This window comes from Ambystoma mexicanum, chromosome 13 (genome assembly GCF_040938575.1).
Source record: "Ambystoma mexicanum isolate Mex_15411 chromosome 13, UKY_AmexF1_1, whole genome shotgun sequence".
In the NCBI taxonomy this organism is placed as follows: domain Eukaryota; kingdom Metazoa; phylum Chordata; class Amphibia; order Caudata; family Ambystomatidae; genus Ambystoma; species Ambystoma mexicanum.
Window position 1 is genome coordinate 509,037,131 of NC_090938.1, and position 144,179 is coordinate 509,181,309.

A 144,179-nucleotide genomic window follows, 5' to 3' on the forward strand; every position below is an offset into this window, starting at 1 on the left:
CATACAATGATTCTAAATGCGTGCACGTTTTTCCTCATGAATATTAATGAGGGATATCATGAAAACCCTGCAGGTTTCTGGCCCTCAAGGCCAGGGCCATGGCAGGGTGCTAGCTGGCTACAATAGGAGCGTGATTACAGCCAGCTCACATCATGTCCCTCAGCTTCCCTTCACACACCCAGATCATGTCTCTGCTGCCTTCAGGAGAATTTAATGCAGTCTGCCCTGGGTGCCCTGGTTGCTGATCTAATCATTTGATCCTATAATGCATTCCAGGGTCTCTGTAGTACAGCCAGTTTGTTCATTCACTATTGAGTCCTGTATTTAAACTGCAGGTGGTATACATTCCTCATGGTTGCTATTGTTGAACGGAAACCTGTACCTGTACTAGAACACAAATACCCTCACAGTGGACTTCTAATATTGCCCTTGAAATGCCATGTGTTTATTATTATCATTCTAGCACAAATACATCACATGATTATTTTGATCGCTGCCCAGGGGAAGATATAAAGCTTTGGTTTGTGATTAGGATGGGGGGTGGGCATACAGAGATTCTTGGATGCCTTCTTTTTTTTTTTTTTTAATGAGGCCCAAATTTGTCTAGGCCCCAAAAACATTAAAGCGGCCTTGAGCAAACAGGTTATTCTGGCTCTTCTTTTTGTCTTCCTGGAGGTTATTTCATGTTCCCAAGTAACTGTGTAGGAATGACTAATGCGGTTCATGGCTACCAGATGGGTAGGGGCAGAATGAGGGTGGTAGTCACACTGCTCTCCACCACTCTTGCCACAATTGCGCCTATTTTGAGTAGAACCTGAAACAATGGTGTGAAGTAGCACCTGGAGCGTACTTTATGCACAGAATGGAATTACCATAACAAAATAATCTTGAACCCAAATGACAAGACAGACTAAAAGAATATGGCAAAATACAACTTTATTATCAGTTTAATATAGTAGGGCAATTTGGCAAACAACAAAATGCAGTTCACACACTCACACTGACAGTTTGGTTACACAAATGCTTTATACCTCAAAGTGTGTCAGCTATGATGTCATCCCACGTGACAAATAATAAAACCTATTGGGTTAAGGGATTGGTTAGGGGAACATATCTACTTATAGGACCTCATTACATGGCGGTAAGGCACGGCTGCCGCCGGACCCGTGATTTTACCGGCACCCGCGAATGGGCAATTACCGGATCATGGCGAGTTTGGAGGACCCGGTAATTTCCCATAGGCGGGTGTCGCCAATAAGGGACTCTCCATCCCCATTCGGCCCCATAGGGCTGAATGGGAATGGGAACTCGGATGCACCGGCACCATTCACGACGGTGCCGGTGCATCCACGAGTTGTGCCCTGGCAGCAGAGCGAGACCCGCCAGCACAACTCGTAGTATGGCGGTACGGTAGCAACGGTAGCAACGGTGCCGGTAGCGATACCAGCGCTGTTGTTGCCTTACCGCCATACTTGGTAAGCAAACCTCAAACTTCCTTCTAACTACGTATAATACAGATGATAACAGTAGAACAGTACCGGATTGGCTCATGCAACATTGTATGCTCATCGTTGCATAGGCCCTCATGATAGGTTGGGACACCCGGTTCACTAGCAGCACGTAGGCAAAACAAAGCTTGGGTGCAGAGAACAACGTCAGACTACTACCCACTTGCCCAATTAGTCCAACATCTCTCATCAGACAAGCCTTCAGCCAAGGCCTCTTCTTTGTAGTTGACCTTGCGAGCTGTTCTCTTCTCAGGGACTTTTAAGGGAGTGTAGATACACCACTATCTGCGATTGGACCTTAATGAAAAGGCCTTGTTTGCGAGTTCTGAAGCATGTGTGAGGAAACCATGATTTTGTCAATTTTGACCTTTTATTTAGTGCTATTTCATTCACTTAAGCCTGGTGTGATTACTCCTATTGACCTCTGGAGACTTGGTTGCTCCGTCTCTCATACGCTTTTATGCATCTTTTATTGTCAATTCTTGCCAGTTGCAAATATTTGCTCATTTACTTAATCTAAGAGAAATAAGCACTACGTAGATTGCTTATCCTCGTTACCTCCCCTTATACCCTTCAGTTTCTTCTTGCTGTGGCATCCTTGATCTCTGGCCAGCAGCTATTCTTTGTTAGGGCATGCATTTGTATTTCCAGCCTCTGTCAGGTCTGCAGCTCTGGTGTCTCTCCTTTGAACTCTTCGCTTATTATCATTGAAAGCCGGCATCCATCTTTTCACCATGGCCGCTTCACCCATGTTATGTTTTCTACTGCAGCAAGCTTCTATATGACTCATCTACCTGGCATTTCTGTGTATATAAATATTTCTTTGGTGTGCATGATTTGTCCAATTACATGTTTCTCTTTATTACTTCAGTTACATCTCCATTCTTAAGTATTCTTATATTGCTATAGTGCTTCATTGTATCTTTTCCTTATGACATCAATTTGCACCTGTCAGATCTTCTTTACAACTCCTCGATATTCAGCTGTGCCTTCAACTCTCCTGCTACCGACTCAGTACGAGGGTGCATTCGATGCGGTTGTATGAGCACATAACGTCTCTCATACACTCAATGCGTTATTGGGATGATACCTGGTGTCATGCACACTGTCTTCTTGTTATTCATCCAGTATGACGCAGCCCAGGGGCGCAGTCTATCAGTGACGTACCCGCCTGCTCCTCTGCAATGGACCAAGAGAGGGAACAACTTTGGAGACCAGGAGATGCACCGCTGGTCAGATGCTAAATATTTGCTCTAATCCTTCATATTATGAACTGCAAGCACTTCAAAGTTTCCCTTTCAAAATTAGAATGTGTGTGAATGTATTTATTCATATAATACAAAACCTAGGACTAAACATTTCTCCTGTAGAGAAACATGGTGTTGTGCTTTATTTATTCGCGGCCACAGTAAACGAAATTGTGGTTCCTCCATACACAATGTGAAAGTGAGTGTCCCCACGTCTCCTGTTGGTGGCGCTGGCCTAGTAGATAAAAGGGGACTCCCCAAATGATTTGCTCCAAGACTCGCAAAAACCTATGACAGCTCCGAAATCAGCCCTAAAACCCGTAATGAGGCCCCAAGTAGCAATCAGATTTTTGAAAGCCCCAATCTGGCCACAGGGAATACAGGCATGGCTCTGGAAAACATTGAAGTGTATGGCTCTCCAATACTGGATGTCTTGCTTTGGACACTGTGCAGTCTATTTATTAATCTTTTGCAACACGCCTAATAATAGAGATCGGTCTCTAAGAGCATGACTGGGATTTGAACACGTGTTGCTCTGCGTTGCCCCTGAGCTATCCTCCCGGCCCCTCTATGAATGTCTTTGCCTTCCTGCATCCTATTTTCTAAGTGTGTGCACGTCTTCTGTGCTTCAAAACGTGCAAAAAGGATCTCCACTGGAAGAATGCCTAAGCCAGAAAACGCAGCCACCTGGCCTACTCTTGAATAGGTATGGTCTAGCTGCTCTCATTCCTCTCGTTGGTTTCCGGATATTATCGCAAACGGGAGAGGAAAGGCAGCCTTCATCACACTGACCCCAGGGCCTAGAGCTGAAAGGCTTTATCTGGCGGTTTGCTTCAGACATGTCGCTCTGTCAATATTTTTGGGGAAAGAGTAATTGATGGGTCCAAAGATCGCTTGCCTCGTGGAGTGACTGACCTGTGCCAACAGTGGAATATAAACCCGCGCAGAGGCCAGAGCGCTATCAGTTGTAGGTTTCGGACGGTGTGGGACGCAGCGGAAAGGCTGACTCTGTGGCAGTAGGCCACCATGGAGCTCCTCCACGACACCGGGGCCCAGATGGTGCAGTTCCTCCAGGTGCGCTACAGGAGCTCCCAGGACTGGTTCATATTCATCTCCTTCGCCGCCGACCTGCGCAACACCTTCGCCATCTTCTTCCCGGTCTGGTTCCACCTGCGCGAGGCCGTGGGCATCAAGCTCATCTGGGTGGCGGTGATCGGAGACTGGCTCAACCTGGTCTTCAAGTGGTGAGTGTTAGGGTCTTATATCATGCTGGAGCACGAAGGGTGAGGTTTCAGCAGCTTCTGACATTCACAGGTGCAATATTAAATTAAATCAAATTTATGAATGCCTTCTTGTCATAACACATGTTTACAAGTATTGTCTGTCTTGGGAGGATAGCTCATGGGCAACGTGCTCGCTTTGGAAGCAAGACAACACGGAGCAACACAGGTTCAATTCCTGGGTCCACGCTTAGAAACCTCTGGGTATTTAGCGCGTTATAAGTATCATATATATTTACAGAAACAAAACTATAAAACACCACTGATACGTGAAACTTGACGTTCTTTATTTATTTAGTTTGCATTTTTAAAGCACACCCATAGCCCAGGGGCATCAAGGCGCTGTTACAGGAGTTGTTTATCTTAATTGTGTAGTTCTTTGGCTTTGTTGCGTATTTATAACGCGCTTAAATACCCAAAAGTTTCTAAGCATGGACCCAGGGATCGAACCTGTGTTGCTTTGTGTAATCTTGCTTCCAAGGCAAGCACGTTGCCGCTGAGCTATACTCCCGGGACTCTGGGTCAGTAAGTGGGAAAGGTTTTGACTCGCATAAGAATCCAACATGGGGCTATTGATTTTTAAGAGAGGTAAACAAAAAAGTATGTATTCGCAATCAAAAGTGTTGGTTTTACAAGTTAACCTTTTGATGTCCCATCCACCCAGTTGCCCAGAATACCAGACAAAGGAAATCGTTTTGGACTAGTGTTCCGAGGGATTCGGGCACAAAATGTATCTTCCTCCTCTCCCCAAATTAGTATGCCTACATACATCTTTTGGCAAAATGAGGCTTGTTTTTTAGGAGCGTCTCTAGGTCCCAAGGTCCCAGAAGGATTGAAATACTGTAACATTCTTAACTAAAAATGATGGTAATATGGGGACTGGTGTGTTGGGAGTAGTAGACGGTAGGTATATAAGTTAATCGTTTCCATCAGCCAGTGCTGGTGTTTTGGCCTGCATCACTATGGATTCTGCGATTTGTAACGTTGTTTACACTTCATAAATATGGGCTCAAAATACCAGCATCAGAGTGTTAGTAGCTAGGAATATAGGACTAACAGAAGGGGGCAGCCCTCCCATGGGCCTAGGTAGCAGCTGTGGAGCAGGAGCGAGGAGCTAGCATTGTATTTTGTCCCCTGACATTCCCAGAAACACATTAGTCCCATCTGACCTTTAGACTGATAAGGGCTGTTCGTTATGTACATGAAAATGTGAGCATGGCCTGCGAAAAACCATCATCCATGTGCTTCCCAGAGCCTACCTATCTTTGAATCCTGTCGGCTTCATAAGAAGGGCTTCCTGCTTTCCCGTTAACTGTTAAATCCAGAAAAATAAAGGAAGAAACAAGACGCTTTTTACTGTGCATTTATTCATGAACACTAAAGAAATGGGAAAAAGCACACTAAAGAAATGGGAAAAAGCAAAGCACAAGCAGGCACTAGGACCATGGGCGGCAGCAACGCTGGACTAGGGAGGGCTTAAATCCCCCACTTTGGGGAGGTTGCAGACAGCTTGTCTTCTTCTTGCTGATAGACTTTATCCATCAGCTGTGATTTTTGGATACCGCGGCTTGATCCTCATTACTCCATCTTCTCGGGTTGAGTGTGTAGTCGTGGGTTTGGATTCTTCATGGTCTGTGTGGACTTGGTTGCAGACAGAAGGCAGCACTCTGCCTTTATACTCAGCCTGATAGGAGGGGGCTTCTCTGGCAAGAGCCTGTCAGATTTCTCACCTGCAAGAGCCGACCATTTACATTTAACCAATCATTAGCCAGCATACCGAGGCGGAGAACGAAAGCCTGCCCTGGTGGTATCAATAGGCCCCTAAAATGAAGCCAAAGACTAAACTGCTGGGCCTAGCTTTTAGATGGCCCGATCTCCAATGATTAGCATCACTTGGTGAAAATAAATAGCCTCAGATGAGTCAAAAGAAGATCTAATAGCTATTCAGCCTCCTGGGCACAAGAGGGAGGAGCAGGAGGGGGTCGACAGAGGAATGGGTTAAGAGCCCCACTCAGGACCAGTTTTCAAAACTGTCATCCATCCATTCCCACCAAAATGTTGAAGCTGGCTCTGTCCCTGCCCAGGACCACTGTGACAGCGCAATGGAGGTAAAGCCAGGCCTCCGCTGATATTCAAACCCTGCTTGGCTGCAGAGCATGCTGAAGCCAGCCAATCAGAAACAATATTTCTGAAGGGAGCGCATTTTCTGTTAAAATCATCCTCTATGACCGGGGCAAGCAGCAGCTGAATAGTCTACGCATGCTGCGGCAGCTGGGCATTCGAGGACTACTTATATGTTACAGCACACGTGGCGGATAAACACGCCTCTTATTTGAAATTTCAGGTATTACCCACAACTGCTAGAGGACATTGTGGGGTCTGGACAGACCTGTGTCTCGGCATACTGTATGGGGACTGGTGATACCTGGCTATATTTGTGAGTGGGTGTTTGTGGACTAATCATATACTGAACTAGACCTGTAGGGGCAGGGCCGGCCTTAGGGCCGGGCCGTTTCGGAGACCGCCCAGGGCGCCGCATTAGCCCGCCTGCCACGCCAGCTCAGGGGAGTCTTTCAAGGGCGCCCCTCGAGCTGACGTGGTGGGTGAAGGCGCGGCAGGCGCCCTATTTTAACGAACTGCGCCCTGCTCTCCTGTTTGTGCTGTGTGCGCTAGTAGGACAGCGGGGTCGTTTTATTACAATACAGCGTGGCTCTCGAACCAGCTGGTTTGACAGCCGCGCTGTATTGAAGCGCTTAACTTCCTGCTCCTGCATGGGAGTGGAGATTTAAGCACTTACAGCAAAAAAATATTTGGTGCGCCCCCCTCGCAGGGACCCGGGTCGAGGGCCCAGGGGTAGGGGGGGCCAAATGTTGTTGTCTCGCCCTGGGCGCTTCCAGACTTAAGGCCGGCCCTGTGTGGGGGTTAACCATACCTGTTCGTAGCCAATTGAGGGCACTTGCCATACCTGTCACTGCACCTTTGCTGCTTGCCATAGCAGTTACTGGGTGAGGAAGAGATTGGCCATGCCTGTCACCAGAAAATGCGGTGACTGGTCATGGATTCTACTGGGCCAGAGGGTACTTGTCATACCTGGTACTGAGCCTACAGATACTGGAATTGTATGTTGCTGGCCTTGAGGAGAGTTGGGTTATCTGCTGCCGACTATACAGAGACCCGTGTTTCCTTGGACATGTCTGCTTGGCCATCTCGCCTGTGCCTGGTCACTTGAGACTGGCATTTCTGTCAATGGCATGATGTGGAGATTGTTAACAGTGTCCAGAAGTAAATACAAAATCGAGACAAACACCAGCGGTGGCGTACATTGTTTAGAGCACTATTTAAACGCGGGAAACTAAAGGCAAAGCTGGGAAAAATAAATATGCATCCATATGGAAGTGCCAGAAAATGGAAATAAAATTCAGGAGTCTTATTCATAATGTAGTGAATTAAACAGATGCAGCCTCCATAGTAGGTACATTGTAGGGCTCAGCAAAGGGCTGGTGAACCTTTCAAACATGGTTTAGCCATTTCGGTGGGAAGCGCGCTAGTGTTCTGAATGTCCAGACTTGCAAAGTCAGCTCCCCTTCGTCCTCGGTACCTTTTTCCCCTTCAAAGGCCCTCCCTTCGCGTAAGTCCCAGGCCCCCTCCTCTGCTGCCCCTGCCTTATTGCTAATCATGTCTTGTGTGTTTAGTTAAGCTGCTCGCTTTCCCAATGGACCCCTTTGGGCTTTACGTGCAGTAATGCAGGGACGGGTTCTCGCTACGGGATTGCGAGTCCGCTCTTCAAACAATGTTTAGCTGCTTATCTGAGGGCTTTCTTGCATTTGTAATGCACCTTTTCCCAAACGGCTGAACTGGGCGTTTACAAAACCGCAGAATTACAAACGGGGTTGGCTCATTGACCCACTCAATAACCACTGCATTTGTCCATTTGCCTTTTTTGCCAATTATTCCCTTGCGCATGCACCCCGCTTCGCTTTGCTACTTTCCACCATCAATCAATTGGCATGACACAGTATTTCAAATGGCAAACTTGGCCGCAGTTTTATTTCCATGACAACAGAATTATTGTACACTTTTGTGAACTTCAGTCTGCAAGTGTGGCGCTTGCTCCGTGCTGGATTTCCCTTGCTTCCCCGTATACTTTTGCATAGTAGGCCCCCAACTCCCCCCGACCCTTTGTACCTGAGCCTACCCTGCCTGTGCAGGTGTCCGTGGGTGGGGAGAGCGCCATTTGTTTTGGGGGAAGCTGAGCCTTATTCATTACCATCAGACGCCCCCGCCTTTTAGGCCCCCAAGAGGCGCTGGTCCGGAAGAGCGAAGACCCATCCGGTTTCCTTCTGGCTCGTCCGGAGTCTATCATTTGTGCTTGGTTGCCCAAACACCGCCAACACTGTCCCATATAGTCCTGACCATCCTGCGACAGCGACGTTCAGGTGTCACCCTCCTTCCCTGCCCTTTCGTGGGTGGGTGGGTGGAAAATGAAATCCTTCTGACACGGCGAGTCGGCAGGGTCCCACTGCAGGAGCGAGATGTCTCTGCAGACCGGCCCTGCTGCTTATAAGGCGCTCGCCCCGCTCACTTCCTTTGTTAGCCCTTCGCGGGCTTTCAGGTTGTTTTGGTGCCCTTGGCGCCGTTCCGCCCCTGCCCTCCCTTTCCCAGGGGGAGGGTCACAGGTTGTAGGCGATGACTCCGCAGCGGTTACCATGCTGCCTCCTCCATTTTGCTTTTGGGTCTTTTCGTCGTCAGCGACATACCTAACAATCCATTCATGGATATCTTAAAAACCTTTTTAATACATTATTATTATTAAAAATATGTTTTTGCGTGTTGGGAGGAAAGGTAGTGGGCCATCCAAAACTTACAAAAGTCTCTAGTACTCGAGCTACTCTGTGCCCTTATTCTGAAGCTGGGACTTCATTTACGAGTCACTAGGGCAGGGGGCTGAAAGACGGGACTTCCTGTATGACGTATTTTTGGAAGGAGGCTGAAGGCGGGACTTCCTGTATCAGGTACATGACAATGAAAGCTGAAGGGTGGAGGGGGGTTCCTGTATGAGGTATTTGAACAAGAAGTCTAAAGGCGGGACCTCCTGTATGAAGTATTTGAACATGAATGCCGGACTGGGCCACCTAACGGGGTTCTGTGGACCTTTATACAGAATTCTTGTGGTGAACGTATACTGGCACAAGGGGATTTCTGATCTTACTCATTTCTTGGAGGTGGTCTCTGAATGCATAACTGTGTGGTCGTCTAGCAACCTTCGGGAAGGGTTATGTTAGCAGGAGCTCTAAATACAAGCTGCCTCTTTCATGACTTGGATTGTGATCTGTGTGATCTGTCCTCGGGTATGATCTCGCAGAATTTCAGATCCCAAGCAGGTGGAGGCTGGTGCCTTGCCTTGGGGGCACTAGGGCTGCAGGCCCTTATGGGCAAGACCTCTAATCAAGCCAATGGGGTGGAAATGCATATATGATATAGAGGGGCTATTTCCTCAACTCTGGATTACATCTTTGTTGATGATTCCTTGTCAAACTTCTGTACCTTATACTCTTGCATTGGAGTGACCATGCCACATTAAAGCTGGAATTTTATATTGTTTTGATCACCAGAGAGTAAATAGACCTGTTACATCTAAGTATGAACCACTCAGGTAACACAATCCGATGGTCGGACTCCAATATTGTCATGATTTCCACTCAATCATGTAAACAACAACACTAGAGTGGAAAATGCTGAACGTTAATGTGAATGGGTCTCAGGATTTCATCACTGACTTTGTAACCCCGGGAAGATCTAATCCTAGATTTAAGCCAATGAGATCACATAGACCTTTCCATTGTTATAATGAAGAGCTTGCTGAAGCTAAATCTTCCATGAGGAGGGAGATTGGGAAATGTAGGGACTCAACTGATGATGCTGCTGCTAAGATTAGCCTTGCAAAAAAGATCAGGCAAAAATGTAAAAACTTTTGCAAGTCGATTCAAGCAGTTTTATTGCAGTGTGACGCCGAGACCATGCTCAGGCTGCTGATAAACTCCTGTGTGGGGTCTTTTTGGTCTTCAATTATTAATGGCCAAGACCCCAATGTTGCTATCTCTCAACTAAACGCTGTCTCAGAGCCAGAATGGGTCAGTTTCTTGGATACTTAATTTGGATCACCTTCTAGTAACAATGGTACTGATTTATTCTCTAGCCCTGCCACATATGATTACTCTTGGCAGCCGGAATTAGATACGAAAGTATTTACCACCTACTAAAGAAATGCAAAAAAATCTCGTGCCCTGTGCCTGAATGGCCTTAATAATAACACCTTTAAGGCCGACCCAATTAACTGGGTGAACATGTTGTTCTTGCAATTTAGAATTATTTTCCACACAGGAGTCTTGCCAGCCTCTTGGAGCATGGCTCATGTCGTACCTATCTTTAAATGTGGCAGTAGGTCAGAGCCTAAATGTTATCGGTCAATCTCTTTAATTGATGAAGATTGCAAGATCTTTTCTGCTTTTCTTTTGACTCACTTGGAGCAATGGGCTTCCCCTACTCATGGGCTGAATAGATTCCAGACAGGCTTCCGGAAAGGGGCATTCAACCAACATAAATGGCCTTGTTGTAAAGTTGATACAAGAATTGGCATGGGCTATGCCCGAAGGCTGCACCTATATGGCCTCAATCGATCTTTCGGTGGCATTCGACTCTGTCGATCGCAACCGGTTATGGTCTAAATTGGCTGGATGGGGTATGCCGTATGGGCTTTTGTGTCTAGTCAATGGTCGTTATAATAACCCCAGAATACAGATTCGGCTGAACCAAAAGGACGATCTCTCGTGGAGAATACGTTTGTATGGGGGCCTAAAGCAGGTCTGTGTCTTAGCCCACTGGCTATTCTAACCAATATCTGTTTGATGTGGCCGATTGCCTTACTGAGGGGGGCCTTATTACACCGAAGGTAGGCCAGTGTAAAATATCATGGCTGGCTTACACCAATGATTTCTTGATATTCGGTAAATGTAAGTTCAGCCTTCAAAGGCTTTTGAACATCTTTTCGAAATATGCTAGTGAGAACGGGTTACTTATTAAGCCCAGTAAGACTAAAATCTTGGCCTTCTCAGAGAGAAAGTTGAATAAAGGTAATGCTTCTTGGTCTGTTGAAAATGTAAATATCAGGACCAGCCTTAACCTTGTATATATGGGGTTCCATTTTGAGACCCATTCAGGCCTCAGATATTCGTCTGCAAAAAGCACCCCGGCTTCAGAGTCAGATCATTAAAATCGACCGCAAATTTTGAAGATTTTCCCTAAAGCCGGCTCTTATGTTCTATGAGGGGAAATCGACCCGAAGTTAATATATGGCCTTAAACTTTATTGGAATGCTATATTTAAACTTCTGGATAGGATCGAGGCTAGGTTGTTGTGGAAGATCTTGGGTATCCCCCAATGCAATTCCTCTTGCGGCTATCAGGTTTGAACTGGGTGCAACATCTGTAACAGCTTGTGTTGAGTGGCACCACCTTTTGTCGCTATATTTAAAATTGACCTCACCACTTGCAGATTCCTTGTATGAGACCCTGGGTTGTGCCCTCAAATACCACAATGACTCCCAAGCAAATTCTTACTATTTGACCCAGTTTGGTAAGAAATGTCAAGCTATTCTTTCAGGAACTTCCTTGGATCTGGATACTTTAATTACTAATCTGACCAAGGTGAAATCTTGATTGGGCCATAACGACTGACCTATTTCACTCATTTATCCCATGAGCATAAACGCTGAGGGAACATTTCTATATTGCTTTCCCAATTTGCTAATCGACAACACAGGGCTATGCTTCTCCAGCTAAGTTGGAGTTTGCTTCCTAAGAAGGAGATTCTGCTTAGGAAAAGCATAATAACTGAGGTTAACAGTGGATGTAGATTTTGTAACTCAGCATTTGAATCAAGAAAGTACTTGGTACTTGATTGTGGGGCACTAATTGCAACCAGGACCAAATATATGGGCCCTCTCCTGAAGTATCAGTTAGGATGTACAGATGAAAACCTATGGAAAAGATGTCTAAAGATCTAGAATGTACATGAAGTCTTAGCAGTTTCGGGATTTATTAATAGCCTTAACTTGATGTAACTCTTGTGATATTCTATTGATGAACATCAGTTTTGGTCTAGGTTGTTACTCTGTTTATTTTCTTCTGTGCTTGGTACATTGGCTTCCTTAGCTGTAACTTAAGTATATGAAGATGAAGTGTCATGAACATTTCCCTTTCTCTTTTACTTTCTTTCTCTTTTTTATCTGGTTGAGCTCTCTGATCATTAGTTTTAAATGTTGTCATGGTTGTTTTTTATATTTATTCATGATTGCTTGCTTTGTAAAGGTTTAATTTAAACCAAATACAATTTAAAAAAAACAGAATTCTTGCTCTGATACCTCATATAGGAAGTCCCACCGACGGGAAGATCCATTGACTAGCTCCAAGTCAAGCACCTTCATCGTTAGGACAGAAATGCCAATGGGAAGTCAACGGAGAAGGTCAACTCTGACCAAATATATAACTGGGTCTGGATTTCCCCTTCTGAAACAAGGCACTCGACACAAAATGGACATTGTGACATTGCAGAGTCAACGGAGGTTTGCGAGATATAGGGAATTAAGCATACATGCCAGCATGACTCGTGCCAACCTGTAGGTGCTTATCCAGTCCTGGTTTTGTCTTTGTATTCTGTGACCTGTATTCTGAGTTTTATAATCGGAAAAGTGGAACTACAAGTCCCAGAATGCAAAGAAAAATCCCAGGACTAGATAAGCACCTACAGATTTGAATGGGTCACATTGACAAGTATTATTGGGGGACAGCAAAAGGAACAGGGTAGTGAATGCTAATTACAAAATGAAACTGGTGGGGGAAAGTCTATTCTGAAGAAGGTCAATAAAAATGAATGAACACTAACCCATATCTAAAAAAAAGATGAGTTTGGCTGATACAACTCAGTAGAAGAAAGATTGAGGAGAAACTGAGGCTCAAGTGTAATACAAGGCGCTGGCACATTGAACCATGACTTCCAATGCGTTCCAAAGAGCATATTTGTTTGTTCAAAGTTTCTGCCTTTTTGTATCCTTTAAAGTGCATTCTCTTTAGGTGCTGGTGAGTTGCAGTACCTGCTTCTGCACCCTCTGTTTGCCCAACATGTGATAATCGGTTTGATATGATATGGCATTTATAACGCGCCTATAGACAAGTGTTTCAAGGCGCAGGTTATCAATGTCATTGCAAATTGGGGGACCGAGGACAGCTTTAGGTTTCAACCCGTGACTGAGGAGTTGATACATTCCCTCATTCCTCAACTCAAGCCAACTAATAGTCTGGTATTTGTGTTGGCCGCTTCAAATATCACACCCTTTCTGACTATGTTTGTTAACAAATTCCGGACCCAATGTCGGGTCCAGGATGCATTAAAAAACACAATATTGAAACCACTTTTTAAAAAACCTAATCTGGACCTAGCCATTTAAAAAAAAACTACTGGCTAGTTGCCAGTGTGATTTGGCCAACGAAAGTGTTGGAGAAAGGAGTCACCTCCCAATTTCAAGCGTTCGTGGACAAAGAGGGATTGCTGGACGAACTCCAATCGGGATTTCGACCTAAGCACAGGACCGAGACCGCGCTGTTGGAAGTGCATGATGATCTGTTGGAGGTCGCGGATGGTGGCGGATCAACACTCCTGTTGATGCTGGACCTCTTCGCAGCCTTCGAAACATTGGATCATGGAATTTTACTGGATCGTCTTACGAGAATGGGAAAGGTCTCTCAGCAATCTTTGGATTGGTGTAGATCTTTCTTGGCGGACATATCCCAGCGGGTACAATTCTGGGGTTATACCTCCAAAACTATCGTCCTGAGATGTGGGGTCCCCCAGGCATCATCACTGTCCCCCCTGATTTATAACCTCTATATGCGTCCAATCTCAAATATATTGAGGCATCATGGTTTGAGTCTTCACTCATACGCTGACGACACTCACATCTATATTGAGAGTAAGAATATTGAGGACGCATTTATTAGAGTCAACCAGTGTCTGGTCGACATTGACAGTTGGATGGCCAACAATCAGCTGCAGCTTAATGCAGCAAAAACTGAGATCATTCTGCTCGGTCAAAGCAGCGAGTTGTGAATGCCAAGGATTTTTTTGCCCCCTCATATCCTTGACTAGAAGCTACAATTTGCCTAAAACTTTAAGAACTTGGGTTGTGCTTGGCAGGAGAATCTCAGCAGTGAAGCCCGGGTGGGGACCAAGGTCAAGTCAGTTTACTATTTGTTGCGGATGCTTAGGAATGTATTACCATTCCTACCAGCAGAAGACCACGCAGTAGTTGTGGCGGCTATGATGAATACCCACCTGGATTACTGCAGTAGTCTGATGGCGGGCATACCGGCCAAGTAGATATATAGACTGCAGAAGACCCAGAATGCTGCAGTTAGACTGGTGGGGCAATTGGGAAAAAAGGACTAGGTTTCATCGCTCCGCAGAACTCTGCATTGGCTGACAGTAGAAGACCGAATTAAATTTAAAGTAGCCTGTTTAACTTATAAATGTGTTAATGGGCTGGCCCCAGAGTATCTCAGTGCCAAAATTAGTCGATACCACCCTGCCAGAGCATTACGCTCAAGAGATAACCTGTTGCTGAATATTCCATGCACAAAGTTTGTCTCCAGAGGCGATAGGAGATTTGGAGTCTATGGACACAAACTTTGGAACAACCTCCCTGTGGAGATTAGATCCTGCCAGTCACTATTCCGGTTTAGGAAGGCTCTCAAATCCCACCTGGTCAAATAGAATCTGCCCAGTTCAGGAATAGCATCTGCATAAGATTTGTCCATCACCTCATCTTGAGGCTTTGCGTCCATCTGCTCCTGTATACAGTTAAGTCTGTTTGGAGCGCGGTACAAATGATCAAATCAAATCAAATTGTAGCCTGCTGGCTCAAGAAGACACTAAGGGAGTACCCTCCATTGTGTATTTTTGCCATACACTGGTCTGAATAAAGCATTAGATGATCATACCTTCAGCTTTTAGTTGCACACTTGATCAGTGCGTTGTGTTACCGTTATGTTTAACGATGCTCTGCACTTTTTATTAATATTTTATTGGTAATGTATTCAAATTGCACATATGCAGACAAGGTGCTTCATTACAGTGCACTTGAATTACAGGTAGATATTCTGTAAGCAAACATTTGATGAAGCACTATAGAAACTAACAGAGAAACAAGATGGTTTTAAGCACAGCGTTTATCCTCGATTCCCCCAAAGTGGCAAGTCAAAAAACCTTCCATACAGTTCAGAGGTATACTGTGAAGAATGTGTGAGGTGTGCTATGCCTGGCTGTTACATTACTTTAGGGGCAGAGTTTTCGATTTTCCTTGTGACAAGCCCTAATCAGGGGGAAATACGTCTATTATTGTTTAACATCTTTGATAAATGTAGGTCCCTCCATGTGAACAGGTGTACCAAGGAATCTGTTTTTGGTTGCTGAAGACTTGACAACTAAAGGGCAATTAAACCTTTTCGCGGCCTGACCCTTCTGCTGCCACCCCACCCCTTATCCCAGGGCAAAGTACCAGCAGCTGGTAATTCACCAACCAAAAAAGCGTGATTTGTGTATTTGAACAGGTTACATGGATTTTATTTTTGGGCCAGATTCCCACACCTTGAGCCAAATTCCTAAAAGTCAAAACATATTTGTGCCAGCGCCTGAAGCACGTGGAAATATTTAACTTTTTGTGGCAGCGCTTTTGGCGTATGGAACCCAATAAAAAATATGCTGCAAAATGTGCCTGCTTCAACTCCCCCATTGTAATTTCACACAGCACTAGGGCTGTTCTATACGGACATCCGTCTTTGCTGCTGTGGGCCCAAGTAGCCTATCACAGTGGAGCCTAATGACAACAACCAGCTTTATAATTATGCATTAGCCATCCTAGCTACTTCATGCCAAAACACAAACGCAAAATGCTGGTTTGGGCCATTTTTTTCGGTCAAAGTGGGCCTCTTTTTTGGCCAATGTGGGCCAGCGAACGCAAGTCCCTGTTAACGCACACTCCAGAGTGAATACAACCCTGTAGGGAAATACGCCAGCAGATAGCTTGCAAGGATAACACAGTTTAATTTTACAGTATACAAAATATCAGCAAAGGACTCTGCTGCTCGAGAACATTCTGCCTAATCATAGGCCAAGCAAGAGCTCAAAAAACAGAGTCGTGTCATCACATATAGTACAAACTAGCTCCACTGATTGGCGAGTCCATAGACATAGGCCTGCTCCATAGGGGATGAAAGGGTACAATTGGTTAGTTCCTTCACCGTCGGTCAGGCTCCACGTGGGTCAGCTGGGCTCATCTTGTTTCCTGGTGAAGGTCAGGTCGCTCATGAAATACAGTGTTACATCTAAACTAGCACACTAAGCCTACTGCTACATCACTGTGGCATGCACTGGGGTGTCTCAGGGATTGGTGCCAGGGGGAAGAGAGGATAAAATACAGTCACACTGACCCACACATTCTGGGCTTCGTTGATACCGCTCCTCTCGCACCCAAGGTCTCCACCCTGGGTTTTGATCTATGATTCATCCCTCCCTGTACCTCGCGTTACAAAGGATGTATTTTATGCTGAGGGGTGAAACAGTTGTGTATGCTTAGATCTTTTATGGTCCCTTGGTTTATGCTAGGACACGAGGGTTGCTTGCTTATCCTGGAATGTAGGTGTGTGGGGACGGGTTAGTGGTGTGGGGCTGGCTTTGGGTTGGCTGGGTGGGGGTTATAGGCCTGCTGACAGTTTAGTGGTGATGAATGGGCACTGCACAGAGCCTGGTGTTGTCTCACACTCTTGTAGGGTGCATTCCTCAGAAAGATACTAAATGTTTGCAACAGTGGAGGGACATGGCGGAAATGGACTTCCGTGAGAACTTGCTGTGCAAGTTAATTCTGCCTTAATATTGTGGGGCCTAGTGAATTATGTCCATGGAGCTCGGCTGGTGCAACGTGGTCGTGCAAGTCTGTGCTTTTGGCATAACTACAAAATGAAATGTCTTTCTATGTGTCTCCTAATGGCATGCATTTGCTGTTTGCGCTCTTCTGCACCGAGTTTCATAGCGTGGTTCTCTCCCCCTTACACACTACACTATTGTATAGGGGATTCGCCTCACCTGAAAGTGCTTAGTGGGGTGGGATATACTAATTTCCATACCAACATTCCCCCCTTTCTTACTTCTAAAGTAACAAATTCACCTCCCCCATATTTACGCTCATTGGCTTGCCTTTCTGCTTCGTCCCATGTGGGTGTTCCCTTTATCGGCATCCAGGCCCTACCCACATGTCATAAGCTCTCCCCTGCTTGCGCATATTGCTCAGGTGTACATGTCATGTAAATGCAACCCCCGCCTCCAGCCAAGTCTACCCACACTTCCCTGTAATTTTCAGGGGGAGGAACAAGGGTTGTGTGGTACAGGTTATCAACTATATCTCCAACAAGGAGTGGGACCATGTGGTGAACGGGGTGATCAGTTTGTATTTCTATTTCCTTTGTATCACGAGGCACCTTAGTATTACCAACAGAAACCATCATCATTGCGGTATTAGGTACTGCTTTGGCGCAACATCAGAGACCCAATTGGCACGTACAGAAAATCACCAAGACAAACACGATGATGGGCACCAGCATTTTCACCAATGTTCCAAGCCATGATGGGACCCAGCTGAAGGCCATGGTAAACCAATCTTCTTGAACGCCAGCTTCTTTTGTCATCTTCACCCCTAGTTCATGTACTGCTGCAATGACGTGTGACAGTGTCCCATTTTCAGCATCTTCGGAAGGTACGAATTTCCAACATGAACTCCCGATCTTTTTGCAAACACCTCCTTCCATGGCTGTCATGAGATCCAAGACATACCTATTTTGCATTGTCATTAGTCTAAGGGCTCTCAGCTCCACTCTTATGACATTAAACCCTTGTTCTGTATTGTTAGCCAACTGGATCAGCACCCACCTAATCATCTGGACCCATTTTGCATTTGCTCGCGTCTGGATGCTGGGTATTAGAGATGCTAAAAATGTCTCTGCGGAATTATAGAGCTTGTATTCATCAGCTATTCGCACAAGCAGTTCTGATGAGTCTGTTGATATGTAATTTGAGGATCTTTTTCTTCTTCGCAACTGATCATAAGTTTCTTTCTCAGGGAGGATGTGAAAGTCTGGTGGTGGCATTGTGTGCTGTGCTTCGATTGTTGAGGGCACTGTGGGTGCTTTGTCAGACAGAGGCCCACCTTTCAGGTGTTCTTCTGGTACTACTAACAGGAAAGAGTGCAGCATAGCTAGTGAACAATAGCCCCTCCAAGAAGGCAGGAGGTGCAAGTACGGTTGCTGGCCGCAGACCCAGTAATAGTCCACCAGCACTGCGGTGCCTTTCCTGAGGTCAGGAAATAGGATAGCTCTGTCATACCACTCGTTTGACCCAACAGAAACAGTTCCTTCACTGTAAAAACATAGTTCATAACTGCTCTCTTGGTGCAGCTTTACTGGCTTCTCAATGGCTGCAATCCAAGTCAATTTGGTGATGTGGTCTGTCCATGCCTGTGCGCAAGTCTGCTACACAAGTGCTGCAATGTTCTTTGTCATTCCTAAAAGTACTTCAGCTGTGAGGGTTGTTTCTTGACATTTATTGTTAGTGTACTTTACCACTTCGATCACCAGATAAGGTTTTTTCAAACAGTTGGGGTTGGTGGGACTCGTTTTGCATTTCCGGGTGTCTGGGTTAATGAGTTCTAGGTGGACGTTACGTGCCTGGAATGTGCCTTTGATCCTACATAGTGCCAGATGAATTAAGCATTGTGTCTCTACCATTGGTACTTACTGCGGTACCGAAACCTTGGGTGCCCCAGATGCGGGCGGTATTAAGGAACAGACATAGCAACTCCCATTGGTAGTTTGTTTTCCCACTGCACTCATGTCGGAGTACCAACTGTTTGAGTGCTCGGGATGACGATATGTAATTTGAGGATCTTTTTCTTCTTCGCAACTGGTCATAAGTTTCTTTCTCAAGGAGGATGTGAAAGTCTGGTGGTGGCATTGTGTGCTGTGCTTCGATTGTTGAGGGCACTGTGGGTGCTTCGTCAGACAAGGGCGCACCTTTCAGGTGTTCTTCAGGTACTACTAACAGGAGAGAGTGCAGCGTAGCTAGCGAACAATAGCCCCTCCAAGAAGGCGGGAGGTGCAAGTACGCTTGCTGGCCGCAGACCCAATAATAGTCCATCAGCACTGCAGTGCCTTTCCTGAGGTCTGGAAATAGGATAGATCTGTTATACCACTCGTTTGACCTAACAGAAACAGTTCCTTCACTGTAAAAACATAGTTCATAACTGCTCTCTTGGTGCACCTTTACTGGCTTCTCAATGGCTGCAACTCCCATTGATTGTTCGTTTTCCCACTGCACTCATGTCGGAGTACCAACTGTTTGAGTGCTCGGGATGACGAATATCTTCTACTGCATCTAGGCCTAAACCATGTTATGCATCATATTTATACTTTTGTGCTTGTCTTTTTATTCTGTTATTACGTAGGATGTGTCTTTTCACTACTTTACCTCTGCTGCTGGTGATATTTGCCTTACTGCTTCCATTACACAAATAGTTTTTTACATTTGGCATTAGTATTTGAAACATTTTGCTTTTGCATACAGTTGTGAGGGAGCTGCTACTATTAGCAGGGGTCGATTTATGTGTGGTTCTCGTTAGGTTGCTTGGTTCTGTGGGATTAAATTGTACACTTTAATTCATCCTTTCATTCGGGTGTGGGCTGGAACTCAGCATTGTTACGAATCAGAATATAGGGGCAGGGGGGCATTCATTTACATCGGAGGGTATAGGAGTCAATTCAGTGATATTGGGAGGTATATTCATATTCATTGCAGTGAATTCAGTGACATTGGAGGGTACACTCATGTTACAGGTCCCAATGCTCCCCTGCCCCCTTATTTTAGATGGCCAGCCAAGATAAGACATTCCCCCAATAAATCCCTCTTAAAAACATCATTATTGTAAACAAAAAAGCCACAATATGGAGACCACAATCATAACTATACATTCTGGTGCTGCTAACACTATTTCTATCTACAGTTGAAGAAAATCTTGGTGTTGTCATTTCCATCGTTGTACTACCTGTGGCTTTGAAAAAAGGGTGAAGGGAGGGAAAAGGGAAGGAAAGGGGGGGGAGAGAGAGATAGAGAGGGAGTTTTAATTCACGTAGCTGGTGCTCTAGCAGCAATGCATGTGTTTTGAACTGTTTCACATGCACTCATATGGTCAGCATGAAGCTACGCAAACTGAGGTAGTAGTGTTGTCCTGACTTTGGACACTGGGTGTCGAGTCAGGTGGGGCCCTGTGAATGTCTGAGAGGTGTATCCAATACCTGAGCCCCTTCAACTTTACTGCGAGGGTGGTGGAGAACACGATCTCGTAGGGTCCATGGAACCTGGGGTTGTTCCATTTTCGCACAAAGCTTCTGACATAGACCAGTTCTCCCAGCAACAGTGGTTCCATGTGTGCCATCAGCTTGTGGGGCAGTTGATGTTTGTGCCTCTCCTGTGGTTTGCAGAGCCATTTGTTTTGCAGTGGACCTTATTGCACGTGCCTGTTGGGACAGATACTGCTTAAATTCTTTCCCCAGAATAGCTGCTGCTCTAAGAGCATCTGATGCTCTCCTCGCAGGTGGTAGAGGTGTTTGCATACGTCTGCCAGTCACTATTTCGTAGGGGGACAGGTGATGGTCTTTACTGTGCTGTGTACGCAGATGGAACAGGGCCAGGGGCAGGCAATACACCCAGTTCTTTTTTAGGGTGTTGCATAACTTCGTGTCATGATCTCTGCTTCCAAAAGTCCAGGGTTTTCCCAACTCCCTTGGAAGCAGATCCATAACCCAGGTTCCGAGTGCCAACTAGTCCCAATTGGGACCTTTTGGACCCAGTCCTGGCGCCAGTGGCACCAGGCTCATAAATATGCCCAGTCCCAAAGAGGGCGCTAGAGAGCCATCCAAGATGGCCGCCTCCTAGAGAGCTCCGTGGGGCTCTCCATTAATCCTGCGACATCCTCACCACTGCGGCATCCGATTCACCCAAATTTGCTACCGGGTGCGCTCGGGAGGCGCCACTGTTCACCCCGAGCCCATCATCCTCTCCAACGGCGGAGCGCCGGCCGAGATCCGGCCCGGGCGCCAAGGCCCACGGACCACGCCAGCAGCAGGCCGAGAGCAGGCCGAGAGGGGGAGGAGCTGTCCGGGCACGAAACACAGAAGAAAGCGGTGTGCCACCCGGCGCCCAGAGTGAGCAGCGACCCGCTGGGTCAGAGAACGAGGCCATACCAAGAAACGGGCGGACGTGCGCACGACAGCGCCAAGAGACACACGGTCTCCGTCCCCACAGCGGCCTGGCAGAAAATCCCGCAAGGAGCGCGAAGGACGACGCTACCCACGCCAGGCACGCAGGTAGGATCCCCATTCGGCGCGCAAGGTCGGCCTTCCCGACCCACCAGGCAGCATAAACCCCGGCGCTTTCACCAGACACTGAGAAAAGCTCAGGGGGCGCAACGTCGAACCCCTCACAGACTGCCTGCCCCGGCGCCCACCAGCAACGGCCACGCATGGCCTAACCGGCACATTGGCAACACAAAACAAAAGGGAGTCCCCCACCCCAAAATGGCAGACAGCATCTGAAGAATATTCCCGCTGCCCCTTCATCCCAACACCGCACTAGCCCCATCACCTGGCGACGACTCCCCACTCCAAGTTCCAGCTGGCGGTAGCAGGAGCGCCCGCCTAAAGCGACGGAGGTCACCCCCGCCACCAGACGCCACGAGTCCTCCTCCAAAATCGGGCACTCCAAACACGCGCAACACCAACCATATAACCTATGAGAACCTGGCCCCACACTCAACTGCTTCCAGTTTGACAAAGGTGGACATCGTAGGCCAATCTCACAAAACAGCGTAATACCCGCCAAAACCACGACGAAGGCATCGGACTCGTCACAAACGCACTCAACGCAGAAACAAGAGCGTAATGGGGAAAACAGATAAAACCCAAAAGAAGCTGAACTTCGAAGCAAGCCATAACAATAAACCTCCCAACGACGGGAGCAGAGCAGCGTCCCCAATGCCCGCTACTTCCAGGTCGGACGAGCAGATACCAAGCTTCGACATTAGGGAAATCCTGATGGACCTCAAGGCGGGAATTGGCGACCTAGGCAGCAAACTCGACAATCTCTCGTCTAAAGTGGACCAACTCCAACACAGACTCGACAAGCACGCCGACAGGCTGGACACCGTAGAACAACGGGTCTCCGACCTGGACGACGGCACGTCGGCCCTGACCACGCGAATCTCCACCCTGGAAACCCAAATGAAGGCAGTCTGCGCCAAAAATGAAGACTTAGAAGGGCGCTCAAGAAGAAATAACATCAGAATTATAGGAGTTAGGGAGAAACAACTTCAAGGGAAAATGGAGGACCACGTTGAATTGATCTGCACGACGCTCTTCGGGAAAGAACTCCTCTCCCAGCTGTTTGTAGTCGAACGTGCCCACAGAATCCCAAATTCAAGACCAGTCCCAGGCGCAAACCCACGGCCAATTATCGCAAAACTGTTAAACTACAAAGATCGCGATGCGATACTCAAAGCAGCCAGGGAAAAAGGGAACCTCCAGTACGACGGAGATCCGATTCAGTTCTTCCCAGACTTCTCTCCCAGCGTACAGACACAGAGACGCTCCTTTACCACCGTAAAGAGGAGACTGCAGGACAACCAAATACTTTACTCAATGCTATACCCGGCTAAGCTTCGCATTCAACATGATGGGAAAGCACTTTTCTTCCACACACCTGATGATGCCGACGACTACCTGGACCGTGCTGGCTGCAGACCGGCTCCAAACAACCCCAGGCCGCAGCGCGAAAACCAAAGGCGCAGAGAACCACCATAACTAATCGTCCCGGGCAGCTAAGAGAGATGAACTTGTACCTCCAGCGCATCCACGCAAGCCTTTACCGCAGAGAGACACTCCTAGTTCGCAGGAGAGCCACCCCTGACCCTCGGGAGGCACCTAGTGCCCCAAGCACAGCAACCCTCACTGTTTGTTGATGAAAGGGGAACATTGCGGGTCTGTTGGGGGTTGCCCGCGTGAGGGAGGGAAGTTACGTACACCACACCACCTCCAGTTGAGGTGTGCATCCTCACAATGGTTCAACAGTGAGGAGCGTTCAGGTTCCGCGCCATCTCCCCCACACCCCCCAACTGCACCAACGCCAGCACAACGCCCAGCCTCCGAACCCCCCGACTCCATCCAATCCGCCAGATCAGCCCTAGCTGCAATACCAGCAACCATGAGACATAAATGTCGAAGCAACATAGACCCTAATCTATTCCATTCAATGTCATAACCTGGAACATAAGAGGAGGCAATGTCCCATCGAAGACCAGGAAAATCCTCCAATACCTCAGAAGACACGAAGTGGACATAGCCATGATTCAAGAAACACACTTGCTCCCAGGGAAGGACCGACAGTGGGCCAAGAGTTGGGGATGCCACAGGTACTTCTCCTCTTACTCGTCATATTCCAGAGGGGTCGCAATTCTTATACACAAGAGGATCGGCTTCCGCCTTATCCACATATCCAAAGACTCCGAAGGGAGGGCAATCCTCGTAAGTGGCATCATAGATGGTCAGAAAATCACCCTCGTCAACTCCTACGCACCAAACGTAGACGGCCCCGACAACTTTAGCTGGGTGCTATCCCACCTCTCGTCTCGAGACCCCGCAGCCATAATCTGGGGTGGGGACATGAACACAGTACTGGACCCGGTGAAGGACAGATCCCACGCTAGCCCACATCCTCTGTCCAAAGCCTGCCTCCAAATAAAAGAAATATGCAAAGCATTCGACCTGAAAGATTCCTGGAGAGCATCTAAGGGAGAGCTGCGAGATTACACATTCTACTCCGCGCCACACAACTCGAGCTCCAGAATCGATTACCTTTTCACTTCAAGGAACGGCCCATGGACCAGCGGCTCATGCGATATCCTACCAAGAACTCTTTCGGACCACTCCCCGGTAACTCTCGTCCTCAACCCAGCTAACCCCAAACCTCCCCTACTGAGGTGGCGCTTCAAAACAGGCTCCATGCGAGACGAGGTCTTCGCCTCGGAACTGAAAGAGGAGATCTCAATGTTTCTAGAAGCCAACACAGGGTCAGTTTCCTCAGCCAGCACGCTCTGGGAAACTCTAAAGTGCTACACCAGAGGGGTCTGCCATGCCAAAGAAAACGGCATCCTGAAGCTCATACGACGGGAGCTGGCAACCAGCGAGAAGAAGCTAAAGCAGCTAGAACTTCAAAGCACCAACACAAACAACCCAACAAGCTCAGTCGCTCTGAGAGAAGAGCTACAAAAATTCAGGAACGCTGCCGATCGCGAAGTGAAATTCCTAAACCGCGACAGATTGGTCAGGCAATACGGTGAAGGGCAAAAACCGGGCGCTCTTCTAGCAAACCTGGTCAGAGCCGACAATAAACTACCCCCGATAGAAGGGATCAGGACCAAACAGGGACAAATATCCCACACCGACGAAGACATTGCAGAAGAATTCAGGCTTTTTTATCAAGATCTCTACAGCACTAGACACAACGGAGACCTGACCGCTGCAAGGGAGTACCTAGAGGACACTGAACTGTACTGGGTTGAACAGCCCCTGCGGGAACCACTAAACGAGCTAATCACACAAGAGGAGATTACTGCTGCCATAAAAGCCCTCCCGAACTCTAAAGCTCCCGGCCCTGACGGCTTAACCGGGGAATTTTACAAAGCCTTTGCACCCACCATCGCCCCCCTTCTGGCAGCAGTGTACGAAGAGTCGTTGGATAAGGGATCCCTCCCCAACTCCACCCGCGAAGCCAACATCATCCTCCTGCACAAACCAGGCAAACCATCAGAGGACTGTGCATCATACAGACCCATCTCCCTCCTCAACCTTGACAACAAGATACTAGCGAAGGTGCTTACCAACAGGCTCCTTCCACTGATGCCCACCCTGGTACTGGCAGACCAGGCGGGTTTCATACCGGGCCGTAATACAACCTTTGGCATCAGGAGGCTGTTCAGCATCATCGAGGCACTCGATCCTTCAAGTCAAGCAATCGCAGTCCTCCTTGACGCCGAGAAGGCATTCGATTCAGTGGAATGGCCGTTCATGTTCACTGTACTCACCAGAATGGGGCTGGGCGCTCGCTTCATCAAACTTGTCTCTTTACTGTACAACAAACCACGCTCCAACATCATCGTAGGCACGGCAAAATCTGCTCCCATAGAGCTCCAACGGGGTACCAGACAGGGCTGCCCGCTCTCGGCACTCATCTTCGCCCTGGTAATGGAACCGCTGGCCTCCAACCTAAGGGAGCATAGACAACGAAGAGGGCTCGTGATTGGACCACACAAGCTCATTACATCCCTCTACGCAGACGACGTGGCACTGTTTATCCGAGATCCCGAAGAAAATCTAAACCCGGTCATGAGGGAAGTAATCAAGTTTGGAACAGCCTCCGGCCTGAAAATCAATCCAGAAAAGTCCATTATATTCCCGTTGACCCCTGCTACCAAACCATTCATCGATGACTTTCAGCTCACGTGGAAAATGTCCAAAGTCCGATACCTGGGGGTCCAATTGTCCCTGAATTACCACGAGGTGTTCCGTGACAACTACGAAGAGGTAGTTAAGTCTCTCCAGGATAAAGTGACGCGGTGGAAGTCCTTACCACTAACGCTCTGGGGGAGAGCTTCCCTAGTTAAGATGGTGATTCTGCCAAAATTGCTGTACCTATTCACCAACATCCCGATACTGCTACCCCAAACTTTCCTGAAAAAACTGAAGAGTATGGTCCTTGAGCTGCTCTGGGCAGGCAAACCAGCCAGAGTGGCACACGCAACACTGACACTCCCAGTGACGAGCGGTGGACTTGCCCTCCCAGACCTGGAGAAGTACTTCTGGGCAGCACAGGCACAATTCCTCAGCCATTGGTACACCACCCATACAATCAGGCCTCACGTGCAAGTGGAGCGAGCCCTGGCTTCACCAAACTTGTTAACAGCAGTCGTCTTCAGCCAAATTCCCGTTCCCAACCACACCATGAATGCAATGCTCGCAACGTACAAAGTCTGGAAGAGACTAGCTCAAAAATACGGGGTACAATCACGATACTCTCCACTATTACCCGTAAAGTTTATCCCAGGGGTTCCACTGACATCTGAGAAAGTATTTCACCACTGGGTTGACAAACTACAAATAAAGACCCTGGGAGACCTCTTCACGGAGGACGGCTTCATAACACCACAACAAGCAAAATTGAAAGGCGGCAACACCGCACTTGACGTATTTCTATACTTCAGGACCAGGTACACTTTACAAGCTCTCTTGCCGGACTTCCCCCAGCAACCCCCAACCTGGCAACTACTACACAATGTCATACAGGCACAAGGCGAGGGCAGGCTGGTGTCGCAAATCTACAAATCCATCATCACGGATACGACACCTAACCTTACTCAGGCAAAGACCAGATGGGAGAAGTCCCTACACCAAACTATTCCAGACGAGGACTGGACCTACATCCTGAAACAAACACAGAAAATAGCTCTCAATTCTCGCCTCAAGCTAATTCATTTCAACTTCCTCCACCAGACCTATCACACACCAGCAAAAGCTAACAGACACCACCCTGAGACGGCTGCGAACTGCGAGAGATGTGGGACGCAACCAGCAGACTTCGTCCACCTCGCATGGGAATGCCCCGAAATAACACCCTTCTGGACCCGAGTCTTAGAGACGACAGCAGCAATAGTGGGCGAAGAGATACAACCGAGCCAAACTGCAGCACTACTCGGCTTGACAAATTCACTTTCCGCCCCGTCAAGGAAACTGGCAGGACTCCTGCTGACACTAGCCCGCAGGAGGGTGGCCATGGCCTGGGGTCGAGGCCCACCTCCAACAATCCCCGCCTGGCGAAGGGACATTCTTTACTGCCAGGATGTGGAAACGGACTTTATTAAATCCCTACCCTTACATGCCCGCCCACCTGACATCTGGGGACCACTAGTACAATTCCTGCTAAATGAAGCTGAGGAGACACCTGACATTCGAGCAGACACCTCTGGCGCAGGAACAAGCCAGCCGTAAAGACACAGAGCTAGCAGCATCGTCCACATGTCTCAAGAAACCAGAACAAGGCAGCACATCTATAGGAGTCACAAGACTGAGCGGGAGAGCAGGGGGTGGGGAGAGGGAGGGGGGAGGCGGGACATGGCGCAGAGTTAAATCCACCCTAATGTGGGTGTGTAGTTGTTTTGTTTTTTCAAAAAAAACCAAAAATAAAGGTTTTTTAAAAAAAAAAAAAATATGCCCAGTCCCAGCGCTGGAAGCGCTGGGCTCATAATGCTTGGGTGGACTTACCTGCAGCAGACCATGCTGCTTACTTGCCTGCCAGTTGAGCCTCTGATCCTCTTCTGTTTGGAACTACTTTTCCTGTTGGGTGGGGCAGGAGCCACTCCCTAGGTTCAGAACACTGGAACTCTTCTGGAAAGCAGGAACTCTTTTCTTACCTAGGCGTGGCTGTGGAAGGAGACACCTAAGCACTACAGGAGGCTATTTAAACCACACCCGATGGATGAATCTTGCTTTGCGTTATTCTGTATCCTCTGCAGCAGAACGCTCATCGTGTCTTCTGCATCTGATCCTGGGCCTGGGCCTAAGGAAAAAGGCTTACCATCCTGAATCCAGTCTTCAGCAACACCTATAAAGACAAGAAAGAACAGGTTAGCATTACGGTCTTCAGTGACAGCTCTTCACTTACCTGGTCCATCGGCTGTCACCAACGCCTCGCGCTGCATTCCGACATCTGAAGGACAAAGGCTTACCTACTCTTCGTGCGCTCCGGAGGTCTTCACACTGCATTCCGGCATCTGAAAGACAAAAGCTTACCAACTCTTCGCACGCTCCGGAGGCCTTCGGCGCTGCATCCCACATCTGAAAGACAAAACAAGGTGCGTTTAAAGACATTGGGGAACTTTAATACTCACGTGCCATTACTCCTTTCTACATCTAACCCAGTGGGTATTCCGGCACCCTGCAGCCGCTCCGAACTTATACCTGCAAAATAAAAAGACAGTTAGAGCGCATCGTGAAATAGGCAACAAGCGCTTACTTACGTGCTTCCAGGCGCTTCTATTCATCACACGGGCTCCATCTTCAACTCACTTCAGCCCATCATCCACCATCGTCGGAACCCTGCAAAACAAGAGACATCATTACTAAAGACTTTAAAGACATTAGAATTACTCGAAACTTACCATTCGTGCAGTAAACGACGGACAGCAGTCCTCTGAAGTCAAGAGGCCTGCTCCCCTTATCCAGTGAAGAAACTGGTTACAGCACCCTGCCCCGAGGCAGATGGAGAGCACGGCGTTCACTTACCTAAGGTGAGAGCGTTAACCTTTGGGGTTCTACAGGAGAAGAGAAAGGGAAGAAGAGAGAGACATTCAATAACCCAGTTCATTAATCCCATATTTTCTATCTGCAGACATCTTACCCTTCGAGTCAGACATACAGTGCACAAAGGTCCAGCCCAAAGAGCCAGCCGTGTGTTACACATCACCTTTGAAGATACGGTATACGCCCAGTCAAGACCGGCGCCTCTACGGGAATCAGGTGAGCGTTACACTTCGATAGTCTGCTCTTAAGGAGGCCATTTATTTGTTCTACCACTCTATTTGCTTGTGGGTGGTAAATCAAACACATGTAATGTTTAATCCCTAAAAGGGCCATTATTTCTTTGAAGAACTCATTGAAAAAATGGGTGCATTTATCCGATCTTAAAACGTTGCACACTCCCCACCGGGGGAATACCTCTCTGATGAGGAATTTGGTGGCACACTTGGCATGTGGGTGTGCATATGGACCAGCCTCAACCCATCTTGAGAACGGACACACAACCACAATCAAATGGCGTGCCCCATTGCATCATTCCCCCATATCTGCATACTCAATGTGCAGTTCACGGAATGGGCCGACGGGGCGGGGCAGAGTTCCTCACAATGTTCTGAGGGTCATTACTGTACTAAACACTTGGCAGGTGGTACATCGAACAACCAGAGTTAAGACATGTACTTAAATAAGGGATAGACCACTCTTCTTGGATGTCTGCTGCAATGTGTCGCTTAGAGTTATGAGAAGGGTAATGCAATTACTCAAATGCCATTTGCAATAATTCTACGGGCATCACCACTTTCGCTGTGCTTTGTTGTCTCCATAAGAGATCAGTGGGTGATTGCACACACCCACGTTTGAGACATATTTCCTGTTCTTCTGGGGGTGCCCTAGGCTGCAGCTCAATTCTCTGGGCGATAGGGAGAGCTGTGTATGTATCTGTTTCTGGGCTGGTAATTGCTGTTGCTACCACGTATTCAGCAGATGTGGGCACTGGGAGGAATGCCGCAGCCTTTGCTTCTGCATTGGCGGCTGCATTTCCCTGTGACATTTCGTCAGTATTGCGTGTATGAGCTGCACATTTAACGACCGCCACAACAGAAGGTTCTGCAAGGGCAGAAATCAGTGTATTGAGCAGGGCGGCATGCTGTACTGGTGAGCCATCTGCTTGCCTAATCCCCCTTCTTCTCCAGCACGACAGACCTGCATGCACTGTTGTGGTGAAATAGGCAGAGTCTGAGTAGATGGTAACATAGCACCCCTTAGATGCCCGCAGGGCTTCAATCAGTGCTACCAGTTCCGCTGCTTGTGCTGAATAATGTATTGGCAATCTCCTTGTTACAAGTGTTTCATATTCTCCTTCCCCTAGGTGTACTACTGCTGCCCCAACATGTATTTCACCTGTCTCTTGATCAATTGATGCTGACCCGTTAATGCATAGGATTTCTCCCTCTTCTAGGGGGCTTTCTCTGTCTTTAGGGATATCATAGTCTTCGCCTTCATGAGACGCACAGTCATGCTGTTGCAAATCTTCGGCGATGCATGGTTATGTGAGGAACATGGCTGGGTTCACTGTCTTGCATCTTACTACATAAATGTGGGGGCTGTACAATATGATTTTGTAAACTGATGCTCTCTGTGTGATGAGTGTGGACTTTGAGCGATCCAAAATCGCAAACAGAGAGTGCTCCACATACAATGTTACTGAGTACCCCATGCCAATTGTGGAGCTCTTTTCTATTGCAAAGGCTGCAGCTGCAAGAGCTTATTTGCAGGCGAACTGTCCCTGAATGACAGAGTCGAGTGTGCCACTGTAATAGGCTAGCGGCTTATGGCCTATTGTGCTCTTCTGGGTGAGTACTGCTGTCATGAGTGTGCCATTCGAGTGGGAGAAAATATAAAATTCCTGTGTGTAATCTGGGGTGGCCAGGACAGGTGCTGTTGAGATCACTTCTTTTAAGTCAATAAAACGTGTGATCATCTCTTGTGTCCACTCTTATTTTCTTGCTTGCTTTTTGTGGTTCCTTGCAGCCCTTTAGCAGTGGCCTTGTGTATTCTGTATAATCTAGAATACATGCCCTGCAGTAATTGCACAATCCTAAGAATCTTTGCATATCTTTTACTGTGAGTGGTTTGGGAGTGGCATGCACTCTTGCTGCCCTGTCCGGGATGATTCTTTTTCCGTCCTTGAAAATGAGTTGCCCCAGGTACAGTACCTCCAGTTGGAAGTACTGCAGTTTTGCTTTGTCCACTTTGTACACTTTCCTTGCTATCAACTGCAGTAGTGGGATGGAGTCCCTTCAACAGCCCTGCTTGCTGTCGCTGCAGACCAGTAGGTCATCTACATATTGAATTATCATGCTGGGTACTTGAATGTTCTCTAAATCTTCGTGTAGTATTCTGTTGAAAATGCTGGGGCTTTCGCAGTACCCCTGGGGTAAACAAGTGTTTTTGTAGCGGTTTCCATTAGGGTAAATGCTGTGAGGTATTGTGAGTTTAGAAGAAGGCGTTTTGAGGAAATAAGGGCTCCAGGCAGCAGTGATGAAGAAACAGTAATTTATTTCATTACAGCGATAGCGGCCTATGAGAGCCAAGTGCCAACATGGCTCTCTCCCTGCAGTCTCTACTGTCTCTCATCCACATTCTTAGAATAACATTCTTAGAACTTAATGAGCTCATAGTGCAGCTCAATGTTTAACTAGGATCTGGTAATACATTTTTATGAACTTGTTTTAACTTACACTTACATCATAACACATCTCATCCCTTATGTGCATACAGCTGCTTACTCCACATAATAATCCTTAAACCAGCCGGGTTTGTTCTTGACTCTATTTGAATGTGTCTCCGCTGCAGACCTTGAATTGTTGTCATCCTTGGAGCACTTATCTATGACACTAGAGTCTCTGATACTGTTATTAGCAAATTCACCATTGTCATGTTCACCATTGTCATGTTTATCATGTGCATTGTCCTTCATGCATTCTGGACATTTCACAATTCTGGACATTGACCAACACTCCCCCCCTTCTACAATTACTACATTGTTTCTTACCGCAGATATTTTCTTGGGACCAATGTATTTGCTTTCTACACATTTGGGAGTGAATCAGGGTTCTTTATGAGAATACAATCTCCCACTTTCCAGGTATTACTTTTGACACTCTTGTCCTCATCAAATCCTCCTTTGTACACATCCTGTGCTTCTTTGATGAGAGTCATAATTCTCTCGCGATCAATGTTGGAACTCTTGGCTAAATCCATCCACCCTGGACATAGTTTTGTTCCAGGTTGTCTCCCTTTCAATGACATGAACGGAGATACATTTGTAACTGAGTGTGGTGTGGTACAGTAGTTCCATATCATTTCTCTTACTACACCAAACCATCTTAGATTAGAAGCCATGGCCAATTGCAAACCACCCTTTATGAACCTATTGGCTCTCTCAACGAGGCCGTTGGCGCTTGGATGATATAAAGCAGTTCTAGTGTGTTTGATGCAAAATTTCTTCAAGAAAGTTAACATCCTTTCAGAACAGAATTGTACTCCGTTATCAGTGATTAATTCTGTCGGGAAACCCTCCCTGTAAAACACTTCCTCGAAGAATAACACCATCTCTGCAGTGGTTGCCTCACGCAAAGCCTTCCATTCAATCCATTTGGAATGGTAGTCTACTAACACAACAATGTATTTATACCCATTGTCAAGGTTTTGTAATGGTCCCATCAAATCAACTGCAACTTTTTGCCATGGTTCACTCGGTACTTTGACAGGATTTATTGGTACTTCTCTAACCATCTTGGTCTTGTCACTCTTACCACACTCTCTACAACCCCTAACACACTTCTCTGCATCGCTGTCAATCCCGGGCCACCAGAAATATTGCCGCAAATATCTCTTTGTTCCTCCCATGCCCAGGTGACCTTGATGTGCTATATTCACTAAATGAGATCTGACTCCACTGGGGGGTATTATCCTATTTCCTTTTCTAAGTTTACATCCGTCCTCAGACATACTTAACTCGTCCTTCACACCAAAATATCTGTCAAACTCTTTTCCCACAATATTCTTGTGAGGCCATCCTTCTCTGGTCCAAATCATAACTTGATTCAATATTAAATCCTCCTCACCAGCTCTTATCCACATCTCTTTATCAATGGAATCATACTCAATTTCTGCAAATCTCACATCTTGAAATTCAGGTGCTCCCTCCAATTCACCATCACACACAGGTAATCTGGATAAACAATCTGGTACCACATTCTCCCTCCCGGGAATGTAACACACCTTGAAATTATAACCCAAGAGTTCTACCATCCACCTCGAAACTCTTGGAGACCCTTTGGCCCACTCAGAACCGTTCATCAATTGAACCAAAGGCTTGTGATCTGATCTGATAATAAAAGGTAGACCCCATAGAAAGAACTTGAAGTGCGTGACTGCCCAAAATACTGCTAGTGTCTCTCTTTCAATGACCGAGTAATTTGATTCTGCTCCTCTAAGTGGCCTGGATGCAAATGCAATTGTGTATTCAGTTTTACCTGAGTCAAACTGAGTCAAAACTGCTCCTAAGCCAAGGGTACTAGCATCAACTGAAAGCAACGTTTTCCTGCCAAACATGAATACACTTAAGGATGGGGCCTTGACTATACAATCTTTGATTTGCAAGAATGCTTCCTGACACTCTTTGGACCATGTGTACTTCACGTTCTTTTTTAGTAACTCCCTCAATGGGGATGAGATGGAGGCAAAGCCATTCACAAATTTATGGTAATACTCCGCCAGTCCCATGAAAGAACGTAGTTGGTCCTTGTCTTGGGGCTGAGGAGTATTACTAATACTTTCTATGAGTGACTTTTTGGGAGAAATACCTTCTTTCGAAACTTTGTGTCCCAGATACTCCACTTCCTCAACACTTATTTTACATTTGCTTCTTTGGACCGTTAACCCAGCCTCTTTCAGTCTGCATAGTACTGCCCTAAGTACTCTGTCATGCTCATGCTCATTACTTGCAATCCCATCCTCGTCGCCAATGAGGAAATAAGGGCTCCAGGCAGCAGTGATGAAGAAACAGTAATTTATTTCATTACAGCGACAGCGGCCTATGAGAGCCAAGTGTCAACATGGCTCTCTCCCTGCAGTCTCTACTGTCTCTCATCCACATTCTTAGAATAACATTCTTAGAATTTAATGAGCTCATAGTGCAGCTCAATGTTTAACTAGGATCTGGTAATACATTTTTATGAACTTGTTTTAACTTACACTTACATCATAACACGTTTTTCAAATCTACTACAGTGAAATGGGTCGCCTCCTTGGGGATGCTGCACAAAATGGATGCCGGATTCGGGACAAGTGGAAACTCTGTCTGTACTACGTCATTAAGGGGGCAGGGATACTGGATCATCCTCCAACTGCCCTGGTTGCCTTTGTAATGGTTATATGGCCGTATTGCATGGTGAAGTGGAGGGTACTATGATCCCTTGGTGTATTAGGGCCTGTAGTGTTTCCCTTATTCCATCCTCTGACTCCCCGGACAGCACGTATTGTTTCACCCGCAGGAGTACTGCTCCTGGTTTAAGTGTGATTTTCACAGGGATCACTGCCTTTAGCATCCCTACAGTATGCAGGGGTTTGTTGTCCATAAATGTGTGGAGACGTACTGCAGGTCTGCCTGGCTGAATGGGGGTGGTGTGACAATGGCCATGAGGGGGCTCTGAACCTTTCTGTAATGCCCCATGATCTCACAGAGTATGCAAATCCCGAGGATGATCTCCCATCATTCTTGTCATCCTCAAAAAGATCTTCATCAGTCAATTCTCTCAGGGGTATAGCGGATCAGTGCAGAGCACGGTGCAATGTCATGCCACAGTAAGCAATGGCTAGACTGACTGCACCGAAATGCACTGTAGCCAGGTAATGACACACATGAACTTGGCTCTGCCCGAAAATACCAGTAAAAAGTGCAAAGTCAATAAAGGATGTGGCAAAAATGCTCTAGTGATCCCCAGTATCCCAGGGCCTTACACATACACATGAATCCCCTTTCACCCACCAGTCACTCACCCATATATCCCCTCTCACATTTGGATTCACCACACAGGCACACACCAAAACCCATCCAGAACATTCAAACACACACCACCATTCATACTCATTCACTGACTAGGCACTCAATCACACCTTATCTTACATCAACTCATTGCATTCTCTACACAGGCACACACCCACCCACCCACGCAGATCATTCAAAAACACACATTACATTACATCACTTCCCATTCACTCACCAGTCACTCACACCTTCTCTTACATCCACTCATTGCATTCTCTACACAGGCATCCACCCACCAACCCAGAACATTCAAAAACACACATCACATCACTTCTCATTCACCCCCCAGTCATTCACACCTTCTCTTACATCCACTCATTGCATTCTCCATACAGACAAAGACCACCCACCCAGAACATTCAAAAACACACATCACATCCCATCTCATTCACCCACCATTCACTCACACTCGCTCTTACATCCAGCCATTGCATTCTCTATACAGGCACACACCCACTCACCCAAAACATTCGAAAACACACATCACATCACTTCTCATTCACCCCCCAGTCACTCACACCTTCTCTTACATCCACTCATTGCATTCTCTATATAGGCACAGACCACCCACCCAGAACATTCAAAAACACACATCACATCACATCTCATTCACCCTCCAGTCACTCACACCCTCTCTTACATCCAGTCATCACATTCTCTCCACAGGCACACACCTACCCACCCAGAACATTCAAAAACACACATCAAATCAATTCTCAATCACCCACCAGTCAGTCACACCTTCTATTACATCCACTCATTGAATTCTCTACACAGACACATACCCACCCATCCAGAACATTCAAAAACACACATCACATCACATCACATCTCATTCACCCATCATTCACATACATACATCTGACACACACTAAACACATGCAAAAAATACATCATATATTTTTTTAAAGCCTTCTTACCTTATTGTTGCAGCTTCTGTCCATCCTTCCAGACCACCCTCGGCTCCTCCGTGCTGCTCACAAACAGGAACCAGGAAGCTGCAAGAGCTTCCTGGTTCCTGTATGTCAGCTTCCGTCCCTCACACACTTTCTAAGGCTATAAAGCCAAACCTTTCAATTTATGGATTAAAGTATTTAAAGATTTTTAGACAGATCTTAGGTAAAGGATAACAACACTTTCTTTTAGAGAAAAAACAACTTTCATATGGTCAGTGATAATTCAACAAAATTTGTCAACAGAGGTTATCCTTGGCGTCCAGAAATTCGCAGGGAATCATGCTCATTGGTTTTTCATAAAATGTATTCATCATGCCCAACGTGTTTCGAGTTCACATAACTCTTCAGCAGGGGCTGTATTTCACTTAAATTCTAAGAAAAATTGAAAATAATGTACATTTTAGTGGGATTTTCCAGTCATCACAAAGTTACAATCCACTTATTTAATCAATAACTATTCACATATACAATATGTACGTTATGCCATATAATCACCATGGGGTTAATGTCTTGACTTTGCCCATCAAACCTCTAGGACATTTCTACATTCCCTATGATCAATTCACTTGAGTCTGAGTGCATTCTAACATTTCACAATTCCACATTGGACTTATGGACCATTTTTGACTTCCATATGATATCTTCACTTCTATGCTAATATCCCTGTAATTATCTCCCTTCACTCGATTTTATTCTGTATGTAATGCTCTCTGGAAATTGCCTGCATATTCCTTTCCTGCATACTATGCCTGTAAATAAGCACCCTCTGTGTATACACCCTTGTAATTATTACCTGAATGTAAACTGTATACATTTTTGTGTAACTAAGCTTTGCATATACTTGTAACTGTTGCGCCCTGTTACCCTAGGGTACAATGCGCATTATAAATAATAAAACAAACAAACATAGTTCACTCAATCCTAAATCTAACTCCTATTCTTATTTACAAATAGACCATCAACTGTTCCAACACTTGAAGTGCCTTCATATGGGGATTTAGAGACAACCGTGGTATATCCTTTTTAATCTTTTGGTGATCCCATGAATGTAAAGTGTTGCATTCTCCCTAAAAATAAAGAATCCAAATATTGATCCAAAAGCAATCTCACCTCTCCGTTTGTGTACATCACAGGTTGAGAGTAAACAATCTTGTGTATAGTTTGTCATAAAGATCACGTGGGACTGTGAAGTCTACAAGGTTAACAAAATATATAAATCACTCATTAAGGTTAAACCAGCCTTGTCACTTGCATCTACTACCATATAATGGCTCTACTGGTATATAATGAAAGGTAAGGTAAGTTATCCTAAGACTCACCACTGAACACAGTGTTCAAATCCAACTTGATACTAGAATTCTTCACGTAAGTAACGTCACCATTCAAAGTGGACCAATTCTATCAGCATAACTACAAAGCAAGGGGGCATATTAAGAGTAGTGTTTAAAACAACACGTGTATATTAGGTTTGCCACCCTCAAAGTAAAGTGGGTTCACGCTCTGTATATTTACCTTCGTTCCCGCTAAAACGCCACTTATGGGTTCCGTTGTCATCAGTCCCGGATGAAAAGCAGCCTAACGGACGGCCGTCATTAAGTAAGAGTGTAGCCGACGTGTTGACGTCATCGCGTGTGACGTTTATTGTTTACTGCAGTGACATTACCATTTCGTCACATTGTAAATATTTACATTCACACTGTATGGATGCACTCTCAGTTTAAATCAGGTGTTGCAATCAACTGTTGCTCAGACATAAAGTTGCCAGTATCAATGTGTAAAACTATTCTACCCAGGGTGATTCATACCCGTTGAAATTATGAGATAGTTTACATACTTTTTCTTATCTGCTACATTGCGATAGACGCTGCAGATCTACATCTGCACAGTGACTTCTGGACCTGACATTCCAGGTATAAATATAGCTAATGTGAGTGTCCCAATGGATCTCCTCCCCAAAAATATATATTTCTATATGGATAGTCCCGTAGCATAGACTTGTATTGTTCTTTTGATAAGTACGCTATTTCGAGCTGTCATAACGTTGACAGAGTGGTGTACATGTTATGAGTATTTCTCCTAAATAGCCCTTCTCTGCTGCTCCTCCAACAGAACTGTACCTAGAGCGGACAGGAGAGAATGGTGATAGCATTCCTCCTCGATAATCTACCTCTGACTGTATCCACAAGGGAAATAAACCAATGATATTCATGCTGCACGTTGTGCTAATGTGGTTCACATAGTGTCTCTAAACTAGTTCTCTTAATTAAACAAATATTGATTAACTATTAATATCAAATTGGCACCAATGTCACTGCCTTCATTCGAAGTTCACATTCTATGTTTAAAGTAAGCAACCGATATATAGTGACCTCCAATTTTAAGCACCTCCAGATAAGTCAATCCATTTCACCAATGTGTCACACACTGCTGTCTAGGCCACCAGGATCCTAACGTGTTAAAAGGGACCTTCGGTTGAAGTACCCCATTACGTTTTGGTGGTCTACATATTCATACGTTGCTGTTTCTACCATTACAATCCAACTGAGTCAAATGGTACTGCCTTTACCAGAAGTTCCCATTCTGTGTTAGTGATAAGAACATAAAACAACTTTAAGAATATTCCTAGATAATCAGGACAAGTCCTGGGGGAAAGAGGGTGAATAGGGCCCTTCACTACAATACCCCTTATATTTTGGTGGTCTACATATTAGTCATGCACTGCTGTTTCTACCATTACAATCCAACTGAGTCCAATGCTACTCCCTTCACCAGAAGCTCCCATTCCATGTTCTGTCTTAGTTTTGCAACCCTTGTGCCAGGGTTACCTTTTCTCCCTCCACCCTAGAATCTGATGAATTACAATTAACTAGATATTAAATGTATATATTACTGTATGGATTACATAGGAGTGCAGTTAGTATTGTGTGTGATATCCTGCATGTGAGCTGCAAGGAAGCAGAGGGAGAAGGTGTTGGAGCTGAATGTGGCATGTGACATGTGACACATGTCATGATCAGCTCCAACCCTTTAGCACGTCCCCAGTACAGCCTTCATCCTGATGGGTGAGGACTGGGCCACTACACCAGGAGCTTCCATTTCTATTTTTAAAGTTGGGGTCGCAAGGGTGTCCCCAGGGGTTGCAACTGAGGCCCCCAGGGGTCACAGCTGTGACCCCAAATGATGTCCCTGCTTAGCGGGTAACAGTAACAACTGGTTTTTCCAATGCAATAAAGCTAGTGGCACACGTGTGGATAGCGTGTCGTGCTGAAAGTAGGAACAGAAGAGGGATCTGGGCGCAGTCTATGAAAGTGCCACGTTTTGCTGATTCCACGTGAGAAGGACTAGACACACATGGTCCCTGGGGACCATCAGAAGTGGAGCCTATAGAGACGTAGATGACTTTGGTCTAATAGGAGTGGAGCATAAGGCTTTGAAGTGCCATCCCCTTGTAAAGCACTGAAAGGCAGCCATTGTTAAGAGAGGAGATGACGGGTGAAAGTCCAGTTTGTGTTGTCATTTTGGAGGGTATCCAATGATGCTTCTCGCAAGGGGTGCACTAGGGTCTAAGACCGGCCTTGGTCTGATACATATACTTTTTTGTAAATAAGGGGGTAGTGTGTGTCCCGCTTTTTGATAAGGGGGGCCTAAATTATGAGGGGTATTCCACGTTGATTTAGGCCAAGCAAAAAGGGCTGTTTGTCATTAGCAGTGTAATAAAGTTTGTTTTAAATTCAAATATAAATAAATGTAATTGTTTTGCATGCAGTTTGGGTGCTCTCATATGTACAGACTAACCAACAGAGATCTGTCAAATGTGTGCTGGATCTACCACTGGCCAGTGTGCAACAGGTGGGGTAGCCTAGGTTCTTTTCTTGTTCAACTGATACATATACTGACCCAGGAACTCTGGCAGGTTGTTCATTGGAGAAGGAATTAAGAGCCTTCTGTGCCTGCTAAACTAGTTTTAAATGAGCTTACTTCCCCTCGCACCCGATTAAGGATGAACTTTTGATTCCGCAACACAACGGCCCTCATCATCTGATAAGCCGTAATAGTAAAAAAACAGGCAGCATTTCAAATCCACATATATGGTTTATATGTGCACAATCGCGCAGTATCAGAAATATAGATAAGACCTAGTCAATGGGCCTCATTACACGGTATGCGGTAAGGGTTTACCGGTACCGGTAAGGGCACCGGTACCGGTAAACCCTTACCGCCTTACTACGAGGTCCCTTTGCTGGACCCGACCTTAACGGCTGGTATTACCAGCCGTGAAGGAACGGGCCCGCAAAGGGACCTTGGTGCTAATTATGGTACTGCAATTTGCGGTACCGTAATTACCTCCTTCCCCATTCCCATTGAGCCCTATGGGGCAAAAATGGGAATGGGGAAGTGCCTTGGTGAATGGAGAATTACCGCCCCCACTCACCATGGGTAGGCTGGTAAACTGCCATCCACCAAGGCGGACACGGTAAAATACCGGCGGCAACCATGGTGCTAATAGCGCCATGGTTACCGCATACCATGTAATGAGGAACAATGTATCAAGTAGGTTATTTTTATTCTAATTCTTTAGATTTGCTTTACTATATATACAAGTATGTTAATCCGTTAACCAAAATTCATAGATCACTTAGACTATTCGTATTCTAGTGATTTACATTGTTCGTTGTTATATACACATCAGTCAATCTAAATTCAAAAGTCCCTTTATCGGTTCTTTTAACCCAACTATTGCTAAGTTCATAAATCATGTTGTCCTACTCACAGTACACACATATGCCTATATCGTCTTGCCCTATATTAATAAACCTCTTTGTCAATTACTGTATGTATTTATGCAAGACCTTTAACTACTTTGCCTCACTCTCATAATCAGGTACCCCTCTCTCTCTCACAACCAACTGCTCACCTACAACAATATCCACTAAATTCTTCTCAATGCACAGCTTCACTGTCCTTTCTCTGCCTGGTCTCTCACTCTCCATTCACTCCACGTGACCTCACCCGGACACTACTCACACCTTCTGTCTCTCACATGGTTGAAGCCCTGGAACTTCATGTGTATTTCTTTTGCTCTCCATCCCATTGGTTCGTTTGCTCAACTCCTTCTCTGGGTCAATCTGGTCTTTCTAATTCCCTATGAGATGTGCCAAGGCAGTGGGAATCTTTAACACCCTTGTTTGGCCCCATTCCCTTGTTGCACATAGCGCGCAAGTCTAGCTCTCCGGGGTGGGATTCGGGGGTTGTGCTGAAGTCCTAGAGATGATGTGGGTCTGTTTTAAGAGGTGGAATGGTTCACGAGGCCAGTTTTGTCATGTGCTATTGAATCATGAAGCCACCAGTCTCCGTCAGCAAAGCACAGTGTTATTCTTCTGTTGCATAGCCTCCTGGCACAGGTAGTACTGAAACGGAAACAGATAGATTTCTGGCCAGAATAGGTGACAGCAAGCATTGGGTAACTGATTGTGGTACCTTCCACATGCAGCAAGGCAAAAATGGGGGGTGACAGAGACTGGGGCCCTCCAAACTCCCTCCCCGACCTCTGAGGCAGGACTGGCTCTGGTAAAAACGCTAATACGCATCCAGCTCCAGGTTCAGATGGTTCCATGTGTTAATATCCCCGCAAAAATATCACCATACAAAAATATCACCCTATTTTTGTGGCGATATTAAGGCTTGGAACCTGCAGGGGACACCCACGCAACCCCTGTATTATTTTAAAGGGAGCGGGGGACACCCCTGCAACTCCTGCTCCCAAAAACCCCAAATATTATCCCCAATAAAAATATTGCCTATGGCTGTTCCTGACGACCATATATGCAGCAATATTTTTGTTGGGGGTAATATTACATGATACCGTTCGGATTGGCGCCTATCCCCTATGACATATCCAGGGAATTCTTCCCCGCTACCCAAGGGGGAGGCACCCCCTTTGCGACTAGGGAGGTGACCCATCTAAACACCCCAGGGGGCAGGGCAAATGGGATCCCACTGAGGGTGGCCCCCAGGCAATCCCAAGTTAGGGATATGTGTTACCCACCCTTATCCCAAAAAGATAACAGTTTTGTTGTTTATATGGGAATTGAATGGTGCACTGACTTACAACGGGATACACGAGTTGGTGACTGTCAGGCCCTGAAGGGAGACCGCAGAGGAGAAACACACCCCTTTTTGGGGTGGAACATAAAGATACAATCAACACAGAGGCAAGAGAGATTAGCCACCTGTGAAGCAGCAGAAGCGGTAAGACATCCTCCGGGTAGGTATATCCAGGCGAGGCAGAGCGATCCCTGGCATGGTGCTCCCCAGCACGGAGGGGTCTGCAGAACACTGATATGATAATGGGCAAGGAAGCTGGGAACACCCGGAGGGTCTCGAGTCGAGAGACCAATGTGGGCCAGGAACCAAAGGCCACTGAAGCGTGAGGGACTGCGAGAGACCCTGATGCTTACCGTGGCAGAGACGAGAAAAGACATTGGGCCTCATTATGAGTTTGGAGGTAGCCATGGAGCTATTAGACTCCAAACCGGGCTCCATTACCGGGTTCCTGCAATGGGGACTTACCGGGTCATTCCGACATAGGAGGACCCGGTAAGTGCTCCTTGCAGGAACTATTCCTGATTCCCATTTGAGCCCCCATAGGGCTCAATGGGAATGCGGAGGGAGGTAACAACGGGCACATTACAAGTGTCCAGTTGTTACCTCCCTCTTCCACTCGCGGGACCCAGAAAAGACATCTGATTTTACCAGACGTCCGATCCGGGTCCCGCAAAGGGAACCCCGTAATCAGCCCTGACGGAATGAAGGGGGCCGGTCCCGTACCAGCCCCCTTCATTCTGTCAGCGCAAGGGTCGTAATGAGGCCCGTAGAGAAGCTGATGACAATGACCCCAGAGCATGAGAGGGGAAGGTCAACCATACCCCAGGGAGTGGTGAGAGCTACCAAACCCCAGGAGTGGTGCCACAAAAAATACCTCAGAGCAGGGTGAGAACGAGCCTGCGCTAGGTTGCGGCAAGAGGAAGTACAGACCCAAGGTGGGGTGCAATTGTATTTGTAATTTATTTGTAATTTATAAAGCGCTTCAAACCAAAGCGCTGTACAAAGAACCGTAATCAGTACAATAAAATGAAAATGAAAGTTACAACAAAAGAATAATCAAAGTCATACATCGGAATGAAGACATTAACTCTTCAAGGAAGCACGGAATTGAGAATATGAAGTGAAAGAGCAAAGAGAAAGTAAAAGAGCATTCCAATGAAAGGGAGCTAACGACAGTAAAACGAGACGACAAGAGAAGAGAGATAGACAGGTGCAAGGCCATAAAGAGATTTAAAGAGTAGACAAATAAAATAAAATTTAAGTCCAGAGTGAAATGAAAGCCAATCAAGAGCAGAAAGAGAGGAAGTGATAGAATCATGAGGAGCAAGAAGATAGAGACAATGACAATGGCCACCATTACTATCTCATTATGCCCACCCCAGGACAGAAACATGAGACTTAGAGCAAGACTGCCCCGTCTCTATGAGCCTAAAACAAACTGCAAACCTACCCAAAACAGCATTCCTCAACAGAATGCCACCCAAGCCTGTGAACTTTCGGCCAGACCAGGGCAGGAGGGCAGGCATAACAACCTTAACTTTGCAAATGCCTCTACTCCGAAGACTCTTTCGAGAATGAACACACCTATAATTAAACAATCCCCCACCCTCAAACCTAGTAGCACTACAACCTTATCTGGATCGCTTATTAATGCTAGATCACTCGTGGCACATGCCACCAAAATCGCAGACATCCTAACCAATGGAGACTTGGACCTGCTTGCAAGAACGGAGTCCTAACTTCATGAGGCAGCAGGACCTTCCCTTATGCTAGCCATACCTGATAGCTACCATATACTCACAGCTGACAGACCCAATGCCAGAGGTGGCGGTCTAGCTATTATATCTAAAACTAACCTATCCATTTGATTGGCCACCCCACCATCATGCCAATCATGTGAGATACTCACATCCAAACTTTCCTTATCCAGTAACTGTACTTTAACTATCCATTTGGTATACAGACCTCTGGGTCCACTGGGAACCTTCAAGGAGGATTTAAGTAGCCTTCTAGCCAACAACACAAAAGACTCCTCACAGATCTTATTGATGAGGGACTGTAATCTGGGCTTTAATGACCTTGATAATAAACATGCCCAATCAGTAGCAGCCATACTGACAGATCATTGGCTTACACAAAAAGTCCTTACCCTCACCCATATCAAAGGAAGACCTCTCCATTGGGTGGCCGATCTGAATTGCTACATTGCTATTACTAACATTGCCCCACAATCTTGGACGGACCACCATCTAATCTCCTTCTCCTCCACGCTAGATCTCCTCAGCCCTAAAACTATTGTCATGGCACCACCACTCCCAACCAGAAGTAAAAAGGATATCACAGCGGAAAAACTACTCCTGCATCTCCTTCCTTCCATTAATAACCTCGCCAGCAATACAGACCCAAACCTATTAGTGGAGGTCTTCAACAACTCCATGACTAAAGCATTGGACGTTATTGCACCTATCAAACTTCGTAAAGGCAGACAAAAATCACACCTTAATGCCTGGTTTACGCCCCAACTCAAAGAATTAAAACTCCATAAAAGAAAGCTTCAATCCATTTGGCGTCACTCTTCTGCTGATAGAACAAAGCCAAGCTAACTGACCACTCCAAACTCTACAAAAAAGAAATAATTAGCACAGAAAAAATACTTTCAACAATAGAATTTCAAAGGCTAAGACTAATACCAAGGAATTATTCAACATCCACTGGGAAATTGAAGCACCGATGCCTCCCGTTGACAATGTCCCGAAAGATAAGCAAAGGTGCACCGACATACAAAATGCTCTGTCGAATAATATTGCATCCCTCCAACTAAAAATAGCGAATAAAAAGGCCTCACTGCTCCCATCTGAGCAGCAACCCCCCCCCACCAATCCACACCTGACAGAACAACCATACCCTTCAAATTCTGTAAAATCTCTATCCTCGAGACAGAGAAAATCATACTCTCCCTAAAACCATCAAATTGCAAGGGAGATAGCTGCCCGGCCCAAATTATAAAGGGCACAGGTAGAGGCCTAGCCCCGTTCATCTCTAAGCTTATTAACGACTCCTTCAAGACAAACACAGTGCCTAACAACCTTAAAGAATCCTGGGTTCTCCCACTGCTAAAAAAAACAACACTAGACCCTCTATCCCGACCAACTACAGACCCATTACTACAGTCCCTTTCCTACTTAAAATATTCGACAGAGTAGCTTACCTTCAAATTCAGGACTACCACCCATTAGGATCACGTCAATCTGGCTTCCGCCCTCCACATGGAACAGAAACAGCCTTAATAGACCTTAAGACCCAAATCGACGAGTTGAAGGATAATGGGAAAACAGCTATGCTACTCCTCCTTGACCTATTTGCAGCCTTCGGCCTGGTGGATCACGCAGTCTTATGGAATCACCTCAGGTCGGCTGCCCATTTCTTAAGTGATACCATAACCTGGGTCCAGTCCTTTCTAGCAAACTGTACGATGAAAGTCTTTTCCCCCTCAGCCTCCGCTGACCCTATACAAACATCCTGCGGCATACCACAGGGATCCTGCTTCTCACCTACTATGTATAGCATCTTTACTAAGTCCCTGTTCGACAAGTTGGACAGATTGGTTGTCACCTACACAAATTATGCAGATGACACCCAGATCCTCATTCCCCTTTCGGGCAACTTTCTTGAGGACACGGCCTTGGTAAACAAGATATACCTCCTCATTCAGGCATGGATGGCATCCCATGGCCTCTGCCTGAATGACGACAAAACTGACATACTGATCCTAGGTTCAGAGGCGAACCTAAAAAAACTCAGCCCCAGTTATGCCTCTTTCAATATTGACAGCAACTCTATCAAGGTGATGCCCGTAGTTAAAACTTTAGGTTTCTACCTTGATTCCACATTAACCCTTAAGAAACAAGTTAACTCACTAGCATCCTCAACTGCTTACACCTGCAAGCTCATCCGAGCTTGCAGACCATTTCTCTCTGAAACCAGCTGCATCACCTTGGCTAATGCACTTATAATGTCTAGACTGGACTATTGTAGTGCTTTGTACTTAGGCGCTAACAAATACATCATTGACAAAATCCAAAGGTTGCAAAACAACTCCTTAAGAGCAGCCTTGAATATATATCCCCAACAGAGAGCACATCTCCAAATTCAGAAGAGATGTCCTTTGGCTAAAAATAAATGACAGGATCCTTCTTAAAACAGCTTCACTTACGTCCAAGTGCCTAAACGACATAGCACCACCATATCTCTCAGAGAGAATAAATAGGAGAACCTCAACACGCCCAATTAGATCTGCCAATGCCCACCTTCTAGAGATTCCTAGATTCAAACGAACCACAGCTGGTGGTTCCAGCTTCCTAGTCAAAGCAGCCCTATTCTGGATGCACTCCCATTAGACATTAGAATTGAACAACCTAACCCTAAATTCAGACGCGACATGTTAAATTGGTTATGAACAAATTACCGCTAACACCCACCCTACCTCACTAGGACTGCACCCGATACTTGCTACCCTAACTCTGCTCCACTTCTATCTTGCTGCCTCATGGAAGTTTCGGCTTTCGGTTCTACCACACTCACTGTACCGGTTACCCACTTTACTACTTGTCTCTATTATGTAATATGTGACCAACAGCACCACTCCCTCACTATAACCTGTAAGTGGTAGCAATTTATATCTCTGTATGTCTGTACCCATTGCATTTGCTGTAACTAATCTTTAAGTTTACTTGTCTTTTTGCAACCAGCTACCCAACGGTTCGTTGCGCATTAACAAATAAACAAACAGACAAACAAGCAAACAAACAGAAGTCTAATAGGAGCATTGAAAACGGATTTATGAAGCACAAGATGAGAAACCGGAAGGCCAAAAGAGAAGTGGAAAAATATAAAATTGTGCCACAAAGAACTATACCCCAAGGCGGGGTCCCAGAGAACATACCCCAGAGCGGAGCTGGAGCAGACATATGCCAAGATGGGTGGAGAGAAGCCGTAGGCCCAGGTGGGTTACAGGAAAGTCAAAACAGGGTGGGGGTACGAGAGACCAAGCAACAAGACTGGGTGAGAGCAACCCAATCCCAAGATGGGAAACAAAAAACAGATTAGAATATGGGACAATCACTGGAGAGACTGGAACAAGACCACTGGAAGGGGGAAGCTAGGTAATGTACCTCGTATGGACTATCGAATCACAGAACCAACCAGGCAGGTTCATCAACTAGAGACTGAGACAAACCATATGGTAACTATCAGTAGGGAAGATACTAATCAGCAACTAAGACACTGCGAAACAACCCGAAGAGGGAGAGAAAGTCAAGAGAGAACTGTTGAATTGACTGGAGCCCTGAAAAGGGGCAAGGGCCAGTGCCATCTGTGACTAGGAAAGATCACAAGGGGGTACAAAGTCAGACACCATTCCCAGGGTGGGAAAACATCCATATTTTGTTTGTTAGGGTTTTTTTTGTTTAAAGTCGTAGGGACAGAATACAGCATGTGCCTTTCCTAGGCCTAGACAAAAGCCCAAACTGTTGGCATTGCCAATGCTTGTTCTATTTGTATTCAGTTTTGGTAGGCAAACTCGCAATTTCTATTATTACATCATTCATATTTAGATGTAGGTTAGGCCAGCTGTTTTCTGATTAAATATAACACAATCATCGATTATGCTTGTGCCCTGATTCTGGGAGGGCTCAACACATGAGGAAGGGATCAAAATAGGGGTTGCCAGTTGAACTAAAACAAAAAAAACGTTCTGCTGTTACTATAGAACTGCCCAATTACACGTGGTTGTGGATTATCTGAGGAATACACCCAGAAAAGAATGGGTTATAGCGGAAAACCATATGTTATGCCCTGTAACTATTGGGGAGTGGCTGTGCGTCCCCCAAAACGTTATACCGAAAGTTGTCAAAGAACATCCAGTGGTTGGTCCATTTTGGCGGGTTTGGAGAGACCAGCAAAGTAATGGGGTGATTACTACTTGTCCCTCCCCTTTTAGATGCACTTGCGCCAGGACTACCATGAAATGATTGAAAATAAAATACCTAATCAGAAATTAACAAATTATTTTGGGTCAATATTTTTTTGATAATGCAGGGGTGACCCCCGCCCCTTCCCCACTTCCCCCTAGCTTCACTTATTCCCTTACTCCACACCCCATCTATATTAATACAAATATACAAAAATCCCTAACAAATTAAATCACAGAAATGCAGTCATTTCTCATTAGGTAATGTTGCATTCGATTATTTCTGCGGATACCCCTTGGGTCTCGCCTTTCCTTGAAAAGTTAAGAATTCAAAACTGTCTTGTAGCTGGTTTAGAGAGGGTTTGACCGCTCTGCCATGACAAGTGGTTTATTGATATACGGGGAATGGAAAGTATCTTAGGAATTTGATTGTTGTCAATGTTTTTTGTATCTACACCTGAAGAGAGTTCTTGCGGGCAAGACATTGAAGAATCAAGTAGCTTGTAAGAGGAGTATTATTGTTATCACAGTATTTATTGAGCGCAGTCCTAGCTTCAGGAAGTGTTGGGGCACTTTACAAATCATAGGGTGAGGATAGGGGGAGGGAAGCAGAGATACAAGGGAGAAGGGCTCCAACAACAGGGGACAGGGAGTGCAGGCAATTTAGCAGAAGGGATCTACATGCAACCAGGGGAGAAAACGGGGGAGGGTGGAGGATTTTAGGCCAACAAATAAGCACTAAAGGGTTCATTTCTAGAATATACAACCTTCTCCCGAAAGTGTGGGATCCAAATATATCCCAGTGAAGGGAAAATACATAAAGGAGCCCTACCAGAAAAAACGGATCCACCATTGTTTAGATTGCCAATCTGGATCTGTTTTTAAAGAACAAATCAAGTCTATATTTCACAGGTGCGATACCACAGATTATCTATCTACACCTTTTGCATCTTGATTTAATCAAATATTTGTTCAGTAATTTTGGGATTCACATTTTTATTGTGAAAACCACAATCACAATAACATACTAATGGATGTTGTCAAAAATAACAAAACATGATAACCAAATACCAAAAACCCATGTGTGATGAGACACAAGACGAGAGTGACAAACATATAATACCTGGCTCTCACATACAACAAAACTAAACTAAATACATGTGAAGATGGGGGAAGATGTAGGATTTGCTTTTTCGAGTGGGTTGGGTTCTGTGAGCATTGGTTAAGGTTTCCCTCTCCAATCATTATAAACTGCACAGCTTGACGCTGCTGCACCAATGGCAGCTTCCACGGGTTGGAATGGCCAGAAGGTGTAGTAACATTAGCCCGCAATGCTGGAGAAAATGTGTGGATCCAGGTACATATTGACGCCTGCGGTGGGAGTGGGAAGCTAAGAAGGTACTGGAAGGTTTTGTCGTGGATTAAGGGGTCCGGTGGAGTTGAGTGGCCACACATTTGCTCTTCTGCCTAAGGAGTAGGGGGCTTCCACCACCACCCTCACAAGGTGCATTATATGTTAGTGGCTTTGAGAGACTGTGGCTGCGGCATGGACAATGGAAGGCCTTCTCACGAAGGCGAATGGGCGAGCACGGTTAAGGAGTATTATAGGAAGGAAATAATCATCTACTGGATACAAGAATCACCCAGGAACACTGGGGAAGATTGGTTCCTCATTTAGTCTAAGGAGCATGGAGGGAGAGTGTGGGTAATTGGCGGGTGCGCAGGTTAACTAGTGACTACTTGAGGGGAAAGAGTGAATAAGGTCCCTACGTAAGAAGATTTCAGTAGAGTGAGGTAGTGACCGCTTGGAGATCTTTGTTAACCCCTTTATGACAAGGACACGTGTGGGATTGGCAGGGGACTGTAAGTCGCGCTGAAGTCTTCCTTGTAGACCCATGTATTTTCTACTCTGACCATCCATGGAAGTGGAGGCAGGGGAGTTGGGGGTGAGAGACACTTGAGGTGGCAACTTATTCGCACTCAGCTATGTATTGTTCTATCTGTGATTGTTTGGGGGAGGGAGGTGGGGTTTCCAAGCAAGGAACTGGGCAATGGGAGGGTTTAGGGGGAAATATCCGATACATGTTGTTATTGTTATGGTGATATTAAAGAAAGTTCTAAAAAAGGTGTTCTGAATTGTCTCAAGAGTAGCACAGTTCAAACAACCCAAGATTTCACACCCATTTAGGAGAGCTAAAAAAACATTAGCCTTAAAAACATGTATTTATTTATTTATTTTATTTCCATTTATAAAGCGCACAACTGCCCTAGGGCATCGTGGCGCAGTTATGCAGACATCTAACATAGCAGCAGCACGCCAATAATAAAATAATTGTCAACGCCCACTCCTTCCCTTCCCTTAGTTGTTGCAAGCGCTGTTTACTTCATGCTGGATATGAGGTACTCAACCATCAGTCCTTCCCTTAGTTGTTGCAAGTACTGTTTGCTTCATAATAGATATGAGGCAATCAACCCCCACTCCTTCCCTCAGTTGTTGCAAGCACGGTTAGCTTCATGCTGGGTATGAGGTAATCGTCCCCCACTCCTTGCTTTAGTTGTTGCAAGCACTGTTAGCTTAATGCTGGGTATGAAGTAATCAACCCACACTCCTTCCCTTAGTTGTTGCAAGCACTGTTCGCCTCATGCTGGGTATGAGGTAATCTTCCCTCACTCCTTCCCTTAGTTGTTGCAAGCACTGTTCGTCTCATGATGGGTATGAGGTAATCTTCCCCCACTCCTTCCCTTAGTAGTTGCAAGCACTGTTTGCCTCATGCTGGGTATGAGGTAATCTTCCCCTACTCCTTACCTTAGTTGTTGCAAGCACTGTTTGCTTCATGCTGGGTATGAAGTAATCAACCCACACTCCTTCCCTTGGTTGTTGCAAGCACTCTTTGCTTCACTTCATGCTGGCTATGAGGTAATCTTCCCCCACTCCTTCCCTTAATTGCTGCAAGCACTGTTTGGTTCATGCTGGGTATGAGGTAATCAACCCCCACTCTAGTTGTTGCAATCCCTGTTTGCTTCATGCTGGACATGAGGTACTCAACCATCAGTCCTTCCCTTAGTTGTTGCAAGCACTGTTTGCTTCATAATAGATATGAGGCAATCAACCCACACTCCTTCCCTTAATTGCTGCAAGCACTGTTTGCTACATGCTGGATATGAGGCAATCAACCCCCACACCTTCCCTTAATTGCTGCAAGCACTGTTTGCTACATGCTGGATATGAGGTAATCAACCCCCACTCTAGTTGTTGCAATCCCTGTTTGCTTCATGCTGGACATGAGGTACTCAACCATCAGTCCTTCCCTTAGTTGTTGCAAGCACTGTTTGCTTCATAATAGATATGAGGCAATCAACCCCCACTCCTTCCCTTAATTGCTGCAAGCACTGTTTGCTACATGCTGGATATGAGGTAATCAACCCCCACTCTAGTTGTTGCAATCCCTGTTTGCTTCATGCTGGACATGAGGTACTCAACCATCAGTCCTTCCCTTAGTTGTTGCAAGCACTGTTTGCTTCATAATAGATATGAGGCAATCAACCCACACTCCTTCCCTTAATTGCTGCAAGCACTGTTTGCTACATGCTGGATATGAGGCAATCAACCCCCACACCTTCCCTTAATTGCTGCAAGCACTGTTTGCTACATGCTGGATATGAGGAAATCAACCCCCACTCCTTCCCTTAATTGTTGCAATCACTGTTTGCTTCATGCTGGGTATGAAGTAATCAACCCACACTCTAGTTGTTGCAATCCCTGTTTGCTTCATGCTGGACATGAGGTACTCAACCATCAGTCCTTCCCTTAGTTGTTGCAAGCACTGTTTGCTTCATAATAGATATGAGGCAATCAACCCCCACTCCTTCCCTTAATTGCTGCAAGCACTGTTTGCTACATGCTGGATATGAGGCAATCAACCCCCACTCCTTCCCTTAATTGCTGCAAGCACTGTTTGCTACATGCTGGATATGAGGAAATCAACCCCCACTCCTTCCCTTAATTGTTGCAATCACTGTTTGCTTCATGCTGGGTATGAAGTAATCAACCCACACTCCTTCCCTTGGTTGTTGCAAGCACTCTTTGCTTCACTTCATGCTGGCTATGAGGTAATCTTCCCCCACTCCTTCCCTTAATTGCTGCAAGCACTGTTTGCTACATGCTGGATATGAGGTACTCAACCATCAGTCCTTCCCTTAGTTGTTGCAAGTACTGTTTGCTTCATAATAGATATGAGGCAATCAACCCCCACTCCTTCCCTCAGTTGTTGCAAGCACGGTTAGCTTCATGCTGGGTATGAGGTAATCGTCCCCCACTCCTTGCTTTAGTTGTTGCAAGCACTGTTAGCTTAATGCTGGGTATGAAGTAATCAACCCACACTCCTTCCCTTAGTTGTTGCAAGCACTGTTCGCCTCATGCTGGGTATGAGGTAATCTTCCCTCACTCCTTCCCTTAGTAGTTGCAAGCACTGTTTGCCTCATGCTGGGTATGAGGTAATCTTCCCCTACTCCTTACCTTAGTTGTTGCAAGCACTGTTTGCTTCATGCTGGGTATGAACTATTCAAACCCCACTCCTTCCCTTAGTTGTTGCAATCACTGTTTGCTTCATGCTGGGTATGAAGTAATCAACCCACACTCCTTCCCTTGGTTGTTGCAAGCACTCTTTGCTTCACTTCATGCTGGCTATGAGGTAATCTTCCCCCACTCCTTCCCTTAATTGCTGCAAGCACTGTTTGGTTCATGCTGGGTATGAGGTAATCAACCCCCACTCTAGTTGTTGCAATCCCTGTTTGCTTCATGCTGGACATGAGGTACTCAACCATCAGTCCTTCCCTTAGTTGTTGCAAGCACTGTTTGCTTCATAATAGATATGAGGCAATCAACCCACACTCCTTCCCTTAATTGCTGCAAGCACTGTTTGCTACATGCTGGATATGAGGCAATCAACCCCCACACCTTCCCTTAATTGCTGCAAGCACTGTTTGCTACATGCTGGATATGAGGAAATCAACCCCCACTCCTTCCCTTAATTGTTGCAATCACTGTTTGCTTCATGCTGGGTATGAAGTAATCAACCCACACTCCTTCCCTTGGTTGTTGCAAGCACTCTTTGCTTCACTTCATGCTGGCTATGAGGTAATCTTCCCCCACTCCTTCCCTTAATTGCTGCAAGCACTGTTTGGTTCATGCTGGGTATGAGGTAATCAACCCCCACTCTAGTTGTTGCAATCCCTGTTTGCTTCATGCTGGACATGAGGTACTCAACCATCAGTCCTTCCCTTAGTTGTTGCAAGCACTGTTTGCTTCATAATAGATATGAGGCAATCAACCCACACTCCTTCCCTTAATTGCTGCAAGCACTGTTTGCTACATGCTGGATATGAGGCAATCAACCCCCACTCCTTCCCTTAATTGCTGCAAGCACTGTTTGCTACATGCTGGATATGAGGAAATCAACCCCCACTCCTTCCCTTAATTGTTGCAATCACTGTTTGCTTCATGCTGGGTATGAAGTAATCAACCCACACTCCTTCCCTTGGTTGTTGCAAGCACTCTTTGCTTCACTTCATGCTGGCTATGAGGTAATCTTCCCCCACTCCTTCCCTTAATTGCTGCAAGCACTGTTTGGTTCATGCTGGGTATGAGGTAATCAACCCCCACTCTAGTTGTTGCAATCCCTGTTTGCTTCATGCTGGACATGAGGTACTCAACCATCAGTCCTTCCCTTAGTTGTTGCAAGCACTGTTTGCTTCATAATAGATATGAGGCAATCAACCCACACTCCTTCCCTTAATTGCTGCAAGCACTGTTTGCTACATGCTGGATATGAGGCAATCAACCCCCACACCTTCCCTTAATTGCTGCAAGCACTGTTTGCTACATGCTGGATATGAGGTAATCAACCCCCACTCTAGTTGTTGCAATCCCTGTTTGCTTCATGCTGGACATGAGGTACTCAACCATCAGTCCTTCCCTTAGTTGTTGCAAGCACTGTTTGCTTCATAATAGATATGAGGCAATCAACCCCCACTCCTTCCCTTAATTGCTGCAAGCACTGTTTGCTACATGCTGGATATGAGGCAATCAACCCCCACTCCTTCCCTTAATTGCTGCAAGCACTGTTTGCTACATGCTGGATATGAGGCAATCAACCCCCACTCCTTCCCTTAATTGCTGCAAGCACTGTTTGCTACATGCTGGATATGAGGAATTCAACCCCCACTCCTTCCCTTAATTGTTACAATCACTGTTTGCTTCATGCTTGGTATGAGGTAATCAACCCCCACTCCTTCCCTTAGTTATTGCAAGCACTGTTAGTTTCATGCTGGGTGTGAGGTAATCTTCCCCCACTCCTTCCCTTAATTGCTGCAAGCACTGTCTGCTGCATGCTGGATATGATGTAATCAACTCTCACTCTTGGAAACGCAATCCCTACATAAGGACATGTGTGAAATCCCTCAATTGTAGACTTATCAAGGTACCACGAAAATGTGTTTGCCAAAAAGCATAATGTTGTTTTTTAGAGTATTGAGATGGTGACCCTTGAAATAATCCTTAGCATGATCGAAGCTCTGCTGCAAACAGCCTGGTGTCGGGTCGATCAAAGCTGTGTCGTTTGCATTAAGCTATTGGAAATATAAACTGCTATTGGTAGAAGACAACTGATGTTAACAGGAGCTGATTTAGGGTCGAAATCACACACCAATAGAACAAATAACAGAGGGCAGGTGGACATCCCTGCATAACCCCTCCTTTAGTAAAGAGAAAAGTTCTTTGAGTAACCACCATCCTTAGTGTACTGCAGTGTATCATCTTTAATAGCCCTCCTGGAACCCCAATCCGATCCAATTTGGTCCATAATGAAAATCCATCAGTGCAGTCCACTGCTGCAGCTACATCCAGAAAAGGCCACATACACTCGGTCAGTTTCTTCATCAATAGTAATATTCTGTATTAGGCAGTAATCGATAGTGCTTAAGTCTTATTGCGCAAGTAAGAATTAATGTGATGATAAATGAAAAAAATGATTTGGTTACATGACACAGGATGCCAAGTAGGGGAAAATAAGAAAAACTATTTACATCGAAAAAGTCAATGGTGGTCATTCTAGGGTTGCTGGTATCCCGCACAGTAATTCCGGCGAGATACCGGCAAACCAACCTACCATTTCCGCCACATGATATCCCGGTATTACCAGGACATTACAGGTGGCGGAAAGGGCGGTACATCACCATTCCATGGAGTCCCATAGGACTACATGGAGGGGATTTCAGGTAATGCCTGCATTTCTTTGCTGGTGGGTGCAAGCTTGTGGTTTGGCGGTGCAGTAAAAGTGCCAGTACCGGATTTACTGGCATTTTACCAGCATTCTTACTGCACCGCCAAACTTATAATGAGCCCCAATGAAACCCAATTGCATAAACATTTCTCAGATCTTCATTTACAAAGGGAAGCAACATGAATGCAAAAAAGAGCATTAAGGGCAAATCAAGCTAGAGCAATGCACACAATTTTTAGGCACAATACCTCACATAGTCTCACTGTGGTCTTATTGACATGGGTGATGTAAAAAAAAAGTGTAGACCGGTGCTGGTCACCTGTGGTGACATGGGCCCGGCCGCGCGTAATGCTGCGGGCAAGGCCGCGCGCAAGGCTTTTCTCAGACAGGGAAGGGTAAGTCATACAGTAGTGCAATTCAAACACAGTCAAAACCAAATGAAATAATTTCCAGACAGATATTCTAAAACACATATGTTATCTATGAAAAGGAGTGGGAGGGCCTGACGTAGTCATTTCCATGACAACATAATCTCAGGGTTATAGTTATGAGGATCTTGAACGGGATTGTTTTTTTGGAAGCCAGTAGAGTAGACACATCGCATGGGAAGCTGCAATGGGCTGAATGTGTTTTACAGGAAATCCCAGGATTAAATAGAGGGATGAGAAGTGGTCCAAGAAAAGGGGCATGCCTAAGAAGGGTATGTCCTTAAAAGTACCCATAGTACCCCACCTTTGCTGCACAGGCTCACACTGACTGCACCTCACTGTCACTCACCATCATAAACCCCATTACCGTCAGCCCTTTGCACAAACAAGGTGAAATGCAGCACTAGTTGGCAGACGACATCAGTAACAAAAGTGAAGGCCTCCCATGGCAGGCTCTCATTTTCATTTTTAGGTCTGGTTAGAAAGAATGTTGCCTCATTTAGACATCCTAATGGTAAGGTAATTAGAAGGGGACTCACAGGAAGAGCGCTAGGTCACAGGAAGTTATGGAAAGCAGCATGTTCCAGACGTCCATGGGGGTTAGTACACCGTATTGTGTTTACAGCATGCCTGTGTATGTGCATAAATTTGGCACATTAGATCATTAAATAGTGCAGGGTCCACACTCTCTGGAGACGAATGTCCAAAAGTGGCGCAGGTAAAAAAGAAAGGGGGTGGGGCGATGTGTTTTATTGGCTTGAATATCTTTAAAACGTGTTCATAAAGGTGGCGTGCACATTTACAGGGGGATGTGCACACGCACACATGACTTGTTGGCCAGCCCCTTGCACACAATAGTCTTGGGAGGATGTATTTCAACATTAATGTGAAAGCCCATTTCACAGTGGCGTGTCTTTAAAGGGCCCAACATTATGACATGTCATGATAAATAAGCATGTCATGATAAATAAGCATGTCATGATAAATAAGCATGTCATGATAAATAAGAAAGAAACATTCTAGCCCTCTTTGAGGGATAGAAATGCAAGTGGCACAGCAGTGGTTCATGCTGCTGTGGCTTTTGTTCTGTAAACAAAAAAAGATTGGCAGGGTCAGAAATGACACTATCATGCACTGCACACCCCCCTGCACTTCTTCCAAACAACCACAGCGGAATGTGTTTGATTTCGGCGCATTTGAAAGCACATCCAATTTGCGAATTAAGGACGCACTTTCAAGTGTGCAGAACGATGACCTCATTTGCTAATTGTGCAAAGCGCTAAGCAGATAAAAAAAGGGGCATCTGAATATGTGCCTCTGTGTCTGAATTGTGCCTCTATGGTGCACACATCCAAAGGCCCTTTCAGAATTCTGTGCAACATTTTTTTGGCGCAAGTTAAGGGGAGGTGCTAGCACATCCCATCACTTGCGACACATGTTTTGAGAATTGAGCATCTGTGCTGTTTTTGTACAAATGTAGACTGGTCTACCTGACTGCACCAAACACGAATGAAAATGCATGTTCACATAACTGTGCAAGGACAGGGAATCATGTTGACTTTTCCTGCGCTTCCCTTTTGCAGCTATCTAGTCAGTTGATGCTAACACAATGCATCCGATATATATTTTCGGATTTCCTTTGGGTGATAGAAAACGAATTCCACACTTAATTGAATAGTCCAAATTGTTCCAAGCGTGTCCCAAACTGCAAGCTACTCTCTCAGTTTCTTGCATTTTCATCACAGGATTCTTTTTGGACAGCGGCCGTACTGGTGGGTGCATGACACAGATTACTATGGCAACATGACTAGGCCGGTCATCGAGCAGTTTCCCGTCACCTGTGAAACTGGACCAGGTAAGATATGCTATGTTATGTTATGTTATGTCATGTCATGTTATGTTATGTTATGTTATACCTCTGCCGCTTACATGAACTCCTGGTGCCGATGACAACCTTAGTCGATCGCAGATGAATTGGACTCTAACGGGGATGTCATAATAGAGTTCTGTAGGAGAGGAGAACTGAATAGTCTTCACAAGGAAAGATCAGTTGCCTTTAGCGTTTCCAATCTATTAAATCCTGGATTCGTTCATTGGATATTTGGGTAACTGTGCGATACCTGATTAGTGATGAGAAGTGTTATTGCTTGGACACAGGCCTGTGCAAAGACGGCATAGTACAAGATTATTTGGTGAGACCTGCAATCGTGGCAAGGGTATCAGGAATCAAAAGGCCTGCCCATGTGTGATGATGGATTGCCATCTGTGAGGGTGTGAATCCCATGGCTTTTTTATTTGTATTAATAAATAAAATGGTGCAGGTAAATCTATTTCTGAAAGGGAGGTCTACTAATCAGACCCCCCTTCCAAAATGATCCATGCCACAATTATAGTCCAAACAGGTGCTTTGCTGTGACTACTCTACTGCAACAAAAGCACTGTGTATGTAATGGCTTGAAGCAGGTTCAAAGGTTATCTGGGCATCCCTGACAGTTGCTCTGACACCAAGTCTTTGTGGGAAAAGTTAGCAATTTATCTTCTGCACCTCATTTTCAAATGATAATTATTGTCTGCATTAATCGGTATGATGGCAGGTAAACATCTAAATATAAGTCCTGCCCAGTTGTGACATTGTGACCACCTTTGTTTTGTTGTGTTCCATTTTTTTGATGATAGTTGTTTCCACATCAATTGAAACATTGTGTTTAACCTTAAGGATTTTTGTCTAAGGTTGTCTGTATGTGTTTTTGAGTAATTTGTACATATTTAAGATTGCACTGAGGGCATTCCAAAACTCATACGCAGGGTCAGATTGTGGTGAAATGCAGGATTAGATTTATTGCACGTTTTCACAACGCACTTCATTATTGTCTAGTTGTATGAACATGATGATGAATTTTAAACTGATAAAATTGCCTTAAATTGTGTATTGTGTTGTTGATATATATGTATGCCTAACATGTTATGGAGCCAGCTATGGCAGCTTTTAAAATAAACAAAGAATAATTAAATAAATAAATATTTAGCAAAACCATCCGATTTTCCTCATTCCGTTCCCACAGTTCTGCATGGTGATTGATAAGAGCACACAATTATGAAGCTATAATAATCTGATAGCACACACCAGTGTCAGCTCTGTGAACAGATCTCAAATACGACAGGACTGATGTGTATTCATGCCTGGGCTGAATGTCTCCCCAGCTCCCTTGTGGAACAATGGCCAGGATGCTGCCTCCTTTGATTCCCGGGGAGGTAGGGACATACCTTCCCCCATGGTATGGAAACGTACCCCAAGAGATCTCATGGGAAGAGTGCTTCATAGCACTGATACAATAAGGCCAGTCCCACACCAGGGTGGGGATCACCATCATGCCTTTGAAACCAGCAGATATGAGAATGCTGATTATTTAGAGTACCCACAGTGAAAAGGTCAGCCTGGAGAGAGATTCCAGCACCTTTGCTTCTATTAGGGCTCTTTCCCCTTTCCTGTCCCCCCCACATTCCCCTCACGCAGGACACTCTGGGTGTGAGGTAATGAAGCAAAGGCCACTTGTTAGACCAACGATATTCGGCCCCTTGCAGCAGGCTTGCTTAGGTCCAATCACCTGAGTCATTTTGCCTATAAAAAGAGAGGAGCCCCCCACCATTCTATGATTCATCTTTGGAACCAGGAAGAGGAAGAATGCACTTTTAGATTTCTGTTGGGAGAGCAGTGCATTCCAAAGTCCTCTGTCACAGAGGTGAAGACAGAAAGCATCCAAGGCAGAGGAGTGCTCTGCTCCCTAACCATCCACAGTGCACATTGGTGGTGACCTGCTGTTGAACCAAAGCCTCACTGTGGCTGCAATGGAATCAGGATCCTGTCAATAGTGTGGTGAGGGAACCCCTGTAGGTGCCAGCCATCTTCCTGGATTTGGGGTGCATCAGAAGGGCTCACCTTGTCCTGGAGCCCCTGCATTGGAACTCCCAGCAACTATAGAACTAAGGAGGTGACCCCTGGCTTTCTCTGCACCTCTGAACTAGATCAACACTATCGTGGGCACCGTCAATGCCTTCCAAGCTGCTGCAGAGGACCTGCCAGAGTCGTCCTTGACGATCAGCCCTCTCCGTATGTCAGAGGTTGCTCGATGCAGAAGCTCAGATGTTTCCAAATCTGAAACCCGTAGAATCTGCTAGTGTCCCCTACTCGACACCACCACCAGGCCACCCGATTCTTCGCGCTCCAAGTCTTTGCAGTGCCACGATGCCGTGTTGACACTGCCAAGCACACACACTACCGGAGGCAAGTCTCTGCTTCTCTGTACCTGAGGTCACTGAGTCTTCCAGTGTCACTGAGTCTTCCAGTGTCGCCGACCTCATACCGCTCACCATTCCCAACGTCATCGAGCCGCAAGATGACCCTGCTGGCGAACAGCACCGCATTGTTGGGACCTGCCGCCACCACTTCATGAAACAACACCTCACAAAGCATCCAGACTCCCAGATCAACGCCAAACAACCTGGCTCAAAGCTGTATTGCCCCAAAAACAATAATAAGGTACTGTGAAGAGGCCTTGAGCCGCTGGTCCACGTTTGGGACCAAAGTGACTTTCAAGCAACCCTTCTATGTCTTTTTCTTAAATACATCTTCTTGAACACTGATATTGTGACAATTGAGTGGCTGCACGCCCATGCTCATTTTACCAAAGTGCTATTCCACAACAGCCGCCTTTTCTGTGTTTCTTTACAGGGGGAGTTGTTGCTTGTGTTTTTAGTTACTTAATTGTTTAATTAGAAGCCTGTCTTTATAGAACCTTATTAGGACATTCTTTTATTTTTTTTCATTTGAATTAATTTAGGACTATTGTACTCAAGTATTTTGGGGGGCTAGGGCTGCTAAGGCTATCACCTCACGCCCCTTCTGAAGATATAATATAGCCTGTGTTCATCTCGCTTTACCGCACGAGACGAAGGAGGAATATCTTCCAAGCTGGGCCTGTTTGACCTTTATGATTGGGAGCACTGCTGGTTTAGCAGTAGCCTGGGGCTGAGTAGACGGTTTAGCCACTACTCATCCCTGTACTCCTGCTGAGCAGTAATCATTTCTGATTTGATTATTCTGGATGGCATGCTTTTGAATGCTTTTATCCTATCATATGGTTAAACAGATGACAGGATCAACACTGTAGTTCTCCCTGGTGCAATGTTCTAATTGTAAATTCCAGCTTCCACCATTGTCACTTGGTATGAGGGTCAAAAAGCACCCTAGTCAGATCAGTAGCCAAGCAGAACTCACTGCTGGCATCCCCCTGTATTTATTGCCGTATGCAGTGCTCTCCAAGAAATACAGGAAAGGGAAGAAGTCACTTATTTTCTTCCGTGTGAATTTGTGAACACTAACAATAAAGTCCTGTGACCTGCCCTGAATTTTAGGGAGGTTTAGTTGGAGTCACCATTTGTGGAAGGTTTATGTGAATATGAGTGTGACGTTTGGTGCATGGCGGCTGCAATGTATTACAAGTCCAAGATATTCGTTGCTTGCTCAGATAAGCCACACAGAAACAATGTGACAACTGAAGGACACCTGGCTTCTGCTCTTAGTCCACAACAGCCCCACTAGTCCTTTGGCCCTTTCATTCCAGGCTGGGAAAGGACATCTTTGCAACAATGGGAGGGGGGAAGGCAAGCAAACCCCATGATGACTCCAAACCCCACCACGCACGTGACTTCCCTACGGCCCTCCCCACCTCCCCCTCGGGCTCAGACTGGCAGATAGGGAAATGGGGCAATGCCCGAAGGACCAGCCTGAAAGGCCATTGTGGGGCGGCTTTCTGTGCCAATGTGGGCTATTGTATTCACTTAGTGCCCCATGAACATACACAACAGTGTTACCCAACCAAAGATCTTTAAAATGCACAATGTGCCACGAATCCTCCCTAAAACTTGACCCCAAATAGTGCTCGGTGTGTCACGAAAAGTCACAAACTGCAAAGGGTGAGTGTGAATGTTGTCCCTTACCCGGGGTTGTTTTTTGTCCACATCCAACCCGGCATCTCACACATTGCACATCCTTTCCTTGGCTCTGCTGACTCTTGCTGCCACCCTCCTGACTCAGTACTCCACTCTCCTGCCAAGACTCTAATGGTTCTCAAATACACAAACTGCCCCTGTGGTGATTGGGGATTCATCCGCAAAATGCAGTATTGATTTCTGACTGTTCATTATTAGAAATCATTTACATTTAATAATAAATAGGAGGTGATTTACTATTTACCATATTTATTATTAAATGTAATGATATGATAGGTTATAAATAACCTATCATATCATTACATTTAATAATAAATGGGTGGTGATTTACCCAAATCCTGGGACGGATGAGTCCACCGTTCTTACAGGGGAGTTTTATTTACACTCTTTCTGAATGACATTTACAATCATCTTCTCCTTCGCTTGAAGTGAGGATCATTTACGTGTGGAGGCTATCCTCCCACCACTTCCATTCCCCACCACCATCTCACTGTTCCTCTCCCTCTCCCGACCCTTTTACTCGACAAACTCAACATTGCAATTTCAGGTAGAAGCAGGACACCGAGTCTGTTTATTATTCATTGCAATGCAAGTAAGTACCCCGACGGAGGATGTTCCCCATCTGACCAACTGAACCCCTCGAGCCAGCAATGCAGGCACCATTCCTACAGTTCAGGTGGACTTACTAACACAGATCAGTTTCATGACCTCATGTCTATAGTGTTGCTTACTGACCACTTATCAGAGTGAGAGTGGTCTACTCCATGCACTGCTCCACCTGGCGCAGTCAGATGCCGCGTTCTCACCTGGGCATACTCGCCTCAAGGCTGAACATTGCTGTGTTAATCTAGTCATGTGCTATATTTCTCCGTACTTTGTCCGGTAGTGCCTTATCGGCTCTGCCACTTCTAAACAGAAAGCATTATGGATTTAACCGCTTCCCAGTGCCAACATTTAGCTTTCCTGTACCAACAAACATGGGCTCACATTGTACCTGCTTATGTTCGCAATTAAAACACTTGCCTATGCCCATTCAGAACATTCATGGTGGAAGCACAAAAGGTCCAGGCAATTGTCGGTCACCATAAAGTTATGTTCTCAAATAGATTTTTGGTGAATATTTGCACGAATATTTAGCTCCAGTTCTGATATCTGAATTGGATTTCGCAGGGACTTGCCTGTTGATGGAGCATCACAATTTAGCTCGCTCTGTTTGGGACACGAGATTTGATAGTTAAAGCTCTGTCTATCTACTCAACAAGACATTCCACACTACGAGCCCCTGAGGGGAAAACATGCACCTGTTCATTTGGGACAACTTTGATAAACAGGTGAATGTCAACCTCGTCGTCACGATGTTGAAGCCCAAGCTCCCCCTGCACACGCTCTGTTACCACCACTGTAAATGTTCAACAAATCCTCCCACCTCTCAAAACTCCCCACCTAGAATTGGAGGACCTTGCTAACTACCATCCTATCACCACCTTCCATTTCTCTGTCAGGTCTTGCAACAAGCTGCAGTGCTCCAACTCCAAGAACTCATCCACCTACAGCAATAGCAACCTGGCTTCTGTCCTCTACACAAACCATATCTATTCAGGCTGTTGCTGAGGCTATGGATCCCCAACAAGGGCAACCCCTACCTCCAAGCCCCCCAAGACAGGAACACTGAGCAGCTTTGATCACAGTCGACCATCAGGCCTGCTCCAGCACTCAATCCTCATGCAAGAGCCCCACAGATACTGTACTTGGCTGATTCACCTCTCCCACCACCAATAGCCAGTATGTTGAGATGTTCCAGATGGCCCCTCACCCATCAACTGCGCTACGCCCCCAGGTTTACATTCTCTCCTCTGTAATAGTGAATCAATATATGGAAAATAACATGATGCTGCAATCCAAGCAGTGTGTCAAACCACACTACCACGCCTGTGACATACATCGCTACTTTAAGCTACCTTCTGTTGAAGGCATTCACCTCATCAGAACCTGCCTGGATACCATCCGGACATGGATGTCAGCAGCTTAGCTCACACTGAGGACCACCAAGGATTATTCAGTAGATGGCGGCACTCTCCACTTGGGAATAAAGAGCTTGATGGTCTGACGAAGCCAGGCAATACATTCCTTCTCCCCAAGGGGAGGGGGGGGGCACCCCGTTTGGGACTAGGGAGGTGAGCCTGCTACGCTTTACTCCTCCTAGGGGCCAGGGCAAGTGGGATCCCACTGGGGGGGATCCCCTCTTAGGGTACAAAGAATCCCCATGTAAGGGATGGATTTGACCTCTGTGTAGCACAGAATCCCAAGTGTTTGCTGGTTATATGGGAATTGAGCATGGCAGTAATGTACAGGGCCCTTTAAAAATGGATGGTTTAGTTGGCAACCTATTATTGGTCCTACCGTTACATTAAGTAAGCAACAAATGGATGATCCAATCTGCTTCCATTGAGGAACAAAAAGGGCCTGCAAGACCAGCGCCAGGGGAGATAACCAGCCAGAGAGAAGGGAAGCTATATAGACATGCAGAGAACGAAACGTCTCCCTTTGCAGGAGGAGTCTGGAGGCAGCGCACACATGCTGCATAGTGGGAGGAGGATAGGAGAAGCCCATGGAATCCTACAATCTCCAGCAAGGCGGGGTGCCCGAGGAGCTTAGAGCCACAGAGGAGAAGAGAGAAGAGGCTTCCCCAGAAGCAGCATACCGGCATCCCCCATAACTGCTGCTGAAGTCCTGTCAGACAAAGACGGCGGGATCTAAAGCCAAACTCCCAATGGAAAGACCCAGACAGAAGTCTGAGTCGCGGTTCCGCTCTAGGCCAAGTGATCATCTTCCCCAGATGAGCACCACCACCAGGAAACAGTTACGCAGTACAGGCCAAGGAGTCGGATGAGAGCGGTAAGGCCTCCAGATACCCCACAAAGGGGCAAGAAAACGAACACTGCAAGAAAAGCAGAGAAACCTAATAACCATGTCAGGCTGAGAACCAAGATACCTTTCGAAGGGGAGAGCCAACGGAAATTGCAAGAAAGGTAGAGAAGCCGAATAGATCATGTCGGGCTGAGAACTGAGATACCCTATGAAAGGTTGAGGAATCCGACAAATCAAGAAGGCCTGAGAGGCCCCATAGCCCAGGTAGGGCTGAGAAGAGTGATAGCGCACAAAGGGGTAGGAACCCCAACAACCCCAGGCAAGCGGGGAAAGGAGAATTTCCAAAAAGCAGCAAGATACATATTCTCCCCAGGTGACCCGGAAGACATTGCCATTTCAAGGACAGAGCTACCCAGCAAAAAGCGATAGTTCTGCCAGATGGAGAGAACATATACAGAGACTTTGGACAGATCTAAATGTTGAGCTCCTCAACCAGGCAGATTGCCTGGAAAAAGAGGTAAGAACTTTTGGGTGGGGCCCCAGACAAAGCACCACGAGGAAAAGACACTTGAAACTACAGCCAGGCCTATAGCCTGAGAGAGAAGCAAGAGATTTAGGAGGGGTCAGAAACCAGTCAGCATTTCCCAACTAAGGGGGGAGTCAGCCTTCATAGGCTACATTTATGTTCCCTTCCTGTACTAGTGGTAGGGACAGACACTAGTTGAGATTAGGTTGAGACAGAAGACAGACTTTTGGTATTGTAAGACATCCTAACGAGGAAACCATAATCACAAAAGAAAGGATAGGAGTGATTTTCTTTAATAAAACATACCCGTTTCAAGCATGTCTTCTTGTCTGTCTCCTATGTCTGGCTTACCACACTGGCCAGCAGTCAAGTTGAAGGCTTGACCCCAGCTTCACTTCACAGTCCAAGGCTTTGTATTGCCACACAGGCCCCAACCTCTCCTTCAAAGAACACATGAAAAGGAAAGATCAGATGGCTTGGAACCAACTAGCTAAAACATGTCTTGTGTTGCTTGTGGCCTCGTGCAGAAGGGATGTGACCAAGCAGTGTGGGCTAGCCTGCCCCTTAAATGGTGGAACCAACCCTGAGTTGCATTCATTCTTTCCACTTCCTGTAAAGGCTTGGTAATTTGAAGATCAATGATCTTAAGGGTTGCACAGATATATGCCAGAGGTTAAGATGAATTATAATCCTTCCAGCCATCACTTCTTTTGTTTTGCTTTTGTCACGCTGAGTGAGACGGGTATGCCGATACATGGGTTCCAAGCCTGCTAGGCCTAGAGACACAAGCTACTCCTCACTGATGATGCCCAATGAGGCTGAAACATGTCTGGGATGCTTGTGGTCTTGTGCAGAAGAGATGTGACCAAGCAATTCGGGCTGGACTGCCCTTTAGGTCTGGGACCAAGTCTGATTTTCATAAGGTCTTTCCCCTTTCTATGATGGCTGCGCAGGCAAAGAAGGATGGTCTGGAGGGTTGGCTGGAGCAACACCAGAGATTAAGGTTCATTCTAAACCTTCCAGCCATCACCTCTTTGTTTTGCTCTTGATACCAACTGACATAATATCAAAATGTTAACCTCCACCAGCAACGTCTACTCCAACAGTCAAGCTCTCATGGTCTCCCACATCGGCAGGCCTGTCTGACTCCCTCCTATCCCCCCATGAAAATCGTATTCCACACTGAGACACTTCCAATTTCTGAACAGCCCCAATCTTACAACATCACCCATATGCTGAAAGGTTTTCCCTGGCTACTCCCCCTCGCACTCCCCCCATCCTCAGGCTGCATCCAGTTCAAGTCGCTCTGTATCAGCTATAAAGCCATCCACACCAATAAAAAAAACTATCTGGAGAAGAAGACACTCCCACACTGTGCACATCTCCAAAAGACCACACTTTTGAGACATGTGCCCGCCACACAGATATTCACAAAGGAACTAAAACTTCTCCACTTGCTACAGCCTTATCACTTCTTTATGCCCCAAAACCCCAAAACCACCCTTACCGAGCGCAACATGGCATCGCCGCCCCACTGCATGTCTCCTCCTCTTCTTGAGCTATTTGTTTACCATCCAGACCTTCGGGAAGGTACTGAAACTTCCTTTGCTACTTCCCTAAAACCTTTTCATATCACCCAAACCATCTCTACCCACTGCCACAGCACACGCACCTCATTCCATGTCTCCCCATGGCTGGGTCTTCTGTAAAGCTCCTCGAACCAGGCAAACATCTCATCATGTACTCATAACTATGGCATTTCGGGATGGAAACGTCTGTCTGGGTAAATGGCTGTGCTGCCCATTGTGGCCAGGCCTATTTTAGACGAATATTAAGTATTGCACTTTAGCAAAAGTACTATAAATATTAAATATAAATACTTGCATACACAGGCATTGGTGTATTATATGTGAATTATTTTAGCTGCCTGTCCTCTCTTGAAAAGAAACATGAAATGATGGATGGAAAGCTCTGACTCAATCTTTACTAGTGGGGATTTCTGTGGGAAGCTTGCAGTCCCCTGCTTTATGGCTCGCCTGTGATTTTACAGAAGATGAAATATGTTAGTAAGTCTTGGTTCAACCTCAAAAGTGGCAATCTAACCAGAACTGCTAGGTTCCATATCTTCTGCGCTAGATGACGCAGAGATGCGTCACTTAAGGGTTCCACGCGATAATGCCACCTGGAAAAAGTTGCTAGGAAGGCGACTTTTTTTTTCCTGACCCCTAAAATACATTCCCCAAATATTCAAATCATTTTACATTATAAACTCTCATCCTAGAATATTCGGGGAAAGTGTTTAATTTGACTGAGGGTTCATTTTTTGCAAAATGTCGCCCCCTGGGGACCATTTCCCAGGCAACTTTATCACTGGCCACAACCTAAGGTGCAACGAGCTTGGAACCCAAGAGAAGCTTTCAATTGGCCATAACCACTTGAAATTCCTGAACAAGAAGCTGTTCATTACAATATTTTTTGCTTGTCTGTACCGTTACAGAACAGGACAAAATGAATGACAGTCTTTAACTGCTAGGTTGCATTACTTTCGCACGAGACCAAAAGCAATGTGCTGCATGTTTCAGACAGGATGGGTAGAATCATCCAGGTGCAGCTATAATGGTATGCTGTTGGATCGCCAGAAGTCGAATGGCCCTCATATATATTCCAATTTCCCACCACTGATCTATGCTCTAGAAACAGACCCGCACACAGTACCCAGGCACTTCCCAACATCCCGCATCAGCACAGCTATTTTACAACACACAGTATTATCCTATCATGCAGACGTCTCTTTTAGATCCATCACAACTCCTCAAGACAATGAAAGCAGCAGTGGTTCACATTAGAAATCCCAGTAATAAGTGCACCAGTAAGTTTACTGTGAGCTTCACTTTGCTGTGCCTTACAAGAAAGTAGGAGACCAGATACATGATATGATATGATATGGCATTTGTAACGCGCCTATACACAAGTGTTTCAAGGCGCAACGAGGCAGGGAGGGGGGAACAAGAGAAGACAGACATCGATCCGACTAGGCCAGGTGTCTTTCAGATCGCGCAAGTGCATGGGTAGAGGGGAAGGGAGAAGTGCAAAGGGAAAAGGTAGGGGGGAAAGTGCAGTACAGGGTTAGTAGAATAACAAGATAAATAATAAGGGCCAGCTGGTGGCAAGTGCAAGGTAAGTGCAGACAAGTGCTGGGAAGGGGGTGCTGTAGGGATACAGAGACAGTCCCGTAGTGCAGAGGTTGCCAGGGAGGCAGTGCAGGGGACAGTGGCTGGTCCAAGGATTCAGTGCAGTTTCAGTCAGGAATTTAGCAGGGGAGAGGGGGATAGAAAGCAGAAGCAAAGAGGAAGGTTTTGAGGTGCTTCTGGAACTGGAGATGGTTCTCTTCAAGTTTCAGGGAGGTAGAAAGGCTGTTCCAGAGGGAAGCCGCTGCCGCGGAGGGAGATCTACCCCCAACTCATTGCTTGGAGAAGCGGCTGACCCTGAAGGAGTTGGATACGGATGAGCGAAGAGCTCGAGAAGGATGATATTTAGGAAGAGAGAGTTGAAGGTATTTAGGCCCAAGGCCCCAGAAGGCCTTGTGGACAATGTAGAGGGTGTTGAACTTAATCCTCGCAGCCACTGGGAGCCAGTGTAGAGATTTAAGTCCTGGAGAGATGTAGTCACTGGGCTTGAGGCCAAGGACAAGTCTCGCAGTCCTGTTCTGGATGAGTTGCAGAGGGCGGAGAGTAGAGGCAGGCAGATTTATATAGAGGCTGTTACAGTAGTCCAGCTTCGAGAGAACCAGGGCTCGGGAGACAGTAAGCTTCTGGGGGAAGGAGAGGAAAGGAAGAATACCTCTGAGGAGGTGCAGCTGGTAGTGTGACTTCTTAGAGACGTCAGATATGTGAGGAGAGAAGGAGAGTGTGGAGTCGAAGATGACCCTGAGGATTTTTGCCTTGCAGGTAGGAGCAGGAAGAGGGCGAAGAGAGGCCGGCCAGAGAGCTGCAGGCATAGGTGGAGCGGTGACATCTAGTGGCCCCTTCAAGGATGGCTGAGGCCCCAAAAGGCTCAAATTCCCTTTGTGCGTGTGTGTGTGGGTGTGTGTGTGTGTACCCCCAAACTTTTTGCTTTATATTTTTGAATCTGACCTGAACTTTTTACAGTGCAGTGACACACTGGCGTTTTTCTAAATTTGTCATGGGGAAAGTGACATGTCCTTCAGGCTGTCAGTACTGGGAAACATTGTTTTCCTTAGCCCTGTGACTTGTTGCCACTTGTGGTAACATTTTATCATTGTACAATGCATCTTACAATGCAGTGCAATTGGGTACACATTTTGTTTTGCCCTAGACTTACACCAAGAGGATTTTTGGTTACTTTAGGTGTGCCTAAGAGACAAGCCGGTGGCAGAAGTAACTTTTTGCTATTTTCTAGTGTAATTTGATTTAGCCTTACCACGTTTACCGTGTTTGGCTATCTACTGTAGCTAGTGTCCAAACATGGCTGTGACACAAGGCTTTTCGTTTGTCCCTAACCCTTCTTCCTGACCTTGAGGCCAGGAAAATCCTTATATAGACTTCCAGTGCCCCAGAGCGCTGAGGCTTTTCATGGCCTCTTGCAGGGCCATGTGTGTTTGCTGCCAGGAAGTGGGCTGGGGCTGTCTGGTACCAATCCACAAACTGGGTTCAGCGGGTCTGAATGGTATGCATGAGCAGTGCCACCATTGGTCCTGATTGGACCACTGCTTGTGTGTGGGGATGTGGGTGTGTGTGTGTGTGTGTGGGCCAGATCTTTAATTGGTTAGTGGGAGTTGCAGCTCTTACCTGGCTTTTGGATAAGAAGAGGACCCCTGCACCCATTTCAGAAATATCCTGGAAGAAACCTGAAGGAGACTAGTATCCTGTCCAGCTGCAAGACGTATAAGGAGACGGTGGACCAATTGGAAGAAAGCCTGGCGACCAACTTCTGCTGCTGTCCTGGAAGAGCCCTGTCTTGTAGGTCAGAAATCATGCGAAGGAACGTTGACCCTTAAGAGTGAATGGAACATCCATTCTCTAGGTCAGGTCTGAGTCCTGCAAAGAAGAGCCCTCGGAAGTGTCCCTGGATTACCCAGTGGCTGACCAGCTCAGAGTTTGGGCTGCCATGCTGCAAACATCGCTGTTCTGCGTTGAGGCCGGGAACTTTGGGGAGCCAAAGCGTATGCTACAGCACTCATTTCTGACAAATTACGTAGTTCCGGCATCAAAGAGATCCGAGATAGGAGGCAAAGTCTGACAACAACAGTTGTGTCCCCCTCCGTTGCCGTGCATCGGTGGCTGTCATCCAAAACAGCTTTCCTGCATCCAGTTCTCTGCTGAGAAGGGCCCTGCATGCAGTTCTTCTGCATTCTCTATCCTGAAGACCGTGCACCAGCATTTGTCAATGACGAGACAAGTGCTCGAACCTGCACTGCTGAGCATCAAGGACCAGAGCTGATGGCGGCAAAGGCGACCCTGGACCCTCTTCTGAGGACCTGCCAAGTCCTAAGAAGAATCAGTGCACGGGGGTGAGTTGTAACAGTGCTTATCTGAACCCCCTAGCTCTCCTTTAAAAGTTTGGTAACTTTCAGAAACTTTTATAACAGTTTGGCTTTGCCATTGCATGCGAAAGTGGACAACACTTTTATTCACTAGAACAACGTACCCTCTACCCCTTGGAACTCTTAATTGGATCCCAGAAGCCCTCCACTAACTTGTTCCCATCTCACAAAACTGTGTGAAACTTTGGTGAACATTTGGGCACAGGGCCCATACATCTTAGGGATGGACTTTTAAAGTTAGTGTTGTATCTCTGTGGACCTGTAGTGCTGCATACTAAATCTTACCTTCCCTTGCAGGGGTTTGTTACGTATTTTGCGCTACTCCAGTGATTGTATAAATGTATAATTAATTTAGTCTTGTGTGATAGTATGACATTCTAGTAGTCATTTTTCATAGTATTACATGGCCATAAATAAGTATTGGTATAACTGTTGTGTAAGTGTGTTCCTTGACTTTTCAATGAGTGTGCTCATTGAGGTCCCCTTTCCAGGCTCACCTCTCCTGGGACATATCCTTGACCACTTTCCCGGCTACCTTGAACTGGTTTGGCTACAGCTCCCAGAGTTGTCCCAGTCACTAAACTAGGTTGTCCATCTATACATCTGTCCACCAGGCCCGAGTATAGAAAATCAGTCCTAACAATATTCACGTTTGGGCATCAGCCTACGAACGAGATAGGAGCAGGTGCAGCTGTTAGCAACTCAAAGTGCATCCTGATCGACAGTGGAATGCGTTCTGATCTGCTGCAGAGCTCCTTTTCTTTCCCGGTGTGCCCGGTGTGCCAAGTAGTAGAATGGGAAAGAGCAATGCTGCCCAGGTTCTGAAAAGACCCTAGGCAATGCTGAACCACCAAAAATAAAGAAAATTGGTGCTGTACGTGATTGCGTCCATTTGAAAACGCATGGGCTGCCTGCAGGTCCCTTACACCCACAGACAGCCTATCCCAGTGCTTTAAGTGGCCTGCATAATCGAGGGGTCTGGCCGAAAAGGGGTGAGGCCTGGCAGTGGGTCGGCACTTCAATTAAGAGGCAACACCGGCCTCACCCGAATCCCGCCTGTTAGGCCACGCTCCGTAACAATTGCAAAATGGCCATGGCCTACAGCCGGCATTCGCATCTTGTAAGTGTTGCCACTTAATTGTGTCACCAACCCCCTGCCAGGCACCACTTTGCATCGATCATCACCCTCACACCTGGGGTGCGACGGTGATGATCCCTGCCTTGCTAATGAAAGGGGTGTCTGACAGGGAGTTTGCCAACACAGTGAAAAGGCAGGCAAGTCTTTTGTTTCTAAAGCCTGAAGCTCTCTTATACGCGAGATTTTCAAGCTTTAGACAAAAGCGTTGGCACCAAGTGGGCTGGGGTTAGCAGGAGACTTTAGGGTGCCCCGGCAGGGCCTCATCTCAGACCAAATTTTCGGAGCCTGGCCGGGTTCTGCCCCAGCTAGCCCCAGGCCACTTAAAGCACTGGACTTTCATCACCTCTCAAGTACCCTACAGCTGTGGTATTCAAACCTTTTTATACTGAGCATCCCCTCTTCAGTGAAAATATTGTTTCCTGGCCCCCCACATGCCATAACTGCTTATATTTCCTATTAAAATCAATGCCTGAATCCCCTTTTACAGCGCCTCACGCCCCTCGCTGGACATTCTTTGTGCCCCACCATGGAGGCCAGCCCCACAGTTTGGAGTCTCCTGCCATCAAATGAATCACTGGATTTATAAAGTGAAATCTGCTGCCTGAAAGCTACGATGTGACAGAAGTCTCATGCCCAGCAAATGTCAAGTTAGCGCCCCCTAGAACCTGTGTCTAGACAGCCCTGATATGTTATGGCAAAAGCTGCTATGTTAACCTCTTAAACATGACCAAGTGTTCATCTCGAACTCTTAACACAGAAACTGTAAGGGATGAAACGCTGCTTCTAAAGATAATTATCAAAAGGCTCTTCATTCTGCAATTTCTCAAAAATTTAGTTCGGTTTCCATGAAGTCGTTTTCAGAACAATTGAACTGGTTCCTTTCTAGAGAAGACTAAATGTATATATTGTTATTGGCATGGCATGGAGTCAACAGTTGTCTCAACATTTATCAGGAAATTATACCGTAATGCCAACAATCTGAAATAAAAAATGTACTCTATATTAGTGAGGACGGGTGTTCGTCAACAGAGACGAGTTGCTCTGTACCTGGATGAAACACTCTTCATTGCTATTTGGCAAGCTTGGGTGTCATCTGTGATATCACAGAGGAGGCATTTTGAGAAAAGCACAGGGGGAGACAGAGAGGGGCGTGTGCTTGCCCTAAAGCGATGATCCTCTTGGAAATAGTTGAAGAAACAGAACAGGATGCATGCCTATAACGGGTAAAACAAACAATACAGTCAGGAGACTGGAAGAACTTCCTGTCAAGCATAACCCGCCGCACATCACCGGCGCAAGAGAAGCTGCAGGCCCTGTTTGGGATTCGTCATGAAATGACCATATCGGTCGAAGGAATCCTCCTAAAAGGACACTGCAGCATACTACCCGAAGTGCTGGAGGAACGGGCACTCAGACAGGCACATGAAGGACACTAAGGGATAGTAAAGACCTAGGCGTACCTAAAATCCCGAATATGGATGACCAAGATCCAACAGAGAGTACTGAGCCTCATTGAAACATGCATTGCCTGTCAATCATCACAATGACAGATGGCCCCAGAACCCAGAAGAGATGGGAGTCAGCAGTGTAGACTTCTGTACTGTGGCAAATTCATGTTACTTACTGGTGGCTGTGGACGAATTCAGCCGATACCCAGAGGTAGAGCCCGTGAAGTCCACGGATGCAACATCAGTCATAACGGCCATAGAGAAGATATTTGCAGTTCATGGCCTGCCAAGCAAATTAAAGAGTGACAATGGGCCCCCATTCACCAGCAGGAAGCTGCGGAACTTCCTAGAGAATCTCAGCATACGTCACCACAAGATCACACCATGCTGGCCACAAGCCAAAAGGGAGGCGAAAGATTCATGGGGTCACTAAACAAAGTGATTCGAATTGCCAAGGACCAGCCGCCATCGTTACCAGCAGTGTACCGGTTTCTACGATCATACCTGAAAGCCCAGCACACTGCCACTCAAATAAGCCCCACAGCACTGATGTTTTGGGTCCCACTTCAAGCAGAGCTTCCTCTCCACCCGAACTGGGTGGTACCAGAAGTGGACACAGAACAAGAAGGCAACACAATGCAAAAGAGAGCCCGGCCCGACAGGCACAACATTGAGAATCCCAGATGGGAGACATGGTAGTAGTAAAGAATCGATATCCACAGAAGAAAATGACTACGTCATATGAATCACACCCTTGGACTGTTGTGGAAAGTGACCATAGCATCGAGACAGCAGCCCGAGGGAAAGAGGTTGTCACCCACAACGTATCACACTTTGGCTAAGTACCGCCAACAATGTGGAAGGAGAGGGGAGGTGAAATCCCAGAAAGCAGTGAACCACCAGCCCATCGAGAAGAAGTGTCCAGAGAAGAAGAAATGATTCAACCGAACAATGCCATGACAGCCCTCAACACCTCCAGCCCGAGTACAACCCAAGTGGAAGAAGAAAACCCTCTGGAAAGAGGAAGGGGATCCCGTGATACACTGAGAGAACGGCTGCAGCCCTCATCACGGCTGTGAGGATACATACTTAATGGAGTGTACCACCGAGATAAAGGGCCATCATAACGGACATGGCTAAGACACATAGCCACTGCACCGCGCGTAAAGCAATTATCCCAAGGTTTTTCAAATGCAAGTTTGGAGGAATGTGGTGTTGCACCTCTCCAAACACCACGTGATGGGAGGGGGAGCCTGACCCATGTGGTGTGAGGCAGAGGAGGAGTAAGTTTAATAAAAACGCACCCGCGCCAGAAACTGGGGAGAGCCATTCGGACAGCCAACACAACAGCATGTGTGTTTTATCTGGGGCTAGGGGGGCTGTTAAGCTCATGTAATGTTGGTGGTAACAAACACCACAGTAAGGATGGAACCTGAGCGCCTTGAGGTGGGATCAAAGTACACTGCAGTGAGAAAACACGTATTCCGGGAGTCTGAAACGTTGTCTCGTTATCAAATGATCTAAACCTTCATACATAATAAAGAACAATATCCTTTCCAAATGATAATTTCACGTTTTTGCATAGTGCTCCAGTCTGTCTCTTGTTTCAAAGCACTGAAATAATTGTCATTCGCACATGGAGATCGTTATTTAAATCCTCTTAGCCAATCAGAATGTTCACCATTCAGTCAATAACTACTGGTATTGACGGTGTCAGGTCTTTCCGTTGAATACATTTCTATTGAATTTCCATCTATTGAAATGCTTTTCCATCGAAAAGCATATTCATTGAGTATATTTTGATGGATATTAGGGTTAGGGTTAGAGTTAGGGTTCCATCGAACCTCTCCATATTTTCAATTGAAAGGTTTCGATGGATATCCACTTCTAAAGAAATAAATTACATTTCGATGAATCTTTTTTCGTTGGTTTTATTTCGATGGATTTTCTTTTCGGTGGTTTTTCGGTGGTTAATTTTCGATGGAAAGACCATAAACTGTATTGACTGCATTCTGAATATTCTGATTTCAAAAGCAGACAGGGACCGCAAAGCAAATTCCAGGTGTGATTGTGTTTAATAAAACACTCCCACTCTGGGGGATCTTTTTTGAACTGCAACACCCAATGTTCCATTCTTAACGAGAAAGCTAAAATACGTGCAAAGCTTTGATTTTCTTATTGAGAAACCATTGTCTTTTACACTATACCTAATGCAGACCTATATTGAAACCTTTCCAATTCAAACACGTTTCCAATTAAAATGCTTAATTTATGATGTCACCCTTGTTAAATTATTACAAAATAAAAGCACATTTAATTTACTTATGAGGTTTGAGTATTTATTTTACTCAGTATTAAACTTGTATTGCTATTACAGGTATGTGCTAACAGCCTTATAGACCTCGGGAGGGGTCATTATCGCTTGGCATAATGACCCGCCCGCGAGTTGTGGCCCGAGGCGAGTGGCCCTCCCTCGGTCTATGGGGCTATATAATTCCCCAAATGAATGATTCTCAATTTATCAACCTGAAACCTGCCCTTCATAATGAACTCATACATCTGGAGGCAGCACTTAACTTGCTGAGCTATCTTTTCACCTACTTTTCCATTGTGTTGTTTCCCAAAACAGAGGTGCAGTATATTTTTAAGGACATGTGATGTTAGGGGCCTTGTATGGTCGCGCAACACCACGGGGGAAATCAAGAGTTTTGAGTTTGACAATCAGTGGTACCTGGGTGTGAATTCCAATTTCTATAAAAAATCTGATCGCTACTCGCAACTTTTCCGTTAACTGTCATGGCATTTCCTTTATCACCCGCTGCGCTGAGGCACCATGAACGAGTCCATTTTGTGCACATGCAATAGAGCTGGTTTCAGTCTTTCCAGTTGCCTCCAAGCACATGACTTGCCTGCATTGTATCCCATCTCCATGTTCTTCCATTCTACAGGCAGCCCTTCTGGACACGCAATGGGGTCTTCTGCTGTCTACTACGTCATGATGACCGCCATTCTGACCAGCGCCCTCCAGAGGCAGAAAAATAAGACGTTCCTAAGCAGGTGAGTAGGCTCAGAGCATGTGGACACTGATGAGATGTTGACATTGTGAAATGTTCTTCCTTTTAAATAGACAGATAGGCAGCTAGGCAGGCAGAGAGATAGACATAGTAACTGCACTCAAAGCCCACTACACAATACAGCTGCTGGGTTAGTGAACTGGGTGATAGCTCAATTGCTTGCCAAGAGTTCTGTTAAGTCTCGCCACCCCTAAACACAACCACCACACACACACCTGGGGAATGTCTATGTTCTCAATCCTCGCCGAACCGCTATGGAACTCCCTCCTTTTAACAATAGGTCAAATGAGAGCACTTTTCGGTTGCGCAAACAGCTCATAGATAAGGCACCCCATCGTCAGCAGTCTCGTCATTGTAGAGCACCACCTCCATCCACTAAGGGCTCGATGGCAATCAGCATAATGTAATGCGCAGAGAAGACGTAGACCAACGGCATTCCATTGTGATCTAACGTACACACCCAACACAAATTGCTTGTCTAAAAAGTGGTATTTATTGTCCAATCGTAAAGGCTTGGTTCTAGATTATTCAACAAAGTGTAGCCAATCTAGGGGCGTGGCCAACGAGCGACCGATGTAGACGTGTGCTCGCTGAGCTCCCGGTGCCGCCAACACATCCTGCCAAATCCTGGGGGAATTTGACTTGCGACACTCCTGCAAAATTACGAAAAGTTGGCCGACAGACAGCACGACACATTGCAGTTGCTCCCGTAACAAAACGGAGGCCGGAGGCGAAGATAACTGCGGCGGAAGGTGATAGAGCGTGGCACCCGCCGAACTCGATCCAAGATGGCCGACAGTGACTTGGGATAGTGCGCCACTGACATCCGGCACGAAGAACAGCGCCATACAGGAGGAGCGAACGGTTGATGGGAAGGCAGTGACCAGCCGTACGCGCTCCGCTCCGCTCCGCGTTGAGCGCCCGCCAACTCAGAACAAGGGGCGACAGACAGCGACCGAAAGGACGGAGAGGCACGTGATTGGGCACACGAAACGGTGAGGAGCAGGGTGGGCGAGAGGCAGTGGTTGCGAGCAGCTTTCCCGCTTGCCCGCTCCCAGAAAATCCCCGCGACTACTCGCTTGTGATTAGATCGAGAGTTAAATCCGTGCCCCGGCCCACGCACAACGCTACTAGAATCATCAAGGCGGATCCTCATCGAAGTTGTGACTGCAACGGTCATGGGCAAGGACAAGAGCAGGAGAGGCACGACGCAAAGCAAAATGGAACAATACGCGGTGCCCACACTGGCCACGGAGCCGACACAGGAGAGATCAGCAATTACTGAAGATGAGGAACCCGAACCCTCTCTCAAAGACATTATGAACGCCATAGCCAACTCCAGAACCGCTATGGAGATTAAAATGGACGGCATCAGCACAGAAGTGTCCCTCCTACGCCATGACTTGCAGAAACTCACGTCCCGCACGGGAGAGGCGGAAACCCGCATATCCAACACGGAAGATGGCCTCCGAAACATCCATCAACAGATGACCAGAGTACTGCAACGTGTTAAGACTCTAGAGGAACGGGTGGAGGAAGGAGAGGGGCGCTCTAGACGGAACAATATACGAATCCTGGGATTACCTGAGAAAAGTGAAGGCCCCTCCATGGAACTATTCCTTGAACAACTACTCATGGACCTATACGCCCCAAAGAAGTTTTCGAAACTTTTCTCCATTGAACGTGCACATCGAGTCCCAACAGGCAGACCAACGCCTGGGGCCCCACCCCGCACTGTGATTGCCAAAATCCTAAATTACAGAGATCGCGACGCGATACTACAAATGGCCAGATCCAAGGGAGCCACGACCTACAACGGCGCGAAAATCGCTTTCTTCCCGGATTTCACCAGGGAAGTACAAAGAGCACGCCAATCATTTGACCAGCTTAAGAAGAAGCTACAGACCCAAAACATCAAATATGGTCTCCTGTTCCCGGCACAGCTGAAAATTTACCATAATGGCACAACCGTGCACTTTAATGACCCAAAGGATGCATGGAATTGGGCAGAAAATAACCTGGAGGGAGATTGGGGCCCCACAAATAGAAGGGAACGTGAACGAAATAGACCGCGCCCGGACAGATCCCCGAATGCACAACCACTACAAGGCCAGGATGGACTACCACCAAGAGAAGCCGACTGAAGTGTGCGGACACATGCTGATAGCAATGCACTGTCAGAGCTTTCCCCCCCCCCCACATTGAAGAAATGGCGGCTTGAGCGGGGGCCCCCCCCCCTCGACAAAGGTAATAGGACCAGCGCCGAGCAACGGCGACAGAATCGCAAATAAGTTATATCTAATGTATTGATTGTTTGTTCGGTCTGGGCAGACCCTTGTCAGGCTCGGCCTAATGTTGGGGCGACAGGTACTTCCAGTTGGGGTGGAGTATGGGGAGGGTACGAGGGAGTTTGTGTTTATGACAGAGTTTATTTGTTTGGTTTGCTGTTCTAAGATCAATGCGCGCAATAGGCTGGGATCGGGTTCCAGGGGGGCGGATAAGGGGCAATGCCCGTAGATACACACAACATTACCCGGCATGTCCGATTCCCGACCACCATGACTGACCACACCGCTGAAAGCAAGAACAGGTCTATTAAGATAATGACCTGGAACGTGAATGGGCTAGGCAGCAGTATCAAGAGACGCCTTGTACTCCAATATTTGAACCGTTATACGCCCGATGTAGCCTTCCTAACCGAAACGCACCTGGCGGGCACAAACTGCAACCTCTTCAAGCGAACTAATTACCGCATCGCGATACACTCAGGTTTCTCCATGGGAGCTAGGGGAGTGCTGATCCTCGTGCACAAACGACTTCCACTGACCCTCTCATCCGTCACACAGGACACAGGAGGTAGATTCGTTCACATAACCGCGACTCTTTGGGAGCGGCCTATATCCATGCTAGCCGTATATGCACCACCTACCTTACTCACTGCACTACTTGAAGATATAACGCCAATGTTGGCGGCGGACTCCTCGAGCTTGATGGTGGTGGGGGGAGATTTCAACGAGGTCATGCACCCAGAACTTGACCGAACACACATCCGCTCGAGAAATCCAGCTACGCATACCAAACTAGCCACGTTCGCCGACGCAATAGGCCTGAAAGATGTGTGGAGACATTTGCATCCTGGCACGAGAGAATACTCTTTCCTCTCCGGAGCGCACGCCTCATTATCTAGACTTGATTACTTTTTTCTCCCGATCTCCGAATTACATCTAGCAACCGATGCACACCTCCTACCCAGAGGTATATCGGACCACTCCCCGCTCGTAATGGTGCTCAATACACACAGGCCGATTCCCCCACCCACGTGGAGGCTAAACAATTATTATCTGGGCTTCCCCGACCTAGTCGAACATATCAAAAAAGGAACAGAATCATACTTTGAACTGAACACAACCTCAGTGGATAGCCCTGTAACCTTGTGGGAGGCATACAAACCCGTACTGAGAGGGGAACTCATATCCCAGATCGCAGCCCATAGGAAAAAACACGCCGCGGCGATCCGGGCGGCCGAAAAGCGAGTACAAGAGGCAGAGGTAGCTCATCTATCCCAAGACCTCCCAGAATCCCATCGCGAATTACAGCTAGCACAAAAACAGTTTCAAAACGTCGCCCTGGACAATGCCAAACAGGCACACGCAGCGATGCGGGCCAGAGTGTACGAAACCGGGGATAAGGCAGGCAAAATGCTGGCGTGGCTGGAGAGGCGTGACGAGGGGCTCCGACATGTTAGAGCGATCAGAACACAGGGGAATACACTAGTGACAGCGGACCGTGACATAGCGGAAGAGTTCGCAAGCTACTACAAGGAACTCTATGGACCGCCAACCTCCCCCATTGACATTACACCCATCTCGGGAATCACCCTTCCCTCCCTGACACCTGAACAAAGAGCCCTGCTAGAAACCGACATATCGGAGAATGAATTGTCTGCAGCCATAGCCGACCTTCAACCCGGGAAAACCCCAGGACCCAACGGCCTTCCTATCGAGGTATGGAAGAAAATAGGCACGAGCGTAATTACACCACACTTGCTGAAAATGTATGAAACCTCCCGTAACAAAGGGTCCCTCCCACAAGACCTGAGACAGGCCACCATAGTGGTCATACCCAAGGCGGACAAACCCCCAGAGTGCTGCAGTTCGTATAGGCCCATTTCCCTTATCAATACAGAAACCAAAATCTTAGCGAAAACCTTAGCCAATAGATTGCAGCAAGTTATACCCTCCTTGATCCACCCGGATCAGTGTGGTTTTATGCCGCAGAGATCCACGCGGATGAATATACATCGATTATTCATGGCGATGGAGAATGCGACCACCATCCGAGACCCGTTGGCCCTGTTGGCCGTAGACTTCGAGAAGGCCTTTGACTCTATCAGGTGGGATGCGATCTGGGAGATAATGCATAGGATGGGATTCGGGCCCCAGTTTATGAGCTGGGTTAAATTATTGTACAAATCCCCGCTAGCCGTCACGAAAGTGAATGGTCACGTGTCAGGCCCCTTTGAAATCGGCACAGGAACCAGACAAGGATGCCCACTGTCGGCCATGATATTCGCAATAGCGATTGAACCACTCGCTATACTGTTAAGAACAAACGAAACATGGAAGGGATTTAGATGGTCTGAAGCCTGGGAAGATAAGGTGTCCCTATACGCGGACGACTTATTGGTTTACTTACAAGACCCGGTCAGATCCTGCCCCATAGTGACTGATTTACTGCAGAAATACGGATCCTTCAGTGGCCTGAAAGTAAACTGGGACAAATCCACCTTATTCCCACTTAAACAAGAGGGAGACTCGATCCCGCCCCAATGTCCCTACCGGGTAGAAAGGGAACAATTCAAATACCTAGGTATTCTAATAACAAATAAGCTGACTGATTATGTGCCCAGAAACCTGTACCCAGTCATGACAAGATTTGCAGAGGACGCCCGTCACTGGTCATCCCTCCCGCTGACACTACTGGGTAGAGCTGCACTCTTCAAAATGATGACCCTACCCCGCCTACTCTACATATTACAAAATGCCCCATTACACATCCCTTCAAACATATTTAGGAAAATAGACCAGACACTCCGCAGACTGCTGTGGAATAACGGTCATCCACGCATAGCCCTAGCTACACTCCAAAGATCCATATGGGAGGGCGGAATAGGACTACCCCGAATGCAAACATACTATTGGGCCAGTCAATTGATGAAAGTGAATGACCAACTACACGGCGACACCGATGCACCACACAACAAATCTCTAGAGTCGGACACGCCTGGAAAACCCATCATGCTGTACCTTTATAAGAAAAGAGACTGCGCGGCTACTCCCAACATGCGCGCACAGCTAACACAAATCTGGACAGACGCACACAAGTTCGTGGGATGGGGCGACAAACTATCGCAGGCCCAACCTCTGTGGAACAACAAGAACCTTCCAGGTGTATACACGCTCCCCAGGTGGCCGAACTGGTCCCGGCAAGGTCCGCCCATCTTGGGAGACGTTGTGAAGGATAACACCATGGTCCCTTTTGCAGAGCTGGCTCTCCGACTTGGACTTCCCCAAACCGAACATTACCACTATGCTCAACTACAACACGCACTACGAAACATCCTCCCCGAAGTGAGCCCCCTACCGGACTTCACCCCCATTGAGAGAAATTTACTCCCGGAACCAATTACCCGGAGAGTGACATCGGTTCTGTATAGTGCCATAAGTTCCTTTGGCACACCAGATCTACTGTCGCTGCGGACCAAGTGGGAATCGGACGTGGGGGCCATACTGCCGGAGGAATGGGTCATGACATTGATGTTCCCTAGGGAGATAGCGATTTCATCAAGGCTTAGATTGGTTCAATTAAAGATATTACACAGAGTATACTATCCCAGGGTGGCCCTACACAGATGGGGAAGAATAGATGATCCGAACTGCCTGCGATGCAAGACGGAAGAGGGTACCTTTTTCCACATCGTATGGGATTGCACACATATACAACCACTTTGGGAGGCATGCTGTGCGGAACTCTCTAGAGTTATGGGGAAAACAGTTCCCAGAAACCCTAAGCTACTACTATTGGGGATAGATGATGAAATTGACCTATCTAGATATGAAAAACTGCTCTTGTTCACCACCACCGCACTTTTGAAAAGGAACATTGCTCAAAAATGGGGCTCGGACCAAATACCGAGCTATGAACAATGGAGAACGGATGTGGATATCTGTGTCGCAACGGAATACAGAGTATACGCGGCCAGAGGATGCCCGGCAAAAGCCCTGAAAGTGTGGAGGAAATGGGAAGATGCCCAATGAGGATTATAAAACAACTGGACGCTGCCTGCGGGCTCAACTAAAACTGTCCCCCCCCCCTTTTTTCTTTTGCAAACATATGTGTACAACATCTGAAACAGCCAGTAACCCTCTCCGGCAATGCGCATGTATTGATTGTTTACGTTGTTTATTTGTTTAACCTTGTTTTTTCCTAAAAACACCAATAAAATGTGTTATTAAAAAAAAAAAAACAAAGTGTAGCCAATCTGACTACGACATCTCAATAGTCATGTGTGAAGCTGATTGTTTGTAAATGGTGTTGATCTCCATGAGGGTATAATGCAGAAAAGAACATTTTAAAATATAAAGAAATGATTTACTGCCTTCATCACCACCTCCAACACCGCCTCAAGTTACACCATCCTTGTAGGAGACCCCAGTCCTCCAGTGTCCAAGTAGACCCCGCTACAAGATTCTGAAAGCAACACTCAGGAGGCCTCCCATTAGCAGACCAAGCTACAAAGACCAGGTACTTGCTTCCACCCCACCTCCAACATGACGACACTCACAGGGCCTTCTATGGTATCAGAAGCGTAGCCAGGATTGTCTAACAAGTGGGGTCTGAATCCAATGTAGTTGGGCCCACGACAGCGACATTAACATCTGTAAATGCCCAATCAGTGCTACTGAGTGGGCTTTACAGACTTAGGGTGAGCCTTGCCTGCTCAGGCCCTACCCAGTCTACGCCTCTGTATGGTATAGTTAAGACACATGTGTTTCGTGCATCGCCTTCTGGACCCCCCTGCACCATTCTCTGTAGTGTTCCCTCCTCTCATTCCCAACATACTCCCAGTTAGACAGTCCTGGTAAGCGTGGCATCCTCAGTATGGTACAAACATTTTGGCAAAAAATGCTGCTAAAGAAAATCCGAGGATGAATTAACATAGAACCCTCAGTACACTCCCAGGTCAGAATCCCTATTAAGCTCCCAATGTGACATTCCTAGTGAGCGCCCAGTTATAGATTTCCAGTAAATACCAATTAGAGATTACTGGTAAGCACAGCGTTGCCAGTAAGCTCGTTTTGACATTCCCACGAAGCTTGAGATACCCAGTAAGGATCCAGTCAAGTATGCCTAGTAAACATCCAGCCTGACAATCCCAATAAGCTTCTAGTTTGATATATTAACATGCTTGGCATTCCCAATAAGATCACAGTAAGTGTGATATCCCCAGTAAGCATCAAGTTTGACATTCCCTTTAAACTCCCTGTGAGGCTTACATACTCAGTGAGGTCCCAGCATGACATTTCCAGAAAGTTTGACATTCCAAGTAAGCTATCAGTTTGACCTCCCCAGTAAGCTCCCACTTTGGCACCAGTAAGCTTCCAGCTTGGCATTTCTGGTAACCTTTCCAAGTAAGCCTCCCATACATGCCAACTTTATGAATTCCATTCGGGAAATGCTAGTCCAGTCATGGTTTTACCTTTGCATTCTGGGACTTGGAGCCCTGGGTGGCACTATTATAAATCCAGAACTACAAGTCCCAGAATGCACAGTTAAAACCAGAACAGGACTAGCGTCTCCCGAATAGAATGACAATGTTGGCATGTATGACTCCCAGTTAAGCATTACCTGTAAGCTTCCAATTCACACAATTCTATTACACTGAACTGAAATATCCTGTATCAGCCCCAAACGTCATGAAAAGCAAGCTGCCATAGAAGCTTATGCAGCACAAACTGAAAAAAACAACTAATTTCCTTATGCCCTTGGACAACATGGCAAGAAATGTGATGTGGTTTAGGACCCATCATAATGAGAAAAGGCTTTCCAAATAACTTACCTCTCATCTGCCTGCTAGCTAACATGTTTCCCTCGCCTCTAAACTTCCTCTGCCTCCACTGTAGCATTTCACCATCATGGTCACATCCCGAGCACAGCTGCTGTATCGCCTACCTGCACTTAAAAATGTCCAATGTTTGTTGTCCTTAATCTATGCATGTCTGCTCACGTACTGTCCCTGGTGACTGTTCCATTTATTCCCCTCCCACAAACAGGTCACAATGTCCCTCAAACTCACCCCATTGTAAGGAGCTCACTGCTTCCCGTCAAATCTGATTTCTTATCTATTGTACGTTCTTTTGTGATTAAAAGAACATTGCTCCTCCTGCATATAAATAAATAAAATACTCCGGACTAAATGAGTACCTAGGACCTCATAAAGGGACAACAGCTTTGCTGGTGGTGCCTAGAAATAAAAGAGGGACATGTAAGAGCTGTTGCAGAATGGGCTGTCCAGTGAGTAATCAGAAAAAGGTGTCTTAAATCTGCAGTCACTTGGCTTAGTTGTGCCCATTAACATAAATTGTATTGTGAGCAGTGTTTTGGGGTTCTTCTCAATCCATTTCAGTGTGTTGATTGCTGCTGTCTTTTTCAGGTGTCTCCGTGCCCTGTTGTGGACCGGGTTCTGGGCGGTCCAGCTCTGCGTCTGCTTCTCCAGGGTCTTTCTGGCAGCCCACTTTCCCCATCAGGTCATCGCTGGAGTCATTTCAGGTCATTCACGTTTCCTAACTAACCGTGTCTCTATAAATGCACCCCCCTAGAACCCGAGTATGTGTCACGTGACAGCTCTTAACATTAAAATGAAGGAGGAAGTCAGCTGCAGCATGGATATTGGGGAAATGTTAGCTTCGTCCAGCTTTACTGGACAATCAGTCTCTATCATTGACTTTCCCTATAGGAAAACGCTGCTTCACTTGAGCCCTTTTAGGGTGTTTTTAAATCCAGAAAATCACCAAAATGTCCAAGGAAAAGGAGCCAAGAAGTGAAAGACTTAGAAGACTGCACCTTTTTTAACCACGCTTCCCATTGGTGGAGCCTCAAATGTATTCACAAACAAGCCAATGGTATGTTTCTTTTCCTTGAAACCAGTGGCGTGCCCAGACTCTTTTGACTGGGGTGGCCCAAGTGGGGCACTGACTTATGCAGGGGTGGCATTTTATTTAATTTATTTATTGCATTTGTTACACTCCCAAACCCAAGGGTATCACGGCAGGGGTTGCTTAGATCTCTTTACTGTTTACAAACAAGGGAGAAGATAGAAGGCATGAAATACGAGTGCAAACACACACATAATGATCAGAGTTTAGGATAATGGGGTGGCAGCTGGGTTGGCCAATTAGATTCCAATCAGCTGCTTCGGGGCAGGCGGAAACACTAGATTTTTGCAAACACAGAACACCGCAGAAAAAGCACGATGTAGCAGAAATTTCAAAAGATTGTTTATGTGGTTTCTTTCAAAATGAACTGAAATGGTATGCTTGCCATAATGCTTGATTTGCACTCAACAAATAGTTTTTCTTAGGGATGAATATTTGGGTTTGTTACGTTTATATGATGATATGGATTGTTTGAGAATGCTGTGGTGCTAGGGTGTGAAGGCACATTGTAGAAATTGTTGCTCAGTGGAAGGGAATAATTCATACAATTTGCACATTATTTTTTTCACACGATTATGTAATAAATATCTTTTTGAAAAATAAATTCTCACTTTGCTGATAGGCTTCGTAATGAGCATAATTAAGTACATGAGACCTGTTTTGTATATGGTTTATATGTTCCGCTGCTTCCATGTATCAAATGATTGTGTGAGCAGACCTCGTGTTTGTGCTTACACTGCAGTGGCAATAGGGCAGATTCAATGGTCACATGTGCATTCCCGATCACAGCTGCAGAAGTCAAAGGGCCTCATTACACGGATGGCGGAGAACCATGGCGCTATTAGCGCCATGGTTCATGCCGGTAACATACTGGCACCGCCTTGGCGGAAAGGGGAATTAGCGCCCCATTCCAAGGTTGGCGGGGCGGTAATTCCCCCTTCCACCATTGCCCTTCCCCATTCCCATTTTTGCCCCATAGGGCTCAATGGGAATGGGGAAGGCGCTAATTACGGTACCGCAAATTGCGGTACCGTAATTAGCTCCCTGGGTCCCTTTGCGGGTTGGTTTTTAACGCCTGCATAAAGCAGGCGTTAAATCCCCCAACCCGCAAAGGGACCTCGTAGTAAGGCAGTATTACCGGTACCGGTACATCCTTACCGCTATCCGTGTAATGAGGCCCAAAGTTCCAACAGGCCGAAATGGCTATTAATAGTCAACACCTCTGGTTCTAAATATTATAACTGTGTACCCCAGAAGTCTGGTGGCAGATTAATATCTGAATATAATCCATGTCTGTTTTTGAATGTTCATTTGTCAGCTTGGTGGGCAGTGGTTCATTCATGAAAAGGTCTGGTGTTTATTAAGCTATCTGGATTTGGTGCACCCACTACAACCATGTTGGGTCCAGCCCAAGAAGCCTCTCTTTAATTCCCCAAGAAAGGTTGTCACCTCCCTCCTGGGAACAGGAACACTAGCTGGGAGGTCCGCTAGAGACAGCTGCTTCAAAAACAACCCCGTAAATACAGGGCCGCCTGACACCAGAATGCTATAACTGGATACATTTGGATGTAGGCAGGCAGATTGAGGGGCAAAGTAAGAACTGGCCACGCAACAGCTTGAGGCCACACAGGGATCTCACCTCTTGGATTTTGCTAGGGCTCCCAAACTTCCTGCCCCCACCCCACTTCCTACAGACGAGGCACTCTGGGTATGACAACATCAGGCAAAGGAGAAATGTTATAATAGCGTGGATTGGACATTTAACAACAGGCTTGCTCTTGGCCAATCGGCTGTAGCATTTTCCCTATATAAGGGAGGGAAACATTCCACTAAATTGATCCATCTTTGGACAGTGCTTGAAGGACAATTCCCTGGAACCGGGTTGTCGGTGCAGTCTGATTCAAAGTCCTCTGCCAAAGAGGTGACGACCATAGACTTCCAAGCAAAAGTCAGTCTCTTGTCCCCGATCATCCCATCAGCAGTGGACCAAGGCCGTACATGCTGGCTGAACACTGGAACCAGGATGCTGTTCGCTGGAGGTAGCAGTTTCTGCCGGTAACCTCTGGTAACCTTTATGGCATTGACTCACCTTGCCGCTGGAGACCTAGGACGGGGTCCCAGCAACCCAAAACTCATGCAACAGCACGTGGCCCAGATTCCTGCCTCGGACTGCTTGTGATCTGCATCGACCCGGACATCACCTGCATCACCAAGTTTCGTTGAGCCACATACCATTGCTGCTTGCTGAACAGCACTGCGTGTTGGGCCAGTTCACCCAGCTTGCCAAACAAAGTGGAATATCTGCCTCAGAAAGCACTTAGAAGCCTGGCGTGATGCTGTTGAGCCCCAAAAGATAAGAACTAAAGGTATTTGAAGATGCCCTGTCTCCTGGTCTTCAATAAAGGAACATACTGTCTTTAAGCCCCCTTCTCTAGTTTATTTAAAAACATATTCACTAGCTTTGCCTGAGCATCACTGTCTACAAACCCAGAGTGCCCCTTTTTTTAAAAGTCTGTTTTCTCTGTTTTTTCCCATACAGGGGTGATCCAGAATTATATTTATTAGTATTGTGCAATTTTGTCAGTTTCGTTAAAAGTCCTGTTTTTATAGAAGCTTGGTCAGACATTCGTTTATGTTGGTACCCCCGTACTCATGTTGTTTGTGTACCAGCTCACACCCCTCCTGAAGTGTATAGTCTGCCCCAGCCTGCACAACCTCCAATGGCGAATGAGGAACTTGTCGGGCTGAGCCTTATTCCGCTTTATGGGGGGATCACTGACAGTTTAATAGTAGTGTTGGGCTGACTGGCAGTTTAGCCACAACTGGTCACTGTATTCCTGCAGAGCAGTAGTCACTTCTTCACAGGGCTCTGGTTCTTTATATGAGATAAATGTAGAGCTTCAAAGGGCTAGGATAAATGGAAACTGGAAGTGATGCACAGTTCCGCCTCCGTGCAGGCCTTGCTACCATTCAAACAAGGATGCTGAGAGCTTACTTGAAACGTAACCCTACCATGACAGACTTCATCCTCCCCGCAGTTGTGCAGGCTCCCACTCAAAGGTGACAAGACAGTATTTACGTGGACAGATTGACCCTCAACCCACCAACTCTGTTACCTCTCAGATATATTCTTGACAGCAACCTATCCTTACAACACATAGCTAAAAAGGGCCAAACTGCCTGGCATCAAATCACCCTACTTCATAAGAACAAACCCTTCCTGCCACCCCAGGACTTCTGAACGGAAGTGCAGGCTCTGGTAATCTCTCACATCATGGTGGAACTGTCCTACTAGCAGGGCTCTCATCCACAGCTGGTCTCCCCTGAGGGTGGCATAGCACGTGCCTCTTCACCGAGGAAAGTTTGACCACATCTCCCAAACCCTACGCGAGCTGCACTGGTTATCTTTACTGGTCCTGTTCAAAATGTCTGCATCAGCAATAAATCAAGCTAGTCCAGCACGCCACCTTTCAAAGCGCACTAACAGCATTGTAAACTCAAGACCAGACGTTCCCTCAAGGAGAAAACTAGGATCAGTCATTACCTCCACATCCACTCTTCCTCGACCCAGTACTTACCTCATGAGGCCCCTCCCTCCGACACAGGACCTTCTTTTATTTTTATTATCCCCTATAACTCCTCCCCTCCAACCACATCATCCATTTTAATTTTTCCTGCCTCCGGCAGGTTGGACTTTTTTTTCCCAATGCGGCGCGCCAGGGAACAACGATTTCTGCCCCCCATGTGGGGCTGTATGGTGGGGCCTTCGGCTCCAGCAAGTGCAGCAGTGTTCCCGGGCTCCCAGCGGGACTCGGGCCGATTGAGCTGGATTGCCTTCTCCGGTCTTGTGGTGGGGCTGTAGGCCGGCAAGGGGCATCACGGCCCGGGGCCAATGGGCCCGGGGTCAGGTATGGAGCTGGGGGCATGGGGGGATCCCAAATGCTCGACTGGGTGGAGTTTGGGTCCTCAAGGTACAGCATTTTGCAATGTTTCGTGATTATCAGCTGGTAGGGCTGTGTGTCCCTTGCAGCTTCCAGATCTTTGAGGTTTTCGCCCGACGTTGCATCGGAGGCGGGTGGGCTCTGCCTCCAGTGGTAAGGAGCGGGTTACCTAGGAGACCTGTTGTTGTATTGTTGTTGTATTGTATTGTATTGTCTATTTATTTATAGAGCGCACCGGGCCATCAGGCATCTGGGCGCTTGCAAATTTAGGTTACAGGCACAGGAAATAAACAAAGGCTGAGACAATTTACAGAGACAATTTACAGACTTATATGAAATATGCAGAGTATGTACAATAATATACATTTATACATTTCATAGATGAGGCCATCTCTGGTCACAGGAGTGCAACCATTGTTTAACATTGGTCTTGAAGAAATGGAAGGAGGGTAATGCTCTTAAGGTGTCCGGTATTGAGTTCCAGAGTTGTGCTGCCAAGACTGGGAAGCTGGATCCTCCTGTTTTTTTCATTTTCTTCAGTTATTCTGATACTATTGGATTGCGCCTTTCTAATAGGTTGTTCTGATGTATGTTTGGTGAATCTCTCCATCAGGTATATAGGTGCCTTGTTAGTAAGGCATTTGTAGGTCAAGTTTAGTTTTTTGAGCCTAATTCTGTCATTAATGGCTGGTCAATTGGGAGAACGTCTCTCGTGGGAGATATGTTGACTTTTTGGGATGCCTCAAGCCGTTCTTAGAGCCTATTTTGGAGGGTTTGGAGTTTGTTAGTATTATGTTTACTGGTACCCAAGTAAAGTGCATTGCAGTAATTCAGCTTTGATAGGACTAGTGCACGTGCAATCGTGATGCAACTATCAATTGTCAAAAATGGTTTACATGCGTAAATCAGTTTACAAGTGTAGCTGGTTGCAGAGGCTGTGGCATTTACTTGTTTGTTAAGGTTAAGTGCGGATTCCAAGTAAAAACCCAAGGTTTTTACTTCCTTGGTGATTTTGATCTTGATTCTGTCAATGGTGATGGAGTTGTATTGGGGAGGGAGTTTATTCAGTCTATTAGTGAACCCTATGATTAGGAGTTTGGTCTTTTCGTCATTAAGACATAGTCCATGGGTAGCCATCCACGTTTGAATAATTAGGTACATTTTGTTGATCAGCCCTACATCTTTGTCTGGATAGGGATGAGGATCTGGGTGTCGTCAGTATAATTAGTGCATAACTGGGTGTCAGCATAATTAGTGTATAAGACACCGGATTGTCAACTATATCAAAGATAGGCTTCGTAAATATATTATACAAAGTGGGGGAGACACATGATCCCTGTGGTACACCACATGTGATAGGTACTGTTGGAGTTTTTCTATTGGTTGTGGCTTCTGGCCTCACGTTAAATGGCGGCTGGATGTTTCTGTTAGTAGTCTTTGTTCCCACAGTGCGGAGGACAACAGTGGTGTAACAGGTTTCCTTTTGTCTCTGTTTTTGACAGAATTCTCGCAATGGGTAAACATTCTGCTAAATGCAGGCATCTTGTCCTGTCCCCTTCTTCATCTTCCTCTTCGTCAGAGTTGTACAGGTGTAGAAAGAAGAAGGCAAAACGTTTTTCCCTGACAAGGGAGGAGTTGAAAAAGTTGTTTAAACATCATGGAGGGGGTCACAGCCATGCGCATGGACGCAAGCACCGGCGTCTGTCTTCCTCTTCACCTTCTTCTGGCACTGAGTCCTCTTCCTGTTCCTCACCAGCTGATGCAGAGGGGAAATATCTGGACAGGGAAGGAGTAGAAGAGGTGCTTGCTCAGGTTTCGGACTGCATGGGGTTTTCGGAGCCCCTGGTACCGGTGGAGGGGGCTGACACTTCTATTCGCCAGTATAGACATACCCCTAGGAGGGGGTTGCCATTGGTATCTGATATCCAGGATGCAATCCTTCAGGAATGGCAAGACCCTGAGAAGATTGCGATGCCCCGCTTTATGTCCAGACTTTACCCTTTGAAAGGGGCTGAGACTTTTCTGTCTGATCCAGTTGAGGTTGGCAATATCCTCCCCAGCCTGGTGGGTCGCTCCTTTATGTCAGCCAAGGAGCCGGCGGTCCGGGACCCAATGGACCGCAGGTTTAATTCCGGCCTTAAGAAGGTTCATGCGGGGGCTCATCTGGCCCTTAGGGTGAATATCTATGGTTCCTACACGGCTGAAACTGTGCTCCATGGGTTCTGAAAATAAATTGAAAAAGGCTGTCGATGGGGGTGCTGATTGTGCCCCTTTGCTTTCTGATATGCAGAGACAGGTTGAGCTATTGTCCGACCTGGCTTTTGATGGAGTGCGTGGCTCAGCCATGGCCATGGGGGCTGGTGTGTCTGCCCATAGACATGTGCATCTATGGGATTGGAAGACAGAAGGTTTGCAGCAGAAGGCGGCTGCCCTGAAACTTCCTTTTGATGGGTCCAAACTGTTTGGAGATTCTCTTGAGGAGAAAGTGCATAAAGTGTTTAGAGCAGACAAACATGCTGACAAATTGCGGTGCAAGCCTGTTTCAGCGGCTGAGAAGTCCTCCTCTTTTGCTGGTGCTGTGCCTGGCAAGGTATTCCCTGGCTCCTCAACTTGTTCTTTTCAGAGATCAACGGGGGTGGGGCCCTCTACGCTCCTCTCGTCCTGGTCCGGTGCAGACGTCCTGACAGTTTGGACATGCCGGTAGGCGGGCGGCTCTGGCAGTTTTTTGCAGTATGGGACCGGTGGTGTTCCGATTGCTGGGTTCAGGACACAGTTCGGAGAGGTTATAAAGTGTTTTTCCTGTCGCCTCCTGTACAGGGATGCATGGTTCGGACGGTGGTTCCCAGGTCTCGGTCCAAGAGGTTGGCCATAGAAACTGCACTCTCCAAATTGTTGTTGAAGGCGGCCATCATGCCTGTTCCTCTGCCTGTTCAGGGTCGGGGGTTCTACTCACGGGTGTTCCAGGTTCACAAACCTTCGGGGAAGTATCGCCTAATACTGGACCTCAAGGCACTGAACTGTTTCGTCCAGAAGGAACACTTCAAAATGGAGACTTTGCAGAAAATTCTCCCAATGTTGTTCAGGGGGGATTGGATGGCATCTCTGGATCTCCAGGATGCGTATTACCACGTGGCTCTCCGCCCCGGGCACATGAAGTTCTTCAGGTTTGCAATTGGATCCTGGCATTTTCAATTAAGAGTGCTCCCGTTCGGGTTGCGATCGGCCCCCAGAGTGTTCACCAAGCTGGTGGCTCCCTTAGTGGCGCATTTGCATCTGAGGGCCATTCAGATTTTTCCCTACCTGGACGATAGGTTGATCAAGGCGTCCTGCTGCCAGACTGTCCTGACTCATCTCCAATTGGTCTGCCAGGCATTACAGGACTGGGGTTACAAGGCTTTGATTCTGGTGTCCCCAGCGCTGCGGACTCCCTGCTTGGGTGGTTGAAGGTTCTGAATCTCAGGGCCGGGGTGTCCCTGGTCCTTCCTCCTGTGACCACTCTTACTACCGACACCAGCGGAAGGGAATGGAGGCAACATTGGGGTCCTCTCAGCTCAGGGGTTGTGGGATCCGGAGGAGTGCTGTCGATCATCCAATTGGCGAGAGTTGTGTGCCATTCTCCGGGCTCTGGTGTACTTCAAGGTGTTTCTGGCAGGCCGGGCGGTTTTGGTCCAGATGGATAATAGGACGGTCTTGGCATATGTCAACCGCCAGGGGGGTTCCGACCGCTCCTTAAATGCTCTGGCGGCTCAGATTGCTTCCTGGGGGCAATCGCATCTGGTGTCCCTGGTGGCTTCACATGTCAGGGGGGTGGACAATGTTCGAGCAGATCTTCTCAGCCGCCGGTTTCCCTCCTCTGCAGAACTGGTTCTGTTGGACCAGGTCTTTGCAGAGATCTGTATCAGATTCGGGACCCCTGTTCTAGATCTGTTTGCATCTCCGGCCTCTGCAAAGGTTCCCCGTTCCCCTCTTCTGTTCTTGGTTTCCGGCCAAAGGGGTTTGGGGCTGGACACCCCCTCGGTGCAGTGGCCTCGGGGTCTCCTTTATGCTTTTCCTCCTCTTCCTCTTCTGCCCCGGGTGGTTCAGCGCATCAGAGTGACCAGGGTGCCTGTGTTGTTGGTAGCTCCATTCTGGCCCCGCTGGAGTTGGTTTCCCTCTCTGTTAGAGCTTCAGTCCCGGGACTCTTGGCTGGTTCCAAAGTGGCCATGGCCCCTTCAGGGGACTCTGAGGTTGGGAGTCCAACAGATTCAATTGGGCAGTGTGGTTATTGCACGGGCTAGGTTGATGTCGCATGGGTTTTCTGGTCCTGTGGTCGGGTCTATCATGAATGCTCTTTGACCCTCTACTCTTAAGACGTATGGCAAGCATTGGGGCCATTTCCGGGACAGGTGTGGGCGGTCTGGGATCCCTCCCCTGCGTTCTGGCCTCCCTGCCAACCTTGAATTCCTCCAGGAGGAGTATGACAAGGGCCTGGCGGTTTCCACGCTTCGCTCTTAGTGGGCCTCCATTAAATTCCTTTTGGGGGACTCTGATGGTCACCTGGATGGGGAGGTGTTGGCGGGGAAGTTGCTCTGGGATCTTTTTTCTTCCCGTCCTTGTACTTATAAAGGGCTTCCCCCCTGGGATCTCCCTCTTGTCTAACGGTTCCTTCAAGGGCCTCCCTGTGAGCCCATTTCCGAGATTGATATCGAACATCTTACGCTGAAGACTGCCTTTCTTATCGCCCTCACTTCTGCCCATAGGCTTGGGGAGATTGAGGCTCTGTTATGTCACCCCCCTTTCCTGAGGGTGCTGCCGAACTCGGTGGTGCTGAGGTGTGACCCAAAGTTTCTCCCTAAAGATGTTTCTCGGTTTCACACCTCTCAGGATCTGGTTCTCCCTGCCTTTTTTCAGGATCCGAAAAATTCCAGAGGAGGTGGCTTGGCATAACATTGATGTGCGGCGGGCACTGTTGGAGTATTTGACTAGGACTGCCCCTTTCTGGCAATCGGATAGTCTTCTGATTACTTTTGGCCCAACTGGTGCTTGGCGTAAGGCCTCTGTGAATTTCATTAGCCGGTGGATCCGTGTTGTGGTCTCCATGGCCTATGTGGCTTCTGACCTGCCTTTGCCTGCGCACACTCAAGGGTGTTCCACCAGGGGTTTGGCGGCTTCCTGGGCCGATGCAAGGGGGGTTTCTGTGCAGGAGATTTGTAGGGCTGCCACCTGGGCTGATCAAAGCACTTTCATCAACCACTATAGGTTGAATGTCTCCCACTCGGGGGTTGATTCCTTCGGGGTTGGAGGTTTGTCTGTGGGGATGTGAATTTGGAGTTATTAAAGGTGTGTGTTTTTCTGCACTGTTTTTGGCTCTGTGTCTCATTGGGACCTTTTCATCATTGCTGATTTGGTATACCTCATGAGGTAAGTACTGGGACGAGGAAGAGTGGACGTGGATGTAATGTTCTGATTACTTACTGATAATCTTCATTACTCCTCGTCCTACTCTTCCTCGTCACAGTACTGATGACCCACCTCTCCCTACTTGTAGGGAATGCCCCATGCTCTGGCTTGGATATATAAACTGGATGACATGGTTGGAGGGGAGGAGTTATAGGGATAGCAAAAATAAAAGAAGGTCCTGGATCGGAGGCAGGGGCCTTAGGAGGTAAGTGCTGTGACGAGGAAGAGTAGGATTGGGAGTAATGAAGATTACCAGTAAGCCATGAGATCATTCTCCTGCTGAGCTACATGTCTATAAAATTCCATCCTGGTAGCAATCTGGACCTGTTGGGAAAGAGCTAAAAAGAGTCTATTTCCGACACACCTTGGCCCCTTAAGCTCCTGAGGTGAATGAGAATACCACTGCAAGGAATTTTACTGCAGGAATTCTAATGTCAGCCTTATCACCCACTAAGGTTTAGAGTTACAAGGCATCCCTTTAAAAAAAATTAAGTATCTGTCCATTAGGACAGATTACAGAAGGTCAGTTCAAGTGTGGCCTAATGCATACCAATCCGTTCATTGGCTTATATGAGTTTGTCAAATTTGCATCATTGAATCTGCAGCGACAGTAATTGAAGGTAATAACTTGGAGATGTTGTTTCTTCACAGGCATGGTGGTGGCTGCGGTATTCGATCACGTGGATTCCATCTACAAGGCGGGTCTGAAGACGTACTTCTCCGCTACCCTCTTCCTGTTCTTTTTTGCGCTGGGATTCTACAACCTGTTGAACGCTCTTGGAGTAGACCTGCACTGGTCGTTGGACAAGGCCGACAAGTGGTGCGCCAAGCCCGAGTGGATTCACTTCGACACCACTCCCTTTGCAGGTCTGCTGAGGAATCTGGGGGTATTCTTTGGGCTGGGAGTGGCCCTCAACTCCAGGATCTATCGGGAGAGCTGCAACGGGAAGCAGCGGAGGCAGCTAACCTTCCGCCTGTGCTGCATCCTGCCCTCTCTGCTGGTCCTCCATGTATATGACATCATTGAAGTCCCGGCAGACTCTGAACTGCTCTTTTATTTATTGGCCTTCCTCAAAAGCATGGCCGAGCCACTCACCGCTGTGGCAATCATCCCTTACTGTGTCTCTCGCTGTGTAAGGTGGCAGGAGAAAAAGAGGGCGTGACCTGGCCTGGCCGAAACCTAGTAACGTAGGGATTGGATGTTTACAAAAGCTTAGCATGTACACGAGCGTGTTGAAATACTTGTAACCAAAAAAGTGATAGGGGGGAAGGTGTTCAATAAATCTGAACCACTGGCACTGTTCTGGGCAACCTTCCGCACGACCATTGTGGCAGTAAATATAAAAAAAACAATCCGATTACTTACCATCACAATAGATTACAGAAGGTTACTTGGTCAGATGAGCAAACAATTTCATGATGAAAGAGAAAGAGTATATGGATGGCTATAACTTTGAAAAATCTACAAGAAACTGAAACGTACAATTGCAAGAATGCTATCCTCAGTGTACACGTAATCATTGATTTGCAGTTGGGGGTCATTGTTAGACAGATTGTCCTATTGTGGGCACACCTACTTAATAATTGACAGTCACCCCTAGAAAGGAAGTCACCTATAGAATTCAGCAGCTGGAAGGCCAGACTTTTAGATTTGCCTTGAGAACATTGCTGTGTTGCACTTTTTTCTCTGGAGATTGTCTGAAGACTGTGGGATGAGCAGGGCTAAGTAAGAGGTAAGACTATGGTTTTAGGTTGGGTAGTGGGACATAAACCAAAGGCACCATTCTGGAAATATCACGTGCAGTTTTCGCAATTGTTTGTTGTTGCTTTATTTTAAATGGTCCTTTTTTTATCGAACACAATATTCGCCACTACTTTTCGTTACTTAGTTACTTTTGTGCATTGTTCTCCTCAAATGTCTTCAATCTGTGATCCAAGAGGACTTGTACAATATATGTTTGCCAATAAGAACTGTGGATGGGAAACGCCGTCCCTTCCAATGCCATGTGATAGTGTGCCAACGTAATGGTAAAGTAATGTACAATTCGAAATGCAGGGCCAAGGAAGCCTGTTTCATGCGCTGTTTAGGGGGTAAATAAATGTTTTTTCAAACGCACGATGCTTGCCTTGCATGAGGAATTTCAGCCTTGCTGGCCGCCTGTTCCTCTTCCCTGCAGTGCATGGATTTACGAGTGGCCGCTAAAAGGGGAAGAGAGTGGGCGTGGCCATGAGGTGGTTAAGAGTGGGTGTGGGCATGAGGTGGTTTAGAGTGGGCGTTGTCATGAGGTGGTTAAGAGTGAGTGTGGGCATGAGATGGTTTAGAGTGGGCATGAGTTGGTTAAGAGTGGGCATAGGCATGAGATGGTTAAGAGTGGGCATAGGCATGAGATGGTTAAGAGTGGGGGCGTGGCCATGAGGTGGTTAAGAGTGGGCGTGGCCATGAGGTGGTTTAGAGTGGGCGTTGTCATGAGGTGGTTAAGAGTGGGTGTGGACATGAGGTGGTTTAGAGTGGGCATGGGCATGAGATGGTTAAGATTGGGGGCGTGGCCATGAGGTGGTTTAGAGTGGGCATGAGGTGGTTAAGAGTGAGCATGGGTGTGAGTTGGTTAAGAGTGGGCATGGCCATGAGGTGGTTTAGAGTGGGCATGAGGTGGTTAAGAGTGGGCATGGGTGTGAGTTGGTTAAGAGTGGGCATGGCCATGAGGTGGTTTAGAGTGGGCATGAGGTGGTTAAGAGTGGGCATGGGTGTGAGTTGGTTAAGAGTGGGCATGGCCATGAGGTGGTTTAGAGTGGGTGTGGGCATGAGGTGGTTTAGAGTGGGCGTTGTCATGAGGTGGTTAAGAGTGGGCGTGGGCATGAGGTGGTTTAGAGTGGGCATGAGGTGGTTAAGAGTGGGCGTTGTCATGAGGTGGTTAAGAGTGGGTGTGGGCATGAGGTGGTTTAGTGTGGGCATGAGGTGGTTAAGAGTGGGCATGAGCATGAGTTGGTTAAGAGTGGGCATAGGCTTGAGATGGTTAAGAGTGGGGACGTGGCCATGAGGTGGTTTAGAGTGGGCATGAGATGGCTAAGAGTGGGCATGGGCATGAGGTGGTTTAGAGTGGGCATGAGGTGATTAAGAGTGGGCAGGGCATGAGGTGATTAAGAGTGGGCGTGGCCATGAGGTGGTTAAGAGTGGGTGTGGGCATGAGGTGGTTTAGAGTGGGCGTTGTCATGAGGTGGTTAAGAGTGGGTGTGGGCATGAGGTGGTTTAGAGTGGGCATTGTCATGAGGTGGTTAAGAGTGGGTGTGGGCATGAGATGGTTTAGAGTGGGCATGGGCATGAGTTGGTTAAGAGTGGGCATAGGCATGAGATGGTTAAGAGTGGGCATAGGCATGAGATGGTTAAGAGTGGGGGCGTGGCCATGAGGTGGTTAAGAGTGGGCGTGGCCATGAGGTGGTTTAGAGTGGGCGTTGTCATGAGGTGGTTAAGAGTGGGTGTGGGCATGAGGTGGTTTAGAGTGGGCATGGGCATGAGATGGTTAAGATTGGGGGCGTGGCCATGAGGTGGTTTAAAGTGGGCATGAGGTGGTTAAGAGTGAGCATGGGTGTGAGTTGGTTAAGAGTGGGCATGGCCATGAGGTGGTTTAGAGTGGGCATGAGGTGGTTAAGAGTGGGCATGGGTGTGAGTTGGTTAAGAGTGGGCATGGCCATGAGGTGGTTTAGAGTGGGCATGAGGTGGTTAAGAGTGGGCATGGGTGTGAGTTGGTTAAGAGTGGGCATGGCCATGAGGTGGTTTAGAGTGGGTGTGGGCATGAGGTGGTTTAGAGTGGGCGTTGTCATGAGGTGGTTAAGAGTGGGCGTGGGCATGAGGTGGTTTAGAGTGGGCATGAGGTGGTTAAGAGTGGGCGTTGTCATGAGGTGGTTAAGAGTGGGTGTGGGCATGAGGTGGTTTAGTGTGGGCATGAGGTGGTTAAGAGTGGGCATGGGCATGAGGTGGTTTAGAGTGGGCATGAGGTGATTAAGAGTGGGCAGGGCATGAGGTGATTAAGAGTGGGCATGGGCATGAGGTGGTTTAGAGTGGGTGTGGGCATGAGGTGGTTTAGAGTGGGCGTGGTCATGAGGTGGTTAAGAGTGGGTGTGGGCATGAGGTGGTTCAGAGTGGGCATGAGGTGGTTAAGAGTGGGTGTGGGCATGAGGTGGTTAAGAGTGGGCGTGGTCATGAGGTGTTTTAGAGTGCGCATGAGGTGGTTAAGAGTGGCTGTGGGCATGAGGTGGTTTAGAGTGGGCATCAGGTGGTTAAGAGTGGGCGTGGGCATGAGGTGGTTTAGAGTGGGCATGGTCATGAGGTGGTTAAGAGTGGGTGTGGGCATGAGGTGGTAAAGAGTGGGCATGGTCATGAGGTGGTTTAGAGTGCGCATGAGGTGGTTAAGAGTGGCTGTGGGCATGAGGTGGTTTAGAGTGGGCATCGGGTGGTTAAGAGTGGGCGTGGGCATGAGGTGGTTTAGAGTGGGCGTGGTCATGAGGTGGTTAAGAGTGGGCGTGGTCATGAGGTGGTTAAGAGTGGGCGTGGGCATGAGGTGGTTAAGAGTGGGCGTGGGCATTAGGTGGTTGAAGGGCTGCGTTTCCACCATGAGGTTTTTTTCCGGATAACAATTTGAAAAATGTGTTAGTGCTTTTTTTTTAAAACAAAGCTTATATTGGGCAATTGCTCTCCTAATGAGGCTTGAAATGTCACTTGGCGTGGGCAGTCAGTGCTTCCTAGCTGACACCCGCATAACTAGCAAGTCCAGAACTATCCCTTTCCCTCACATCATGTGACCTCTGTGTCCTTCCAGCCCATTGAATTGATGGCCGCTGCATGGTAGTAATCCACCCTCAAATGATGTTTCCATGCCACGCTGACTTCATACAGGAAGTCCTGGGTTATTAATATGCAGAGGATTGCAAATGGCAGTTAGAATGTGCACACTACTTTTCATACTGCAGACAGGCCGAATAAATGCCCGTGTGGGTCTATGCAAATATGCAGGGTTACGAATTAAGGGGGACTGGTAGCTAGGTAGCTCCTGCTTCTACCCTAGAAGAGCCTGGTTAGCCTGACACCAGCGGCTGCCAGGGGCTACCTCTGTCTCCCCAGACCAACTGACGCTGAATAAACACACCAAAGTAAATTTTACTCCGAGTTTGGTACAATCTATAAATAAACACTAGGCCACATATTTTGGATATTTAAAGTATAAGGGGTCAATTAATGGCTAATATTATATGTGTGCATCTTATGTGGAAGTTAGACTAGCGGAACGCTATATACTAGCTCTTCTTTCCCCAGCTGTAGCTCCTGGTCACTGGTTAATTCTGGATACCGAGGAGCTATTTTTAGCGCCTGTTTATCCTATCTTAATTTCAATACCTCAATATGCACAAATATTCAGAACATATTAACTGGAAAAATGGTTCAAGAAGGTAATTGAGAACTTAATCTGCAAAATGGGTCCCAGGGGGAAAATAGGAACATGTTGAACTGTCAAGCACAGTGCTCCATGCAGGACAGCAACTTCATAATGCAGACAACTCCCAGTGTCATGTATCTTGAAAAGCTGTGCATTACTTTTCAAGTCTCTCGTATTTAAGGTTCCCAGCCTTCACTAGGGGACTATACCGGCTTGTAATTGCTCAAAAACCCAAATGAACCCTTCACACTCGGAGCGCATGGAGCTGAGAAAGAAAAATGGAAAAGCAGCCCAAGATGACCTGTGCAGAGATGGGAAGGGAGAGCTCCATTCAAAAAGATGGGAGCCGCCCTTCCATATTCATGGCGATGAAGGGTGCAGAGGAGCTGGAAACAGCGCACAAGGATCAGGGCGAGAGAAGAGGTGAGCCAAAGTGAACGTAGGCAGAGTAAGAGGAAAATGGCGAAGGAAGTGGCACTTAAACACTTAGAAGGGCCCAGTAAGCATGCCAATATTGCCTGTTAATGCCCCCACTCGGAGCAATTTGAGTGGCTCCAGCACATCTCTTCAGGGCTCATTTTCACTGTTTTTATATCTGGTTCCATATTATATCTGTAATCATGTTTGTTTACCTAATATACTGAAAGGCACAGAAAACTTACTTGCAAGAAGTAATTAGTGAAATAGAAGAGAGAGACTCTGGGCCACAGCAGTACTGTCTGAACTTCGGGGAAAGTGTTTTACTGCAATGCGATCTTATTCATGGCATGGGGAACATTCTTAAGACTACTTATTCTGCGCGAGCTCCTGGTCAGTGTATGGTCAGGCGTTGGCCCTGAAAGATCTTTTAGAAACCGAGTTTACGTTTTCAGAACTGATGATAACCATTAAATAGTTATTGTTAATGGATTCCTTTATTGTTTTTGTTGTGGGGCCAGTGTGCACTGTATAGTGCAAAAATGCTACAGTAGTGCCCTTGTGCTATTTAAGCTGTAAAAGTGTTAACTTATAATGTCTGGCGGAGGGGAGACATTATTTTCCTTTTATGCATTTAAAACTGTTTCGTTGATTACTTTGTGTTTGTTTTTATTCTTTAAGCTACACGCTATGGAGATTTGAGACCACGAAATGGTGTTCTCAATGTTATTGTGCAGTTTATTTATCTGTCAAGTTACATGCTTGAGGCATATTAAATGTAGTCTGATGTGTGTGCACTTGATGGGATGCTTGGTGAGCTGGATCTGAAGTGCTCTGTAATGAGTAGACCAAGGTCATGATTTTGTTTCCATGCGCATCGTGAGGTACACCGTGAGGTGAATGTTAAGTGAACAGTTGTGAAGTGAGTGACGGATTGGGGCCCACTTGCTGCGAGCCTTCTTTCTGCAGTGCAGTCCCATCTTTAGCGGGCCGCTCTGATGCGGTTTGTGGCTGTTCTTCGTGCTGACTCTGATTCCCCCAGCACTACTCGTGGCCATGGTGGCCTCCACACCTTGCCTCTTCCCGCACAGTCTTTTCCCCTGTGTTCATACCCAGTCGTTCAGCAAAGGCGCTGTGCCTGTGGACCCCAAGCTTTTTTTGGTCTGCTATGTCAGTTTTTTCCGCTTTTTGTTGCCCCTCCTCGCGCTTCTCTAATCTCTCTACCCGTGCCTATACTGTGAATCGAGCCACTAAACCTATATTGTAACTTGGGCGGCTGAACCGCTATTGGTCGCAGCACTGAGAGACGCAGCACTGAGAGACACAGCCTGTAGTAAGACACAGCCTGTAGTAAGATAGCGGTGTGGTGAACTGTTGCTTTGTGTTAGGACAAAGTGACGACTTCAGCCGTGACTAAACACACCGCCACCCCCCGTCGCTTGCTCCCAAAACTTCCCTGTCCCCATTTATACTGAGGGGGGCTCTCTGTCTCAGCTGACGCTCGCTGCCCTCTGTGCAGCACTCAAATAACCGCGGTGAGAAATGCTTACACATACCCCCGCCCCCTGGGGCATCCCTTTTGATGACCATTAACCTTTCATCTAACTTAGGTTGGCAATATACGTGAAGCTTTCTTTTTAGATCATACTATGTCACGTTTTCCACACCGACTGTTTAGTCCTCTGCCCCTAGCATTTGCTGTACCTGTTGTGCTCCCCAGTGCTGTGCAGCAGACATGCGCGCTATTGTTGACGTGTTGTTTTTGTCCAGAGTTCAATCTTCATGAACTAACTCTCCCTCCCGGGTTTTAAGGTCTTTCCCCTGCATCGTCGTGCTTGTCAAGGGTCGCGTACGTGCCGCGCTGCAGGGAGGGTATTCGAGGGGGAACAGCTTGTTGTGTAAAAAAAAAACCCGCGAGCGGCCAGATTCTCAAGACAGGCGCAGCCGCCATTTTAATTTGATTGATGGCTTCACTTGGAGCTGCAAGGAAACACGCGCTAACCCCGTGCTACCGGCGTGCGCCCTCCGTGGACCGTCCGTGCTTCGCTACCTGGGAGCAGCAGCAGGCTGAGAGTTGAGGTCATAAACGAATTCCGCTTCGAAACAATACATTCCTTGTTATTGTTGATTGAACTTAGCTCACCCCTTTTAGGGCCTGGGTAGACCAAAGACCTGTGTTTGCTTTACTTTTCCTCCAGGCGAGCGAGCTGCAGCCCCAACTGCTTGTGACACAAGGCAGCGTTTTCATTCAAATTGCAGCCCTTCAAATAAAGTAGTACAACAACGGGGCAATGAGATTAGTAATAATGCTTCAGCGATTCGATGCTGCTTTTACGGTTGAGCAATAATGCGCACCAATAATGGACCAGCTGTAAACTACGTCATTCACTCTGCAGCAATAATGTATATCAATAAAAAATGATGCATCCCTTAGATGCAGCAACAATAGTGCAGCAATCCATCACAACAAAAATGGTGTCACCAACTTCGCAGACTACAGTTGCAACTAAACTTTAGGGATATCGTGGCATGTCTGCTCATCATAGCTTGATACTGGATGGCAGGTATCAAGGACGGTATGGATATGTCTCTGAAGCTCATTGCATTCCTTTTCATTACTGCCCAGGTGGCCTCCTGGGGTGCCATTAGCCCCCCGCTGCCACGCCAGCTCAGGGGGAGTCTTTCAAGGGCTCCCCCGATCTGGCGTGGAGGGAGATGGCGCGACAGGCACCCCGCGGTGGGCTTTACAGCAGTAGTAACACCATCACTTTTCCCCACGTCACAACAGCAATAATTCCAAAGGCCTTAAGTAGATTTGGCCTTATTAAGTCTTATGTACAGACAAGAAGGGGTCGGGGTTTGCAGTGGCACCCAGTGTAGGGAATGATTATTATTTATAAAATCAGCATCATCCCGGCTATATTGTATGGACTTGAAACATTTCGCAGACAAACAGATACAATCAATGGTTGAACGTACTTGATGGCAAGTTGTGGAGGTGTAATCTAGGAATGACACAATCACTTCCGATAGGGGTAGCAAGGGAGGCCACAGGGGTAGCAAGGGCAATCGCAGTGGTCGCAGTTGCAACCCTTGGCGACCAAAATTGACGTCCCTGATACAATGGTTGAACGTACTTGAGGGTAAATTGTGGAGGTGTTATCTAGGAATGACACAATCAGTTCCGATAGGAGTAGCAAGGAAGACCGCAGGGGTAGCAAGGGAGATCGCAGGGGTCGTAGTTGCGACCCCTGGCGACCACTAATTGATGTCCCTGATACAATGTTTGAATGTACTTGAGGGCAAGTTGTGGAGGCGTAATCTAGGAATGACACAAGCATTTCCAATTGAGGCTATACATATGGAGCTTGGTCTTATATCATTAACAACACTAATTAAAATAAAAAGAAGTTTGCTGTTACAGAAAAATACTTATTGATGTGGTAAATCTTTATTCAATTGGCATGTGGCCAAAAGAAAAATGGAAACTTGTCAGCCACATTCCATGGAAGTGTTGCATGTTTCAAGTGCAGCATTTCATGAGATGATAAGGCGGTGCCTGTGTGATACCAGAACAGTAATCCTACTGTAGCTCGGAAAGTTCTAGCTGATAAAGCATATGTACGGGATAGAGCAAACAACATTGTCCATCTCCGCAGGAAGAAAAATATATGGAATACGCGAGGCAATCCTTCTGGTATCGCGAACCTATAAGTTACATATGTTCCACCATTGACAAGAATCTGTGACATTTTATCATGTCACTTCGCTTCAATTTGCTCCCTCCTCGAATGGCTTTGGGAGCCAGGGAACCCACTGCTTGAGGAAAGGAAGTGGAGAATCTGTGATAACCCATTGGAGACCTCCAAGCACCTACTTACACAGCGTATCAAGCTGCTTTCACTGCAGGAGGCTCACTATCCTAAGTTTGCAAGCCAGATGCAAGATGTTGCAGAAGATCAATATTGGGTCACACTGATGAGTGCACACTCGAATGTTGTTCTAAACGCAGTACATATGGTTTGTAATAGTGCTATATGACTTGATAGAAGTAAATGGTAGCAGCAGGATAGACATCCAAAGCAAGGGCCTCTTATATCATGGATTCATTATTGTGATGAATCTGCTTTTAATGCATTGCAATGTGTACCTTTTACATTTGGAATATTTGATATATATGCATTTATAATATTTTAAATTGTTAGGTTATTAATTGTATGATATATGTTGAGGTTTGTGTTTAAACCAGACACATTACATTTAAAAAAAACGTTTTAAAAAAAATGTATCAAGCAGGGACATTTTACTAATGGTAAGAATCCACGATGCAAGAATTAAATGAGTAAGATTTTAAAACTGTCATTACCCTTTAATGAACCATTTATATAAAAGTTAGCTCCTCGCTCTCACCCAAAATAACAGGACGCTTAGTCTAGCATATGTAATAACTCTTCCTATAATCACAACATCACAACAATCTCCCTAATTTTGGGTCAATTTTTCTTCAAAAAGTAATTTTTTATCAACTTTCGTCCATATAAAAAAAGATCTTTCAATGTAGATGCATGATAACTCCCTCATATCCTAGCACAATAATTAATATTGGTATTCTGAAATGTTGGCAAGTGTGGAGGAATCACTTGTTATACTCACAATTTTCTTTCCTAAATTTTGCTTTACACACTCAATTCAATGTCATATCAATTCACCCAGATGCCCTACCTTAAATCATGTAATATGAATGCATTTGTTCACTGACTTAGATGTTTTCAAAGAAGGTAACATGTCACCTTGCTGCCATTTTAGTTGCGTTCCACCCTGTGGAAGTCTGGGCCCCATATCAATTGGCCCATATGACAGTCTTATCGGCAAATGGGTTCTTAGACTTTGAAGGAGGGACTAGTGGCATGTTCTCCTATGGGTTGGGTTGCCGCCTTTGTTTGAAGCAAAAAGCAGACTTGTAGCCATTCCCACATTTTAGACACCCCGCCCATTGACACTTCCCTTTCACAGAGTCAAAAACAAGTACAATAGCAAGGAGAAAGACAAAAATAATGCTGCCAGTAATTTCTTTAAACAGATTTATATTCGTTTTCTTTTCTAAAAGCAATCAGCATTATTAAAATGAAAAACATATTTATGCAAGTCTGAAATGACATTTCACAAAAGTATATACCATACATTTTATTACCATGGAACAATTAAAAGTTCAGCTGGTTCTGACAAAAATGGATCCAATTATGTCCAGCATGACCTGCCTAGAGTCGAAATCGCAAACAAAACTTTCTGCTATTGCAGCACGTTCCTAACACCCCCTAGGTATTAAACATTCTGCCATTGCCTTATCACAGGGCAAAAAAGGGGTGCGTATAATAACACTTTACTCGAGAGACCCCCGGCCGGCCCATAGGCCCATAGGTTTGCTCTGCAGTACTTTAAGTCGAGATAGCTGCACCTTGAGATGGATGAGGGTGCAGGTTTTCTTACCCCAACACCAATCAATAAGGACAACTCAATGGTTTGGCAAAGGGGAGTCAGTTTAATGACAAGGCCAAAAAACGGGCAAACATGGAAATCAACAGTGGTGCGATAGCCTGTCTCGCTTCATCTCCCAAAAACTTCATACAAACAATAACATTTACACCCAAAACTCGTCAGCATTGACGTGTAATACTCAAAAGTTAACATGAAATTCTTTTGGTTGGGGAAAGGTAACTTTAATATAGGTGCTATATCTGTATATGGTAACGCAGTGTGGGGTTTTGGATAAGGTGGGCGTCTAAGCCCTTCCTTCAAAAATGACTATGGTAGACGTCACTAAAAGTACGACGTCCCATTGGTTCTACTATCTATAGGACACTAGATTATTTGGTCCATTGTGATTGGGTTGGCATCAACCCCATGCATAAATCTCCACTTTACTTAGCAGCACGCAGAATGGTCACGCAGGTGCAGGATGCCCCAAGATTCACCCAGCTTCCCTTCCATCAATCATTACTTTAGTGGCTATGTGTCAATTAGTTGGCTGTGGTCGGCCTCGAAGCTGTATCTTCTTGTCAGGAAAAGTTATGATATCTCTCTCTGGGCGACAGCCAGGTGTAGGTGTGAAACAGTGCCTCTTCTCGCTCGGCTGGTCACGTGCTGCTCACACCGTGAATCTGCCTAGTTTTCCTTCTATTTGCGCATTTAATTATTATTCGGCTTGCCACCTGCCTGGGCCTCCTTATCCCAGCCTTCCTGAGATAGGCTGTTCTGTTCTTAAGTTTCGATTCCATGAAGCTACTGTTCGCTCCTTCTCTTGGTCTGACCTTGGCTTCCCAGGCATGAGTTGCCCTTGCTGAGTTTCGATTCAGCCATCTCTTCTCGTTTTAGCTGGAATACGACTCTTGTCCTGTTTGACCTCTAGTAACCTGATTTAAATCTGCTTTTGTGTAAAGTGGACTCGCACTTATATAATGTGCTTCGTTGCGGTAGATATGTATAAGTGGCGCTTGCCGCGGTCTATCTTCTACTAAGCGTAGCAAGCCGCACTGTTTTCTTAGCTTCTTGCGGTTTCAAGCATATGTACAGGCGTTAGCTGGTTGAATATCTTCATCCTGTTTATGGCTTAAGTTTCTTTATATGTCAACATCGTCTCTCCTTCTAAGTTCATAATATCCTTATTCATGGCGTTTTGTCTCTGTATGTCATCTTTGAGTCGTCTTATCTTCTATCTGCAAGTCTGTCCGGGTCTTCGTGACGTCACCATTCGTCTTCAATTAAGGCCCTTTGAGTTTCTTCCGGGACAGTGTTTAAGCAATCTTCATTTCATGTCATTTGCTGGTAGGGTTTTCTCAATGGATACCTTACTGTCCATGGTTGTCTGGTTATCGGTGCTTCAATAGGTATTATTCTTTTGATAGGCACTGGGCAGAGCACTACTGCGTCTATCTGCTGGTTTATTTGTTCATCATACGTCACATATCTCGGTGTGAACGTTCCTGGTACTTCAAAATGGGCGACTGGAGTGCAGGCCTCGCTCGGGACCTCCTCTACAGCACAGACTCATGTCAACATTTGTAACTATTTAGAAAAAAAATGTAACAATTGTACCTTACATTCATCAATTTTATTTAATTTATTCTGGACACATCTCAATATAAATATTCAATCTTTCTTTATTTGATGCAAAACAGCTCTTAATTAGTACACAGTAGATGTGCCACATATAAGGCACTGAAGGATAAACAGATTAGCCCAGGATCACCCAATTTAGTTAAAATATGAAGCTAGGATTTGAGATTAATCCACCACTTAGGGATTTGACCTCATATTGTATGTCTGAGATAGAAACATTCATCTCACTGAGCTGATGTCATGTCGGATTCCCGGTTGGGGTCCAAGCTTTATAGCTTTATTCTCCCACCCCCACTGAGACAGCTGTGCACACCAGAAATCCGGAGGACACCCTCTTTGGAGAAAATCTTGAAAACCCAGAGTCTCCTAGCCAATCCTGGAGGCTAAGAAGGTCTGTGTCAAACTGGTCAGACTTCATCGAGATGTGCATTAGATGAAACTGATCCTTTCATTTCTAAAAAAAATGTATTCGTTTTAAAAGCAGCTGTAAAACAATTCATAGAAGCATCATTTTAACTTTTGAAAGTCAGTATAGCTCAAAGGGTTAAGAACCTGCAGCTGAGATTTAGCTGCAGGTTTCACATAAATCATGCCAGCTGGCATGTTAACCCACCAAGCCAACAATCAAAAATAATTCATAGGGAGAAAAGGTGAGTGTGATTCTACAACCATTTTATAAAGCACTCACCAATAACAGCATGGTCTGTTGAAATGCATAAGAAATATTGCCAAGCCAAAATCATTTTCAAGGAGCAACCTTTTATAGGCATACGCCAGTCATAAAAATTTGCCAGATCATATTTTTCACCAGAAGCGTATTCATTTTGTGAGATAAGAGGCTGAGCCAGGTACACTGGCTGCTCCCCCTGGAACTTTCACAGAAAATGGCCTGTTGTTAAAGCTCCTCATATTATCTTTCTTGTTGTACTTCTTAAGCATTTCATACAGCAGTACTATAGATATTGTGCTGCTCTTTTTTTTTACAATACTGAAGTTCACTTTTCCCAGAGGAATGGAAATGTAGATCTGCAGGTAGCGGCTTGAAGGTTGATGGGGGCCTGGAGGCCATGGGCCTCATTATAAATGTGTCAGTCCAGAACAAATGCTGGTAATTCTAGCACTGGCATTTTTTCCAGAATGGCACTTGTCAAGTTTGCCGGTGGGGGCCACGGATCTCCCAGCAGGCCTGACCTGCCGGGAGATCAGGCCCCTACTAGCAAATCTTGATCTCGGGAGGATAGCTCAGGGGCAACGCGCTCGCCTTGGAAGCATGACATGGAGGAGCAACACAGGTTCGATCCCCGGGTCCGCGCTTAGAAACCTCTGGGTATTAAGTGTGTTATAAATAACCAATCATAAATGAATGCCTGAATCACTGGCACTATTACTAACAGTGCTGGTGATTCAGGAAATCCCATCCCATGGAGTCCGAACTTACTGGCTCTCCAGTGCCCGTACTATCCCGGTAATACCAGGATACTGGGCGGTGGAGACGATAAGGCAGGTTTGCCAGTATCGCACCGGAATTACCAGCGGGATACCGCCAAACCTATAATGAGGGCCCATGAATGGTGGAACTCTCGCTAGTAATTGGTTAACTTGATAGACCTACAAAGGGGGGACTACATTGAAACAAAGCTTTAAGTATTGAGATGTGGTCCTATTTTTTAAATTTCTTTATGCTTTTAGCTGAAATCAATCAACTTTTCAATATACATGTTACAAAATTGAAACAAAATCATAAAATAAGCAACAAAATTAGTGAAACATATACATAAAAAATCAGTATAAAAAAGACAAATTCTTTTTTCACAACATATATAAAAAAATAACTTTGATCTAGTTAAAAGAACAGTTTACAAAAGTAAAAGCAAATCCACAGTTGTATCTGGACAAGATTGACTCAATTACCATCCAATTTCAGTGCCTTCAAAAAGTTAACGATCACTATCTGTATTGAGATTTTGCCCGAGCACAATAAGTAAGGCCAACATAAATCATACTCCAGATGTCCTATTATCAGAGAAAATCACCCAAAGTTAATTATTCTTAAACTGATTAAAGCTGGACAACGTGAAAGAAGATGTTCAAGAGATTCTTCTGAGTTTTGATTCAAACAGAATCTGCAAAATTTCAAATGGGTAGGTATCAATTTGCGTCTCGCTAGAACTTGTCTGATAGGCCAAAGATCAAAACGCACTCTAAGAAAGGCTGACCATAACTCTGATGATGGAGATGTTAAAAGATAAGATTCCATAATCTTAGCACTCTTTGGCCAAAATCTCAATTCACAATTCTGTCTATACTCTAAACATTGGGCTCTAGTGGCAATCTAATCGCAATGATAAACCAATTCCTTTGCTTTATCAGGATTTGTGATCAACATTTCAATAGATACACTTGAGTCTGCAAGAATAGTGTAAACTTTGTTCAACAAAATTGATGCAAATTTATGAGACGATGTAAACATATAGGTCGAAATCATTTTTAACATATTATTAGACTGGGTTGAGATAAGACATTTACGGAATAATGCACATAAGCGACAATAATATAGAGCATGGAGGGAAATTAAATCCAATTCGTATCGGAGCCACGGCCCAGGGACACACTGTGGCAGGTATAAAAGGCAGGTATAAAATACTTCTCCAGAATTTCACTTTTAATCTATCAAATCTCTGGGATTGCCAAATTGGTAGTGTTTCTATGCCGTAAAGTATGCAAGGAGTTGCTTTTTGATTCCAATAGAATAGTGCTGGTTTTAGGGTAAACTTGCCATATCCGTATAATATGACCTTAGCTTGTGATATGGCAGCATTTAACTTCTGATCCATGCTCTCTTCATGGCACTTTGGATTCACAATACCCCCAAAAATCATCCCCAAATATGTATATTTCTTGACTGTTTCCAACTTTGACTTGTTAATAGACCAGTTATACGTGTTGCGATTATTTTTGAAAGCTGAATAAGTCACAATTTGCATTTTATTTGTATTCGTTTTTAATTGATTCATCTCAAGATAAGAGTTAAATGCCATAAGCAACCTTTGTAGTCCTACTGGTGTTTTTGATATAAGAACAATATCATCTGCATACATTAGATTTGTAATGGGCACGCCATTTAGAATAGGTGAATCAGCAGATATATTCACAAAGGACTGCTTAAGATCTTGAATAAAGTAATTAAAAATAGCAGACACCAGGAGGCACCCTTGTTTGAGACCGTGCACTGTCAGAATTGGAGATGATAGTAACCCCTCCAGGGTAAGACGAATACTAATGGAGGTATCCGAATGAAATGCATGGATGATGTCACCAATTGATGGGGTACACCCATCTCTCTTTAGTTTCACCATTAAAAGTACGCGTGAGATCAAATTGAACGCCGTGTGTAGATCCACAAACGCGAAATAAACCGATTGTTTGGTTATATGGCATTGGTGTTTGATGGCCTTAAGAAAGAGAAGATTCATATTTGTTCCTATGCCAGCAACAAACCCATTCTGTTGTGGGTCTATCAAACTGGTTGCCATCATCTATGCATTCAAATCACGCAAAAAATAATTTTGCAAATAATTTGCCCAGCGCGTCTAGTAACGCTATGGGCCGGTAATTCTGCTGATTGGTACGGTCTCCCTTCTTATATATTGGGATGATGATAGAAGTTTTCCAGGTGTCAGGAATAATTTGCCCTACTAAGATTTGTTAGAAGATTTTATATAGAATTGCGGCCAGTATTGCGGATCGGCTTTGAATATAACATTGTGTAGGCCATCGGGGTCTCGAAGGGCTCCATTTATTAATAAAATCCTCGATAATTTCAGGAGAACATTCAATTAACCATCTTTCTTCGTGGTTTTGCTGCTCATTTATCATGCAGGGTGTATTTGACAGATAGCAAAAAAGGAAGCTGTCCTGGGTGCCCTTTCCACACGTGGCACTGCACCAAGGAGCTGTCTGAAGTCTGCTGCGGGTTGGTTGTATTAGTAATAGGCATTGCTTACTTATTTAATGTTTTGAAAACAGACATCCAGCATATAACTTTGCAAAATTGCACATAAAATGTGCAGTTTTGAAAGAAAGTATTTTATGTTTGCGCTTTCAAACAGGCAGGTATGTGCATTTTGATAAATATACAGTTGACCTATTATTTAACAAATAAAGCAAATAGTTTGGGAGACCAGTTTTCTGGACTTGCCTGGAAAGTGCATATGGGTCATCAAAAGTAGCAGGCCCCCACATTAGCACTTTATATGTAGAGTTGGTATTTTGCACATGAAAGGGTCACCAAAGGTGAACTTGCCTCTGTGACGTGATGCAGTTTCCATTAATTGCTGTCTCCTGAACAGGCCTCCTCTGACAACAAAGCTGAACATCACAGCTCGAAGGAACACTGCAGGAAGGCCATTCAGCTCTGGCTGACAGACGCCTCCAAACACAAGTCTGAAACTTAGACTGCTGTCCCAGGAGACATATGCAGAAGGGATATATTGCATGAAAACTGGACAACCAAGTTGAATAGGATCAGTCTGGAAGAAATCCGGGCAGGTGGCAACCTATGGGTGGGGCTCACTCTCTTTACTTGGAGGAGGGGGTTGTTCCCACTGAGGTCTGCTAAGTGGAGACTGCTATGCTTTGGTTCCCTTTCTGGAAAAACAAGTTATTAATTCATTATACCAGGCAACATAAAAGGACCTTTCATCTGGGCCAGGCCAGGTCACACAATCCCGCATCTCTTCATAGATCCCAGTCCGGGTGATTTACATAAAAGCAAAGAGTATTATGTTAGCATAAGTATGTCCAGAATTTTTAATTTGAAACATGTCTTATTGTGATTCAGTAAGAAACCCTTTTGAGCGAATATTGGAAGTTGGGCTCTGCAGTTTTAATAGGTCACATTACTCACCCTAAGAAATGTCTCTACGTTGCAGGACATATATGCCAGTCTGGAAAGATGCAACACATATGTTTCTGTATTTAGTTGCCCTTGCCGAGTCTACTGAAAGTTTGGTCAAGCGTTGCTTCCTCGTGCGCGTGATAACTCGGCTTGAAGACGGAGGTTTCTGGGGGTTCTGAAGCTGAGTGGTCTGTCACACGCACAGACAGCCAGATTCTTTAGCAAGCTGGCTGCTTGGTGAAGCGTGGGTGTGAGTGTTGTGGACAGGCCCCTGGGTCTCGCGACAGGGTGGCAAGACGAGTCTTGCCGAGCCGGCGCTGCTTCACTTCCCCTAAGCCATAATTGTGATGAAAACCACTGTAAATCCTAATTATGGCTGAATCAAATCGCAAATGCTCAATGGACAACATTCTTCTTTGCTAATCTCTTGCGAGTGAAGGAAATTACACCGTTATTTGCGTGGATTTAAGCGTGCCCTGCGGGCAGAGGAAACTCTTAAGCAGAAATAAACAACATGACAGTGTTTTGGATGCTCGCCAGCTCTTCACCTGCCGCCAGACTGATTCCAAAAATCACTTGCAGAGCCCGAGAAACAAAGACACGGGAACCTTTTCTTGGGATTTGCTCTCACGGCCACTCTAGGGTGTAGCAATACAATGGAAGACACCGCCAGCAGGGGGCGCAAGACCGCCCCTGTAATCAGCAAATATGGCTCCTTTGTCAGAGGAGGGTGAGGCAACATGTAATTTTGCCTAGGCCTGCAGACACCCTAAGGTCCTGCTCACCATATTTGCAAAACTAATTTGTAAATCATTCTTTCCCACATGTTTTCTTTCTGGATTTTGCATGCCATTGTGTGTGCAGAACCATTTTATTTTGCTTTAGTCAACAACATTTTGTCCACACTTCTTTTGTCACTTTGTACTCTTTTTTTTTCTTTCCCTTCCCCGACCCACCGACCTTCACCTGTGAGCAGTGCCGTAAATGGATTTTGTACTGTGGGATCCAACCAGCGACGGAATAGGGAGGGGGAAGGGGGCCAGGGTTAGGGGGGTTTCTCATACATGACTAAATTAATAGCCGTGCAAAAGAATACTTTCTGAAGCTCAAGTTCATGGAACTCGTAAATTGCACGGAGGGGCCCGCTTGCATTTGCACTTAGTTGCAAAGAGGGATATGCACTACAAAATGCAAAAGGTTGCTGTAAAGAGCTGGCAAAATCGACTTACACCCAATATCTGCACTTGGTAGTGCAAATGGAGTAAACATCACCTGCCATTTGCGCATCGCAGGCAGAGTTTACAATGGACTTGTATGGAATCATCCTGTTTTTTTTTCTGGTGTAAAAAGCTGCCAGATTCCATAGGAAGCCATTGGTTCTACAACAGCATTAAACTACCATTGTTGTTTGTTTGTTTATTTATTTATTTATTTATTTATTTATTTATTCATTGCATTTAATTACACGTCCAAACCGTTGCGTATCATGGCGTAGGATTACATATATCTTAGTTACATTTTAGGCATCTTGGTCAGTTACATACATTCTTAGTCATTTTAAACAGTTTCATAGGAGCCAAGGGAAAAAGTATCTTACTTATTTTGTCAGCTGCATTAGGGCATCTTAGTTACATACATTCGTAGGCATTTTGTACAGTTACATGGAAGTTAAAGAATTGAGAGGGTTGCACCTAGCATGCTAGGTGGAGACAGGTTGGGGGTCATGCAGACTACGGAGAGTTACTGGGATGGGCTTTCGTCAGGGACGTCATTTCACCAAAATGCCAGGGGTAGCGGAAGTGACATCACCCGACCCTTGACCCTCTGATGACATCACAGGAAGTGATGTCATTAGACCCCGCCCCAAAGTGATATAGCGGGTAGCGATGGAACACGACATTTCACCCGTTGATGAAACAGGAAATGGCATCACATAGCATTGTACACTATGAAAAATATAGTTATGATATCACTATATGATGTACATTCAGACAAGAATGGATCGCCATATGTATCATTAAGTTCAGTGTTTATTGGCCCGTATTACCAAATGACTGTGTATGCAAGCAGACGTCCATGACCAAATGATAAGCGTAAGTGCTATATAATAACACATCATTAAGCGCTTTATATAGAAAAAATATACACCCAATATCACCCAACCTGTGTTGGTACTCATTTATCGACCTCAGAAGGATGAACGGCTTAGGCTTAGTGAGGCGTTTAAGAACAGACTAAATCAGTGACTCACCCCCTGAAGTGTGCCTGAAATAAACATTTAATGAGGCCAGCAATTACTGTATAGAATTCCAGAAAGACACATTATTTGGTATTCCTATTCTTTCTTATTTAGGGTCAGTGCTGAAAGTGTTAGAAGAAAAATAAGAACAAGTGCCTCAAGTCTTTTTTTTTAAGGGGCCTGAACAAGAAAGCCAGCCACCCCAGAAGTAAAGAGCCACAGCCCAGGAGCTTGCATAACATTAAAAAAAAAAAAAAAAAAAAAAAAAAAATTTTTTTTTTTTTTAGTAGAGGTCGCAAGGGACACCACAGAGGTCGCAAGGGACACCACAGAGGTCGCAGTTGCGACCCCTGGCGACCCCCAAATGACGTCCCTGGCTTTCGTTGTTCGTTACTAAGGTGTGCAGGGAGTGTGTGCCAAATACGTGGAGCTGCTGTGGGGAAGCTAGCGTTGCCTGCACTGGAGGTTATGAAGCGTGCAATGTGGAGATGAGTGTTGGCGCTGGAACTGAGCGTTGAGGTCGTGGTCTTGCGCGATATGCTTTGGCTGAGGTAGATGGGGGCGCTATCTGAGAGGCATTTATGGGTGATGGTAAGAGTTTTGTGGAGAATTCTGGCTTGTACAGGGAGCCAATGGGCGTCTCTTCTGTGCTGGGATATGTGTTCTCTTCTGTTGATGCCCCGAGCTGCTCTGAGGGCTTTGTTTTGAAGGAGTTGTAGTTTGTTTAGGTTTCTTTTAGAGGTACCTAGCAGTAGGACGTGACAGTCATCTATCATAGTAAGAATGAGGGCTCTGGCAAGTGTGAGGCAGTTGTCAGTGGAGAGTAGTGGCCTACTTAGTGTAATGAGTTTTGCTGTGTATGCCGTGGATGAGGCCAAGGCGTTAACATGATTTGACATGGTGAGGGGGGAATCAAGGTAGGCTCCTAGAGTTTTTACTTTGCGGGAGATGGGGATGTGGATGCCATCTACTACTATGGAAGTGTAGTCAGTGGGGAGTTTACTGAGTCTGGCTGGGGATCCGACTATTAGGATCTCCGTTTTTTCCCCCATTGAGACAGACACTGTTATTAGCCATCCAGTTTTGGATGAGGGAATAGATTTTATTAATGGAAGCTGTGTCTTGTTCGAGGTTGCCTGAGATGGGTATAAGTATTTGTGTGTCATTGGCGAAGTTTGTATAAATTACTCCTATGGCATCTAGTGCTGCGAAGAGTAATTTTGTATAGGCATTGTAAAGTATGGGGGAGAGACAGGATCCCTGCAGTACTCCTAAAGGTACTGGGATGGGGTCAGCTGCTTCGTCACCTAGGGTGACTCTTGAGGTACGGTCGGAGAGGATCGATTTGATCCACGTGGTGGCTTTCTTGGAGAAGTGAACATTGTTGGTTAGAGTTTGGCATAATTTGTCATGGTCGACTAAATCGAATGCTGCAGAGAGGCCTAGAAGTAATAGGATGCACAGTTTACCATAGTCCCTGATGGCGTCCATCTGTTTATTTAGGTCTAATAGGGTAATCTCGGTACTGTTTCTCGGGCGGAAGCCTGATTGTCTATCCCCTAGTAAGTGGTTCTGTTCTAGATGGGTTTGTACTTGGGTGTATGCTATTTTGTCAATGATTTTGAGAAGGAAAGGCACCTTTGTGATGGGCCTGTAGGTATTGGGGATTGCCAGGTCTAACGTTGGTTTTTTGAGTAGTGGTGTGACCCAGGCTACTTTGATGGATGCTGGTATTTCACTAGAGGTGAAGGGTGCATTCACAAATTCGGTAATGATGGGTGCTAGTGTGGAGGTGCAATCTTTAACTACTTTAGCTGGGAAGCCATCACCTTTGCAGTTAGATGGCTTGAGAGATGCTATTGTTTTAAGTACCTGGTCGTTGGTTACTTGATTGAAGTGCAATTCGGTTACTTCAGACCTTGTATTTGTGTCTGCGGGGTGAGGTGGTTTAGCTGTGAGCTCTAGGAGCTTTATTTGTGAGGCCATTTTGCATTGAAGTGTAGATACTTTGGAGGACAAAGCATCCTTTATGGTAGTGCACCATGCTTTGCTGGTGTTGATGGGGCAGGAGGGTAATATGGGGGTTTCTAGTTCTCTGATAATTGTGAACAGTTCTTTAGTATTGGAGGCTGCGCCCGAGATGCGTTTGTTAAGCGATTCGGCTTTGTGGGAGAGTACATTGCGTTTGTAAGCTACGGATAGTTGTTGGAGTTTGCTTTGGAGTTCAGGGGATTTGTTTTTTCTGTATGGGTGTTTTAGGGCTCTTTTTCTCCTTCTGAGTTCTATGAGTTCGTCATTGAACCAAGGGGAGCTTCGTTTGGGTTTAGGTAGTTTAGTTTTAAGAGGGGCAGTTTCTTCTATGGCAGTTTTCAGACATAGATGGTAGTGGTCCGAGATGTTGGCTTTGTTAATAGTGTGTATCGGTTTGGCGTTTATCAGGTCGCGCAATAGTGGATTGAGATTCTCCGTGATGACTTTGCACGAGTTCCTGACCTGTACGGGTGCTGGGTTGCACATTTTAGCTATGTGGTCAGAGTCCAGGTTTATGTTGAATTTGATTAGGCAGTGGTCTGTCAATTGCATATTGAGGATGTCTACTATGGTTGCTGAGGTATTAAGGGTGAGTATCCAACAAAGGATTCTACCTTTGGAATGAGTGGGGGCATTCACTATCTGAGTGAATTGCACCTCTTGGAATACATTGTGGCAGGCTGTTGCTTTGCTGTCCGTGTGGCCGTTATAGCCTATATTAAAGTCTCCTAACAGGATGTACTTTGTTTTCGGTTTGAGGAGAGGTGTAATTAAGGGAGGTAAGTCTATGTCTGGATTGTTGGAGGTATTGGGCGCTCTGTATATTATGAGAAAGTTTATTGTAGTTTTAGGTTTGACGGCTAGCTTCAGGGAGAGGAGTTTGTAGCCTGAGAGTGATTCTGTTTTACATTCCCTGAATTATAGTGATGTTTTGTAGGTGATCGCCACCCCTTCTATGCGATCTGCTCTTAGTAGTGAGTAATCAGAGGGACAGCCAGTGTGATCTGTGAGCCTGAGGCTAGATGTAACCATGTTCGGTGAGTACTAGGAAGTCAAGTTTAGATTCTAATATTCTGTCGTGTATATCAGTGGCATGGGCCCAAAGGGATGTGACATTGAGTAGGGCTCCCATTAGGGTTGGCCTAGTTTTAGGTGAGCACGAGGTGGTAACCTTGGTCTTGGGTGGGGTTGTTGAGACGTCGAGTTGTTTTTGTTGGGTCTCACTCGTCGTTGTAGTCTGCTGGGAGTTAATGTCGGGGTTCTCCTGTTTCATGCAAAGTTTGGGCATGGTGGTGGAGTTGGGACAGGGAGTGGCATGCTGGTAGTTGGTATGAGAGTGATAGTGGTGGGTGCATGCTGAGAGTCGGTTGTTTCTTTTGGGTGTAGTGAAATTTCTGGTTAGGGTGGAGCAGGATGCCATTCTGGAGGAGAGGCGTGTGCGGCGTGTGCTGCCTAGGAGTGGTCGGGTTTGGATGTAGTGGTGTGGTAGGGTTTGGAAGGCCTGGGTGCTGGGAAGGAATGGCGTTGGGCATGGGGGTGATGTCTTGGGCAGTGTATCCTGGCCAGGCCTGTGTGGAGGGAGATGAACGCGCCTTTAGTGCATATATTATTATCAATGGGCATAATTGTAGAAAGACCAGGAGTAGTGGTGCTGAGATTAGTGTTATTGTCAATGGTGTGGATAATTTGGTCAGGTGAAGCACTATGTGTTAGTAGGAGGTGAAGGAGGATGGTAAGGGTTATGTAGCTTGTGGTTGAGATTTTAATGTGTGGGCACCTAGTCTTGTTAGGACTTGCTGCCGTGACCTACGTTGGTTTTGATGGTGGAGGGCAAAAGGGATGCAAAGCCTAAATCCTGTTCCGTGCCCCTGCTCCTTCTTCAAAAACCATGAAAAATACCCCAGATAAAGATCCTGTGACTTGGAAAAGGAGTGCCACTGAAACGTAAAATCCATTTAAATTTCCCTCCCGCCCACGTGATCCAGGACTATACAGGAAGTTGAAGTAAGGTGGGCCTCATCACGAGTTGGGGCGGTATCCCGGCTGGGATACCGCCCAACTGTATTTGCATTACCGCCCACCCTTCCGGAGGTATTACCGCCGGATCACGGGTTTAGCGGTAAACGTAATTCAACCACTGGGGACTTTTTGGCAGAATTACCGTCGGCGGTATTACCACAGAGTAAGTGCACTGAAAATCTTAATTTTTCTGACGCATTTACCCCCAGCTTAGAGCTGGGGTAAATGCTCCAGGACTTGTGATTGGGCGGACCCTTAATTGCGGCAGTAATAGCATTGCTGCCTCATTTAAGGGCTACCGCCCAACCCGTGATGAGGCCCTGAATGAATCCAGATTCGTGTAGGTCGATTTTCACCACTAGTGGACTCGGGAAATAGCCATTTCTTTTTTTATTAAATAATGAAGCGGTTGATCTGATTTGTAGTTGGATGTGCTGAGTTTAAATTCCGGAACTAGTTCATTTTGAATGTTTTGTCAGACAATCCACCCTTTGTAAGGATTTTTGAGTGAGCAAATAGTAGTTAATATATTCAAAACACATAAAACCCTCCAATTAATAAACCAACAAAATAAACAAGGTCAAAGATCCACTCCATGAGAAGATGTTTACAAGAATAAAAATACGTTATTTTGCTTAAAAACAGTTGATTACATGAATGTATAAGAGAAAAAGGAACAAAGAACTCATAGGGGGTTTCTCACAGCCCTGCTATGCACCTTGTGGCCTGGCTGGGGTCTTTGTCACCGCCTCCATGCCAAACACCACCACTGGACATGTGGTGGAATAGGCACGGACCGCCTCTTGAAGGTGAATGATATTAGCCTCAAGAACGAGCGGCTTGCGAATACACTGCCTATGATGACGGCAATGACCACAGAAATAGAGTACGTAGGCCCCAGATTCCGGGGTCATACCACATGAGCAGAGACAGGTATGAGGATGAAGCCTTGACCATTTCCCGGTGCTCATGTACGGAGAGAAAATACCAAGACGGATTTTTTTACATAGAGTGCACATTTCAGTAAGCCATACGAACACAGGTAATAATGTCCCCATGTATAAGGTCGGCGGGAAAAGCCATTGGCGACATTATACAGGGTGACATTACGTATGGGGATGGGTTGCGGGGATGTTCTCTGCTCCCCTTATAAAAAAAGAATCATTTGGTGGTTGCAGGGGTGTCCCCCGCATGTTCAATGTAATAATGTCTCTGCAGAAAAACGGCAACTTGTTTGTCAGGAGCCATTTTTGCGGGGACCTTATTACATGGAACCAGCCATACATTATCCAAAAAGGATTCTTTCCTAAACCTCAAAGCTCTTAAAATCAGAGTACAGACCTAACCTGGAGCTCGAGCAGCTGAAGACGCTCCTCTATGTTGGCATTCTTTCTAGGCAACGTGGTTACACTTCAGTATACAGTACCCCTGGCAGCGCATGTCCAATGGACCATGCAGGGCCAGGCACATTTTTCTTCCCCAACCTTGCAGGCCCCATTGGGCATGCAGGCTGGTGTACTGCAGGACCATAGGTTCTCAGGGAGCACAACTGCACCTCCCTACAAGTCAGGAGGGCCGGAGCGACAATATTGCGCTGCTTCGTCTGTGCCGTGAATGTCAGGAACCAAGAAGGGAGAAGTGTTTGACACCTCCCCTCTGCTTTCCAGTTCATGCCTGAAAGGTGTGAGGGAGCCAGAGGGCCACCTAAAGTAGCATGTAGGTGGCAGGGGGTCCTGCGATTGAGCTGAAGCATTGCTCAACTATGAAGAAAACGTGTGAATGGATGTATGCATACATGCAAATAATTGTGTACGTGTAAGGGCGCCTGAGAATGTGTGCATATGTCAGTGAGACAGAAGTGAGTAAGAACCTGGGTCACACAGGTGCTGGATTAGTAAAGAGTTACATGGATATTGTTATCCGTATTTTGGCAACAATTGCAGAGGAGTCTTGTCAGTTAGTATTGTGTTGATTTTATTACACAGTTCAGCTGACACGTGTTTCAACCCACCTAGGTCTTTTTCAAGGTTGCAGCATTTGTATGGATATTGTGCATTATATAAAACACCTGAGCAGTGAGGCCCAAGAATAGTGTTTGCTAAGCAGCCAGTAGTGATGAGTGTCATGCTTGTTTATCATATGTCAGTGAGAGTGCTTTGTGTGTGTTGTTGCATTTGGATGCGCGTGTGAATGATATTGCAGTGTGTAAGCACGTGTTGGCCGGGGAGGGGAGCCACTGATTGGGCTGTTTTTCCGGAGGAGGAGCTTGATAAGCAAAGTCAAATTGAGTGTTTTGATGTGGGGGGATACTTGCCTGTATTTGCAGAGCAAGCATAGACATGTCTTCTCATAACGGCATGACATGTATACTCACATTATGGCAAAGTAAACATGAGTGTTCCTGGCTAGGATAAGGTAAAGTAAACGGTCTTGTAAAGCCTCCTTCTGCTAATAATGGTGGCCTCGCTGCGCATGGCTGTGGGAAAAAGAAGGATGGGGAAATGCTAGTTGGATACAGGGAGAGGCAGACGTAGGAAACCGTTATGTTAACGAGTGCAGGTCAGAAGCACCCCTTAAATGTGCAATGGCACTGGCAGGCATTATCTGGGTTCAGGGGAATAAGGGACGTGGTGGGTTATGTATAAGGGAGGCCTCAGGGTTGGAGAGCCGCACTGGAATGCGTTGTGAGTGGCTATAGCAGCAGGGGAGGGGAGGAGTCTGTGATTTGTACACTAGGTCTTGTGGGCCCTCTGATATAGTGAGTGCCCCATCTGATATATATTTCGCTGGCACTTATAAATCCAGTGTCTCCCACTTTGTTGCATTAACTTTAAACCCAGAAACCTACATTCTTCCAGTTCCTTCATATGCTTATCAGTGAAATTTCAGGTCTGGAAATGGTTAGTACTACAAAATCCGCAAATAAGTATAATTCATGTCGAGTTCTACCATAAGTGATATCTGAAATGCAAGGGTTTTGACATATTTTCTGGATCAGGGACTCCATGCACAGCACAAATAAAAAGGCTAGAGGGGACATCCCTTTTGAGAGCTGCCATCTAAAACAAATGTATCCATAGTGGGTCAATTTACCCCAATCTGGGAGATCAGGAGTTTATAGTAAGCCATTATCATCTGTGTAATTCTCAGGCCAAAATTAATTTAGCAAGGGCAGTTTCCAAGAATCCCCAGGTACCTGTTTTCAGCATCTAGCGTCAGCAGAAGGGTTAGATCTGGGCTTCAATACCTTGCCAACAAGATGCAAAACTCTGTGAATGTTATCAAATGTATATCGATTTACTAGGAACATAGATTGATCCAGATCAATGCGATTTGACGTGATTGCTTTCAGTTTATCCTCAATGATACAAATGAAAATCTTCAAATCTAGATTAGACAAAGCGATTTGTCCTTAAGAGACACACAGCCTTTGATCTTTCCCCAGTTTGGGAATAATAGTTATTAGTACCTGGCGGCGACATTCCATGGGATACACTCAACGTGGATTGCCTTGTTTCCGAGCCATACTACAGTGTAATCCTGTGGACGCACTTACATGCATCGCGCATCGGGTACACACTCTTTTTCCCCCCTTTTTTTCTGATGACCATGGCAAGGGAGAAGGGACCACACATAGTCGCTACACTCGGGCCTGTAACTTCGGGCCCCGGGTGCATTAACTTAGGCTGTAATGGCCCGTCGGCTCGGCGGTTATTGCCATAATCTGGCCTCCAGCACCAAATGTGGGAGGTTGGAGTTAAACAGCACAGCTAACAGCTCCTCTAGTTTAGTAGCCATTTCCTGATAAAAACTGGCTATGAATCCATCAGGGTCTGGGCTTTTATTGTCCTTTACCTTTTTATTACTGCCTGAACTTCCTTCACATCTATAGTTGCCTCAAGTAAATCTCTTAGATCTTCTGAAAGTTTTGGCAGAGGTTCATCGTTTAAATATGCAAACCACTCTTTTGAACTGGTATTAGTCACTTTTTAAGGATTTTGAAAAAGTGTTCAAGAGCTACATATTAATGGGCTTCTTTGGAACTTTCGACCCATTTCGTCATTACATTTATTGATATATATATTTGTGACAGTGTGTTTGCATGTTCGGGGTTGGCTCCAGCCCCATAACAGTTGGTGGGCTAAAATGTTGTCCCAAGGTTGGCATAGCTGTCTGTGATGTACTGATGATAGCGAAATTTGGCCAACCCAACCCGTTCGCCTTGCACACTTTCGACCTATTCGACCAAATCACCCCAAACCTTTTTGGTTTGTATGGGACTGGAGTATCTGAAAGTAGGGATACGACTTCCTTTTCTGCTTTACTCTAATCCCACGTGTCAGGGATAGTTATACCTTCTCGCGCACCCTTCACCTGTCATTGAGTCTTTCATAAACGTATTACTTTTTATAAACATCTGACACCTCGCTGTGCTTGAGGGGAATAACCTTTCGTTTATTCTCAATTTACAGTAAGGAAGGGGTTGAAACAAATCCTTATTTGGAATTTAAGGGTTTTCTATAGAAATATGAATGGCTTTCCAAGAAAACGGTGCAAAGGATGGGTCAAAGCAAAATGAGGTTTTTTGGGTGTTTTTCACCTTGGTGTTCTAAAAGATAAAGTCCCAAAATGCAGAGTTCTCGTGATTTAAGAACTCATGTTGGGGGAGCTTCTGGGTCCCCGTTGTATTCCGATGTTGTCAGAGGTTAAATGATTATACAACTCCCTTGGGGGCTAGGGGGATGTGCATGGGGAGTCACCTGTCTCGACCTTGAGAGGGTTGAATGCTAACATGGCCTATGTGCATATCATGAATGGTAATGTTTCTGAGACAGACTACATCCCAATTTTGAGAGGCACAAATTGGAATTATCTATCCACAGCCCACCTAAGTATGATGAAATGGGCTGATGTGCCCGAACACAGGAGTCAATCTTCAGCCATTGGTAGAATTCTGCCTAACTCCACTCATACGGGTGGTCATAAGCAGTCTTGAGATTTTCCTAAAATGTTTGTATTAGAGAGGATTGAAGCCCCAAATCATAATGTTGTGTTGAACAGGAGGAACATGCACAGCTTACTACATGAGATCCCACAACTGAGAATCATAACTTCAGGGTACATTGAAAGAGTGTACTTTGCTAGGGACGACAAGCTGAATCTTGTACAGCTGGACTTTAGAACCAATTTAGTGGTGAAAATCATCCTGTGAGAAGTCGATGGCCTGAGGATGTTGGGCTACAATCTCATCCCGATTGTCTTAGATCAATCAGGGCTGGCCCAATGATTTATCGCAGAGCCTGTTTGAAGAGTGAGGGTAAGGGGAACGACTCCTAATGAAGGTGACCTGTTCACTAGTGGCCAAAGAGAATAGGTTTGTAGAATTTGCAAATAATAAAGCAATTGATGGGATGGTCCCAAGGATTGGGGTTGGCTGTGAAAAGTGTTAGTGTGTGACTATCCAAAGGTGGGGCATAGGAAGATGTGTCTCTAACCCCGACTGTGGAAACTCATGCTTTGTCTGTTGTCACCTGGAACACCAGCGGATCAAATAGTTTTCTTGGCACTCCGAATCAGTTAAAAGAGATAGCGATGTATGATCTGGTGTGTCTTCAGGAGGTTTGGCTTATCAAGTCACGTTCGTGACAATTGATGAGTTTACGCAAGCTCAGCAGCTCACGATTTCGAGCAATGGAGGCAGACGCACTGGTGGCCTTATTATAGCCATCAGCAACTCAATGATAAAGACGATGGATGTAATCTCAGACAAAATAAACAGTCTTCTGGTGGTAAAAGTGTGGCTCAAGGTTCTGAGCCTAGAGAGTTATGTTTTAATTGTGTCTATATATTGTAACCCATGGGTCTCTTGACTGGAAGGATTTTTGGGTAAATGAAATGTGTGATGTCTTTCTGGGTGAAGTGTGGGGAGGGCCCACATGATCCTAGCGGGAGATTTGAATTTAGATTGTTATGCCACAGCTCAGGTGAAAGATCCTGGAGGTGAGACCCGGGATAATGGGAAGGAAAAGATCACTGATAAAAATGGCAAGCTTGAGGATTATTCTTTGACCGATGGAACATGTAATATATAAATGGGGAGATAAATGGCGATGTGCCAGCCATCCCAATGTGGAGGGGGAGAGGAAGTGCCACGTGCATTGACCACATGATATTAACCCAAGAACTTTTTGAATCGTGTTCAGAAATGGAGGTATGAGATTCTACTGTGAGGGATCATGTCATGATCTCTGCTTCCAAAAGGTCAGGGTTTTCCCAACTCCCTTGGAAGCAGATCCATAACCCAGGTTTCCGAGTGCCAACCAGTCCCAATTGGGACCTTTTGGACCCAGTCCTGGCGCCAGTGGCACCAGGCTCATAAATATGCCCAGTCCCAGCGCTGGAAGCGCCGGGCTCATAATGCTTGGGTAGACTTACCTGCAGCAGACCATGCTGCTTACTTGCCTGCCAGTTGAGCCTCTGATCCTCTTCTGTTTGGAACTACTTTTCCTGTTGGGTGGGGCAGGAGCCACTCCCTAGATTCAGAACACTGGAACTCTTCTGGAAAGCAGGAACTCTTTTCTTACCTAGGCGTGGCTGTGGAAGGAGACACCTAAGCACTACAGGAGGCTATTTAAACCACACCCGATGGATGAATCTTGCTTTGCATTATTCTGCATCCTCTGCAGCAGAACGCTCATCGTGTCTTCTGCATCTGATCCTGGGCCTAAGGAAAAAGGCTTACCATCCTGAATCCAGTCTTCAGCAACACCTAAAAAGACAAGAAAGAACAGGTTAGCATTACGGTCTTCAGTGACAGCTCTTCACTTACCTGGTCCATCGGCTGTCACCAACGCCTCGCGCTGCATTCCGGCATCTGAAAGACAAAAGCTTACCAACTCTTCGCACGCTCCGGAGGCCTTCGGCGCTGCATCCCGCATCTGAAAGACAAAACAAGGTGCGTTTAAAGACATTGGGGAACTTTAATACTCACGTGCCATTACTCCTTTCCACATCTAACCCAGTGGGTATTCCGGCACCCTGCAGCCGCTCCGAACTTGTACCTGCAAAATAAAAAGACAGTTAGAGCGCATCGTGAAGCAGGCAACAAGCGCTTACTTACGTGCTTCCAGGCGCTTCTATTCATCACACGGGCTCCATCTTCAACTCACTTCAGCCCGTCATCCGCCATCGCCGGAACCCTGCAAAACAAGAAACATCATTACTAAAGACTTTAAAGACATTAGAATTACTCGAAACTTACCGTTCGTGCAGTAAACGACGGACAGCAGTCCTCTGAAGTCAAGAGGCCTGCTCCCCTTATCCAGTGAAGAAACTGGTTACAGCACCCTGCCCCGAGGCAGATGGAGAGCACGGCGTTCACTTACCTAAGGTAAGAGTGTTAACCTTTGGGGTTCTACAGGAGAAGAGAAAGGGAAGAAGAGAGAGACATTCAATAACCCAGTTCGTTAATCCCATATTTTCTATCTGCAGACATCTTACCCTTCAAGTCAGACATACAGTGCACAGAGGTCCAGCCCAAAGAGCCAGCCGTGTGTTACACATCACCTTTGCAGATACGGTATACGCCCAGTCAAGACCGGCGCCTCTACGGGAATCAGGTGAGCGTTACAGATCATAACTTAGTTACTGCCAGATTTAAGTATGGTGTGACTGAGTTAGGTAACAGCAGGTGTACAAATCCGGTAGTTAATAACAAAGGGAACCGCCTTGCAGAAATGATAATATATCCCCTGATGTTCAATGATAAGATTCATAAAAAATGTAATAATATGTCGTTGGAACAGAAGTATGTAGTTATCACAATAGGTAACTTGCAAATGTTTATTGATACTTTTGCTTCACTCGCAGCAGCAGTAATGGCCGTCTTAGGCCTCAAACCCATCTGTATGACTAGGAGTTACAACAAAAAAAAAGAGTAATCTTAGAAGTAATATAAGGGTAAAAAGAAAAAAGGGTGGCTTAGCCCAAGCATGCAGAGAGGAGGAGCAAAGGTTGAGGCAAAGATACAAAAATTGGTGTAAGTCATACATTTATTCAACTTCAAAAAGAAGGTGAGGTAATGTTAAAGTCTCTTATGGAGAGGAACTCTTGCAATTTCTGTGCCCTGATCAATAACACTTTTTAAAACTTAAAACCTGGTGCAAGCTAATCCCATATCTGAAGGTTTGGGGAAGAATTCTACAAGGCTCTATAGAAAGAGTCTCTTCAGCAATACCCTTATTTCCACCCATAGTCAATGTGGGTGCTGGATTTTAATGTATCCACTATCAAGGGTTTTATTAAGAAAGCTTCAAACTATCACGCGGCTGGCCCAAATGGGCTAACTAATGTGCAGATGAAAATAAACCCTGTTCTATGGGTCCAGATTTTGTGTGTTCTTTTCACAGCGGATGTAGGCACTAAAGCCATGCCGAGCTCTTGGAATCAGTCAGTTCTAAAAGGGTGATAAAAACAACTTGTCTAACTACCACCCCATATATTTGCTAGATTCAGACAGCAAAATATTTGTCTCAATAGTGTTGGAGGAGTTGGAAGCTTAGGCGATCTCCAGTGGCCATTTGCAAAAAAAACAAATAGAGTTTCCTAGGAGCTTATCTACATCCCTTAATGGTTTAATCATTAGACGGAGACAAGAAACATCTTGGGGAAAGAGCACCAATACAATATTTGGGGCCACTGTCGATTATTCCCAAGCATTCAACTCTGTTTACCTCTCTCTGCTTTGGAAGAAATTAAGAAGTTGGAATATTGCTCCAGCATCTTGTCAATTTTGCTCTCTATCCATGAGAACATCACCATACCATGCCAATGTGTTTGAGCAGGCACGGATCCTAGTCCAACAGCATCCTGATTCAGAGAGGACTAAGACAGGGGTGTGTACTTGCTCCGTGCCTGTTCTATTTATACTTGGCTGATCTGGGAGAGCATTTGGACCAATCCTGCTTTTCCCCGCCCAACATTTCTCATCTTCCTATACCATATCTCACAAATGCGGACAATGTAATTCTCTTGAACAAAACACAGGTTGGATTGTAAAGGCAATTAACCTCTATCCATTGCTACTCAAGGGAAAACGAGTTAGTACTAAATGTGAAAAAGACCAATGTTATCCGCTTTGTAAGTAATGTCAGAAAGAAAATTGGGTTTAGATGGCAGGTGGGTGAACATGCTTTGATCCCAGAAGCTTCTATAATAAATTAGGGTTTATTTATTACCACAACTCCATCACATAAAATCATGTTTGTACGTACTTTTGAGAAATCGGACCAACTGACACAAATGAATAAGATTTGCAACAAATACTGCCGTTCCTGATACCGCTAACTATTTACTATAACATGAAGGCAGTTCCTATCCTTCTATAGGGGATGGAAATGGCAGCAACAACAAGAGCATTCAATTGGGGAAGGATTGAAGGTCGACTATGACGCATGTGCCTGAAACATCCTGATTGTTTGCCTGTCGATACGCATAGGTACGAATTGGGTCTTACTTCACTAAATGCCATCTGAAATGGAAGGTGCTGTCCCTCTATGGAAATGTATTGGTCCCATGGGCAGGATTGCTCTATGAGCATCTAGCAGTGGCTATGTCCTCTAATAGGTCACTTCCATTAGTGAGATTTAAGAGGGGGGAGGAACATGTTTTAGCAGATTGCAATTCACAAACAGTGGATCTGGTTGAAAATCCAGTGAAAGTAAAAAAGAAATTGCTTGACTTTGATTGGTTGTGCACTATAGATGTCATGAATTCCCATAATCTGTATAAAAATGTCCTGGGCGTTGCTAGGCGAAGGGGCACTGTGGCGCTATATTTGAAAAGGTTCCCCAAAGCCTATTGGCAATCTCAGTACTGGAGAGGTTATTCAAAAACATGCAGCAAGCAATGAAATCACTGGGGATTGTAGTTGTTGTAATAAGTCAGGTGTACTGCAAACAAGAAAACATATTGCAATGGAATCTGAGGCTTTGCAATTGTTGAGGGAGCATCTGTGGTCAAAGTATGTACACGATTTTAATTACTCGAATGCTCTAGGCTTTTATAACAGGTTAACTAGTGGTGAAGAAACTGGGGTAACCTGTAGCGTAATTAAATTGCTCAATGCTGCTGGACTCATACAAGTTAGATGGTGAAGATGAACGTTGTGGGTAGGCTTTTAACATTGCTATGCACTTTAGAATTAGTAATGCATGAATGTACTATAATGAGTTCTAGATTTTAGGCATTGAAAGATTTGAGGAGTTGGGATTTTTCTTTGTTTATGTTAAATGTTTCTATGAATTTTAAGAATGGCTGCCATTGAAATTAGATGGTTTTAAGGGTTTAATAATTGTTGTATGAAATGTATTGTATTTTATTGTATGTGATGTACTTGGCTTGTATAAGGTTGTTTAATACAACTAATATTATAATTTTAATAAGAAAGTCCCAAAATCCTAATCTTAAGAGTCCTTGCTCCAGGGACACCTCATTCTATAAAAGAATATCCCAAAACAAAGTAGACAAGAGAATGATTTCAACCTAGTCTCTACAAGCCTATAGCCTCTAGAGGATGTCATGCAAATAACATACAAGTACCAGCCTGTGGCCAAACAACATTTCTCAAACCTCCTTATGAGTGTCCATCCCAAAATGTATCCAAAAGAACAAAGGCTCCTTCCAGACCTGCTCACAGTCTGTACTTCTCCTTCTACCTCTCTACTCTCCCTTCTGGACTTTAGGGCTTCTTCTAGGAGTAATGTTTCACAGCTTCTTCTTCGAAGGCCACTCCTGGGTCTATCTTTACGTGCAGGCTTCCCCTGTCCTTGAGGTTTTCAGGATTTACTTAGATATATTTTGTAGTCTACTTTGGATATACAATAGGTCCCTCCTGAACCTGCCATTCCTCAGACATCTTAGGAGGCCCTTCCTGGACATTTGCTTTCCCAGGATTCAAAGCAGGTCTGCCCTGGATCTGTGCTTTCCCAGGTTTCACAAAAGATCCACATTAGAGCTTGACCTTGGTTTTCTCATGGTTCACAACATGTCCTCATGCACCTTGGATTTCTCAGGCTTCATAACAGGTTCAATTAGTATTCCCCCCAGATTCAGGGTTCTTTTGAGGCACTCAATTTTATGTTACCCTCCTGCCACAGTCCGGGATAGCTCCTTTCCCAGGGTTTCTGGTGGTAAGCCTTGGATTGTGGCTTGCTAATTCCCCTAAAGGTTTGGTGATGCTTCAGACATGTACCCTTCCTCTAGGCTTCCAGGTCTTGGCAGATATCAGGAACTCCTAATACACCTTCAAGGTTTAAGCAGCTTTCTTGCGGGCAATGATTTTCTTACAGTCTGTCCAGAACTCAGGATTTCCCCAGGCTATTAGATTCACTGATTGTCTTCCTCTACTACTCTCCCCTTGTATCAAGGAAGTAGTGTATGACACGTGTTTGCACTAGGATCCTCTCAAAGACTGCCCTTTTCCTAGCCTTCTATACACACACAGGGATCTGGAGGGTGTCCTAGGTCTTCATCCGATTGGTCATTCCCCATGCCTTTTTGAATCCTCCCTTGTGATAGGTTATTCTCGTACTGACCTGGAATTCACATTATTAAGTTACTACTAACCCAAGTCAAACATTGTTTAATTATCTGATGATCTACATATATTATAGGGCGACGGTCACTGCCCTATAGTTAAGGTGATACTAATGAGCAATGGAAAATCAGAAAATTCTATTGCTAATAACCTTTGGCTTGCTGGATGGATTTGGATGACATTTTCCAAACAAAAGTTTGTCACAGCCCTCCCAAGTCTGTATATCTGTGGAAGGATTTGTTAAAAAAATAAAAAAAGTAATTAAGAAAGCAAAAAAAGACAGTTCTGGCCTACCCTCATTCATTTGCTATATAGAAAAAGTACAATTTACGAACAGGTTTGGGGTAAATCCATCCAGGAGTTTTACAAATACTCATTGGGGAATGGGGAGCCCCCTGCTCCAAATAAATACCTATATCTCCCATGGTGCTTTGAAGCAGAGAGGCTTTTCAGAAATGAAAAACTGCCATTTGATTTATTTTTTTGCTCTAGGCGAGCAATTACCGGGTTAATACCGGGGGAATGCGGAAACGAAAGGAAGTGCTCAAAAAGCTACTTGGAGGAGGAAAACTAATACAATTGCATCAGGCTCGAGGTAGGGAGGACGAAAGAGGACAACATGTGAAGTTGGAGATTTGGGGGTGGTCAGGGATCCAGTTACAGCTCAAACTTTTTCAGATTATTGGGGAATACCAGGGGAATCTCGCAAGATTACTGCGATAATAACGCAAGACGCACTCGGAAAAGAAAATGTGTCACAGATAATGGGAGAGGACAGCGGAGCGTGATACACGGTGAGTGCCTGTGAGGACGGGGAAGAGATTTAGATTTTCAAGCATGTTTCCTCTTATCAGGAGAATACAGGGGGATTACCGCAGGAATTTGTGTTCATTTTTTCCCATTATCAGGGGAATACCGGGTCAATACCGGGGGAATAGGGAGTAGAAAAAAATTGCACAAATATAGATTGCTACTTCTAGGCAGGGGGAATGGGTCTATGGGAAGACATTATTGGTTTAACATGTACAGTGGCCATGACCGAAGGCCATGGCTAGTGCAACCCAAAGAAACCCATTGGTGAAACATGTACAGTTGCCATAGCCAAAGGGCATGGACACTGGCTATGGCCGAAGGCCATAAAGAAATGCTCCAAAGAAATGTATTGATGCATGGACCCAAAATAAATGTATTGGTGCAACATGTACAGTGGCCATGGTCAAAGGCCATGGCCCATTCCTCGTGGCCGAAGGCCATGGATAGTGGGCCCCAAAGACACCTATTGTTACAACAAGTAGAGTGGCTAATGTTGTAGGTCGTAGCCACTTGCCATGGCCAAATATCATAGCTAGTGGGCCCCAAAGAAATGTATTGGTGCAACATGTACAGTGGCCACAGCTGAAGGCCATGGCTAGTGGGCCTAAAGAAACCTATTGGTGCAACATGTACAGCCACTGGCCATGGCCGCTAGTGAGCCCCAAAGAAACTATAGTATACCAAAACCCTTGTGAAAAAAACTATAGTCAACAAAGAGTTAAGGTGATCAGATTTCACGCGAAAAAAGCCATAGCAAGAACACCTTGGAAATTCAGTGAAAAATACTTGGTTAATAGAAAGTTAAGGTGATCAAATTCAACTCGGCAACACCTTTGAAATTCAGCACTCCCATTTCAAGCAAGTCCACCTTTACTGTGTATCCCCTGTTGCGCAGCATATGACCACACCAATGACATCACCATCACCAAGGACTTCAAGGATGGCGTCACTAATGGCATCATACACATCAACAATAATAACAATAATAACAACATGCCATGGAACAATAGTCATACACAAGTATCATATAATTACGCGTGAAGCATTCATTTGTAGTACTTATCAGCTTATAAAAGGTAAACATAAAATATGTAATGTTATATAAATGGTATGAATTTCATATGTAACATTATACAAATGATTTAAATTTCATATATTAGTAAGCAATTACAATATTTAATTGCACAGAAAGTACCTGACCAAGCTGAATCTAATTCAGGTATTTCAAAGGTAAAACAATAAGTAGATGCAGTAGTAAAATAAGAAGAACAGATAGAAGTAAAAGAATGTTTAATAGTAAGTGTTTTGAAAATAGCCAAAGAGTGTGTTTACTTTTAAAATTCTCCTTGCTGTAATAATATTAAATGAACACATTATTTTCTAGATGACAATTTTTATTAAAAAAAGGATCTCATATAAAAGAAAGTACCTGCCCATGTGCATTTCATAGTTTATAATCTACCTATTTGAAGTTTGATTAATATACAAAAAAATCAGTTACTTAAACTACATAATTACATTTATAGAAAAGAAATGAAGATTAGAACGTAAATATTTAATTATAGAGATAGCAATTGTATTGCTAAAATTCTTAGTCATTTTTTCTGAGAAGAAATTATGGATTTTGATTCAAGTATAGCAGATTTCCTTCCAAAGTACATAAATGTTTATATACTATTCTTTTTTGTAAAAATGTATGTATGTACTTACAACTGTATACCATATGTTACATTGAAAAAAACAAGGACAGACTACAATGTATGGTGTAAGTATAAAATATGAACATATATGGTATGTAACAAAGTAGAGTGGTCATATTTTTTAAAAAATTAATGAATCAAACCACTGATATCGGTGAAGTCATGTATGATGTCATTAGTGATGCCATCAGTGATTTCATCGGTGATGTCATTATTGTGCTCAAACCCTACGCAACAGGGGGCACAAAGTGAAGGTGGATTTGCTTGAAGTGCGAGCGTTGAATTTCAAGGGTTCTGTTGTGTTAAATCTGATCACCCTACCTCTCTGTCTTAACCAAGGTTTTTTCCCAAAAAATATATAGATATATATACATACATGTCAATATGTTCATGAAAATAAAATATTGAGAAATGTAACACTGTGGGGGTCATTACGAGTATGGAAGTAGTAGCCATGGTGCTATTAGCGCCATGGCTACCGCCATACCGCATACCGGGTCCGGGTTCCCTGAATGGGGAAATACCAGGCAATTCCAACCTTGGAGGACCCGGTATTTCCCCATTCCGGGAACCCATCCCCATTCCCATTCGAATCCCCATAGGGCTCAATGGGAATGGGGAGGGAGCTAACAACGGGCCCGTTACTAGCTCCCTGGTCCTTTATCGGCTCCCACTAAGCGCGCCTGGTAAAACCAGCCGCCCTTAGCGGGACCCCCTAAAGGACCTCGCAATGCAGCGGTAAGGGGTTAACGGCACCGGCACCCTTACCGGCGCCATTAACCCCTTACCGCCAACCTCAGTATGAGGCCCTATGAGTTTTAACATCTATTATAAGCATATGAAATTCTTCATGTGCACACAAAATAAAAAATAAGCAAAAAACACACATTAAAACAATTAAAAATGTGTATTGAATATAAGGTGAGTTAGATTACATCATTGGTGGCTTTAGAGTAGAATTGTATTTTTTGTTTGTATTCAGTGATACTATTTTCTTGTGAGGAGCTTCTTTAAATCTGAACATTGGTATTTCCCATGTTTGTAGGTTTTAACTTTCTGTCGGTAAGAACCTTAACTATTTTTAAAATTGTGTTTACATTATATACATACATATATAAATATGTATAATAATGTATACCTTGCATAATAACGCAGTGGTTAAAGCACTCACTTCTTAATCCACTTTCAACCTGTAGGTCACTGGGTTGAATTTCGGCTGGGACGACACAGCCCTTCATCGTTGCTAAACAGGGTAAACTTGGGTAATAGAAACAGTCCTTGCTCACAGAGCTATGAAATGGCAAACATTCCTATGCCAAGCACTGTATGAAAAAATGATATTATCAAATGTTACGATCCGTGTCGAGAGTAGGCAGGGTGTGGCAAAGTGGTTGAGCGCCCCATCTTTATCTGCTACGACAATTGTGGGTTTGCATAACGTCTCCTGCCTCATCACCAAAAGCACGTATTTTTAATTCATTCTTTGCGCCACGCATGTGCCGTTTCTTACTAACTGTTAAAAACCTGGTTAAAAACATTGAAATCTATCCTTTGGCAAACATGTCGAGTCAAAGACAGCATGTTGACAACAGGCTGCACGTACTATCCGCCTGGGGCCGTGTGTGACGTGAAGACGCCAGCCCTCGGCTCAGACAAAAGACAAGAAGTCACGCAGATCTGGGTGAGAGGTCACGCCAGGTGTGTTTATCTGTTCTCCAACAACAGATGGCTCGGGACACGCCCATTCTAGGAAGAATGAACGTGACCACGTGAACAAAGAGGAAATTACAACTGTATTTTACTCATTTTACAAACCTTGATGCTGGAAAAGAATATCAGACATAGATTTTAGTATTTTGGCATTTAACCAACGGTAAGTTATACGTTTCCTTTGGGGACTGACTACATGGAGCATCGCGAAAATTCACAACAGAAAGATTTCCACCAATGAATCCACTTTGTTTTCATAAACAGTGAGAGTTGTTCAACACATTTGGCCTAATGAATAGTTTGGTGGACTCCCAATATGTTTTGCATATTAAGTAACGTTGGGTCTCGACCTAAGTTACAAGGGGAAACCAGACGTGGACCCCTTACTCACTGTTCTTAGAGAGGCACAGCTCCAACTCACTGATGAGGCCTGACTAGGCCGAAACACATGTCTGGGGTTGCTGTTGGTACTCTTGTTCACAGGAGAATTGCCTAGAATTTCGGTGCTGGACTGCCCCTGGGCAGGACAAAGACTGATGTGCAGGGACATTTCTCCTCTGTGAGAGAGACAGTGAGCTAAAGACTTGGTAGAGTCTCTCCCAGGGGTCATCCACCCAAGAACAGATCAATGGGCTGTGTTCGTGCTGGTAGAGGGACTCCTGGATCCCCCTTGTTTTGCATATTAAGTAACTTTGGGTCTCACCCTAAATTACCAGGGGAATCCAGACGTGGACCCCTTGCTCACTGTTCTTAGAGAGGCACAGCTCCACCTCACTGATGAGGCCCGACTAGGCCGAAACACATGTCTGTTGTTGCTGTTGGTACTCTTGTTCAGAGAAGAATTGCCTAGTATTTCGGTGCTGGACTTCCCCTGGGCAGGACAAAGACTGATGTGCAGGGAAATCTCTCCTCTGTGAAAGGGACAGTGAGCTAAAGACTTTGTTGAGACTCTCCCAGGGGTTATTCACCCAAGAACAGGTCATTGGGCTGTGTTCGTGCTGGTAGAGGGACTCCCAGAACCCCCCTTGTTTTTGTAAGTTCTTGATACCCCTGACTCGGCTCAATATTACACTCCGCGAACAAGTCTAGGCGTTCTGAAACTACTAAACTGGTGTTGTGGCGCTGTGTATAAGCATATTCACATAACATGGGGAGTCCACCTTGGATATTAAAGCCATTCATAATTCTATGTTGCTTGGGCAAGCCCCCTCCCCCGCTATATTCCACATCCGATCTCTGTACTCTCAAGTGGGGTCATCAGTGCTGGGAAAGCAGAGGGGGGGGGGGCGATGAGGAACGCCTGCTTAACCTTAAATGCCCATCCCCTACCTCAATCGTACAACCTCCCAAAATACAAAATATCCCTTGTCAGCGGCAATCCTCAAACACAACCATAATATGTCTTGCAAACCCACAAACGAAAAAAACATAGGGGCCAGATCCGTGGTTTTCTGTCACTCAGCAGTAGCATGTGCACACAAAAGTGACAAACAACACTACACTCAGCTTGTGGCATGACTGAGAAAAGCGAAAGCCAGATTTCTGCCATGTGGAAGTAACAGCGTTCGATTCGCCTACATCTGTCCAACATGTGGCTTACCAGGCGCAGAATAAAAGTGCAAAGCAGGCGGGGAGGTCCAGACCTCCCCATGCCACCTCTTATTTCTTTTTCCCTCACCTCTCCTCTCCTCTCTCAAAGAATTAAAAAATAACTAGTGCTCTGCAGGAACCATCCCCACCTCCATTCTGAAATATCAAACAGCGTCAGGCGTGGTGTCTCTTTCTAGCCTCTGTGATGAGGTCCCACTGGATGTTGGGCCAGAGGGAGTTAGTGGAAGATCCTCGGGTCCTCTTGCCATGGTCACTGACAGTTGGCCATGGACAGCCACACTGCCTCAACCCCGTGCATCCACAAGGGTCCAGGGTTGGCCCACCTTATTGACCTATACAGACAAACCAGCCCTAGCTCTGATCTACACTTTTATAGTAGCCAGAAAGCCAGTCATCTCCAACCCCAAATGGGAGAGCCCTAAGCTCCACGTTGCCTGACTGAAATCTCCAGGACTGGAAAGACAGGCTTTCTCTTTAAGATAGAAGAGAACCATTTTGGTGATCAGCAAAGTCAGCCAGTGGTTCTCCGGCACACCAAACGGACGATCTCTGCAGCCCTGTGGGGCTCGTGATGACTGCGACACATGGATACATTGTTTTGGGTCTGCGACTCTCTAAATGTGGAGAGGCGCACGTGTAAAGCAGCGTACACTGGGCAACGCATTCTGCTCCCCGTGCAAACCATGCTAACACACTAACAATACAGAAGGCTTAACCAGCATGCTTCCCAATAGTAATACACATGCTAGAAACAAGGCAGTCCTCAGCCCAGTGCAGGCAGCCCTAGTGAAGGTCAGAATAGATTATACAAAACGCAAGGTGCTTGAGGGGCCAGATATGGGCTTGATCCATACCCCTAACCCCAGGCCATCCCCAGGTGTACTCAGGGAAGTTAGCCAATCCCACTCCTCACTCAAACATCACTCACAGATGGAGACCCTGAGAGTAAGACCCTACCCTCTGGAAAATGTGTGGGGCTTATCCACACACATTATCCTATGCTCACACCACAACAAACGCATTTACCTGTGTACTCCGGGTGGACATAGCCTACAGACACAGTCTGCCCTGTCATATTTAGTTGGGATAACTAACTAAGGCTCCATGGATCCGCCCAGCTGTTTTGTCGGGCCCTGCAGCTGGTGGCAGCGATAAGCATACCAATTAAAGGGTACTTCAAACAGGCCCACATGGGGCCTGGCTGCAGAGGTTAAAAAAGGAGACAGGAATCCTGAACAACCTTTCATATGTAACTGTGTCAACTTAAAGCCAGCTCCCGCCCTCAGTATCTATGACAGTGAGCTGTCATGTCTGAGACTGCATGCTTACAGTAGGCCACCCCACAGAGGGCCGCCATTCATATGGTGTTTAATGTAATGTAAGGCAAATTTATCAAGCGCACCTTCATCAACACAGGCATCATGGCGCTGAGAGTTTCAGGACTAACCAGAGAGACAACAGTTAGGCTGTACAGAGATATTTCTTCAGAGCACGACGGAAAGAGAGGTGATCCTCAAGTGCTCATAGACACAGAGGGGTAGAGTTCCACAAAGCTGCAGCCACCACAGAGGAAGAACGGCCGCCCACACAAGCCAGCCTAAGCAGGGAACGGTAACTCTGAAGGACGAAACTGAGCGAAGGTTCCTCGTCGAAATGTAGAGGTGAACATTTGCCAGTAGAAAGCCAGGACCTTGTCCAGAGAAAGTTCAGTGAACCACACACAGAGCCTTATGCAATTTTCCCAGGATCGGTGTGGTTGAGCTGAACCGGGGGGCACCCACAACCAGTCGGGCTGTTGAATTCTGCAGCACCTGCAGCCACTGAAGGAGGTACGCTGGCTGAGCATTGAGGCGAAGCCATTTTTGACCCATCCAGAGATTAATAGCCAACAGACAGGAGTGACAGCGTTCAGCTGAGGAAGGATGGGAAAGGTCTAGTCTCACCAGGATCTGTGTGTCATTGGCGTAAGAAAACCGAAACACTGAAAACCAAAAGAGTGAATCAACTTAACAAGTGGTTGAATATAAAGATTGAAAAGAAGAGGAGAGAGAACAGAGCCCTGAGAAAACCCACACTTGAGGGGTTTAGCCATCTGGACAAACGGAGGAAAATGGAGGCACTGAGAACGACCAGTAAGAAAAGATACAAACTATTTCAAGAGTAAACCCGAAACCCTTGCTGCGGACAACCAGTCCAGGAGGATACCATGGTCGACCTAGTCAAAGGCAGTAGATAAGTCCAGCAGGATCAGGGTGGTGGTGCCACCCTGATCCCTGATCTGTGCTAGGTCGTCTACCACTGTGACCAAGACGGACTCAATTCACGGCCAGGCCGAAACCCGGACTGGCAGGAGTCCAGACAGCCAGATTCCTCAAGATGATATGATCATTTGGTTTGCAGGAGCCAGAGATTCTTGTCTCTCTGCAGCTTCAAATGACACCTTCTACTTTAATCAGGAACCACAGAGTGATCCATTAACCAGAGAGACTCTTTAATCCACTACAGACAGGAGGATGCCTGGGATTTAGTATCACAAGCTTTTACCCCTTTACTTTCCTGTTGCAAAGCACTCTGGTTATGACATCAAGCATACAGGAAATTTTTGGTACCGACAAAAGGATTGGTTAATTAAGGTAGGCTTAGCCTACACCAATCACTGTGGCCCCTTTGGCTTTAAAAGGGGGGCGAGACCCTCTTTTGGTAGATCATCTGAAGACTTTGCAAGGAGTCGCAAGAAGAACTCATCATTGGACCCTGGCTGAAGGTACAGTCTGCCTTACATCTTCCACCAGTGAAGGAAGGCCAGGATTTCCAGAGAGAGGCAATATCCCTCCCCATAACATCTCCCAGGGAACAGAGGAAGCTAAAGACTTCAGAGGACCCTCCAGGTGCTCTAGAACTGGTATCGAGCCAGCACACAGTGTGCCCTGCTAAGCTCTGCAGCAAGCTTCCTGGCTAGGAAGTGCCAGAAGGTCTCTGAAACTACAAACCCTGGACAAGACCGCTGCCTGCAACACTCTCCTCAGCTTTGGGACATCTGCCTTTAAGGACGACACAAGCCCATGAAGAAGCTGGGAGATGTGCTTCCATGAGCATCTACAGAAGTCTGGCTTAAAAGGCATTTTCGAGCCAGTCGTGTTCCTCAAGCTGCAACCGACTGCAATGCTGACCATTGTCAAGCTGCAGTTGCTTAAACACATCGGAGACGGCTCGACCAGTGCTTCAGAACCACCAACCAGCCCTGAGACAATGATTCCTGACCCTGAGCCACCGTGTAGGCCAGCCAGCAGCCGTTCATCCAGCTTTGCTCGCCGGACCGTCGTGCGGTCTGATAACCGCAGCTGACTCGCATCTTGAACTCTGTCAAAGAGGCCTGCAAAGTGCCCTGAAGCCGACTTGACCCTGTTGAGCACCAAGAACACCTACAGCACAAGGTACTTTGAGGTTCTGTGCCCTGGTCCTTTCCGGAAGGCCACTAGAGACATATTAAGACCCATTGCTCACTTTGTGCTGCAGCCAAGTAACCTTAAACTGTTGTGATTATTATCCATACCGACCACCCTCCTGTCAGTATCCAGAGTGCATCCCTTTTCCTTCTTGAAACGGTCTGTCCTCTGCATTCCTTTGAGGGTGGGTTGTATTTTGTAGTGTTGCTAGAACTGTCTATTGTGATGTAAACTGGACAGACCCTTTTATCATTGGGTAATAGTTAAGATGGATTTCTAAATCCATCTTGACCTGGTGGGCAGAGGTTTAGGAGACCCCCCTGGGTTTAGTGAAACAGGGGAACCTTCTGGACAAACCAGACCAATATAGGTAGCTTGGCAGGCAGTCAAGACTAAGTCTCAGGAGGGGTGAGAATGATCGGAAGCCCACAATGAGCACACTGTAATGAACCACAACTTACTCTTAGACAAGTGTATAGGAAAAATATCTATACATTTATTGTCACCCGGACCAATAGACATAAGTAAACCTTAGTTATATCAAACAGTTACCACACAAAATGCTCTACTATATGACATATATACAATACGTTTCCTAAAGAGACAATAGAGTAGTGTGGGTTAATACACTAGGAGCATTAGCCAATTCTTCAGAGTTGTTCCCTAACTTTCGAGTCCAGCCCTAAGAAGTGGGGAGCCTTGTGCTCAACAGTACAGTTGTGCGTAAAGACGCCTGATCCCACAGGTGAAGCAAAAAGCGGGTGTTCTTGGGAAGGCTGTATCAAGACAGGAAGGGGCTTGAGACAATGAAGAATTGGTTCCCCTTCCCACTATTTGAGTAAGATCTGCCCTTGGCAGCCAAGCAGTTTTCAAAAGGTGAGAATAGCTAGGTAGCGCAGGCTAACCCAGCCAAAAGTGCATACCTTTAGGGGATCTTTTTGCATAAAAGGCATCAGTTGTGCCAGGGGGCCACCGGTAAGTGATGCAAGTGTTCACCGACCCTCAGCACAGTTCAGACCAAACTTTGCCAGCTTAGTCGAGGTCGGTAGTAGGTTTGAGTTCTGCAGTTTCGCGGGGCTCCGGCTCTCAGCGGCTGCGAGGGAGAACAATTGTCCAATATGGGACAGTTGCCTTTTCTCGGCTTCCGAAGGAGGTATGAAGAAATTTCCGGTGCAGCAGGCTTCGGGACACCAGAGTACAACAGCAAGGCACCTACAGCGACTGTCACCAACAAGTAGTGATGCGGGAATCTCAAATGTGTGTCGTTTTACGTGCTCTCCTAATTCGGGACCCAAAGGAGCTAGGCCTGCAGAAGAGGGCACAGGGCCACAATCAAGGAATGTCCCAAGTCTCAGGCTTTCACTCGAGACAGCAGCAGTTCTGCAGTGTGCCCTGAGGTAGAGCTGGACAGTACACTGAAAGGGGCTTGTTCAGTGGGCAAGCAGGGGGCGCCGGGAGTAGTTATTCCCACTACTCCAAAGGGGTGAAGCGCCTTGGCAGGCATTCTTGATCAATGAAGAAAGCAGGGGTCCGACAAGACAGCAGAGGGCGAAGTTTGCCAAAACCTTCCAAAGCGTCTCTGGCGGTTTCACAAGTTTGTTTCTTCGTTTCAGATGGCTTGGCTCCTTCTGTAGTTCAGTGAGAACTCAAGTGATCGACCTAGAATGGATGCAGAGCCCCTTCTCGTATCCAAGATTAGGTTTGTGCCAAAATCAAGGACTTCCAATCGAAGATCTTTTCTCATGCAGGCATCCCAGTCGTGGTTCAATCACGGTCCACAGTGGTGTCAGTCATTCAGGCACTCCAGACATCCTGGCACCAGTAGTGTGGATTGGGACCAGACAGTCCCAACCCGCTTCCTGGGCACATGACAGGCAGAAGCCAGCGAAAGAGATCAGTTTTTGCGGGAGGCTGCATGCCCAGATAAGGAAAACCCAGATTACATGACCTGGGTGAAGGCAAGGGACAAAATGGCCATGGGACCGAACAAAAGATTTTGTGGCTTGGCCATTTCCGGCTAAGGCCACAATCTTGAATCAAACACGGTAAACGTGGTGTGATTCAGTAAAAAGAAGTAAAACTTTAAAATAAGTAACTGCTGCCACCAGCTCGTCCCAGGCACACTCGTACAATCACCAAAAATTCCTTTTTAGGGTGTCTAGGCACATACAAAAAAAGGACCCCAGCACAATGTACTGGAAGGTACATTGTGCACTGTTAAAAAGTTACCAAGAAATGGCAATATTGTCAAAGACTAAGTGAAACATAGTTTCCCAGTACTGACAGTCTGACGGACGTGTCAGGTTCCCCATAACAAGTGAGCAAAAGCCCAGCGGAGCACAGCTGAAGGCTGGGTTCCACTGGTAAAAGTTCAGAATATGATAGCCAAACAAAAGCAAAAACATTGGGGGGTCCATAAAAGGATGGAAAATTATACATACATAAAAATCTTTCGTAACAGTAATAATTGTATTTTCACTGTGTTGCAACTAACCAACGATCCACAACCTTTTGGAGATAAGCCTGCCGTTCTGTCTATGTTACCAAAATTGGACAAGGAGGTTTATAATTTGCTTGTTATTCCAATCTGTTTGGATCCCTTCTGGTGTATTAGAGGTGTGGGGCTGGTTGATGGTTTAGAAACGATATTCACCGCTGGACAACTGGTGCCCCAAGAGTTGATTTGTCACAGGACACCTTTTGCTTGACAATAAATACTGTAAGCTCCATCTTCTGAGTCCATTGTTTGGGCACCCCTCAAGGCCTCCATGACAACCCTACCTACTCTCCCTTATGCCCCCCTTAAATAAATACACAATCTCTGTCTTCTGACTCCTGGCAACACCTTCCTCATAAATCCCAGCCCCAGAAACACAATGTAATAACTGGTTATGTCTCTAGCCCAAACACATCTGACGAGGGGTCATACACTCACTCATTCGTCATAGTTCCTGGAATTTTCACGACCACCTACCAAAAGAAGAAGCATAATACCTCCAGCCTGCTTTAGATGCAAGTGGACTCTGGGAAACCTGCAGGTTTTCCAGCATTTGTCACATTCTACAAAGGATTTACCCAGGGATGTCCTTTTACCAAAATGCCAGGGGTAGCGGAAGTGACATCACACAACCCTTGACCTCTGATGATATCACAGGACGTGATGTCATTTGACCACACCCCAAAGTACACTACGAAAAATATGGTTATGATATCCCTGTAATGTGATATACATTTCATACAAGAATGGATCACCACATGTATCGTTAATATCAGTATGTATAGGCCCATATTACCAAATGACTGTGAATTCAAGCAAATGTCCAAGGCCAAATGATAATAATAAATTTGTCCCGGTAGGATAGCTCAGGGGCAACGTGCTCGCATTGGAAGCAAGACGACATGAAGCAACACAGGTTCGATACCCGGGTCCGTGCTTAAAAACCTCTGGGTATTGAAAGCGTTATAAATAACCTATCATATCATGATGTGTTTTTATATAGCACTTATGCTTAAGCGCTTTATATAGAACAAATATAAATACAATTTCACCCAACCTGTGTTGGTACTCATTTATCGACCTCAGAAGGATTAAAGGCTGAGATGGCTTTGTCTGCGTTCGAAACGGCAACCTGCAGTTCACACACACATCGCAGCAGCGAGCGCTCAACCCACTGAGCTATTTTACCGGCTATAGTAAAATGAGCAGTTACATGTCTGAATGTTCCAAAAGTCAGAAAGCAAATTTAGATTAGCACAGCAAATGCAGCACACTCAAACACCATCCAGTACTCTGTGCACTCTTTACCTGGAACATGCATACAAACAAAAAATAGACACATTAGAAAAAAACATTAATTGTCGCACAATTAAATCAAGGGCCAATTTATGTGCTACGGTCAAACATTTGTACACTGTACACAAGCTTTTAGGCACAAGGATTATGTGAAGTGAACGAGGACACCCAGATGGAATGTCTTGTTATGATCACAACAGAGACAATGGCAGAAAAAACACATGCTATAACTGCAACTTCGAAACGCAAAATACATAGTCCGAAATGGATGCTTATTTTACCCTAAATGCTTTTTTGAAGTTTAATCAGCATTGTGAATTTGAGGTGTTTAAAAACAGACTAAATCAGTGACTCACCCCTTGCCGTGTGCCTGAAATTAACCTTTAATGAGTCTAGCAATTATTGTACAGTATTCCAGAAAGACACATTATTTGTTATTCCTATTCTTTCTGATTTACGGTCAATGCACAAAGTGTTACACTTGTGGAACCCACAGTTTTTTTTAGAGGCTTGAACAAGAAAGCCAGCCATTCCAGAAACAAAGAGCCACATGGCTCTGGCCACAGCCAAGGAGCTTCCATTTGTAAAAAAAAAAAAGAAAAAAGAAAAAAACGTTTTCTAGAGGTAGCAAGGGAGACCTCAGGGGTCGCAGCTGCGACCCCTGGTGACCCCCCAAATTACGTCCCTGGATTTACCATGC

The 144,179-nt window shown here is 45.8% G+C and overlaps 1 protein-coding gene across 1 annotated transcript; it reads left to right on the forward strand.

Annotated features, from left to right (window-relative positions):
- The first annotated feature begins 3,716 nt into the window (after window positions 1-3,716).
- On the forward strand, window positions 3,717-96,778 carry LOC138521396 (glucose-6-phosphatase catalytic subunit 1-like). Its single transcript, XM_069634184.1, has 5 exons — window positions 3,717-3,999; window positions 57,187-57,296; window positions 75,942-76,050; window positions 84,781-84,896; window positions 95,314-96,778. Exons 1-5 carry the CDS (start codon window positions 3,782-3,784, stop codon window positions 95,823-95,825), a joined length of 1,065 nt encoding a protein of 354 aa, XP_069490285.1. The 5' UTR covers window positions 3,717-3,781; the 3' UTR covers window positions 95,826-96,778.
- The last annotated feature ends 47,401 nt before the right edge of the window (window positions 96,779-144,179 follow it).

What these genes read in the sequence shown, in the direction of transcription:
- LOC138521396 (XM_069634184.1), top strand. Translation starts at nt 3,782, where the DNA reads ATGGAGCTCCTCCACGACACCGGGGCCCAGATGGTGCAGTTCCTCCAG. An exon ending in AATAAGACGTTCCTAAGCAG is followed by an intron (nt 76,051 to 84,780) that starts GTGAGTAGGCTC and finishes TGTCTTTTTCAG; the next exon opens with GTGTCTCCGTGCCCTGTTGT. An exon ending in CATCGCTGGAGTCATTTCAG is followed by an intron (nt 84,897 to 95,313) that starts GTCATTCACGTT and finishes GTTTCTTCACAG; the next exon opens with GCATGGTGGTGGCTGCGGTA.